This window comes from Colossoma macropomum, unplaced genomic scaffold, assembly GCF_904425465.1.
Source record: "Colossoma macropomum unplaced genomic scaffold, Colossoma_macropomum, whole genome shotgun sequence".
NCBI lineage: Eukaryota > Metazoa > Chordata > Actinopteri > Characiformes > Serrasalmidae > Colossoma > Colossoma macropomum.
The window spans coordinates 12,244,821-12,387,423 of NW_023494802.1; the positions used below are offsets into that span (position 1 = coordinate 12,244,821).

General features: G+C 39.6%; 3 protein-coding genes across 4 annotated transcripts; all 3 read left to right on the forward strand.

The window, feature by feature from the left end:
* The first annotated feature begins 306 nt into the window (after positions 1-306).
* ephb2a (eph receptor B2a) lies at positions 307-66,513 on the forward strand. The gene is made up of 16 exons (XM_036591800.1): positions 307-460; positions 15,665-15,729; positions 16,066-16,750; positions 44,175-44,330; positions 45,272-45,607; positions 55,360-55,484; positions 55,677-55,839; positions 58,049-58,157; positions 58,280-58,344; positions 59,649-59,771; positions 60,103-60,350; positions 61,023-61,238; positions 62,640-62,789; positions 63,045-63,238; positions 65,029-65,184; positions 66,391-66,513. Exons 1-16 carry the CDS (start codon positions 361-363, stop codon positions 66,497-66,499), a joined length of 3,000 nt encoding a protein of 999 aa, XP_036447693.1. The 5' UTR covers positions 307-360; the 3' UTR covers positions 66,500-66,513.
* Positions 66,514-75,632: 9,119 nt separating this feature from the next.
* lrrc38a (leucine rich repeat containing 38a) lies at positions 75,633-82,520 on the forward strand. The gene is made up of 2 exons (XM_036591885.1): positions 75,633-76,352; positions 82,050-82,520. The coding sequence occupies exons 1-2, from the start codon at positions 75,725-75,727 to the stop codon at positions 82,292-82,294; spliced, it is 873 nt and encodes a 290-aa protein (XP_036447778.1). The 5' UTR covers positions 75,633-75,724; the 3' UTR covers positions 82,295-82,520.
* Positions 82,521-91,923: 9,403 nt separating this feature from the next.
* Positions 91,924-138,339, forward strand: vps13d (vacuolar protein sorting 13 homolog D). Of its 2 annotated transcripts, none has more exons than XM_036591999.1 (69): positions 91,924-92,505; positions 93,100-93,308; positions 93,409-93,486; positions 94,776-94,966; positions 95,059-95,139; positions 95,248-95,364; positions 95,448-95,552; positions 95,708-95,878; positions 96,048-96,148; positions 96,255-96,423; positions 96,597-96,698; positions 97,259-97,460; positions 97,701-97,883; positions 97,994-98,124; positions 98,249-98,315; positions 98,553-98,732; positions 98,830-98,960; positions 99,049-99,181; positions 99,308-101,569; positions 101,996-102,147; positions 102,242-103,339; positions 103,453-103,543; positions 103,643-103,769; positions 103,862-104,042; positions 107,498-107,722; positions 108,877-109,042; positions 109,157-109,370; positions 109,639-109,810; positions 110,246-110,361; positions 110,469-110,681; positions 110,888-111,159; positions 111,249-111,382; positions 111,499-111,654; positions 111,778-111,976; positions 112,057-112,131; positions 112,248-112,445; positions 112,789-112,878; positions 113,086-113,226; positions 113,351-113,476; positions 114,513-114,618; positions 114,722-114,874; positions 116,083-116,218; positions 116,483-116,530; positions 116,622-116,772; positions 116,884-117,100; positions 118,778-119,025; positions 119,141-119,332; positions 119,440-119,566; positions 119,694-119,836; positions 119,931-120,061; positions 120,242-120,417; positions 120,563-120,686; positions 120,838-121,073; positions 121,651-121,753; positions 121,850-122,007; positions 122,519-122,627; positions 122,719-122,889; positions 123,031-123,135; positions 123,336-123,485; positions 123,590-123,739; positions 123,882-123,975; positions 124,333-124,481; positions 125,033-125,167; positions 125,375-125,542; positions 130,354-130,486; positions 130,870-131,065; positions 135,473-135,604; positions 136,955-137,195; positions 137,310-138,339. In XM_036591999.1, exons 2-69 carry the CDS (start codon positions 93,212-93,214, stop codon positions 137,439-137,441), a joined length of 13,161 nt encoding a protein of 4,386 aa, XP_036447892.1. In that variant the 5' UTR covers positions 91,924-92,505; positions 93,100-93,211; the 3' UTR covers positions 137,442-138,339. The 2 variants fall into 2 exon arrangements, with proteins under 2 accessions (XP_036447892.1, XP_036447893.1); XM_036592000.1 differs by having other exon boundaries at positions 107,498-107,680.
* Positions 138,340-142,603: the final 4,264 nt, after the last annotated feature.

Consider the following 142,603-nt stretch of genomic DNA (forward strand, 5'->3'; position numbering starts at 1 on the left):
AAATGAACATTTACATTGCTGACAGACTGCAACAGATTTTTAATGAATCTTTATTTTTTGCAAATTTGGGAAAAAATCGTAACAAATCTACAACAAAAAACGCGACTATTCATTATTATTATTATTATTATTATTATTATTATTATTATTATTATTATTATTAAATAAATGGTTCCGTCGATTCAGTGTGCTGTCCATCGCCGTGCAGACTGGGGTAGCACATCACCCGCCCCCCCTTGTCTGTGTTTTATTGGTTTCGCCCAAACTTGGCGTAGTTGTGTGCTCTTCCTACCCAATGGGGCTCAGTGGATTGGTCGCGGACACAGGGCTGTTACAGATGGGCCAGCGGATTCATTTACAATGAATATACCGGCTCTTTATAGTCAAACGGCCACTTTTACGGCAGTTATGCATATTTTTCGTTTATTATGGATAATGCCGTCTGTGTGGGCTGTAGAAGGTAAGGAACGCATGTGTCTCTGTCAGCACGCGTGGCTGGAAATGTGTGTCAGCGCGAACTTGTGTGAGATGGGAGTCCACCGTTGTCTTTCAGCAGTGGCTGTCTGAATTTTACAGACATGCTTTAAGGGGGAGCAGCAAGCTGGTGGGCTTTTCCACAACGCTGGACGCTTTGTAGCTTCATCGCGTTCATTGAGGATGGCGGTGCAGGTGCAATGCAAATGCCAGTTTCATGGAAATCTTTCTCCCTTTCTTTCTTTTTTTCTCTTTTTTGGGAGGGGGGGCACTGCCTTTATATTAGATCAACTGTTCGCCTGTTCCAGCACACACTCTGTGCTCTGAGTTCTTCTATAAATTCACGTGACATCAGTGTTCAAAGAGGGAAAAGTTACAGTATCGTTAAAGGACGCGGTTTACCTGCTTGTTTCTTTTCTCTGATGCTTTATTTGCGTCCAGTGATGGTTAGAAGGCAGTGGAGAGGCTAGAGGATCAAATTAAACGGAGAATGTACAGTATGTGTGAACAGCTGATTGATTCGCTGATTTGCTGATTACTGACACTCATTTTCCAGTTTGAAGCCGAGTTCTTGTTGTTCTCATCTGAAATTTAGTGCATTTTCACCGCGTCCGAACATCTGCCTCGGCGAGCCAGCACCTGAGACGTTGCAGTTTTTCCCACTAGTTTTCCGACAAGCCACGCCCTCTGCGCTGGGATAGGCTAGCAGTTCATGTTGGTGAAACGTAGGGACCGCTAGTGAGTGTGAACTAGTAGCCAATCTCAGCGTAGGAGCCGGAATCCTGCCCCCCAATCAAGTTGCAGGAGGCGAGGCTTGTCGGAAAACGGGTGGGAAAATAATTCCGTTGAAACGAGGCTCTATAATTAAGGCGCTAATGCATATCAATGTTCTCCTAGAATTAAGAAGAACCTACACTGACTGAAATTGGCCAGCTTCTTATTTTTGTTTATCACTGAATAGACTTAAAACAGGCTGTTCTCTTAGTGGCTGTTTTTTGCAGCTTGGTCAAACTCAGATAAGTTGAAAAGAAATGCTAAAACGTCAATGAGTGGCTTATTTTTGTAGCCAAGTGCCTCACCTAGTAATATGCAGTGTATTCTCACAGTATTCTCACAGAAATTCTCTCTCCCTCTGTTACAGCTGTACTAGTCTGTTGATTTCCTACCTGTTGCACACATATTTTTCAGTGCCAGCTTTTTCGTTATATCCAGGTAGCTGAAATTTCACTCAATTTGTTCCTGCTTTTAGTCCACTTCTACTTTAGAGAACCTTCCTTTTAGGTTTGCATGTTTAATTTCAAAACAAAAATCTTTCACCGCACCCTGTGACCCCATTTTCCTAGAAGGCACATTTGTGGACCGGATCTTGCCGTCCTGAATACCCTGGTTTAGCAGTAGACTCAGGACTCATCAGCAAGTTTGGTGTGTTTGGTCTGTGAAATGGATTTAATGGGTTAAAGTTCCTTATTCAGTGTTCATTTAGTTCAGAGCTTGTAATGTTTCTGCAGTTTTTGGTGCTGTTGTGTCTTACAGAGTGGAGTTGTGTACAGCAGAGTTGATTATGTTATTCAGTCATTTGTAAAGACTGGACAGATGAGTATAAATTATGACCAGCAGACTGATGTGTTTGTTTTAAGTTCACTTTTCTAAAAAAGACAGTAAATTTGGCGGTTGGCGGTGGTCTAAGTTCAGTTTGTGCATCCGCATGTATTTCAAGTAAGCGATGTAAGTATGAGGTCATTGCTCAGAATTGATGAACAAACAGTACAGTACGGTGCTGTTCTTGAAAATTTTCCTTCCATTAGTTTACTGCACTCTGTAAGATTCCACTCTGTTTTAAAGTGAAACTGTGTTAGGTTCAGCATTTACATGGCTTCTGTCCATCCATTAACGGGGTGGCGTATAGATTAGATGGGGCTAAATTAGATTTCTGTTTAATTTATCCCAACACAGCGAATGCTTGTGCATTCCTGTCGATTGGTACTTGTTTTCCTTTTTTTATTTTTGGGTAGTTGAGGGGAGGGCAGGGTAATTTTAATTTGTATGATCTTTTTATGATTGTCAGTGCAAACAAACATTTAGATAAAAATGAGAGGAAATATATGAAGAGCTTGGTAAGGCAAAATGATACCCAAAGAAAACAAAACTTTTTTTTTTTTGTTTTACATTGGTTTTATTATAATCAACATTTCATATAAAAATTCAAAAGACACATCTGGGTTCACTGGTCATTTTGAATAGTAAATTAAATGTCAGTTTGCATTGTAGACATCATGACCCCTGGTTCCTATGTAAAAGTCTGAGCTAGTAAGTTTCTCTGTAGTGCACCGTTTGGCATCAAACACCTCTGTAACTTTGTTTTCATCTCAAGAACTAAATTATTGACACATTTTGAAACATTTGAAATATTTAATGTGCCTTATGTATTTATCTTTGAATTACTTTCATGGCTTCTAGAGACTTGAGAGAATCTTACACAGTGAAAGTTTTACTGCCACTGAAGAGGAAGAAGCGAGTGCTGGTCCTCACAGCTGCCTAATCAGCGACTGGTGTAAAGAAAAGAAAAAAAAAGTTCAACCACATGTCTGTAATTTGTCACATTTGATTTATTAGATGCTCACAAATGTGAATATATATATATATATATATATATATGTAAATATATTAAATAAGTATAATATATTATATAATATATATAATATTAAATAAGTATAAATAACAATTGAAGAGTTTACTTCCAAAAAGCTATAAATGCATCTGTAAGAATTTTGGAGTTGTGTTTTTGAAAAAAATCAGCAGCTGATGTATAATGGTAAATGTATTTGTTTTCTAATAAACATAGTCTCACGTTATAGCATTGATTTTTCTTGTGTGGGGAAGCCCACTCTCAGTAACATATACTATGAAAAAGGAACATTCTTGAAAGTAGTGTTTTAGAGCTAAACCCTTCAGTTACACACAGTAGGGGGGAAATGGGCCACTATACTCTAGTATATCCTAGCCAAAACAAATATGTATCATATTCTGGATTTGCATTCCTAATATTCTCTAGAATGCTGTTCCAGAGTTTAGGAACAACTAACTAAGTTATAAGGAGTGTTTCAGCTCAGATTTCTTTTTGAATGTGAAAATACTTTTTGAAAAAGCAAAGATCATTTATATCAGTTTTAAAGGCACATTAAAAACAGTCTGTATAGTTCTAAGGGATAAAGAGAGGTTGGAACATGTTAAAATTTATTACAATTGTTGTTGGTAAATAAACACAGATGTCCTAAGTGGACTAGTCTGAACTAAATATAGTAAATTGTGGGATGTGGGACCTTTATGGAAAAGCCCTGAGGCCACTCTCCTATGGCTGTAGTAAATATTTGGGGCACAACGTAAAAACTTGTTTATATATTATTTAATGCTGGGAACCTGTGTGGTGTATGAATTATGAAACCTGTCTGCCCCTTTTTCCTCTCCTTTTAAGTCAAATGCAGGATATGGCAACCCATACAGATGTAAAGTTGACCATTCATTTTCATATTGAAAGATGGCGGTCTGGCGCGTTGCGGCGAGCACCTGGGCGACAGTTGTGAGGTCATGTGATGTCTGTAAGCGCAGGCTTCATGTGACGTGCGACAGGCAGGGCTCTCTGCCTGCTGCTCTCTCCCGTCCTTCTGTATTAGGAGCAAGACCTCCCCCTGGCTCCTCTGACATCTTTCCAAACCTTTATATAAGCAGGGCAAACCTGACCGATTTCAGCCATGTCAGAAGCCATTGGCTCAGCAAGGCCTGTCTGGTCTGCGTAGAAATGAACTGAATGGACCCTCGTCAGCGCCCTCGCCCTTGTCTGCCTTGACTTTTCAAAATAATCAAGCCAGAATTTAGCTTGTAATTACACAAGCTGTGCTGAGTGGGCTCTGGATTGTGGTTTTTACAGCATCCCTCTGTGGAAGCGTGATGCTAATGTCTGATTGGGATTTTGAGTTACATTAACCGGGGACTCTACAAATGGTTCCTGGTGAAATGACAGAAATTTGTCTGGAGGCTTAGGAAGGGTCAGAATGGTGAAATTATCAGGTATTCAACAGGGACTTGCCAACTGCTTGACAGCTTAATTATCCCTCTGTCGCCTCAGTTTTGTTTAATGTGTCAATTTGGATGAAATTGGGCGAACTGGACTGTCTTTTCAGAGTTGGTTACATTGTGTGACTAATTTGCTGGGAAGCTTGTTTTCCTAAATAAATGACTAATTTTGAAACACTATATATAATATACCATAGCTAAACAGAGCAAATGTGTATGACGCATCATGTCAGATCATGCATTGTCCTCGAAGTTGTGTTCCTGCATAACATTTAGTATTTTCTGTTTCTCAAACTCGTTTGGCCTTGAGTCACCCAAGAGTTAATCAGCAGTTTTCAACAGCAGTAGATAGTTCTGGCAGGGATGGAAATAAACTGAGTGACAGTACTTTCCCACAGTCCTTAAGTATTATTGTATTATACTTGTATTTTTAGTCGATTAAATTTCCAAGAGAAATAAAAACATACTTCTTGCTCCTTACATCTTCATTTAAATCATCAAAGAATTTGTTATTAATCTCAAAGGCCAAGAGATTTTTTTTTGTTTTTCTCTTGCCAGTTAGTTTATTTATTTATTTATTATTAAACATTTATTATATTTATCTAATTTTAAAATGGAACTGCCCACAGTTATGCTTATTTTGCATTATGAGAGGTCTAGTACCATCCACTAGTAGCCATACCACCAAACAAAAAGAGCTTAATTTATTTGTTAAAATATTTCATATTTACTTTTATATACTTGCAGGTGTTTCAGTGTTGACACTTTCAGACTATCAGGTGTAGTTTTGGTTCGACATGTCCACTTTTAATTGGGCAAGATTTTGACACAGTACCTATATTTTCACTTAAAGGGGAATTCCACTAATTTTTCACAATTTCTGCACTCAAAAATATGGTTCTTCAAGGGTTTTTCAGTAAAGAAAATGGTTCTATATAGAACCATAAACACTTAATGAACCCTTCAGATTGATGGAGAGTGTGTTTTATATAGTTCTACGTAGAACCTTTTTGAAAAGGGTTCTATATAGCACAAAAAAGCATTCTTCTGTTGTTACAGGCTTGACATCGTTGCTGTTTAGAACCCTTTTCAAAAAGGTTCTATATAAAACAATCTACAGCATGTTCTCCATCAATCTGAGGAACTCTTTAACAATGCAAAGAACCTTTTAATCACGCAAGGGGTTCATTGAGTGTTCATGGCTCTATATAGAACCATTTTCTTTACTAAAGAACCCTTGAAGAACCATCTTTTTAAAGAGTACACATAATTAAATCATTCTGGTGTAAACAAAGTCATTCACAGTGGTTTGATGTGAGATGGTCTGTTGTAGAGGAACTTACCAACTCTGATATCTTCACAGTGGTGGTGATAGGAACCGGGGGTCATGATGTCTGAAACACAAATATGACCATTTTATTACTGTCCAAACTGACCAGTGAACCTACATGTATCTACAAGTTTTCTGGGTACTAGTTTGCCTAACAACACCACACATTTGCACCATGCACACATTTCTCCACCATGAATGTTTTTAAAAAATTTTTAGGCAAAAACTTTTCATCGAAACTATCACAAAACAATGTTTAATGTTTCTTTGAGGGAGTTTGAAAAGCGCATTTCTCAACAAGCTAATCTGAATTACTTGCTTTATACTTTATACTTTATTTTAATGCAGAGATTTTGAAAAATTGTTTGATTCCAATTTCCCTTTAAGTATTATTACTCTGTATTTTTTCCACCTCTGAGTTCTGGGCAATATATCTTTGGTATTGCATTGGTAGATAATGAGGATAATATCTATGATAACATTCTGTTCCATAAAATAGCCGTGGCTCTTTTGTAAGGGCAGTCAAAATACACTGTGTTCAGGGTTCCTTGGAGCATTTTTATGAGAAAAAAGAAGTTATGTCATGTTTGTAGGACATTGCTTCAGCACAGAGAAGCATGTGTTCATTAAGGTTATCAATGCTGACTTAAATATAATGAAATACTATGAAGCCATGATTTATTTGTAAATTATATTAAAAGATGTTGAACTTTATCGCCCAGCACTAGCAGTAGATATGAAACTATGTAAATGCTGTTAATGACACTAAAGAATTCTCTCACTGCTGATGTATCCCAGCTCTCTAGCCCTCCATGTTAAATGGATGCAGTGAAGTGAGTCTCTGTAGCTGCAGTTTCCTTTGTTGAAGGGATCACATTTGGACGCAACATGTCAATGACCCAGATGCTTTTGTTCCAAGGAGAATTGGGGGGAAAGTGGGAGAGCTCCCTAAGCTAAATATTCAGCGCTCAGAGTGATTAAAAATCAGATGAAAAGTTAATTTGCTCTTATGGCCCGAAGCTACTAATCTACTCAGATATCCACTGAGGCGCAGATGTGATTTGCAAATGGATATGGATATTTTAGAGACCATCAGTCTTCAGTCGAAAAATATCACCCATTAGAAGTTCCCAGAGTAATTCTATGCCACGCTAATTCCTGAATTTGTTTTACATAATTGGGAATTCTATTCACTATTGAATAAACACTCAGGGAAAGGTTCATTTCAACTGCATGAAAAGAAGATTTAGATTTTTTTGTTGTTGTTTTTTATGTTAGCTTCTTTACAGACTCTTTTTCTTTATACTCTGTATGAAGTGACTTTTATAGTAATGATCTTCATTCTTTGTATTTGGTTTTCAGTTTCAGGGAGGTTTATCATTTCTGAGCAGTATTCCTTCTGGAGCTGATCAGTCTTCACTCTTGCTAGCCAATTTTAGCCTGGGTCATGGTAGTGAACCTATTGCATAACCATAATGTTCTCAGTGGCAGCTCAGATCAAATTTACTGCCAATCAATACACATCATTATGCAGTGGCACTCATTTCCCCAAGCTAAAAAAAATCGTTAAAGCTATTGGGATATTGAACACAAAGCCCAGGGATTAAACTGTTTTGATGGGATCTCTGCAAGGAAGACAAATGGCCGACTTTTGATTTTATAGATGTATTTTTTTCCTTCCATGTAACAGTTTTACAAAAAAAAGTGTCTCAAACATGACTTTGACATCAACCTGCAGCACAAATAAGAAAAATGTGGCCCTGGACCAACTTGCTTTGTCACATTACAACTTTTATTATGCATATTAATAATGGGCATAGCCTATTCCTTATTGGATTTTTCGGCATTGACCTAATTTTCAATTAGGTCTTTTAAAATTTCTACAGGTAGCACAGTACATTTTTCTTTTAATGGTTCTCCTGAACTGTTTGACCATTTCTGGGCTTAAAAATGCGCATGAATGAATATTTGTAAAAAATTCTTTGACTATATATTCCAGCATGCTTTTGGTTTACAGCTTGAACCATGAACTCCAGCTGCTGTTTCTCTTTTCTCAGGCTCTTGGTGCGTTTTGGAGTTTTCCTAATCCTTATCTCTGCCTTGCATGCTGATCACTGATTGGCTGAGGTGAAAGAGTGTGTAAGGGCTGCTGGATTGTCTAGTCCCGGGCGTTTGTTCCGGCCCGTGCCCCACATTGCCATGGAAATGCAGCTTGTGGCTTGGGGGCTATGCTGAATGGCTGATGGAGCTGTATACTATAAAAGTACAGCTCCCCTGACCCTCTGCCTTTTCAGCAGCATCCAGCTCTGTTACTATCTTAAGATATAGCTTCAGATGTGGCCTGTCAGATATGCAATTTGATGGACCAAAGTTGTTACAAAGAATGTTACAGGTCCCACTGAAGGTTCTGACTACTGAACTGTGTGTTAACACTTAGAAGTGACAGTGAAAACAAAGCATGTTTTCATAGTTTGATATGAATCATTTAGTATTCGTAGTTTACTGAGACAAGCAGAGGAATTATTTCAAAAGTGCGGATTTTGAACTTTCAGTCGATACCACATTCGTGTTCGTCAGCTGTAAAGGAGATGTTTGTTATGATGTGAGTTTGATTAAAAAGTTATTGTTGTGCAGACTAGGCCTGTGTTGGTAACAGAGTCCTCTTATTTGGGTAAATGTATTTGTGGGAGGATCCTTAAGCTTTTATTAGTTTTTTTTTATTATTTTACATGCATAGCAGTGATAATGATGATAACAATAACATCAATAACATCATCATCAACAACAACAACAACAACAATAATAATAATAATAATAATATTACTACTACTACTACTACTACTAATAATAATAATAATAATAATAATAATACCAACATATTTCAGTCCAGTAATTTTGATAAGGTTCCTAACCCTGAAGCAGACATGGAAAGTGATAGTGTATGAGTTATAGCACCATAACTCATAGTTGTAGTATAATGTTAGATTTATACTGTCCATGAAAGTGTAATTCATAATATGAATCAACAAAATTGCAAATGTTACACAAACTTTACTGTCTGAGAGTTTTTGGCCAGCTTAGCCTGAAGCCCTTTTCTCCTTATAAATGAGGCCGTTTGAAACAGCCCAACTAACCTTATTTATGAGGGCAGAAACTGTGTTGTCTGATGTCTGAAACCTGTCTCTGTGGTCTGAAGCCCTAAGACGTACACTGTACTTTATAGATGACTTTTTTAAGCATGTTATGTGCCTGTAGCTTCAATCGCTGATTTTAGAATCTAGGTTTTTAGAACAATCTTGTATATGTTAGGTTCAATAAATGTGATATTAATTTAGAATATGACATTCCCAGCACATTCAAAACTTAAATTATGCTTATGAGTTGGAACGTAGTATCTTCCTGTGATTTGCATGTAATAAATGCATAAATTAATGATGAATGTTTTGAACGAATGATATTGATTAACTGTTACCGCAGTAACTCGGTTAATCGTCACCAGACACAGGCCCAGTGCATACAGTTTTACCATGTGTTTATCATTTGTTGACATCAGAACAAAGGCAGAAAAGTTTGGAGTACAGACTTGAACTTGCCAGTATAGAATGAAAATCAATTTGATTTTGATTATGTGTCATTAATCATATATTTGTGTAATTACACTGGACTAGTTAAGCAAAACAGCAATAACTGGCTTCTAAACGCTGCTTAAACTACTTGAAATGAGTCATTTTAGAGCACGCTATGATCAAAGGCTCTGGTAGAAGTGTAAAAACAGGCCATAGCTAATTTAGTGGAATCTGTTTCACTGAATCGATTTGGGCTCATCAGTGTTTTCTGAAATGCTTCCATTTCGTAGCTGATTCTCACACTTACATATTTAGCCACACCGTGTGAGTCAAGCGGCCGAGTAAATGTTTCAACATCCCACCCACAGGCTGAGTGACAGAACTGGAGCACAGAGGATCAATGGGCTCTGTCCCCTTTCTAAATCAGAGATGCATTCTCCGTACAGTTCACATGAGTTTGCACGGTACTGTAGTAGGCTGCTGCAGTAGATGGAAAGACTCGATCAGCCTTTCGATAGTATCTCGCACATGTTCCATTAATTCAGCCTCGTGTTTTCCTTCAGAGGGAGCGCAGTACGATGAGAATTCACGACGGGCCGCGGCACCTGCAGGTGTTTGTTCCAGTCATGCACCACCACACCTAATCTCTTCTTCATTTTTGTTGAGGAGGAGAGATTATTTGGAAAATCGGGTGGTGCCACAGGGCTTAAACAAATGTCTCTACATGCTGTGGCCCCACATGAGTACCAGGGTATTAATGTATGCAGTTCCTGCCATATAGCCTGGCTATTGTACATGCGAAAAATGAACAATGCTTATGCAAATGATGGGCCCAAGATTGTCCTTTAGTATTTTTGGTAAGATGGAATTTACCCACTATGGTGGGCTGCAGAGTTTGTGAGGGATTTTCTAGCACATGTCATGTTTGATCAAAGCTCACTGTGAATTAATTAACTCCACATGAATTATTCAGCATGTTTCAAGTGCAGTGTATGAGCCTTTTCATCGGCCCTCTTGGGAAACAGACAAAGAGCCAACCTCATGATAGTAGTCCACAGGGGAAGATGAGAGTGTGTTGTCATCAATAAACTCAGCAGTGCTCATGTTAGATCATTTATGAATGATCTCAACAGGTTAAAACAAATAGTTATATATTCAAGAATGTGTTTGGTACATAGTTAAGATTCTAACAGGTGATGTTTATTGCTTTGTTTTGATTTTTAGAGAAGCTCACTTGAGAAGTATGAAAATGAGATGTTATATATTGTCAGTATATTTTAAAATATAAATAGATTATAATGTAGTTTCTTATTTTATGGGTACATTTCACAGAAGCTGACGTAACAAAGTATTTTTGTCCTCATCTGTTAAATGTTGAAAAAATACAAAAAATCAGTTTATTCATCTAAAAAAGTATTGTTGCTATTTTGACTGGGGCATGACCAATACGAAAACTGATACTGATACCGATTTTAGGGGGATAAAAGCCTGTTAACTGATATCACTTTATATAAGTGTGTATTTATGATTTGGATTTAAATTTTAGGTCCCATAAATCTGCCATTTGAATAACCTGTAGATTATAGACACATGTTCAAATTATTACAAAGGAATTTCATTGATATTTTAAAAAAAAGTCTCCGTAGTTAACTGGATAAGAAAGTTATTCAGAGTAGCTTGATATGAAATGTTCTGTAGAAAATCTTATCAAGTCAGACTTGTTCACAGTGGTGGAACCAGACGTCTAAAGATGCTTATAAAAGCCTCCTCAGAAAAGGTCATTCCATGAAATGATTATGAATAACCTGCCTGATGCCTGAGACATGCCTGTTTTACAATACACTGTAAAAAAGAAAAGTTGTTTTAACTTAAAGTTTGTGTTCAGGCTGCCTTAAAATCTTAAGTTAATTCAATTTTGAATAGCAAGTTAATAGAACAAGAATCTGTGTTTTATGCCTTATCAATTTATTATTTGAAGTTTTAAGTCAGCCTGGACACCAACTTTTGAAGTTAAAATAAATAGTCCCCAAAGAAAACATTATCAACATTACAAATAAAACCCAGAAGACTCGTGTAGGTTCACTGGTGGTTTTGGATAGTAAATAAAATGGCTATATTTGTGTGACATTGTGACTCCTGGTTTCTGTCACCATAACTATGAAGAAATTTGAGTCAGTAAGTTTCTCTACAATGAACCATTTCGCATCAAACCCCTCAATGACTTTGTTTATCAACGAATTAGCAATTAATTATGCAGAAATTATGAAAAATTGTCTGGTGAAACTGTTGATTCTCAGTAGTGCTAATGTTAAGGCTGGGTTTAACACCAGGGTTGGGGTTAGAATTAAGTTTTGGGTTAAGGTAATATCAGGGTTAGAGTGAGCGTTGAGGTTAGGCAAAATTAAGATGAATTTAATAGATATTTAGTTAACGGTAAAGGCAAAGTAAGTATCTACAAAGCAGGCTGTCCAGAACAAGTGTTACCTAATTTGAAACTCTAGTAGTTTTGGTGTTTTGGTTAAATTATGCTTTACTAACTAATATGATTGTCCGTTCTCAGTTGTCTCGTTTTCATCCTTAACAGAAACTGATCAAGTCTTAAAATATAATAAATATTATAGCACTGGGGTGAGTGTGTTATTTTAATGTTAAGGTTACACATTTTTACGGCTGATATTACTGTCATATAGATAAACTTGAGGTATACTTCTGTTGGACTACACAGTGACACAGCTGTCTGTGCTTTTGCCCGGTTTTAGAGAAATCACAGGTACGAAATTCAAAAAGTCGCTACTCACTAGTCGCTAACATTTTATTGCCGATACTTTTGCTGATAAAACCAGTAAAACCACAGGTCATCAGTGTCAGCCTATATTATCAGTCAACCAGTATATTGGTAGGGCTCAAATCTTGACTGACTGGTACACAATGAAGGGTAAATTCCATATTCATCCATACTATTGATGTGTTTTTCTTACTGCAGCAGTAATATTACCCAATGTTCCTTGTCTGCTAATGCAGCAGTGTGCTATTTTTGACGAGGTCAGCTGTCCTCAGCGCATGTCCTGACTGAAGGCCCTATGACTTCATTGGTTTGATTTGAAAGGAAACCCAGGCTGGTGTATACTACTTTAGAGTGGAGGAGTGCGTTAACAACTACTGCCATTTCTCATCTGTGGTTTTACACCCATTTGACGAAGTCCACTGCCCTGTGCTTAGGCCAGGGACACCCTGAGAAGTCTAGGTTCTGTATTTATGCTATAGCAGTGAGCTACCATCTTGCTTTCTTAGCAGCACCCTGCGTTTTCCTCGTAGTATCCAACTAATATGATCAGCACAGATGCTGTAATAAAATGAAATGAAATAAACAAACAAAAAAAAAATGTGGGACTGAAAGTTGTCTCTTGGCACGCTGACCTAAAATTTGGTGAAGACTAGCCACGTTTCCCCTGGGATTAATCCAGTGTGGCGTACAGAGCGTGGCTCAGCCTGTAAGGATTATATGTGCTGGACTTGCGCTCTCGTTGCCCTACTTTTCATTAAAATATCAGCGAGAGAGAGACAGCGAGAGAGAGCGCGAGAGAGAGAGAGAGATAGAGACAGAGGGAGGAGGTGTATTGCAGGAATGCTTGGACAGATGGAGTGGGGGTTTCATTTAACTGTACCACGTGGAGAGAAATGCTCTGACTTTCTCTTTGCAAGTCTGTTCTATTTCATGATGATATTTAAAGAATCTGATTTTAGGTCTCTGTTGACTAGATTGAGTTAATATTTTGGCCTGCAAGGGATTGTGGGATTGTCGCATGATCTGCTTGGCCACATGCACTGTCATATACTCATACTTCGACCCCCAACTAGCCAGCAGTGGCGGTGTGCCTTAACAGAATTGCTAGGATTGTCCCTGCAGAGGCTACTAAAATATAAATGAGCCACTTAAAGACAGGGGCTGTATTGAGCCTGTGTTTAACAGGGATCGCAGGATTTTTTGTCACAGGATCTTCTGGCTTCCATCTCAGGAAGTCTTCCTGCCCCTCGCCAAGTGCCGATTCAGAAATGCAGTCTGCAGTCTCGGTCCAGCACGCTGTGGACTTCTAGAACCGAAGATAAAGACTATAAATTCACACACAACGTGTAAATGGTTTCAGACCCAAGGGGAGTTTTTTCCTTTCTTTTATGGTTTTCTCTTTTAGGGATATCATGGAATGTTTTTAATAGACCGTGAGAATCCTTTCAGTTAATGCAAGTGTTTTTGATATTACAAATATTTTTACAGCACAAAATCTAACTATATTCCATGTACGGGGTGTATTGCCTCATAACCCTTTGATTATAAAAGCTGAATATTAATTCATTTCTGTGAAATAGAAAAACACATGTCTGTAAATTGAAGTTAATTTGAATTTAATTTAGTTCTATTTTATTTGTTTAATTGTCATGATTGTTGTATTTTATATTTAAACTCTGTAATTATTATTGTAATACAAAAATGTTAGAACACCTGAAGAAAAATTGTCCAATCAGGTTTTTTTTTTTCATGGTTTCTAGGGAGTACAGCCAAGCCAGCTCTCCCATTGGTTAGGACTTCAGGAGCTGAACTCAAGGCCTAACGTGTCAGATTAGCCACTAACATTATTAGCAATTGACAGAGAAATCAACCAATTATGCATGGAACCAATTTGTTGAGGAAAAATACCACTCTAGGCCTTCTGGAAGTCCTAGATATGTAACTGATTGTGAGAACACATGCTAGTCTGATATATGCATTTCAGTCAGATGTTAGAAGTGGAAAACAGTGGCAGCTCTAAGGCAGAACTCTTTACTGAAGGAGTCACTGCAAAAGTGAGGAGCTAGTAGTTAGCATTTTCATATAGGTGTTGTGTTTTTAGCATTTTTGACTGAGTTTTGGCGTTTATGGCCCTAATTGAAAGCTTAGCTCTAATAGTCACAGTTCTTCACTGCAGAAACATTTACAGAATGTAGAAATTCTAACTAAATCCACCTGGATTAGCATTACAAAGAAACATAACATTTATTTGTACTAACAAAATGCAGACATTTTAGTGCAGTAGGCATCATTATTTATACATTCTACTCTCCTAGAGTACAACAAATATGTCATTAAATATCGTTTTGAAATATCGGCCAAATCCAATCATCTGTCCTATGCCTATAATTTTTTAAAGCAGTTACTGCCAATACAGAGATGATTCCGAAATGCACCCCTAGTATAAATGCACTGGCATCCATATAAAGCACTCAGGCACTGTATTAAAGTTGGAGGCAGACTGCCTAATTCATTTTCTTAATAGCCTCACTTTGTTCACTCCAAATCCACAATTGCTTGTCTCAATAGAGTGTGCAAGTTAACGAATGGATGGTCAGTCTGTTCATCAAGAACTGTTGGCTCTAATCCTGCGTGTGCAGGATTTTTGGTGATTTGGCACACCTGCTGTATTTCCCTCCTGTGATTTAAGATCATTCTTATAAAACCTACTTTTGTCTGACAGCTCCAAAGCAGTATAATGTACAATATTCTTCATTTCCCTCCCTAGAAATCACCCTGTGAAGGCTCATGGTGGAGTCCCGTTTCTACCGACTCTGCAAATGTGCAGCCGTAGTTGGGCATAAACTGACTGAATAATTGAAAATGTGTCAGACTCCAGGGCCATTTCAGAGCAGTTTCATCCTGCTTGCAGTGAAAGAGGAAAAAAAGTACCCTACTATGGTGGGAGGCTGGAGAGTAGTGATGTGTCGGCCAGCTTTTTTATCAAGCCACACCTGCTCGACCTGTGCTAAGATGAATATCTTGTAAACTCAGATCCGCCAAGCATGGCACGACGTCCTCACTGCTAGACGTTACAAGTGTGAGATGTAGGGGAGCAGATGTCAGAAAACAATGTGATCCATCACCGATGGTGCTAGACACCTTTAATCCGATAATGACCCTGTCTCACATCCTTTTATTAAGAGTAAGAGATAAGAGAGAGGCAAGCTAGCCTCATAAAACGAGCCATTGTTATTCTACACAGCACAATGTGACTCATTGCTGATTTAGCATTCAGGAAAGCTATTTATTATGGATCGTAATTATTGTCAAGAGGCTCCAGCCAAATTAACAACCTCATGAATGCCTGAATGCTCTGAAAAAAAAATCTCATTACGGCAGCTGCATTGAAGTTGAATGTGCGTTAAACTCACGTGTCTCCACGTTGTGTTCTTTCAGATGTCTTGATGGACTCTACGACAGCGACAGCAGAGCTGGGCTGGACGATATACCCGTCATTAGGGGTGAGGACTAGTGAACTGACCTACTCTGCTTTTTACATTTGTCTTATGTAAACTGAATGCTGTGCTCATTTACCTTATATAAACCCAGTGCCTCACTGCACAAATGCACAATGACTCATGCTGCTCGATGCCTAAAATAGCATTTGAATCGGATCCAAATTAAGCATAATAAAATTGAATAAAGTCGCTGCTCTGTTTTCACAGTAATATGTATGTTCATATATTCCTATACATTTCTGTGAAACGAGGGCATTTCTATAGCACGTCTAATGACGTTTTTTCACCATTAGCAGGAGACATTACTAATTCACAGTCTCTGCTCTGCTCTCCTTCCAGTGGGAGGAGGTGAGTGGCTATGATGAGAATATGAACACCATCCGCACCTACCAGGTGTGCAACGTCTTTAACAGCAGCCAGAACAACTGGGTGCGCACCAAGTACATCCGGCGACGGGGGGCTCAGCGCATCCACGTGGAAATGAAGTTCTCGGTGCGAGACTGCAGCAGCATCCCCAACATCCCAGGCTCCTGCAAGGAGACATTCAACCTCTACTACTTTGAATCCGACTTGGACACGGCCACCAAAGTGTCCCCTGCCTGGATGGAGAACCCCTGGATTAAGGTGGACACCATTGCGGCCGATGAGAGCTTCTCGCAGGTGGACCTTGGGGGGCGTGTCATGAAGATCAACAGGGAGGTGCGCAGCTTCGGACCTGTGTCTCGTAACGGCTTCTACTTGGCCTTTCAGGATTACGGGGCCTGTATGTCGCTCATTGCCGTGCGCGTTTTCTACCGAAAGTGCCCCCGTGTCGTGCGCAACGGGGCCGTCTTCCCAGAAACTTTGTCAGGGGCCGAGAGCACTTCCTTAGTGGCGGCTAGGGGAACCTGTATACCCAATGGAGAGGAGGTGGACGTGCCCATTAAACTGTACTGCAATGGAGACGGGGAGTGGTTGGTTCCTATTGGGCGATGTATGTGCAAAGCAGGACATGAAGCAGTGGAGAATGGCACCATCTGCAGAGGTGAGTTGCTCTGATTGTTTACAGTTATTGACCAAGGCTGGATTTGGTTTAATTTAACCTTTAAATGCTTGGGTCGCCGGCAACCCTTGACTTCATTTGCCCCACTGCCACACCCATTTTTTAAAATAAGTAACAAACAAAATGACCAAATATAACAAATTTGGCTGCCATTATTACTTGAACAACTCAAATAGCTGAAATAAAAGACTTTGATATAGTACGTAAATATTGTTAAAGCTACACTATGTAAGATTTGGGGACCTCTCTGGTGGAAAGGTGTAATGGCACCATATTTTACCTTTTTTTTTTTCTCCTGACTCAGTAATGCTACATGTGTATATATATATATATATATATATATATATATATATATATATATATATATATATATGTAGGGGTGGCACGGTGGCGCAGTGGGTAGCGCTGTCGCCTCACAGCAAGAATGGCCTGGGTTTCCTCCGGGTACTCCGGTTTCCTCCCACAGTCCAAAGACATGCAGTCAGGCCAATTGGACATGCTGAATTGCCCCTAGGTGTGAGTGAGTGTGTGAATATGTATGTCTGTCTGTCTGTCTGCCCTGCGATGGACTGGCGACCTGTCCAGGGTGTATCCTGCCTTCTGCCCAATCACAGCTGGGATAGGCTCCAGCACCCCACCGCGACCCAGAAGGATAAGCGGTTTAGATGATGTATGTATGTATGTATGTATGTATGTATATATATACACACATATGTGTGTGTGGATCCTTTAAAGAACAGGATAAAAGAAACAAAGTATGCAGAGAAACATAAAAAGAAATATACATTTTTAATTACAATTATTATTTTGGACCTTGCAGTGTTGCACTGGAGAAGAGCTGGTTTTGTTGCACATCTGAAAAGTTCTTCTGTACAGCTGTAAATAAAGTATGTTCATGGTTTTGTTCCCTGCTCCTCATCTGTCTCTTTCAGCAACAGTCTCTGTAGCACGGTGACAGCAGGAATCACACCTGAAGACCTCTTGTTTTACATCCTGTTGGACTCTTTTGTTTGGCTGGTTGAGTTGCAGTTGAATGTCCTCTAAAGCCAGACAGACGCTGCATGACTTTAGAAATCTTTTTCTTTGGTGACTCACACTATACGTTTTAATAAATCATCATGACCAGACAAAGCCTACAATTTATACGCTCACACTGTAGAAAAACACTGTCTGACTGACATGCTATGTGAAACGCAGCCCCTACATACAGCTCTGATGTGTTTGTCATTTCACATAGTGTATGTCTGGTGGGAATATGCCAGGACAAAAAGTTTAAAGTGAGCAGTGACCAGTGACCAGTGCCCAACGCAATGCACATCAGTGCGAGCAGATGGATATTCACTGTCACTAGGCTTACATCACATGTTGGATACATATGATATACTGGTACCATCGCATTTTTATGAGTAGGAGTATGAGTAAAGGATAAATAAGCATGATATCGGGTCGATACCCGATACCAGTATTGGCATCGATAGAGAAAATCGTGCAAGGAACAGTTGAAGAAACATCGCTCATACTGATCTGACTTTTAGCAGAGGTGTTATGAGAGGACTTTGCGGGGGCAGTGCAACTCTTCCAAAATGCCTCTTGGTACTGCCTCTTCTTTGGGGCCGTCACATGTGTGCTACCTGCGATAGCTAACTGTACTACTTTGAAGTTAATGTGAGCACCGCAGCGCAGCAGCCAGCAATCTGTAGAAGCATCTAATTGTGCTAATATGAAAGCCTTTGCTAAAAATCCTTATGTCAAAAAAAGTAGTGCTCCAACCTCATCTAAACAGACCGATATTTTGAGGCAGCTGTATTTTTCCCCTGTGCTTTTCATTTGGTACACATTCATGTAAGGTTTTAGAAAGTAACTTGGAAGTAAAGTAATAAATAGTGAGATTACTTTTCCCATAATGTAGTAAGTAATCAAATTACAGTGTGAGAGTAGTAATTAGTCACTTGTAAATGATTAGTTTTTGTAAGCCAGCTATGCATACATTGCTGTTCATACACATTTGATATGTCATTCTCCTTCCTATTAGGGCTGTATAAATCATAATTAGTAAAAGAAGTAAATACTTAACCCTTAATCAAATAAGTACATTGTTATATAATTCTCGTTTCAAGTGTGTCTGCGCTTATAAGTAAGAAGGTTCGCTGCCCTCTCTGCAAACGCACACGGATGCGTGGTACAGTCATGCAGCCCCTGCAGTTATAAAACACTCACTCTCTGTGGAACGATGGGAGCCAGAAAGACATCAAGCCATTGTGTCTTTGCCTCTATCTGTCTCCATTTCTCCATCTCTTTGTCTCCACTTACAATCTGTGCAGAGCCTGTGTAATAACACACATGTACAGTACACACATACGCATCCACAGTTAACCTAGCATAGTAACATGATGTTGTGCTGTCTGGGTATTAATGCATGGCATGCGTCGTCTTCATTCTGTAAGAATAATGGAACAATAATGAATAGAAATCCTTCAGTCGGTGGTAATGCTAATCCTTCAGGCAGTGGTAATGCTATCCTATGGAAGGATTTAGGGAGAAGGTGTTTTTCCCCTTCTCTCAGCTCTCTGCAGATATGATTACATTCATAGAGAGCGGCGCTGCAATGAGGAAATGATTTTGGCAGAGTTCTCCTGGGCACTGTTGACAGAATATAAATTACTAATGTCCCTCCATCTGGAGCAGTTGATGGATGGAAATCGGCAATATCCTCGGCGAGCACGCGGCAGATTGTCTCTTTTATTTCCCCTGGTGTTAATCCCCCTCGCTGCCACTGCTTTAATGACACTACTAATTGACTAATTTGGAGTGTGGAGGGGGAGCAGCGTGGACGCTTCAACACAGCTCTCCCTGGTGATTCCATTCAAATATCAAGCACAACTAATATATCCCCCTGTGGTGGTTAACCAAGAAGTGCATGTAGACAAAGGGATTTAAAAGCTCCGTTTTCTGGCATCACTGGAAACATTCAGTAGTTATTCTCATTAGCAGGAGGTAATGATAGAATGGTTTAATTGTTTGTAAGCTTGTCGTATCGGCCTTTTGTAGTATTTTTAGAGCAGATCAGTGCAATAATCTTTTTCATTTGGTCTCTTGTGTCCTACAGTCCGTCCCCAGGCTCAGTATTTAGTTAGAAGACATGTTAATAACCCTGATTCTTGAATTATGGAAGGCAAAGTCTGGGAACAGCTGGATCTCATATTCTTGGAATGGCGAATGTACTGATGGGAAAATTCTAGGCCAGTGCTGATAATTGGCTGTATCTACATGTGCTATTAATACATAATATACTTAACCCAAAATATAGGTACTAAATGATTACTAATTATATAAGTGGTATTACTAAAGAATTAGGTTTAACAGCATTGTGAAATTAAAGGGCATGTATGCTACAGTTTTTTTTGTACATCATTTTATTAGTAAGGTCCACTTACGGCATTTAATGCAGATTTACATACCTAAAAATCTACTTTCTAGTCCTCTCCTTATCCCTTAGAATTAAACAGACTTTTATTATTGTGTCTTCAAAACTGATATACCCAAATGAACTCTGGTCTGAGTGGTTGCCCTGTATTTTGTCTCATTCTGAAGGCAGTCCAGGCTGAAACACTCACTCTCTCACTGTGAATGGACAGGGTTAAACTATTGTAGCATGAATAGGCAGATATATGTGTATGTGTGTTGGTTTTCATGACTTCACAAATAAAGTCAATTCAAATTGTGGTGCTTTTACAGCATAGTTTCCACACTGTAAAACATAATAATTTCACTGTTTTTTTGGTTTACTTTACTTACTTGTTAAAATGGCTAATACAAATCTAGTAACACCTACTATTTCTTGTCTAATCCTTAGTTGCTTAGATAAATCTAGTTAAGATCAGTTCATTTAGATAAGTCCTACAGACTGAAGAGTCTTTTGCCCAAAATGCCAAAGTTTAAGCTTGAACCTGATAACTAACTTTACTTAACTTTTTTGAGGTGAAAAGATTGTTTTTTTTTTTACATGAAGTCAGTTAAAATTTACAGTGCATAAATAGGCTGACTTTTAAGTGAAAGGTACATTTTTAACATCTTTAACAATGTTTACATAATACAAAGGAAATGTATTTTTTTCCATGATAAGGACCCTTTATAAATTAAGCATGCAGACCCATTGAGAATGTGTGCTAATTAAAACGTTATAGCATACAAAATATTGATCAAATCCTTATGTTACACCAGTACTTGTGATTTTATTCCAGTACCATCCAATTCCAATTAGGGATGCATCGATACCGATACTGGTATTGGGTATGGGTCCAGTACTGTGCTCATTTACTCGTACCCTTACTCATAAAAATTTAATGATAGCAACATTTCAATACCAGCTGTGACGTAAGCCAACAGTACGCTGCAGTGCTAATGAACAAACTCAGTGAAGGAGGCTCTGCTCACACAGACTCCATGACAGTCGTACACAAAGTTGCCGGTCACTTTAAGCATTCTGCCTTGGCAGATCGCCACCACGAATATGTAGCAGCGAGGTATAAACATTAACACAGTGTGTGTTTTTTCTTTTGTGAAATAGACTGTAGAGAGATTGTATTGCCCTACCATGTACATCACCTGCTGCTTTTAGCTTCTGCGCACAGTGTTAGCAGCGCTGCTCTCAGCATTTCTGCTCGGTACTCGGTGCATGGTATGTCATTCTGAATGAAACAACTTTGTTTGAAATTGTTCACAGACTGAGCTCTTTGTAGATGCTGCTTTTCACGTAACGCCTGTCGGACCGAGCGTTGTCTTACAGTATGAGTACACAAATTGTAGAATTTGTCTGTACATGATAGTCTATTCAAACATACAGTGTGAGTCACTAAATAACAAGATTTTTAACATCACAGAGTACATGCCTGGCTTTAGAGGGCATTCAGCTACAGCTCAACCAGCTAAACAAAAGACTCTGAGAAGACATAAAACTCCACACGCAAACTTGTAGCATTCATAGCAAAGCTATGAATCATACTTTACTTATAGCTGCACAGAAGTGGTTTCTGACAAAACCTGCTTCTCTCCACTGCAGCGCTACTTGATCCAAGGTGACTAATGTAACATAGCTACATAATGCACTTAATTTAAAATCAGCTAGATTTCAATGATTTAACTATTAAGGTACATTCCATTCATTTACAATAAGTGTTTAATTCTAAGTAGGTCACTCAGTATGATTTCGGACTCTGTATCGGCGAGTACTAAAAATATGTACTCATACTCGGACTGAAAAAATGATATCGAAGCATCCCAAATACAGTCTGGATGACATTATGCTACCTAGAAGGAGCTGGCTAGACTATCTAATGCCTGTCAAGAAGTCAAGGGTAAAAAGAGACTTCGCACCTCAAGCAGTTACACTGGAGGCCCTAATTCAGTTAATCCCTCTAACCTTTTCCTCTCTTCACAAACATGTAGAGATGTGTTACAGCACAGCCCACCTGGCCGTCACTCTATACGTGTTTACTGATCAAGGACATGTGTTCTGACCTGGCTTCCGAACCACTGAATGTTTTAATGTGGAGATTAAAAATTTAAGCATGCTCCTTCTTTTCTGCAGTTAAATAAATAAATAAATAAATAAATAAATCTTGCATGGACTTAAACACACTCTTAATGGGAACTCTACATGAGGGAAATCCTTTTTACTCCACGATCAAACTTAATCTGTGTCTGATAACTAGCCCTTAGAGTATAGCATTGCACATGAATGGATTAACTCTGCTTTAAGTAGATGGCATGCAGCCAAAGCAGTGTTTCCAGCCAAGCTTGCAGATGTATGCAAACACGATGAGAGTTCTATAATATATTGTTACAGCTTCAAATCAAGATCGTCGTCCCTGGGGGGTTATGATGCACATGCAATTCATCATGTTAGTTTTACAGTTGCGGACTGAGGCTACAGTTTCTGTCCCATAGGACCTGTTTACAAGCCTTCATCTGAGACGAGCAGAGATTAAAACCAGGCTGAAACCTCGTACTAGTAATGAATGTTATTAGTACAAAGAATTTAACCCCTTAAGCCATGCAGCTATACTGAGAGGAGCTTCTGTCTTTTCGAGGGCACTGCTGTCAGTCCAGCACAGCTGTAGAAGGACACATGGAAAACTAATACAGTGACCTTAATGGTGCTCAGCTACTGGTCAAGAGCAACTCAGTCCATGTATTTGCATTAGCTGACTAATTTGTTCACAGCAGTGTGAGGCATAGAGACCTCCCAGATTTTCCATGTTTCAAGTCGTTGCTGTGAAGATAGACATGAGTACTGTGGGTTTCCTGTTAACCCTGTCTTACCGTATCGTCAGAAGTACATTCATAAACTTTGGCAGTGTTCCCTTAAACCCATTTAAGAGCAAGTATTAGAGCTAGGCCTTCCGTTTGGGCTTTAAATGTCAAAACACGCCCACCTATGAGATTTTAGAGCGTTAGCGCTAATCTTACAGTAATTCACGTGAATATTTTGGCTGATTTTGAAGCTCGTAAAAGACATTCCATGTTTTATTCAAATTTGTAAAAGACATTAACTCATATTTGACCTTTTAGACCTTTAGAGCTGCTCATCGAGCCAATAGAGCTACTACCATTGTTTTCCACTTCTAACATCTGACTGAAACACATTTGACAGACTACCACTTGTACCTGCAGTCAGTGACGTATCTAGAACTTTGAGCAATCAAAACCTGATTGGTTGATTCGACTATCGCTTCCTAATTATGTTAGCGGTTACTCTCACACATTAGGCTTTCAATTTAGCTCCTGATATCCCAACCAATAGGAGAGCTAGCTTGACTGTATCTCCTTAGATACCACAAAGAAATAAAAGCTTGATTGGATCATTTTCTGTTAGGTGTTTAAAGAATGTAACCCTTTTGTTTCCAACCAAAACTTAACAATGAAATAGGAGTATTACTACAGGATTACTAATACTACTAATACTACTACTAATACTATTACTATAATTTACTACAGTCTTACCTGAGATGGACCTGAGACAGGTTCTTACATCACTATATAAAAGAAGCAATATACTGTCTTTATTGTTGGATACACTGCTGTAGTTTCTGAGTGAAACATTCTCCACATTAGGAACATTAGGAACAGTCTCTATATCAGAGACATTCTTTATATCAGACACTTGCCACTAACAGAATAAATATACTAATCGCATTGAAAAATAGCTTTGTTAAAGCAGAAGAATATATTAAAATATTTTTTTGAATTGAAAGCATGAAAAACATTCCAACTTCATGTGCATCCTCAGCTGATTATATACAAAATGTTTAGATTAGCTGAGTGGAAATCACTTAAAATTACACGTGAGTTGATTTAATATTGCTAATGCTGTTACACTGTATTCTTTAACAGTGGTGCTATTGTATATGTACAACCGCAGGCAAACGTTTGAATAACGCCTGGTCAAATTATATGTTCAGTTGCTTTTCTAAGTCAATAGAAGTTAAAACATCCTCTACAGAGAACTTAAATATGGCATGTTCCTGCACATTTTAGTGCACAGTTTCTGTTTATTTGCTGAATTAAACATATTGGGAAAAAAAATACATGAAATATGAAATGTGCTGTAACTTTTGTACAGGCCACATTATATCTTTTATTTTTTCCCAATATGTTAAATTCAGTGAATAAACAGCAATTGTGGATTAAAAATCGCAAAGGCACCCAGAGGCACCTAAACTATATAGGTGACTGTATAGTTGAGCTTTTAGAATACATGTAAATATATAACTAACAATAACTAAATAAAGTAAACATGTAAATAATTAAATAAGACAAATATGTAAACAATAATTTTATGCTAAAAAGTGTCAGTGAATCTGTTAAAATACTCTTTCATAATTCACTCAGTAACTCAACGAGATGATGTTGCTTAACTGTTTTTATGTTTGTGGATTGTTTTTATCTTTATTTCATTTCCAGTCAAAATGACCACCAAGTGCGAGTTATTGAAGAGATATTTTTGATTAGATTAGATATAAGAGAATCCAGTTGCATAAAGAAGGAGAAAGACAAAGAAGAAGAAATGAAAAAAAAAAAAACAAACAAACAGGAGTTTCCTAAACTGAAGTTCAAAAACCCATTAGCAGATACAGAGAAAGTGGGACACCTAGACCAACAAAACTGTCACCATTAGAGAAGCAGTCCTGAAAGCTAGCCTCCTGAAAAGAATGGAAGCTGTAGTAAAGGTAAAAGGTGTAGACAGTAAATACTAAAAAATTGATTTGGTACTGTGTTTTTTGTAGTTAATATGTGATATTGATGCTGGAAAATGAAAAACTTTTACTTACTGGCCGTTTTGACTGGAAGTAAATAAATGAAGGCAGATTTCTGACTTTTGCCCAGTACTGTACAATAACATAAAGGGTGATTCAAAAAGATTCATCCGATTTCAAAGCACCACATTTTTACAACTGTGAGGCACTTAGGAACCAATCACATACCAATTGAAAGAGGGGGTCATAGAGTTTCTGACTGTCACCGGATGATGGCTCCCTTCAGTCTGCGAGGAGATAGCGACCCCTCAGCAGAAAGCATTTTGCGTTCTCCACTTCATTCTCAGGAATCGCATTGAAAGAGCCATGAGTGCAGTGACACCCGACATGCTCAATCGAGTGTAGGATGAATTTGACTATGGCGTTGATGTTGTCCGTACAGCTGGAGGAGTTTCGTATTGAGCACTTGTAAAATTACATAGTAAACTTTATCCTCACTTAAACCATTTACAGTTTACTGCATTGTTCTGTAATGATTTCTAAGTGAAATAAATCATTTTGAAATCAGATGGATCTTTTTGAATCACCCTGCATTTTTAAATCAGTCTTAAACCCTCAGAAAAGGTTTTTGAGAAAGCCTTGGATTTTTCCTTTACAACACTCACATCACCACTTACATAAACACCACAAGATGCCAGAAAAACATGACGTATTGCATTTGTTTGATTCAGTTGTTTACTTCATTTTCACATGAATAAAATACATTACAAAAGTATGTAAACAAATAGACAAACTTGTGTTGATGTAATATGTTTTATTCATGTAGAAATGATGTACGCCTTCGAATCAATTCAATTCAACACATCTTTTTTTTCAGTCATTTTTGGTGCTTATACTAGGTGTCAGGAAGACGTGGCGCCTTTCCTCTGATGTTGGAGATCAGCTTGCATGTTGATGATGGCGTGATCGTGCTGAGATTGTGAAGTCTGGGAAGTCCCAGGATAAACACGTTAACTCAGAGAGGCAGAAAAGTAGAGCACTGGAGACAGTCCTCAGAACCGGCTGCAGCAGAGACACACTAACCTAATCTCATCAGCACAGCTGGGAGAGGCACTTTTACTCCACATCTTCATATGAATAGAAATAGATTAAGTTCTTTCACCTTGGGGGATGAAAGGAAAGACCAAAGCACTTTCAAATGAAATGGAAAATCAGCATGTAATGATGGAGATCTGATTATGGTAAAACAATACTGCACAAATTGCACAATTAAGTCAGGTAGAGTTGAGATAAGCCAAAATGCTTTCTACCAATTTAGTTACGCCTTAAACCAGCAGATCCAACAGGTCAGTTCTAAGGTTATCAGAGTGTATTTGTGAGATACAAAAACAGCAGCTTAAGCTCTTCAGGAACTGTTCAGGCCTCTGAAATAGGTTACATGGTTGTATGAGGACACAGCAAGTCTGAGATGTTTGTATCCCTTTTAATTTGTGGATGAAATTCTTTTTTGATGTCTTTTTGTGATAGGAGCAGAAATTCTAGCCTGTGATTCTAGCCTGTGATTGGCACAAAATGTATGATATATATATCTATAGATTAAAGGGAATAAAATAGGAATAATGACAAATTAATAATAAAGTAGTAATATAATAATAATAATAAATAATAATAATAATAAGGGATACAATAATAAATATTTGCAATAGGATGACCAAAGCTGCTCTTCTGTATTGGTATCAGCATGTTTATTGTGGTTGATCAGACTTTTCTTCTCATCATTACTATATTTGTACACCAAATCAAACATCACTTACTTTGCACATTTTGCTGCATATAATTGACAGAGGATTGTATGTATTTTGCAAGGGATGGTTAAGAAGTTAACTTTAGTCTGACAAGTAATGACGGTTTGGACACAGTTGACATTGAGTGTCCAGCCAAGCTACACATGGATCAGCTTTTTTTTATTGTCGTTTCTATGAGGAACTTTAGAAACTTGATGATTTTGCCTGTTTAATCCCTGCGATGCTTCTCATTTGTTTACATTATTCTGATCCTATAATTGTAGCATGGAAAATGCTTATTATTATTAAATCATATCTAATGTAGTTGTCAGTTATCAAAAGTGCTTATGATTTCTGTAAGACTATGAATTTATTCTTAAAGTGAAAGCTTTGTCGAATTCTTCTGCATCACCTGCATTTTCAATCATACTTTTTGCTAAAAACAAGTACCGACAAGCAACGCGATTGCCTGGATGTAACTCAACATGAAACTGGATTACACCATTTTGTTACACAGTGAGGAGGTGTTTACATATCGCTGTTGTCTGATCAAAACCTCATATCTCCAAAATTAGAACTTTACAGGAGAAGGTAAAAACTTACTTTACTTTTAATGTAAGTCAATGGAACCAGACTTTATTCCAAGTAATTTTGGGCTGTTTCTTTTAGTCGATTCATCATGGAATTTGCACACAATATATAGGACCATGGGTACTTTTAAATTATGTCAAAAACTGAAAAAAAACAACAAATATTGGGGTTTTGTTCGGACAGCAGTGATATAAAAGTGAACTAAGGCAGTATCAAGTACGGTTGCTCAGTGTCAAAATTACTCTATAGCTGAACATCAGCTTGGCCGATTGGGCAATTGATTTCCACAGCTGTTGTCCCGACCTGATATTTCACTTGCCTGGGCTTTCAGGCAATTGTGATGTTGAACCTTGTACATCCTCATGCATCTTGTATTTAAACTATTCAAGTAGGACTGGTAGCCTAACTAAAGCGTTTTAGTCAAATTTTAGAAATGGAACCTTTACTGAAAGAGTCAGTGTAAAACTACTACATGGTCAAATATATGTTCATTTCTGTTACAGCCTTTGAGTAAAACATGGAATGTCTTTTACAAGCTGCAAATGTTTGCATTTAATCTAGAACAGGCATAAAATGATTGTGCGAATCGTTGTTAGCTCAGCGCTAACATATCCCAAAAATCCTACAGGGGCGCTAGCAGAAAGTTTCACTACTGTAGAGATATTTTCTCTCATTTTTACACCAGTTTTGACATTTATGGCCTGAATTGTTGCTCTCGCTGTAAAAGTCACTGTTTGTCACTGGTAGCTGTTGTAGCCAAATTGTCACAAAAATTATTTTAATGTTGAAAATGCTAGCTGTTGTTAGACTGAAAAAAAAATACATATATGAATAAATACTTAAGCATGTATTCTGTACACTAAAACTGAAAAGGTGTCATTATCCTTCAGACATCTTTCCGAGTGGCATTTTATTGTCATATTCATGATCAAATAGCAGTATACTGTCCTGCATGCTGTGTTATTGAATCTCATGCCATCAGGACTTTCCACTTGTTTAGCTGTGCATTGAAGCAAAGCACTGCTTTTGAGCTGACCTTTGCTTTGTGTCTAAAGACATTAAGCGCATGATAAGGGCAAGGTCAGATTTTAGAATGCACAGTTTGTTTTTTATTTATTTTTTAGGAAGTATGAGGGCTACAGGTTTATACAGAGACAGGCCTAAGTGCCTGTAATGATTAGTTCTATACAGGGCTTACATGGGGATTTGAAAGGTGGAAAAGGCCTATATCTTTCATAGGTGGCGACAACATTAAGGACTATGTCATTAAATTAATGCATTATTGCGTGTTTATATATTTCATGTGTACCATTAGTGTCTTGGAATTGATTAAATCTACTTTTCTGATATATCCACCTATATCTGTATCTAGCTAGCTAGTTGCAAGGGCTTCTTTTGCAATAGCCTGTTGGCAAAACAATAAATAAATGTACACAATTCATATTACACACATTGGCTGTCAAATTGAAGAGAAATTCATTCACATGAAATATGATGACTTGATTACTTTTGCTGTCTCAGTGGTGACCTATGCAATAGAATGCTGTGGAATGACTTGATGTTACAACAACAGAAACAGAAATAGTCTAAGCTAAGCTACTTCAAGGCTGAGGCATAATGTTAAGCTGAAACACCATGAAACAGCAGGAAAGAGTGAAAACGTGCTTCCCTTATTGTGAAAACTAAACAAGAGGAGTGATTACAGAACATTAAAAAGAGAAGGGTAGTGAGAGTGAAGCTGTGTAGGCGTTTTCTGTCAGCGTGGTAAATCGAATAGGCGATAATTTATTATGATCAGTATTTTGTATTTTATAAATATTTTTTATAATCCTCATGTTAAGGATCATTCATCAGCAGTGGTTCTCAAACAAGTCCTCAGGGCTCCCCCAGACGGTACCCATTTTCCCTCTTTCCCCGTGTGTTGCAATTTGGGTTGGAGCAAAAATGTGGACCGCCTGGGGGGCCATGAGGACCAGTTTCAGAACAACTGCATCATACAGCAATGACAGGATTTCATTACAAACATGAGGAGGAACAGAAGGAAGTATAAATTCATTATTCAGACAAAAAACAAAGTATGATGATAAAGTTTATGCAATAAAATACATAGTATGAAAAATAACACACTAATCCTATAAATAAGAAAAAACTGTAGAAGAGAGTATTTTTCCCTTGTGACTAATTTAGGCAAATAACTCAAACTCTGTGGAGCATTGATGAGGAGTACAAATGAGACACATATACATACAAACTATTTATACCACTAATAATATAATTTGCACTTGCAAAAACTCCTAATGCAGCCTCCATACATTGTAACAGCATGTAAACCCAGGCATATTACAGATGATATACATTTTTATTAAACTCTAAAAGTCAGCTTCTCTTTCCATTCACATAGCATAAACCAAAGGTTTCAGAGCTCTGTTCTGGTAGGCTCCAGCCCAGTTTAACCCCTGTTTCCACACCAATACAGTATGTGCTCTAGTATACTGTACTGCATTTTAACAAACTGCGTTGGATGAGTTGGCTGTAAGCTGTCCGAGCAGGCTGGAAACTGCAGTGGGATAAAAAGATGAGGGCTGGACTGCAGGGTTAATCTATGCTGAGTAGTAGCTGTCCACGCTAGCACTTCCAGGCCTTCCTCTCTTTGATGGGAAGCAGGTGTCCTGTTGTCGTCTATGAGGAACTCATTGATCAAAGGCCCTTCAGGAGTCCAGCCTCGTCCATCAGTCTCCAGCAGGCAGACAATGTCAGACGAGCGGGCACTGTCAGTGCCTCTCCTCCTCAAGCCTCTCCTCTTTCTCTCCGTCACCATGAAAGGAAAAAGTGCCTCAGAACAAAAGAAGGACGAGCAGGAGGGGTTCTTTGTTGCGCCTTGTAGCCTATCTGTCCTGAATAGAGCTGAGACGTCTCTGTAAGTATAATATGTTCTTTTAGGGCTGTCACTATCGATTATGTTACTAATCGAGCAGAGTGCAGATTAATTTAACGGTTAATCGAGTAATCAGTTTTGGGGAAAAAAGGCCAAACAATACTAAGCTTTGCAACGTTACTGAACAAGTCATGCGTACCTTTCAACAATTACTGAATACTTTATTGGAAAGGATGAATAGCATGACTTCAAAAATTGTATACATATATATACATATATATATATATATATATATATATATATATATATATATATATATATGGACAGTGGAACCAGACTTTTTTCCAAGTCTTTTTGGGAAGTTTCTTTTTGTCCAATGTGTGAAATTTACACACATTGTAAAGGACAACCAGCATTTTTAAATAATGCCAAATACTGAAAAACAACAAAAATGGAGTTACAAGGCTTTGTTCTGACAGTAGCTATATACATATATATATATATATATATAGATAGATAGATAGATAGATAGATATAGATACATAGATAATGTAAATTATCATATATATATATATATATATATATATATATATATATATATACCTCCAAAATGGTAACTTTACAGGAAAAGGAAAAAACCTACTTTACCTTTAATGTAAGTCAATGCAACCAGATTTTTTTCCAAGTCATTTTGGACCGTTTCTTTTGGCCTACAGGCATTTTCAAATTATGTCAAAAACTGAAAAATGAAGATGAAAGATTTTCTTCCAGCAGCGGCAACATATATAAGTAAAATCAACAGAGTTTCCAAAAATGGAGCTAAAAAAATTATATAAAAAGATGCAAAAGAGATAATGGGACTTCTATCAACCATGCAAGACACTGGTAGACCACCAAAACTCTCACCATCTAGGTAAACAGGCCTTTCATCTTTGAGAGAGAGGAGAAAATCAAGCTTCACTGTTGCTTCAGATCTGAAAAAATCCACAGTTGACTCTTCCAGTGTGAGAAGACAGCTCAGAGCTATGGGTCTGAAAGGGTGTGCAGCTGTTAAATAGCCTTTACTTTGTCTGTTGTGATTTTGTAAATTCACATATGCCTCAAACATACCCAACTATGGCCGATTGACCTGTTTGGGGGTGTACATGGTGCTTAAAATGGCCCAGAACCCATCATCAGATGAGCTCCCACACAGACACACCTGCTCAAATTAATGACAAAGGCCACTGTGGGGGGTAGAGAGGAAATGGAGCATATGAGGCCTCTGCAGTGCTGCAGCTGTGAAAAAACACTGAATATCACTCTTATTCGAGAGGTATTCTCTAATCTAGATTCATCACCAAACTTTTCACACAATTGCCGAGCCTCAGATTAAAAGGCTGGTCTGAATGGAGCTGTTGCTGCAGAACATCTACCCCGTACACAATTTGACTGTGTCCTGCACGGATGGGTGGCCTGTTCTGTTCATGTGCAACCACTGTGAAAGATTCTCATGCACATTATTTTTCTCCCTCCCACACAAGTATACACTCACATGTACACAGTTTGGGTAGGGGGTCAAAAGAAAAGAAAACAAAAAAAGGAAGCAACCATGATCTAGAGATTTACTCTTGGCTTTAATCATATAAAGTATATTTAGAAATGCATCATTGTTAGTTGTAGGCATAAATCATCTATGGCCATCTGTAATGTGTAGTGGAGGATTTTTTTCAGTGTTAACTCTTGAATATGTGAATTCCAAACTTCAAATCCACATTTGTGTTTGCAAGTAGAAGAGAGAGAGAATTTTATTATGATGAAAAGTTGTTGTGCGCACAACAATATGTCTTGTTTTGAGGAAAGAAAAACATCTTTCCCATTGTTTCCAAGGGTTTGTCATTACTTGACATTGAAACAAACAGAAAAAAGGCAGGATTACCTGCTCAAACCAAATTGTAAACTGAATTTATATGTAACTCATTAGATAAGATAAGAAACTATGTAATTAATCAATATAACAAAAAGACAGTAACAGCTCAAGACTGTGTAAATATTGTGTCTCTGCAATGGCAGCTTATTTGAGAAACTAATCAGGAGTACCCGTTTAAAAGGGTTTGCGTGATGCCACGGAAGAACCACTTGTGTTTCCCTATGAATTGATGGTTCTTTGGAGAACCTCTTTGGTAAATGAGATGGATGAGTGTGACAAACCTCCACATAACATTAAAGTTCTTTGCAAACCCTTAAATTGGTGTACAACTTTTTTTTTTATTATCCGAGGGTTCTTAAAGCCTTTAAAAGGTTATTCACACTCACAAATCTCTTTTCAAACATGGTTCAAAAGAGATTTGTGATTGTGAAGAATCTCCACAGAATGTAAAGATACCCTACCAATTAAAGGGTTCCTCCTAGAACCTTTACCTTATGTATTACTTTATAGTCATACATCTCATTTTCATGGTTCTTTAGGGACATGAAGAGATTTCGGAGTGTGAAGAACCTTTTAAAGGTTTAAATAACTTGGTTAGGCTTGGGATAATCAAATAGTGGACAGTGCAGAAAAAATAAATGTTCCTAAATGGTTCTTGGCTTGGACATACGGTTCTAGGGGAAAAAAAACAGCATTTATTTGGTGTAAACTTTAAAAAAGTTTCTTTACACTTGAACAACACATTTAGAAATGATTCTTTAAAGAACCATCCACTGAAAGGGTCTTGGGAAAGTGTTTTTTCTGTAACATCATTCCAGAGAACCTCTATATGGTACAGTCTAGTATATTCGGTATTTATTTCCCTGTCTGGCTCACGTTTTCCTCCAGACTGTTTGTTATTTCATTTCTTGCCATTTCTTGATTTAAAGGGCAGCAAATGGCAAAGGACAACCTTATTCACTGGCTCTCATCCACTGAGGGGTTGAAAGAGCAGTCACTTTGACTTGATGTAGAACCATAGAAACCTTTTTGATCTAGCTTTATGTACCTGTCCATTTGATTTTTGGCACTTCTTAGCTTTGAACTTTCCCAGTGTTTCAGTGAAAGGTCTTGCCAGCTGACACTTTCAGAATGATGTATCACATCATGTACCGTACAGCGTAGGATTCATTTTCTAGTCCTTTTGCAGCACCTGTAGGTCTCTGTAGCGCATCTCTTGGTTGGCAGGGAGGAGTGCTGATTGGAGTAGCTCATCCACATCACTCCACGCCGTCCCTCTGCATATTGCTGATGGACCAGCCTCTTTGTCAGTGTCATATTATGTGCCGTCGCCATTCACTCGGTGCCAGCGCTCTCCCCAGCAGCGCGGCTGATGACTGACACTTTCGGATTCTGTTGTCAGGCGCACAAAAGCAGCACAGAGCATCATGGATGTGCGATGTTGACACCACACAGCCAGCGCTGGACCGGGTGTCACAGTGTCACATAAAAGAACTTGTCGGGTTAACGCGGGGGCCTTTGTCTCAGGTAGAGGTTAGCAGATGGAGCTGACACCATTAATATTTACAACTCCAAATGAATACATTTCAACTGTCAGTCACGGCACAATGGAGGCAGTCAGCAGAAAACTGCTCCCCGGAGAGCTGTGTCTGAGGCGCAGGGGACTAATGAAATATTAACATCAAACACTACGAATGAATAAATAACAGCAAATCACTCTCGGAGCGAAATATCTGCCCTGTCTGCAAGTAAACTGGTTTTGACGCCTTAGACAAGCAAGTTTTTTTTCGGTTCCCTTTTTGTAATGCTAGCCTGTATTCATAGTCAATAGTCTATGGAAATTGGGTTCTGTTGGGTGGATAGTGTACTAAACAAAGAATGTGAGATATGTAGCAAAATTCAGGAAGCAACAAATCTCCGAGCAGAAGATGGCGTGTCTTTCAGTGGCATAAAATAGAACTTCTCCATGTGGACAACTTTCTGGAATGTTCAGGCCAGATCAAAAAATAAAGCTCAGCAAGCAGTCCGTCCTCGCTGAGCCACTTTTGAAGCCTTTCATACCACGGCCACAATGGAAGGATTGTGGTCTGTGATTTTTTTCCCCCTTTTTTGGGGGTCTATGGGTATCAGGTGCTAGCAGGAACTGGCCTGTCATGCAAACTGCTTAAGCAGAGATGAAATGAGGTCTATTTGACAGAAGATGCTTGTTCTGATTAAAATCAAAAATCCACAACACTCACTTCCTCTCGTATTTGGCAGGGGGTTCGGTGCTGAAATCTACATTTTGCCTCCCTGCGGGACGGACTTTCATCAGACTCCTACGGCGTGTTTAGTGTTGTGGCAAGGCCACCTTCTCACTAGACACAATAGAAGCGGTCAGGTTTTGTCATTGTAATGAGTTTGGCTGTGTTTTGAGGAAATGTCTTCTTCCTTCAAGACCACACAGCCCAGAATGTTCTCCAGCTTTCTCTTCATAAGCCGTGTCATTATTGGGATTCCAGACATTAGCCACAAAGAGCCTGTGAAAGAGCCTGTGAGGGACTCTGCTCTCTGGAGTCTTCCTCTGCTTTATGCTTGTGCCCTATGCTCGGATCTCACAAGTATGTGTCTTGGAATGCTGCCCCCTCATATTAGACTGTCATCTGCTGCTTTGCTCTGGACTGGCTACTCCTGCTGACCGCCAGGATCTCCATGCATTTTGGGGGGGCACAGTTCCCATCCCAGTGCCTCCTAGCCCCCAGCCCATGAATCCTGCTGGATAATTCTTCGCCTCTGCGAAGAATTCAGAACTAATCTTGGAGTCCTCTCGCTTGATGATGAAAATCTGGTAGAATTCCCTCGGACGTTGTCTGGAGTTAATGAGTGTTTCTGATGATGAAAACAAGATGATGGCTACAAAGCCGGGGTGCAGTGTTACAGTACGGCTTCCAGTGGGAAAAGATAGCTAAATGTACAACAGATGTCACAAAAGAACCTACTTCTGTGTCTTTGTTGCCAGAGTTACAAAAACAGACACGATTCTAAGATCTGGCTGACGATACTATTGAATAATAATACAGGAGCAGCTTTCGCCTGTGATTTGACTTTACAGTGCTTTGCAAAATTCAGAGTCCACCCTTCATTTATTACATTTCCTGTCCAACCCAGAGTCCAGACATCATCATCATGTGTTTTGGATTGTGAGAGGCAGAAAATGATTTCTATAAAAAACTAAAAGGAAGTCTTCTGAAGAGAATGGAAGCTGTCATAAAGACAAAGTGTGGACACACTACTAAAAAAAGAAAAAATTGTATTTAGTTGTTCAGTGTGTTTTTTTGTAAAAAATGTTTTCTGGAAACATTGGAAATTACATAAATAAAGGGTGGTCTCTGACTTTTGCACAGTACTATATATCAGAAGACCACTGCCAAAAACACACAATGGTGAGACCCTACTGAAGGTGCAAATAAACAATCAACACACCGTTTCTTGTGTTTTCTTATGTGATACTGTAGAAATCAGCTATCAATACAATAACACTGTAACCTATGTTGTGGATAATATAGTACTGTAATATTGCCACTTTCTAAATGCTTGTTGGCATTTAAGCAAAATTTAGAATTCAGGCTGAGAATAAGGCCTCTCTGTGGTGTGTGTATGTGTATTTATGACAAGCATGTTCGTCTCAGTACTGAGTGTCGGTACAGAGCTGTGGCAGCCATTGGGAACTGGCTGGTCACATGGTGTCTGAAGCAGGCTGTCTGTGACAGCACTCTCACACTAGCTGGGTTTCAGGACCATGCAGCATTGTCTGTCTGCTTTATGCGTGCTGAGTGCCAGCCTGCCCTTACTGTCTGTCCGTCTGTGGGCTTAGTATTCTTATTTACTGATAGTGAAGGAAGGAGAGGCAGTAAATACCTTTGACAATTTATTTTTTGTCATATTGGCCACCGCTTCCTGTACACACACCGAACACTTTTACAGTAAAAGAGCTCAGAAATTAAGATGAATTATAATATTATTATCACAATAAATTCGGTCACAATAAGCTTTTACTATGACCACCAGCAGTACGTCTACAGCACTAATCAGCCACACATACGGCATCCAAAAAAAGAGGTTTTGAACAAACTCCGAAGTGGTGTAGCTCTCTGAGATCTCGCCCTATTGGGAGATTCAGAGTTAGAGTTACTATGATGCTGGAAATCCAGTGTAATTGGCCCTTCTTAATTGGATGTAATACTGCACAGTATGTGAAACATTGAATATAAAACTCATTGTCATAGTTTTAAACTATCCACCCATAGCTGTACTGGTATTCTGTGTCTTATTCTGTGGGAGTGACAATATAAATGGATTCAGGTTTGATACGGTTTGATTCTGAGGTCAGGATTCAGTTAGATTTTTAATATTTCATGTCTTCTTGCTCAGATAAATGAAAGTTCTCCAACAGAACTTTTTCAACACCCGCTGTGCAGCACTCAAACACAACAAACCCTCCAAAATCACCTCTAGAATTTAGATGTGACTTCAGAAAAAAATAATATTTGAGGGTAGGTTTGCACATAGCATAACCCCCTCCCCTCACCCCACCCCACCCCACCACACATGGGACGTGCCACAACACATCACACAGCATCTAAAAATCTGAACCCATTAATTTTAATGAAGTATGCGCTAGGCGACTGAGATCATGGTTCGGTTTCTCAGTGTGTCACAGCGCAGGACTTTGCCATTACTGTGTTAAATTAAAGCCATATCGAGACCACAGAAAGACATAGTAGATGACGGGGCTTCAAATTACAGAGAGAAAGGCATTCAGTCTTTTAGATAAACAGACAAATGGTAATGGTGTGTTATCTCAGCTAACATTACCAGCCGAATCTTTGATTCACCTCATATATTTCAGCCTGAAAACAGCAAGTTTGAGAAAAGCTAGTGAACAGATGCCAAGCGTGATATGTTTTATTCTGTACGAGTAGAGTGTAAAAATGAACTCACCCTTGATGTTTATCAGCGCGCTCACTGCAACACATTCTGTGTAGTACAGCAGCACGTCCAGTGTGCAGTGGTCTTTAATCTGATAAGATGCACCCAGGTGCTTAGTTTTGTCAGTAGTTTTTGTGAAAGATGGCAAATGGGTGACCCTTGAAAGAGACTGGGGGGGTGCTGACAACATTACACTCTTAGTCTGTTCCAACTTATCGAACCCCAGAAAACAAAATATTGTGAGAACTGTTGTAAAATCTCTTCAAGTATAGTCATATTATATTTTTCCTATATTGCCTATTCCTACCTGCACACATGCCAAGCACTTTTTTATTAGGCTTTGGTAAAAGCTGTCTGTAGAGCAGAAGTAATAGTTGGTATGAATGTGCAGTTCAGTGAGTAAGGCTTTCCTCATTCCCATCTTCATCATATGTCATGGTTAGTTTTATTGTATGCAAGACTTATAGTGTAGTTATATCAACTGAGTAGTGCTTTTCACTATAGCAGCATGTAAACTAATGTAAAGTGCCCTCTTATATTAAAGTTTATGGCCTGTCGTTATCTATGCTATGCAGTACTGTGGTTTCCACTAGGAGGCGGGTACATGGATTCAACTCGAGCACCAGCTGTTCTGAGTCTGTGCTGCTGCCCCTCTGTCCCACACTGACCCCGACCCCTATTCTACCGCTTTCAGCCATGTTCTGCGACACGCACAGCCTGACCAGAGACTCAGGCCCTTCTTTTTCACTGGCTCTTTGCTAGTTAGCCTACATCAGGAACTCACTTGCTTTATGTGGCAAAAAGGGACATAATGTTTGGGATATGGTCACACATAGTACAGTTTAAGTGACAAGAACCTTATAAGGTTTCATGGGTCTGGCTGTGAGCTACTGTAGCTTGATTATAAGTCTGTGCTGCTGGATGATATGAAATGATGTGCCCATGCAGACTCAGATTTTGTGTAAATCATTTGTGCAGCCATAAACTGTAAAAATAGCTTGTCATTTAGCAAGGAATCTAGCTGGTTATGCTGAACTAAAATAAATACTTTGATTGATGAACAAAAGCAGTATTTCAAATCAATGCAAACTGCCCTGTTCCACTCTTTGCAGTGTAGTTTGTTGCAGTGATGGTTCATCAGTGCTTGTGAAAGTCTCACTAATCGTGTGATGTCTGGAGCAGGATGAATAGTGAGTTGGACGTTCTAAGTATGTATTCTTGAGTCTATTTTATAATCAAAGAAATGAACACAATGACGGCAATATTAATATTGAATGTTATGAGCTACGAATGTCTCTGGGATGAGATTTGTATGAATTAAGCTCAAGTGTATAGAAACATATGTTAAAAAACATTGAACACTAAAATCTCCTGTTAGTGTTTTGTTTGTCTGTAGGTCCAATGTGATGAACAATACTTAACAGATTATTTTAAGATTTTTTTGCGTAAACAGGGCACAAAAGTTTTCTGTTTTGCTTACATAATGTTTTTCTTTTCCAATACTGATATTAATATGGGAACTTTTGAGGATCTGATACCTATGCTGCTCCAGTTTTTTCTTTAAAAACTAACTTTGAAAGGAGCTATTTTCAATTGAACACTTTCCTTAACCCTTTAATGTCCTCACCAAGAAAAAAGCAATGGAGTTCTTTTTTTTTTTGTATTTTTTATTTGTTTGGGGCAATAATAAAAACAATTGGTGTTTTTTTTTGTTTTGTTTTTTTGACCCCACAGTTTTTAAAATATTCACGTCTACCAAATGGTCGAGATGGTACTTTGTGGCATGTATAGTGACTCAAAATGTGCTCCACCAAATGGTTGAGCAGAACATTAAAGGGTTAAAAGCGGATATTTAAAGTCACCATGCTCAGACTGCTCAGTCTACTATCCTACAAAGTCCAAAAATGTGAAATGCAAAACTGCAGAATTAAAACAAAAATAAAAAAGAAATACAAATAAACTATAAAGAAATTGTAGATACACTTTTCTATTTTTAACGGTGGGCTACATGTGGCTACAGCATGACCTACTTTATGTCATGTTGTTCGGAGGGCTGGGCATTGTTCAAAAGTTTTTGATACTGATACCAATACAGATACCTAGACTTTGATACCAACCCCTGAACAATACCTTTTCAGTACTTTTTTTCAAATTACAACCAAGGTGTGGCTTAAAACTGGAAGTGAACTGAAATGTGGAAGTGAGTATATTTAAGGACTGCAACAAATCACAGACTAATCAAGAATCAGTAATCAGTCTAGATCTTGAAACAACCATGCTTATTGGCTTAAAGATGCTTATAAGAGTGCTTAGGCATTTAAAGTTGGTACTGATTGACATAGTATTTTTCAATATTGTGTTGTATTAAAGTGATTTGGTCGATACCATAAGTACTGAATTTAGATACCCAGTCTGATTTGTGCTAAAAGTAGTGCTACAAGCAATTCTACAAGCAATTTTGTCATATTTCAGGCTAGATTTCTTACAGAATCAGAATGAAGTGCCTTTTTCATATAAAATATGAAATATCATGTTGAATGGTTTATCTAGGGCTTGAGCTGTAATGCATGTCTTCTTAGTATGTATAGCCGTCCCTGTATAACCTGTCTATTCACCTAATGCTGATGGTAGACATCATATTCACCTTACGGAGAGGCTGAGAGATAGCACGGTGATAAGGGGGTGGAGGTCCATTCCTCATCCCCCATTAGGCTGCTAGCAGCATCAGAGTGCAGCAGGTTTGCAGAACACTTCTAATGGACATTAATATTTCTCCTGCTGCCTGCAACGCCGGAGAGAGTTACTCAGACATCTGTAGCTTCATGCTGAAGTAGGCCAAGGAAAGCAGTAGGGGGTAATGAGGAAACTCAGATATGGATTCCTCAAAGATGGCTGTGAGCTGTGATCTACGACACAACGCCTGCAATAGATTGCATCGTTTACATTATATAATTACAGATGTCTAAGAGAGAGGCCTGCAATGTCAGTCACTGCTGTGCTTCATAAGGGGAAAATAAAGAGCGCAAGGCTTTTTGTCTGTCCGACATGTCTCTCACTATTTAAACTCATTTTGAGCCAAGTAACTCTTTGGTTCTGTAGTAATGTAACTGTGTATCAGGTCATGTAATAAAGCTCTCCCCAGTGATGAAATCTTCATGAAATTGTCAGAAGTTAAAGGATTTCACAGAACAACGTTATGGAGAATAGTGAATTTATATTTATTTAACTTAAAAATTCCATTTAGTAGAACTTGTTCCATGTGGAAAAGGGTACATGATATCGCTTTGAACATCTTTCTCATTACACATTTGTGAATCAGTGAAGAGCCGTTTTAATATTTTACGACCTCAGGGACTCTTAGGATGCTAACTTAGAATGCTGTGTAAAATATAAGAGAAATCTGTTTTACCAAAGACTGGAGTGCCACCATATGCGCATATGATGCTCCGCCAAATATGCAAAAATTTTAGACACCTAAATTAGATTTGAAAAGCCGTTTTATCTGAGCAAGCTTTTGTTTGCTAATAGTAGGAATATATATATATATATATATATATATATATATATATATATATATCACTGTTGTCGATGTAACCCAATTTTTTCCAAGTAATTTTGGGCTGTTACTTTTGGTCCGTTCTTCATGAAATGTACAGACAATGTAAAGGCCAACAGGCATTTTCAAATTATGTCAAAAACTGAAAAAAATATAAAAATAGAGATATGAGGTTTTGTTCCAACAGCAGCGATATATATATATATATATATATATATGTATATATATATATATATATATATATATATATATATATATATACATATATATATATATATATAGCCACTGTGTCACAAAAACCTTGTATCTTCATTTTTGTTTTGTTTTTTTTTTGTACTTTTTTGCATATTTTAAACACTCTAGTTGCCTTTTGCATTGTGTTGCATTGTGAACCAAACAAAAGAAATACTCAAAAATTACTTTGAAAAAATAGTTACAATAACTTCCATTGCATATTAGGAACGTTTTTTCCGTTTCCTGTAAATCAGCAGATATGTACATGAAGAATACTGGATATCTGATTTTCTTCATGTACATATCTGCTGATGCCCACACAAAAACAATATAATAAATGTAAATATTGTAGCATTACAGAAAACTGTAACATTCATTTATGTTGATTTACAATTGCAGTGAAATGAATAATATGCTGACATTTTAGAATAGGGCAGCAACAACGCCAATCATTTTTTAAGCAAATATCTGCTGATACTGATATGATTCCAATATCATTGTGCATCCCTAATAGTGCCCGTAAAAGAGGTTCATTGTTGTATATTAGCATTGTCAATGAGTGCTTTCATTTCACACGCAGACTCAGAAATCATACACCAGCCAAAGGCTGCAAAAACTCTGCAACAGTATAAAAGGTCCCTCCCTCTCTTCTGGCAGAGTCTTATTGTCCATCTGCTCTTTAAACAGTCGTGTTCTGAAATCTAGTACATAGCTTATATATCACTGGGATATTGCTTTACTCGCTCCCTCTTTTGTTGCTCTCTGCGGTACCACCAACATTAAATTCCATCCCCGTCCATTTGTGTTCCTGCCACTCAGCCCTCCGCCCGCTGAAGCGTAACCAACACCTCGTTTTGGGCCTCCCTCTCTCTCTTTTAACTAACTGTGAAGTGAGAATATGTAAGCTTCATATTCCTCCTGGCAGAAAGCAAACGCCCTGTCATCAATCACAGGCTAAGAGAGCCAGCCAAGACTAATGTTGTACTGTCAGAACCACTGTGGGATATTAGCTTAATAGAATGAGCTCCATTGTACTCACTCGTGCTCAGTGGGTTTTCGGGGAAGGGGTCTGCTGTGCACCTGCGGAAACCGTGTCACGTGTTTGAGTTGCCTTTGTTTGTCGCTATTACTACTGTATTACATGCAAGAACTTAGCCTGATAGTGTTCTTTTGAAGGGCGCAGTCCTCAGGTGATTGGTTTGTAATGAAGAGATGAAGGATTATGTCCTGCAGTCATCAGCAGGGAGATGGAGGGAGAATTCTTAAGAACATTTTATTGATCGCTCACCATGTTACATGTCACACCCTCCTACAAACTGCTTTCATATAGCGATCTTGTATAAATGTCAGCACTTGTCAATCAATAAGATCGACTTTTCATTTAAAAAAAGGTTCCCTGAACGTTTTCAGCTTAGAATCATAAAGTTCTGTCTGTGTTCTTTTATAGCACAATTACTTCTCAGATCCAGGTCATTGTCTTGAGATACTTTTGACTGAATGTTAAAATCGTACGGTATTTGGTCTTTTTCTGGCATGGACCGCATAAGACCTTTTCATTCTGAGCACAATGATCATAAATAAGTAACATAAATGAAATGTAGGTAAATATGAAGGCAATATAATACAATGTAGTAGTTTTTCAGATACTTGCACAGCTTTCACGAGCCACATCAATATCATGAGCTTGTTGATTAACATTTGAGAATTATGATGAAATATCAAGACACAAGCACCATAACAGGTGAATTTCATAGTCTAAATCTATTGTACTACTTCTACATCAGAATTTAACACAATAGGAAAATTTATTGAACTATATACACTATATGTATATGATAAAAGCAGCATGATTATAAGATAAATATATTTTGCTATATCATTTATAATGGGGAAAAAACAAGAGGCTCAAACATGTTTATTTATAAGTACGTATTTCCTGTAGTACATAAACATCAGAAATATTGTCTCTCTCTCTCTTTCTGTCTCTCTCTCTGCTATTTGTACTTCTGCTTCTGCCTCTCACTGCAGTTATTCTCAGTATTCTTAGTAAATGTTTAAAATGTACATTTATGACTTGATCTTTATCTAGCCAGCGTGCTGCTTTGCAGATAAGGCAATTTAGCTAATTAAGCTGGATATTAGTTAGCAAACTGGCTAACTAACGCCAGCTAAATACAGAAGGCAAATTTGTTGACTTTAGTGTTTCATTTTCAAGCAGCTCATAACATTCAAAGATGTCCATGTTACCTGATCAAATATTGATCCTTGAACTCAGACTTTACTTAGATAGTTCTCTGTTTTGTAGTGATGATAATTTAGTTAGCAGGCTACCAACCTGACCAAGCTACCAAACTTAGCTAGCTAACATTAGCAAACGCTAGCTAAATAACTGCTTTAAAACTGAATAAACCTATATTTTGAATCAGTACTAGTAGTATCAATATTACAATCCTCTTGAATAACTTTTTGCTGCTAAGACTTCTTACTAAATCGTTTTAAAAGTCTACAAGTAATTTAACTAGGCTTCATAGCCGAGCTACTACCTGTAAAGAGCTTATTGCTGAGCTTGGGCACACTGAGCGGCTGCAGACAGAACTTATAACGCCAACTGAGAATGCCATTTTTAGGAAGGTAACTTACTTTTTTAAAATACAGACTCTAAGATGCTTGTTTTTAATTTCTCCACAGCAACTATAATCAGCACTAAATGATTAGCTATATGCACATAACTCAGTTTCAATAAAGTATGTCAGACAGAGCCTTATAATTGCAAGCTCACACACAGTGTCAAAGCACTACATTACTAGGAATTGTCAAATTCCCAGTGGAAAAATGTTCTGTATGATACAAGTTATTGTGCTTTTGGGTGTTGGCTGGAAAAATAATGCATCTGGAATTTCTCATGGCCTTTGTCAGCGTGCTCAGATATTTCTGAGTGGCGCTTTGCTCTTTGTGTGTCAAACAAAAGCAGAACAGTGAGAGGCCTGGCTGCCCAGCAGCACCAGAGGCCCATCAGAGTGAATTGTGATATGCCTTTCAATCTGTCCCTGCCTGTCTACGGGATTTCAGACAGAATAATAACAAAAACAACATCCTAACATTTGACACTTTTCTTCTTGGCTAAGGCACTCTATTCCGTCTAATAATAGTTTCGGAATAGACAATAGGGAATAACAGAAAGTCTGCGGAAGTTCTAGCACTTTACAATATTCTCTTTATCTGTCTTTCACCCAGCATGCTCCTCTGGATTCTTCAAACCGTCCCAGGGAGACCAGCAGTGCCTGCAGTGTCCCATGAACAGCCGCACCACCAACGAGGGAGCTACCAACTGCGTGTGCCGCAACGGCTACTACCGGACGGACTCGGACCCTGCACAGATGCCCTGCACAAGTACGCCCACATGCTAAATGCTTTTTTTTGTACTTTGTTTGCAATAAGTTGAACATGACTTTTATTTTGGGTTTAAAATCTAAAAGCAAAATGTGCTTCTTGAAGTGGAGAGCTTCAAAATGGAACAAAAAAACAACAGTGTGATCTACAGCCACATCTGTTCAATACGGAAATCTCTAAATCCTCAATTAATTCATATAGCATATGCATGAGCATGCAGAGCTGTGCTGTTTCATCTTCAGATGCGGTTGCCCTTTTTAGGAGCTGTAGTTAGTGGACCTGGAGTACTTTGAATGAGAATGTCACTCTTTGGTGACAAAGAAATAAAAGCTTCTGTGCGATTTGCATAATTCCCTGTCCTTTTTAGGAGAGCAGGCATTTGTGAATAAGAGTAGCTCTCTGATACCGGTCTTAATCTGAGTGCTTCAGATGAGGGAAGAGGGGGAATACTTTTCTCTGAGTGTTGCTTTGCATTATAATAAACACAATGCTCTTTTCATCACATCGCACATATAAGAGTTAACAGAAAAGCTAGATTACTTTGATTTCACTCTTACTAATGGAGCAATCATAATGGACTGAATGAATGAAAATGAGCTCATAAAGACAGGAGTTTTCCAGGCAGGCAGTGTTGATCATGTATCAACCTGCGTTGCATTGCTTGTTCCATTGATTCAAAATTCAGTGGTAATATTAATACATCTTGAACATTTGAGGGATATTTGAAATGATGTGTCCAATTCAGCGTGTTCTGTAAGGATCCTGAGCATCAAGTCATAATTTATAGCCTCTCTCCACTCTGGCGTGGCTCAGATGTGTGAGCATAACGGCAGTGACCCGTAGACCCGGCTCCCCCGGGTACAGCCGCCTTTCTCCCAGAATGCCCTCGAGAGGCTCTGGTCGGCCTTGCTGACAAGGCGTTTTAACTGTGTTTTCCACAGCCGTGCCATCCGCACCGCAGAGGGTGATCTCCAGCGTGAACGAGACGTCGCTGAGGCTGGAATGGAGCCCCCCACGCGAGAGCGGCGGCCGCGAGGACGTCGTCTACAACATCATCTGCAAGAGCTGTGGCTCAGGCCGCGGGGCCTGCACGCGCTGTGGGGACAACGTCCAGTTCGTCCCACGGCAGCTGGGCCTGACCGAATCCCGCGTCCACATCAGCGACCTGCTGGCCCACACGCAGTACACCTTCGAAATCCAGGCCGTCAACGGCGTCTCTGACCAGAGCCCTTACTCACCACAGTTCGCCTCGGTGAACATCACCACCAACCAGGCTGGTAAGCGACTATACTGACTGATTGGGAGTGGTTTAAAGTGATGGTTCCTTCTCCATACATTGTTGATCAAGACATGTTGGGTTTTTGTAGTTTAACACTTTTGTTTTGTACTGCCTTACTAATTAGCTGAGCTGCCTTACTAATTAGCAAGTGGTATAGCTGTTATCTAGGTGGCCCAATCCCATTTCTTATTTTTACCCCTCACTGAGTATAACTTTGCCCCTTCGACCTGAGATACAATGGGTAGTGGTCGAAATCTTCCCCTACAAAACGGGACAACCCTCATATAAAATAAAGAACAGTACTTAACAGGGTACTAGCGGTGCTCTGTAGGTGACCCTGCCAGTCTGCAGTGACAGCAGAGGAGGGTAAAGTTTATTGTCCACCCCTAATTCTTCAGTGATATGAAGCTGACTGCTAGCTTCTTGTTCGAGACATCAGCATACTACTAGCGATTTTTTTATGCTTGTTATAAAGAAACGGACCAAAATACATTGAAATGACATTAAACTGTAGTAATAGAGTAGTTTTGTACCTTTTAACAGAGACAATACTCACATTTGTGGGTTTCTTTGTTCGCTTGCACAGCCAGTTTTTCCTTTTTTCTCATAACACTCAGTTTTGGAGTGTGCCTCTGAAAAACCTCCGTTTAGAGGGCCATGTAGCCCTAACACTTCACCCTACCCCTCAATCACAACAAAAATTAGGACACCTTACCCCTAGGCCTGAACAGGTAAAACGGAGGGGTAAGGGCTAAGTGGTAGGGGCGAGAGGTGAAATGGGATTGGGCCTATGTCTGTTATGAGTACTCGATTAAAAGCAATCATTCAATTCCTATTACACTAAGAATGAGAATTATTCTCTTACAATAAGAAACTGGGGCTGATGGACACACATTTCTGCATTTTTTGTGATGTAATGGTTTATTTATATATGAAGTGTTTTCAAATCTTTTTTGATAAACTCTTTTGGAATCTTTAAAATACTCTGCGTAATATGTTATTGTTCAGCCCATTGTTATTCTTTGAGGATTAAGAAAAAAAACACATTGCTTGATAACTTATATAATTGATAGTGACAGCCCTACTATTATCTGTAAAAATAGATAAGTGCACTGCTTGCAGTCAAAATGAATTGCTCACACTGATGTTCAGCAACTATTTTTGATGTGTTTATCCTGCCTGTCCACTTAAAGGAGGAAAAACACAAGAAATGACAGATATTCCAATAAGACAATGCAAAATGCCATTGAGAGAACTTCAGACATGATTTAAAATTCATTGAGATCTTATAGAGACCCATGGGAAATGTGTGGAGAAAAATAATCTGATTGAATAGTCTGTAAACAGCAGTGAAGAATAAGTGGGAAGCAGTTCATTTAAATCATACTTAAAAAAAAATTAGGAAAGTATGACAAAGCAATGTGAGGTTGTATTCCAGACTAGATAAACTACAAAATCCTGATAAACGTAACATTGTCAAAAAGAAATGCTCACAGCTTATTTTTTGTAATCATCACTGACAAATCAAAAACATTAAGGCACAATAAGAAATACACATTCTGGCAAAAAGTGACAGAATCATTCCATTATCAACCAAAGTGTCAAATAATGAATAATAATGAAAAGAATAGCTGTCATTAGATCACATATTAAATAACATATAAAATATACATCAATATAAAATAATGTGCTTTAAGAAAATAATCAGCTATTGAAAATGTAGATTGTGCTTTAACAAATTCATTAAACTGACAATGCTTTCAAACAACACCTTAAATGTTTACAAAGCTGCCCTCCACATGGCAGACTGGGATTTGATTCTCTGCACAGTCCCTCCTCCTCCTCTCTCTCTTCACTTCTTGCTAAATTGCTATCGCTAAATAGCCAGTGTTAGCATTAACAGGTGGTTTTTTACCAGTCTAGAAGAAATGTTGCAAGTTCAGCATCAAACTTCGTTCCTTTACTCATGAAGAGCTGTCTCCAGCAGTGGGAAGCAATTCCAGTGTTAACTCTTGTTTTGCTTCTATTTATGTCATCTCTTTTCTTTGCTGCTGAACATGGTTTCTTGCCGGGAGCAGGCAAGATCAAATATTTGAGGTATTTTGATGATTTAGATTTGCATGATGCCAATTGGTAATGCATAAGCTTCCATTACTTGTTAGCCAGAAAATAACTTTATAACGTCCAAAAAGTATAGTAATGAAGCAAAATTGGGACATCAAACATTGAATAATGGAAAAAAGGGTATACATTAGATTTTTTGCTGAGTAGTCCCTTTAGTTCATCTTCAGAAATGAAAGTGGTTTGCACTTCATTAATGTATTAAGGTTACAGGCCTTTGTTGTAGAATCATTGAGACTTCCAATCGCCATGCTTTGGTTCAAAAGTGCATAAGCAAACTATCTTGCACTCTCATTTTTCAACACCTGATCATACATCCTATTTCCTTATGTTTGTGAGAGCAGAGTGGCAGTTCACACTGTTCTCATCATATTGCCGGGTGCGTGGATTGAAAAAAAGTCAGTAGAACGCAGCGGTTCAAAGGAGCATAATAGAGTTTAATAGAGCATTTTAATGAGAGCTCTGCCCCTGGTTGTAATGCTGTGAACTCGCTGGCCTTGGCACTGCAGGCTGTGGCTCCACCGGTGTGCCTGTCAGCCCACATTACTGCCTCAGCGCTGCTGTGAAACTGCACCTCACACCACCAGCCTCCTCTAAACTCAGAGAGAGTCTACTGCCAGGGCCTGCTAGTCAGCTAGAGCCACGGCCAGAGGCTGGTCCAGCCAGCAGGAGGCCTGCTCTAAACAACATGGGGGAGATATAAACTTCCACACTCAGGGACATATTAATGCAGTTGCTCTGAGAACCAGAGAACGTAATGATTCTTAGGGAATGCTGAATGCATGTGCATAAAGTTACAGATGGCTAAGTAAGAGAACATGAAAATGCAGCCCAATGAAATGTTTTGATGTAAAACAGCACAGAAAAATGTTTGCAAGCTTTGAGAAGTTGCTTCTTCACAGAGTTTCTCAACAACATTTCTGCAGATGTTGATAGAGTTTCAGCTGCAGCATATTAGCGCTTATGTTTACGTTTGTGGTTTAATTTCTTTCCAGGTTTTGTAACTCTTTTAGATGGTAGACATAAAATTTGATTTTTCATCTGAACTGAAGTCCCCTCGTTTTTTGCACTATGCATTTTTTCTCCAGTGATGTTGATGAAACGTTTCTGTTGAAATGTGCATGATTTACGAGACCGGAAGCAAACTAGATTCCTGTCTTCTGAAAGTGTTTTGTTGTGTTTTAATGATGTTGTTGTACTTTTTTGATATGAGGAAAACTCTGTACTACAGTCTTTATGGAGAGATATTAATTACTCCTCCCCTCGTTGCTCACTAGCAGCTAAATGCAGAGTCCCAACATTTTACAAACACACACAGAGCCAAAAGTGTCCTTGTTAATCTGATAACAGAGCTAAAAGAAAAAAAACATTTATTTCAATATATTTATTAAATATGTATGTTATATCAGATTCAATGGTTATTTCACTGAAAAAGTGTTGCTTTAAATTTACCTGATTCAAACATGTATTTTGGTTCCATGTGGAGCCAAAGTACACTTTTGAATCAAGTACATTCAAAGCAACACTTTTTTCAGTGTAGGGGCAGAAAGAGGCTGCAATCATAGTGTTGTTCTCCTCTCCCATCAAGTTCTCTCCAAATATCTAATTAATTTTGTGTGAGTGTATTGCTTAGATTTACTCTTAACAATAAAGGAACCAAGAGGAGTTGTTTGGAGTAAAGCCACAGAAGAACAATTTTTGGTTTCCTAAAGAACCTTTCAATAGATGGTTCTTTAAAGAGCCATTTCTGTAAATGAGATGTTAATGTGAAGACATCTTAAGTTTACAGTTTAAAGAACTTCCACATAATTTAAAGGTTCTATGAAAAACACTAAAATGAAAGGGTCATTCTACAGTAACGTCCACTTTTTATCTATCAAAATGCGTCAATAGTGTTACAGATCGTCATTGGTGTTACGCATAAGAAAGGTAACACCAGAGACATTTTGAATGCATTTTATAAAATGGCTGCTACAGAGCATCAAACCACATGTTGTTAATCATTGAAGGTATCCACTAAAATATGCAATGTAATCTATTTGTATTCTGTTTTTTCTCAATTACATATGAATAAAGTAGGTCACACCAGTGACTTCAACTAAAAGCTTCATATGAAATCATGAGCTAAATGAGAACATTTCTCATAACTGAAAAGACACAGTGGACTCAACATGTGCTTTTCATCATAGATCTTTAGAAAAAAGGTAAAAGGAAGTCAGCAGTGTGGTTTTTATTTCAAAATAAGAGATTTTTTACACCGTAACACCAGTGACACAACTCCTGGGGACCAGACCTTTCATTATATATTTTATAATATTTATGTAGCATTTGTTATCCTTATGTCATTTAAATCATATAGATTTAAATGACATCCCATATAGTTTATAGTTGAAAATTGCAGAAAAATGTTTTTTACCTCAAAATATGGCCTCACCCTTTACACATGGCTATGAGGACGAGCACCTCTGTGGTGCTTGGAATTCTGTATAACTGATTTAAAAACCAATATTGCTAAATTGATGCTCAAGAAGGTGTGATTGTTAAAATAACTTATTGATTTATTTTAAAATATACAAAATACATATATTTAAAATACACTGTAGCCCTAACATGCTTTTCAAGAGTAATGTATCTGTAAACGCTAGGGACACAAAAATGGATGTTTCCATAGAATGACATCATGTAAAGGTTCTTTAGACCTTTTAAAGTTTTTTCAAACTCACAAATCTCTTCTTCAAAAATGGTCCTTCAGGGAACATTGTGACATTGCTCAGAGAACCCATTATGGTACCTTTTTTTAAGAGTGTAGTTCTGGATCTTCATCTGATAACAATAAAACCAATGAAAAAAACAAACCAAGTTAGGCTACTATGGCTGCCAGCGACACTGTCATGTTCCACAGACAGGGCCCAGCATGCTCCTCAGGGTCGAACTGTGCTTTTAACACAGAACACTGCAGTACTGATAGCAGACATATACTTTCTAGCTAACTCTTATGCAAGAAAGAAATGCTTACTGCTCAGTGCAGTCATGCATGCCCTACTAGTGTTTATGTGTAAATTACTATTGATTACTAGTAGTGAAACACAGCTTATTCAGTTTAATACACCCACTAGAGCTAATTTACAGAGCTTCTAAAATTTACATGCACTGCCAACCACAAGGATTTAGCAAGGAGTGCCTACGAATGGATTATTAGCATTAGCGTTGGGAAATTGCTTCTGCTGTGTTTCTGCAAATGCCTACGGCAAAGTTCATACCTTCTGGATAACTTCCAGCATTTGAAGTTAGTATTTCCTCCCATATACGATTAAAACCTCTCATGTGCCTGTTTGAGAAACATTATATGACGTGTAGGTCTATACAATAAAGTCTTCTTTATTGGAAATGGTTTAAAGCTTGATTAACTAGGATATTACTTTGTCTTTCACCACAGTGGAAACTCTCTTGGTGAGCAGAAAGATTTGCAAATCTTTAACAGATGGAAACTCTCATAATTGGCTCCTCTGGTTCTGTTGCAGAATACCACAAGGACATATGAATTTGTGTTTTTTAATGTTAAAGCACTGCTCGGTTTCTCATAAACTGAAGACAGCGAGAGAAGCCGAGTGACAGAGTTCCGCTTACGGCACTCATGGAAAATGGATCACTTCAGCAGAGCTGAACGAGTTGGGGAAATATGAAAGCTCTTTAGATTTAAAGCTGCATACGTGTGGATCTTTCTGTCCCTGAAGTGCTGCCATTTCACTGCTTCAAAAACACGAGGAAGGCTGAGAACAATTAGGCTCAGATGCAGAATTTAATGCCACCCATATGATTGGCACTGTAATCATTACTTAGTTATACGTGAAAATGTGCTTCTTTCATGAAGGTCGTTATCAGTCCATGTGATGAACAGAATTTGAGAAGTGTCTTTCCAGTTCTCTTTTCTGCCATATCCTGTTTCACATTTCTATAAAAGTAACCAGAATAAACCCCACCTTGCCTCAACAGGACACTAGTGCTGTACCTGAATGTGTCTGGTCATGACTCATTAATAAGTGAATGGACCTAAAATCCATCTTTAAGCACTATGGCAGGTGTGGTCAGTTATTCCCCACATTTTTACTGACTGAGTCATTGGAAGTTACTTGACTCGTCATTTTATGGCCTAATCAAATCCACCAACATATGGAAAAGAAATACATGTAAAGTGTATTTTCAACTACAGAGGGCTCGTATTAAAAATTGTCCTCACTTTTTTGAAATAAAAGATTTTGATGTATGTAAACATTGTTAGTTTCAAAACATTCACTCCTCATGTCCATACGGTCCATATATGGAAAATACAAGTAAAATGTAGGGCATGGGGTCCTTTAAATGTATGAAAACAGTCAGAAAATGTTTTTGTTTCTGAATGCACTTCAGTGTTTGAAATACATTTTGGAAACATTACTGTTATTTATCGTTAACGCTTTAGAGTCTGTTTTTTTAATTCACAAAAACAGACAAAACGCATATACATTATCATTGAAAAGTTTGTAATCGCTTATTAATAATTGCTGTTATTTATATTTAACTTAACTAATAACTTGTGTAGGTTGAAATAGTATAATCTAGACACAAGAAGGTATTTTTACACGCACACACATTTTCTAAGCCGCTTATCTTTCTGGGTCGGGTGGGGGGGCTGGAGCCTGGCGGTCAATAGACAGAAGGCACAAGAAGGTATTTTTAGTTAAGGTTTAATTTAATATTTAACTTTTTTGAGAACATCAAGAAGTTATTAACTGATAAATAATATACTGTTTTTATTAATTTACAGTACTACTTGATACATTATCTGCCTTGAGATTTGATCACCATTTTTCAATTATGAGGCTTCATGGATGTTAATTTTATAATAACTTCATTCTCAGCGCAGAGGTTTCTCAGTCATTACCGAATCATCTGCAGCTCCGTTCATCATTGTGGACACATTTTGTCTACATTTTTACAGCTTCCTACGAACTACTTGAAATCTATGAAGTTGTAGAGTTTTAGCATCATAATAAAACCACATTGTACATGTTTCTTTTACAAACTGGTTCTATATTATTGAAAACAGTGGTTATAAACCTATGATGGTGCATTGAAAAAAACATATAAAATGTACAGATTTTACCAGCTTTAAACAGCACTGTGGGTTTACAGGAGTATTCTTGAAAGATGAATATGTACATATGATATAACTTGAGGTATTCCTAAATGTGTCTTGTATTACTTCTACATCAACTTACATGTCAAAATCATGCAAAGTCATTGAAGTGAATTCAGTGATGGAGACCTTCGTCTTCATCAGTACTAGCGTTTTCATGGAATTCGCGGTGAAAGAAAAAGGCTAACGGCACTTGGCCTGCTGCTTTTGCACGCTCTGGTGTGTTTAATATTCCTGGGCTCTACTCAGCAGCCTCTAGAGCAGAGGGAGGTTTACAGCCTAAGGCTTGGAACTCCCAACGCAATCAGCCAATGGCAGAGAATCACCCCCCTACTTGATGCCAACGATAAATACCATTTACAATTTATTACCATCACAATTATCATCTGTGTGCACTTAACATGGATACGGTTACATAAATATGAAAAAAGAGAGAAATCAATTCACATTTATTCACTGGACATCATATCAATAAATTTAACGGTTAGTTTGAAAACAACTGGGGTCAGAAAATGCAGGAAAATAATATGACCTAATATCCTTACGCTTGTCCAGCAAGCCAGCATTTGTCTGGAAAATAGCATCCCATGTCTGTCTGCAGAAAATGTATGCATTATGCAGGCAGGCATGCCAAAGCAAAGTCTCATGTACTCTGCTGCCCACTACTGCTCCAACTCGATCATGATGGTCACAGTGGCTGCCTTAAACACACAAAGATCAGATCATTCATTAAGTGGAAAAGTGAATAACCTGGCAGTGTATCTTCCAGCTTTAGCGCTCTGCCTTTTGGCTTCTCTGTTTCTTTATTTCATAAAGTGAAATGAAGTGTTACTGTTTGTAGATTTCCAGTGTCTGTATTTTCCACAGACAGAATTCTTACTCTTCAGTTTGGTCTAACGTAAAGACTCCCCTGTGCTTTATACAGAGCTGATGCCAGATAGCAGATTGTTCCAAGAAGGAGCCAACTATCCAAAGCAGAAATGTTGATTTCTGACTTTTTTGGAAGGTATACAGTACTGTGCAAAAGTCAGAAAACATTCTTCAATTTCCAGTGAAATTGGCTGTAAAGTAGAAGTTATTCCATCAGAAATATATGTATTTTTCAGAAAAGTACACAGAAGCCTTAAATACTAAATATAAAATATAATTTTTAACTTAGTGTGTCCATGCTTTATTACAGCTTCCTTTTTTGGGAGACTTGCTTTTGAGACTTGGTTCTCAAAGAAACCTGCAGGGATAATTTTCCACGCCCCCAGAAGTTGGTTGCATTTTCTGCATCTCACGATCCAACTAATTCTAAGCACATTCAATGATGTTGAAGTCTGGACTCTGGGGTGGACAGTCCATTGTTCTGAGAATGCCAGCAGCTTATTTTTTCAAACAGCTTCTCGGCAGCTACATATCCTTTCAGACTCGTAGCATTGAGCAATCTTTTCACAGTGGAAGGATGGATAGAAACACCTGTGGATCTTTTTTTTACATCTGAAGCAAGAGTGGAGCTTGACTTTCTCCTCTCTCTCAAAGATGAAAGCTTTAATTACTGTTAAGGTGACACTTATGGTGGTCTACCAAAACTTTCTTTGTTAGAAGTCCCATTTTATCTAAAATTTTAAAACATTTTTTGAACTGCAGCTTTTTTTTGAATTTCCCTTTCACTTTCCCCTTCCTTATACAAATGGCCTATTTTATATCTAATCTCCTAAGAAATGAATAAGTTGTGCTTCTTTACTGTTTTGACTGGAAATTTAATAAATGAAAAATGGTGTCTAATTTTGCACAGTACTGTATCTATTTTGTTTCTTTTTATACTTGTTTTATGGGGAAAGTGGAAAAGCTTTTCAGGCATTATAAATTATATGTACGCTGAAATACAAATGCACCCAAATGCAAATGTACAGAGTAAGAATGCACTTATGTCAAAATTCTGGGCTTATGTCTCAGTTTTCACATGTGTATCTGTCAATGTCGAAGACAATGCCGATTTATAAAATAAATTGGCACTAGATCCAGCTGGGTTAGCACTGCAGAGAAATGTCCTATTTTTCTGTTAAGGTTTATGAATGCAGTATGCATTAATATGCATAAAACACAGATGTTTTTGCCTCAACATTCTGATTTCCAGAATAAAATAAATGCTTCGTCAAATATCAATTTGAAACATCAGTCAAATCTAAATTGCCAATACTGATATAATTCCAAGTTCATTGTCCATCCCTAGTAAAAATGCATCCGCGTGCAAAGACACAAATGCATGAAGACACAACAAAAATGAAGAGAGCTGTAATTTGGCTGCTAAGTAGAGCTGAAGTAATGAAAACTATTGATATAAAAGTGATTCAAAATTTTGAGCACTACTAGAGATACCATCCATTTCTTAAATTTCCAGCTCTCTTTTATTTTCTGAATGCGTATTTCTCTCTCTCTCTCTTCCTTTTATGTCTGTATCTACACAGCGCCATCAGTGGTGTCCATCATGCATCAGGTCAGCAGGACAGTAGACAGCATCACTCTGTCCTGGTCACAGCCAGACCAGCCCAATGGGGTCATTTTGGACTATGAGCTGCAGTACTATGAGAAGGTAATCACACTGTCACACACTCGCATTTATTGAACCAAGATGTTGCTGTATTGTGCTTTAGAGGGCTGGAACAAACCCACTGCATCTTCTCTTCAAGACAAGCTTTGAAGACTAAAATATGGTGTCTTTGTTGCATCATGGCTGTGATTTAAAGTTCGTGAAAGAAGATCTTGATGTACTGATCTCTTCCAGAACATGGCTGAGTTGAACTCTTCTGTACTGAGGAGCCAGACTAACACAGCAGTGGTCCGAGGCCTGAAGCCAGGGACCATCTATGTGTTCCAGGTGCGGGCTCGGACGGTGGCGGGGTTCGGACGCTTCAGTGGGAAAATGTACTTCCAAACTATGACTGAAGGTATTGATCTGTGTGAAGCATAAGAAGAGATCTGTTAAACACTGAGTTGCCAGTTTATTAGGTACCTTGTACATCATTGTCCATTATATCAGGTGCACTTAGCACAAAGGTGCGCCTTGTAGGGTTACCATTACTGACGGCCACCCATTTGTGGTCAGTCCATCTGTGGTCCATCAATGGAAAGGAAATGCCATAGGATACTGACATTGTAGTGACATTTCAGTGGGTGTTGCATCAGGCATCGCTGAGTTGCTGGGCTTTTTGCACATCTCATTGCCACTGCTGGGCTGAGAATAGATCAGCAAGCAAAAATATCTAGCCAACAGCAGTCTTGTGGTCAGAAACTAACTATGGGTGTAGGATGACTAAGGATGACTAACACAAACTGTGTATGGCAGAAGAGCTACATTTGTATACAAAAGTTCTAGCGCCCCTCGTAAAACTATGTTTTGTTAATTTTATAAGTGAAAGTGAGTTGACACATCTTCTACAGAGACCACACTGCATGTTTTAATGCACAAGCATTGTTTATTTGCTGAATGTAACATATTGGAAAAAAATTGTGTGTGGCTTGTGTGAAAGTTACGGCACATTTTGTATTTATTGTTTTAGTTTTTTCCAGTAAATAAACAGAAATTGTGCATTAAAAGTTAGAGAAAAATGTCATACTTTTGCATACAACTGTAGAGTCTTTAGCTCTGGGACCATCAAATGGGCACCAAAGAGCCAAATTCAGCTCATGAGCAAAAATGCATGCTTTTCTGTTCTATTAAAATGATGTGGAAGGTACAGCACTGAACATGGTTCTAGCAAAACATGGGGATGTGCATTTAGACTAACTTTTCATACTGGAGAAACTGTAAGAGGCTTCTCGGTTATATCCTTGACAGAGCGTCTTTGGCAGGACACTCACATAAAGCAATTGTGTTTTATAGAAGAAAAGTATAATATAATATACTTAATCACAAACATGAGCTATGAAACCGTCACATTTTACGTCCATATTTTCTCTGAACGCAACAAATACCCAAATATTGATTTCAACGTTTGAATACTGGCATCTGGAACAGTTGACTGAAGACTCAAGTGGCCAGTAAGTGTACAGAGTCTTTAAAAAACCAAACACCACCACTGTGCCTGATCCACTTGTACCAGCGCAACACATACTACCACACACATACTACCATGTCAGTGTCACTGCTGTGCTGAGAATGGTCTACTACCCAAACAATATTTGGTCAGCAGTGGTCCTATGGTCAGTAATCAAATACAAACTTCTGCACAATTTGATGGACAATTACTTATTTATTTGCTAAACAACATATTTTTCCTAAATGTTAAGCTCAGCAAATAAAGAGAAATTGTGCACTAAATTTGAAGAAATATGACATGTTTAACTCTTTTACGATGTAGGCGATGTGTTAACTTATACTTCAAATCAAAAAAAGATGTAATTTGACTGGGCTAATTCAAACTTTTGCATGCAACTGTACCTACATTATGCATCTATATGGTAGCCATACCTGATTAAATGGCCAGTGAATATAAACTAGACTGTTTTTCTTTTTCCTCTAGTTTTATGCTTCTGCTTTTTTTGCCTCTGTCAACATAAAATCATCCCAGTCATATCATATGGCATCTTGACAGCACAAACCCATTAAAGCTTTGTCGGCGATTAGTTTGATCAGTTGCTGCTGTCTGGCAAGCTGCAGCCTTGCTATCCTAAATCTCTGCCAGTCACTGAAATGCCATTGACTGCATTCAGATGAAGCATGTCAATAGATCTGTGTGCCAAGAGCACAGCCAAAAACAGATGTCAGTGCTCCAATCCCAGCATGCTCCTGGTTTTCCAAAAGTGAGCAGAACCACACTGCACTGGCATGATGCTCTTTCAATGCTACTTTCACAGAATTCCAATGAACTCATAGAAACAAAAAGTGTGCTGTTTGGCACGCATATCACTCAAGAGAGTGGCAGTAAAAAGTAGATTTAGTGGAGTGTGTGGTAATAATGCTAAATGCCAACACTCATAAATTGCCTGAGGAAAAAAACCTTAGCATAGCATATCATAGTTTAACTTTAGATAGACGTTATGCATACTGGTGCTTTGTGTTTGCATGGTGTTGACTTTATGGAGTGTGAATTGTCCAGTTGGACATCTGTCTTATACTGTATATATGTCATTTCTATTGTGTGTGTGTTTGTGTAGAGGAGTATAACTCCAGCCTGCAGGAGAAACTGCCACTCATCATCGGCTCTGCTGCTGCGGGCTTTGTTTTTCTCGTTGCTGTCATTGTGCTCGTCATTGTCTGCAATCGGTGAGTTATTCTAAATCCTTCTCGATGGAATCTTAAGCCATGAAATATTCAGTTTGCCTCATTCGATCTTTCATGGCTCTTCAGCTTTGTTTGGCTGTTCATCTGTCTCTATATCTCCTCAGGAGAGGCAGTGACAGGACAGAGTCTGAATACACAGACAAGCTGCAGCACTACACCAGCGGCCACAGTGAGTAAACCTCTCAGTCTTAAAGTACATGCCCTATGCCTCCCTGATTCCCTTAGACAACATTTACAATCACTAAACTTTTCAAGCTAACTTTGGACATGAAATCTGAGCCTGTTATTTCTCTGAAGTAGCAGCACAAGCCAATCAATAACAGCAGCAACAGTTAGGAAATAGCACAAGAGTGTAAAAGCCTTTCTAATTTTCTAATGCCATCAGGTTTTAAGTCTGTCCATCTTCATACAACTAATCTTATTTAATTTGTAGTGCTCTGTACCCTATCACTTATACACTGTTAAGCCAGTTTGCCCAGGATGTAGCCTAATAAGGGTCTAGTAAAGGTCTGGAACAGGAAAGCTGCAACTCAGGATTCCAGTGTTTTCCTTTTGCCACTTTGATGTCAGAGTGTATGAGTATTATTCCAAACAAATGTACACATTTTGCTCCATTATAGATATTGCTGTCTATAGTATATTGGCTACTAATTGATTAGAGATATCTGGTCTCTTGTGTTTTGACTGGCTTGTGGTATTTCACCTTACATGTTCTGTTTGGCTAATTTTCCCTCGTGCATTCTGGTTGAGTATTGGTATCTGACCAACTGCAGTGTAACTGGCTAGGGGTAGTATTGTCCCTCCTACATTCTGCTTGGATGGTAGTATGTGGCCTCCTGCACTGTGATTGACTTGTAATATCTGGTCTTATGCATTCTGATCGGCTACAAGGATTTAGGCCTATATGCAGTTAAAGTGAATTTAGGTTTTATATTATTTGCAATAGATTGTTCTCATATATAAACAAAACAACAAAAATGGACAGATGAGCCAACAACTGATTGGTTGAAGGTTCAAATCCCAGGGCTGGCAATGCACCCCCAGCTGGCCAAGGCCTGTACTGCTGGTGACACTGTGCTGCTCCCAGATTGAATATAGTGAGGCAGCAAAATGACAAATTTGACTAATAATTTAAGTATAACAATACATAAGAATAAAGTACAACATATTTTTCAAAACATTTATGTGATTCCATTTGAGCAGTCATTGCAAACTTTTCACTGGCAGCCTCCATAGTACCTTCTACATACTTATATACTGAAGTTGATCTTTATTTGATCTTTACTGTGCACACTGACTGCCTTGACTGAATTAAGTATGTTAAGTAAGTAACAGCACATCAGTAGAATACAATAGTGAACGTATGTGTTTGTCTCAACTTGATAGTTTAGTTAGTGATGCATTTTGTCCAAGGAAATTCTTAAGTTCTGCTGTTCATAATTGATATTAGAGCTCCAATGTTTTCCTTCCAAGTGTCACCAGGAATGAAGATCTACATAGATCCTTTCACTTATGAGGACCCCAATGAAGCTGTACGGGAGTTCGCCAAAGAAATAGACATGTCCTGTGTGAAGATCGAACAAGTCATTGGTGCAGGTAAATATGAGCATAAACTTAAATTTTAATAAATATATATAAAGGTTATCTTCATTACCAGGTGCTATATATTGTCACTGTTGCAAGAAAACATTCTATCTCAGAACAGAAACAGAAACTTTATAAAAAAGGAAAAAGGTCATTAACTTTGCATGTGTAACTTAACTTGAGAAGTCTGCTATTTAAAATTTCTACTAGTCCATTTGTCCTGAACATATATACAATATAAAACATATTGAAAAATATCAGAGTTACACAGTTTACTTATGACAACACTGTTCTGTATGTAGGCTACTATCCTTCATATTACATGGATGTGGTTCTCTGATAGGTGAGTTTGGGGAGGTGTGCAGTGGCAACCTGCGCCTGCCTGGGAAAAGAGAGATCCTGGTAGCCATTAAGACACTGAAGTCAGGCTACACTGAGAAGCAGAGGAGGGACTTCCTGAGCGAGGCCAGCATCATGGGCCAGTTTGACCACCCCAACATCATCCACCTGGAGGGGGTGGTGACCAAGAGCAGCCCTGTCATGATCATCACTGAGTTCATGGAGAATGGCTCACTGGACTCCTTCCTGAGGGTGGGTCTTAGTCATTTTAGTCATAAGCATCATTTTCTTTCAGTTTTTGTTCATCTGTTCAGCCTGTTCAGGTTAGTAACATGTCATTTGAAACTAAATTGCTACATCTTTGCTATGTATTAAAACACACTGTTAAACCATTAACCAATAAAGAGTGTTCTGCATTATATTGACCTAAGCACTTTACTTTTGTTGGACCTTGATTAATTAAAATAGCCACAGAAACAAACACTTCAAACTAGGCTGATCACAGTGCTCACAACACACACACTTTCTATTTGGAAAATAGGATAAATCAGCAGAGAATTACATAGGATAGCTATTGTTAGCTATATCCTCTTGCAAGCTTACTTTCTATCTTACTCTGACATTGTGTAAAGCCACTCGTCCCTCTGTGGCCTCCAGCTGGCCTAGCATCCCTGTAGACTGAAGCCAGATGTGGTTGACTAGAGGCACAGCTGGATGGGACGACATTACAGGTCCAGATGTAGTGCTGTTGGGCTCCAATAACATAGCCTAAAGAGCCAACGATAGATCTCTGCAGGAGGGATAAACAACTTTTTCCAATAGTTGACTGCAAAAGCTACATCAGGCTTACTTGATCAAAAAGTCTGTCTATTGTAATAGAACGCCTGCAGCCCTGTCATGTTATTTTACTGTCTGTGTTTTCAGCAAAACGACGGGCAGTTTACTGTGATTCAGTTGGTGGGCATGCTGCGTGGCATCGCTGCCGGGATGAAGTATCTGTGTGATATGAACTACGTCCACCGGGACCTGGCTGCTCGCAACATCCTGGTCAACAGCAATCTGGTGTGCAAAGTGTCTGATTTTGGTCTCTCCCGCTTCCTGGAAGATGATACATCAGACCCCACCTACACCAGCGCCCTAGTAAGTGTGCTCCCCCAAATCTCCCTGCAAGGGGTCATGGCACAAGTCATAGTTCAGTGGTATGGATATGGTGTGGACGCAGTAAGGATTACAGCTTTAACTGAGACTGAAATTTTGTTCCAACTCAACACAGCCCCAGTTAAATCTGACAAACATGTGTGTGAACTTAATCCAAACCACCAACCAGAGTCCTCATTCCAATGGACGATGACATGGCCATAATGACAGCCGTCATCAGATCATCAGTAAACAAAAAGAAAAAAGAAACAGCTGAATTATTGAGTGTCCAAAGTTCAACTTTAAACAAATGTGTTCCTCAATAAAAGCTCTCTTGCCAAAAGCGTGCAATAGTCAGAGCCCATCTTTCATTTATTTAACTTCCATTAAAATGGCCACTAAATAAAACTTATCTTATTCTGAAAAGATTAAAGTTACCAAAACTGAAGTTTAAAGATGATGTCACTCCTAACAACTGTGCAAGACCTGGTAAACCACCAAAACTGTCACAGTCAGCTTTCATCTTTAAGAGAGAGGAGAAAATGAAGCTTCTCTCTTGCTTCACATCTGAACACAACCACAAATGTTTTAGTATGTCCTTCCAATGTGAGAAGACAGCTCAGCGCTGTGGATCTGAAATGATGTGTAGCTGTGAAGAAGCTGTTACTGAGAAAAGGAAATAAGGAAGGAGGAAAAATAGAGACAAATCAAACAAAGAAATGGGATTCCTTAAATCATGAGAAGCAGAAATTGCAACCAGCTTTTAGGAGGTGTGGAAAGATATCTCTGCAGATTTCTTTGAAAAACTTATAGCAATACTCCCACAAAGAACCGAAGCTGTAATAAGAAGTGGACAAACTGAAAATGTTGCTATTTAGTTGTTGAGGCTTTTGTATAATTTTCTGTTAAATATTTGCTCTTTACTTTTCCTGATGCTGAAAAATGAATAGCTTGCACTATGTTTTGTGACTGGATATTAACTAAATGAAGAGCAGGGTCTAACTTTACACAGTACTGTACACGATGTGTTGTTCTTCTGCTGGCCCTGCAGAGCTTGAACCCAAACATGAAATTTGAACCTGACACAAGCCTGATAAATATTTAAGAAATGATGTCCAAACTCAACAAACCTGACATGAAGAGTGAGGTTCCGTCGGGTTCAGTGAAATGTTTCAAATTAGGATACATCACAGTCATTGATTGCATTCTTTTTGTTAATTATATGAATGTAAATACATAGTGTGTAGCTGTAGAGACTAATTACTCATTGCAAGATTTTAAACGAAAGGGAAACTGATGTTGGGAACATAACCATTCCAGTCTTTTCCAGCTGAGCATGCTTTGTGTCGGCTCAGTATGTGAACTAAATTGCCCAGCAAGTGCTAAATGGCTGTCTTTTTTAAGGGAGGGAAGATTCCTATCCGATGGACCGCTCCAGAGGCCATCCAGTACAGGAAGTTCACCTCCTCCAGTGATGTGTGGAGCTACGGCATCGTCATGTGGGAGGTCATGTCTTATGGAGAGAGACCATACTGGGACATGAGCAATCAAGATGTAGGACATTTTCCTCCATTTTGCTGTTTATAGTATGCATATGTTGCTTGCATTTATAAGCTTAGTCTGGAAACTATATTGTCTTGCTAAAACAACATTGACCTCTAGTGGACAAAAAAACAATGTAACAGTGTAAATAATGCATCTGAGACAACTGTCCACCTTGTTAAATACTAATGGGGTCAAAGTACTAGTGTTTTTATTTATCGACACTCTTGTGTTGACACACTGTAATCTCTGTGCTAATCCTTTCAGGTAATCAATGCCATAGAGCAGGATTATAGGTTACCTCCCCCTATGGATTGTCCCAATGCATTACACCAGCTAATGCTGGACTGCTGGCAGAAGGACCGCAACAACCGGCCTAAATTTGGCCAGATTGTGAACACCCTGGATAAAATGATTCGCAACCCCAACAGCCTGAAGGCCACTACCCCACTCTCTTCAGGGTAAGCTTAAGTAGATTGGAGAAGTTGCTGTTTTTGGGGAAATAAAAGCTATCCAGTAAATAATGTTCATAGAATGCCTTTGGTAGAGGCATGCTAGAGTGGTCATCCCATTCATAAATGTGACATTACACTTGACATACACTTTATAAACAAAAGTATTGGGACACCTACACATTACATCTACAGGAGCTTTTATGAATCCTATTCTAAATCCATAGGCAGTAATATGGAGTTGGTCCCCCTTTGCAGCTATAACAGCTTCCACTCTTCTGGGAAGCTTTGTACAAGATTTTGGAGAGGGTCTGTGGGAAGAGCATTTGTGAGGTCAGACACTGATGTTGAACGAGAGTTCCTGGCTTGCAGTCTCTGTTCTAGTTCATCGCAAAGGTGTTTGGTGGGGTTGAGATCAGGGCTCTGTGCAGCCCAGTGAAAGTTCTTCCACAACAAACTCACCCAGTCATGCCTTTATGGACCTTGCTTTGTGCACTGGGGCTCAGTCATGCTGGAACAGAAAAGGCTCTTCCCCAAATTGTTTCCACAAAGTTGGAAGCACACAACTATTCAAAATGTCTCGGTCTGCTGAAGCATTAAGATTTCCCTTCACTGGAACTAAGGGTTCTAGGCCAACCCCTGAAAAACAACCCCATATCATTATCCCTCCTCCACCAAACTTTACAGCTGGCACAATGCAGTCAGGCAGGTAACGCCCTCCTGGCATTTGCCAAACCCAGACTCGTCCATCAGACTGCCATATAGAGAACCGTGATTCATCAGTCCACAGAATAATGTTTCTGTAGTTCCAGAGTCCAGTGGTGGTGTGCTTTACACCGCTCCACATGACGCTTGGCATTGTGCTTGGCGCTTAAAATTGATGGTTATTCAAGGAATTTTTTAGTAAAGAAAATGGTTCTATATAGAACCATGAACACCCAAAGAACACTTTGCATGATTAAAGGTTCTTTGCATTGTGAAAGAGTTCTTCAGACTGATGTGCTGCAGATACAGAAATGTGCTGTAGATGATTCTATGTAGAACCTTTTTGAAAAGTGTTGTATATAGCACCAAAAAGGGGCTTCTACTGTTACAATGTCAAGCTTGTAATAATAGAAGAACCCTTTTTGGTGCTATATAGCATGCAAAGAAGCCTTTAATCATGTACAGGGTTATTTAAGTGTTCATGGTTCTATATAGAACCATTTTCTTTACTAAAGAACCCTCGGAGAACCATCATTTTTAAGAGTGAGCTGCTCGCCCATAGAAACCCATGCCATGAAGCTCCCGGCACAATTCTTTTGCTGATGTGGATACCAGAGGAGGTTTGGAACTCTGCAGTTTTTAAGTCAGCAGAGCGTTGGCGACTTATGCACTGTGTGCCTCAGCACTTTGTGACCTGCTCTGTAACTTGACGTGGTCTGACACCTCGTGATTGAGTTGCTGTGGTTCCTAAACGCATCCACTTTTCAGTAAAACAGTTGATCATGGAATATCTACGAGGGAAGAAGTTTCACAAACTGACTTGTTGCAATGGTGGCAGCCTATTACAGAACCTCGTTCGAATTCAGTGAGCTGTTTAGAACGACCCATTCTTTCACAATTGTTTGTAAATCACCCTGCATGGCTAGGTGTTTGATTTTATACACCTGTGGCAATGGGGCTGAATGAAACATCTGAATTCAATGGTCAAGAGGTGTTGTCAAAAACGTTCGTCCATATAGTGCACATTTGATATTGGAGGTGACTGTTGCATTGTATGGCCTCACTGATTATATGTTTCTGTGGTGTTGTTGCAGCATGCACCTACCTCTGCTGGACCGCAGCACTCCAGACTTCTCCAGCTTTAACAGTGTGGATGAGTGGCTGGACGCTATCAAGATGGGCCAGTACAAGGAGAACTTCGCCAACGAGGGCTTTACCTCCTTCGATGCTGTTTCCCAAATGACAATGGAGTAAGTTTCTTTATTTTGAGATTATTTTGTTCTTTGCTTAAGTACGTCCACAATGCCTTATTATTAGATCAGATGGCAATAGATATACATATAAGTAAGTAGTCCTGTCACGATTATAAAAGTTTAGCTGACAATTCACTGTCACATAAATGATTTTGATTAACAATTGAATTGCCATTCTTTGGTCATTGTGTACAGCTATTAATGCATAATCTTAAATAGACTGATGAGCTTGCTTCCTAGCTGTTAGCACTTAATAGCTCCCAGCTGAAGACAGGAACAGCTGGAGCACAAATAAACAAACATTGCTCACCGCTGCCCTCTGAAGGTGTCATGTTGTTATAGGGTTTCAGTTTTTGCTGTCGTAAGACCATAACATGTCTCAGTAAAGACGTTTTCTGCTTTATTTGTTACAAAGTAAACATATGATTGTGAAAGGTAATTGAAAAATCATTTTGATCAGCTAAAGGTGAGACACTACAGTTGAATAGGTTAATAGATATAGATAGATTGCAAGTTGGTTACTTCTAATAAAAAAAGTATTGGAGGTATTGTAAAAATTACATTTAGATGTGCAAACACATTATCTACTTTAATATGCATATATTTGCATAATTTAGTCTTTGGATGAAATTACAATTTAAATATTTATTTCATTCTAATAACACACTCCAGAGAAAGGATGTCAAAGGATCATCAAAAGGATGATTATTGATATGTCATTGTTTCTTTGTTTAATCAAGAAAACAGTATACACTGTTATTGTGTGTAAAATGTTTTTCAGGTCATTTTGTTGTACGCAGTATATATTCAGCTATATGTGATGTATTATTCCTATACTTCAAATATGGATAGGAATGAACATGAAAAATTACATTATATTTAAAGCTGGGAGTTTTGCCTGTAGTGTCCTCTCAAAATCTCAAAAGCCAGCTTGAATTGATTTTTTTATAAAATAATTCACACTGTAGAAGAATATAGGCAATAAAAAACAATATTCCAAGCTTTATTTTTCCACTTGAAAATAGCTTGAGAATTTCATTTGAGCTAAAACAAAAATTTCAGTCTTCATTAAATGTTATTATAATAGATTAGAGCCAATTGTGATAGTCCAAAATTAACGCCATCAGTTTTTACACTTTGCATTAACATTTTTACATCCCTAGTTTGGCTCCATCTCAGTTGACTCTCTTTTCATTCCGTCAGTGACATTCTGAGAGTGGGAGTCACTCTAGCTGGCCACCAGAAGAAGATTTTCAACAGCGTGCAGATGATGCGAGCTCAGATGAACCAAATCCAGTCGGTGGAGGTTTGACCCTCAGAGGTGGAGGCTGGGGCTGGGGGGAGCGCACACTCCCGCCACAGCCCGCTCCTCCTCTCAGACTGACTCCCTCCTCCGCCAGCCCTGGCTTCTGAGCGCAGCCCGTCCTGTGGAGCCGTCCCCGCTAGGGAAGGACCCCACAAGGCAAGGCTCCCCACGAGGGACTCCCACACACCACTGCCCCCCCGCGAACCACCAGCACGCAGCAGGCGGGATGGAGTTGGCCACTGTTGGCCGATGACGTCTCGGTACTAGTCGTCAGAACCTCTTCACTGTTGTGTACTGTGTTACGTTGACGACAGTGGTGATGATTATAATAAAAGCAAAAGCAGATTCAAAGACAAATTGTTCTTACTATGATCATCACCATTCGTTTGGTCGGGTTTGATCCATGACTAGCGGAATCTGTATCGATAGATTGAAAGGTTACCCTTTACAAGGGCAATAAGTTAAAAACAAATTAGCTCTCTCCTCTGGAGGTGTGCTGAGACAATTGTTTGTGAGAAGAAAATATGTACAGCAGCGCAATAGCGACAGAGAGAGAGAGAGGAGGGAATGATGAGTCTGGTTTGGAGTCTGAAATGGACCGTGGACTAATGGCAAAAAATGAGCCTCTTATACTTCTGTCGCTGCCATATGGTAAGGAAGGATCCATGTGGCAGCCCATTCCCGAGAGGACTGTTGTAGAAACTCTGTGTGTGTGTGAAAATTAGTGACAAACACAGGCTCGGAATACTCTTTTTAATGAATATTGTGGTGAATATTTTTTATTTTCTTCATGCTTTTGGTATGTATTTATTTATTTTGTACTTTTTAACATACAGTCTCATGAACCCTGTAGTCATTTCCCAATAACGTACCACGTGCTCTTGCATCATGCACACATATCAAAGGCACTTAGCTTTTCAGACTTCATCACTGTTTGCCGCTTGCCGTTCGAGTTGTAGGACAAGCGGACCTGATTTGTTTTGATGTTAATCGATATTGCTTTCTTTCCTAATGTTAATATAGTATGTACACCTTAGTGACAAAGTAAATGTTGCCATGAATTTCTCATCAGATGTCATGTTTTGCAAAGTTTCAACTGTTCTTTCCCTTTTCTCCCCAAGACTCTCCTGTGTGTGTATATATTTTCTCTTCACATGAAGTAGTATTACTTTAATAAAAGACGCAGCCAGCCGTGTGCTGTTGGCACGTGGAGGCAGCTGATGAATTTGAAAGACGGACTGAAAGGAGGGGATAGCCTCAAGGGGGACGGACCTTAAGACACTTCACAGAACACTTTGTTCAGTTGACTTTTTTTAAATCTATGTTTTATAATGATGCAACATTGTGATTTTTAATACCGACATGTACATTACCTGGTATAGTGCAGCTGACTTCATCTGCGTTTTAGTCACGTGTTCAAAGTTTTATGGCAGTATCATGACGTGGTCAGAATTATTTCAAAACCATCCTCAAACAAGCTTGCAGAAGTTTTTTTTTTTTAAATAACTAGATAGGTTTGACTTCTGAGTAGTCTTGATTCCGACCATCCTCAGTTAAAATTTGATGTCTGGATATGGTAGAATTTCACTGTGGAACTGAATGGATCAGTGGTTCCATGCACATGTGACAGATTTTTCTTCTTACAGCAGTAAATGTCAGTGACTGGTTTTTTGAAACACAAGCTCCATTCTTGAAGATGGGCAGGGCCATTCACTGGTGCAGCTTGGTCACTTGGAAGTCCAAGCTTTTAAATAGTTTAAGAGGTACGTTTTTACAAAACTGTATAACATAGTTGCCACTGTTTGTCGTAAAATTCTCTACAATCTGTAAATCTTGGTTTTTGTTCTTTGTCATACATCCAATGTGAATTTAGAAAGAAGTCAAACTCGGACGTCAGATGTTTCAAATACTGCACATTACTAACCTAAACTTAGTTGTTGATTTTACACTGTGACAATCATGTGTCTCCCTTGAACTGAATGTGCTTCCTTTCACCTAGTAAACCAGTCTTCCACTTCTGACCGCCTTGCACGCTCACGTTCTCTGACGTCTTCTGCTTCTTTGTTTGACTGCAGAGTTCATCACCAAGATATGTGCATCTTGTTATATTTTTCAGTATCAATTTCTCATTTTTGCCATATTTTGCCATCTCTTCATGTTCCCCAGGTACACTGGCCTAATGGTCTCACTCACGTCCAAGTACCTATTGCATCTTGTAATAACGATAAATGAAAGGGAAATCAAAAGAATTGAAAAATTACATCTGATAAAGGTTGATTGTTTTAAAGCATGCTGTCCTGTGATGTCGCTTGTTTCGGTCTAGTCACATAACCTTTAAGGTTATAGGTATATTTATTGCACTTTTGAAAGCAGGATGAATTGTGTAAAAGAGTTAGGCCTACATTTTGCCAAATGGTATTGTTACCAGGATCATACTCTTCTCATGCCCTCAAAATCCAGCTGTTCTACAGAATGGAATGAAGTGCCATTTGTGGAAGTTTTTCTCCCGCTGGTCAGCAACTTTAGCCACTCACTCAATTCCTTTGCCATATTTTCTTAGAAGAAAGAGTTATTTTGTAAAGAGGGAGATCTAGCAGCACAGTGTCTGTGGCTTTTGTTCTGTATGGGTGTGCAAAGCTTTGAGGTTGAACCTATCTAACTTTCTATGATGATCTTTCTGTACAGTCTGTGTATGGTCTGGATTATATTAAAAGAACACTTAAGAAGCTCATTTGTTAACATAACACATTCATTTTCTTTGTGGTGCTCCCAAGAACTTTGCCATGCAGTGGACACAATTAGAAACTCAGACTCTGTTGAGTGTGAAATCACCACCAGTGAGGTGAAACTGAAGGTATTCATGTCCCTATTATCCCCATCCAAGCATGTCCTATTGCGCTCCTTTGCTTTTTTAGGTTCCATCCTTGTCTGTAGAAGTCATCATCCTTTTACTGTTCATTTAGCCCAAACACATACACAGTTCTGTGACTTAAGCTGGAGTCCCTGGAATTTGTATGTTTTCCCTTAACCCCGTGAATGAGGCTCCTGTTGAATTATGTGCAGTGTTATGGGTTCATTTTCTAAAAATGGAAGAAAAAAATTAAAGGCTGATGTTGATTTCCTTCAATAAAAAAACACTAAGGGTTGCTGTGAGTTTCTAGGGATTTCCATTTCTTTGCAAATGAGGGTCAATGAATGAATGCATGACAAAAAAATAAGTTACAGTCTTAAGTTTTGTGATTGAACAGAGTGTCATGCTCCTTTCGAACACCAGGGGGAGTGCTAGATTGCAGAATGATACATGATTATCATGTCAAGCTGGTTTATGGTTGGAATGTTTGCTGAGGCCAAGTGCAAGCAGGGAAAGAGAATCATAAAATTTTATGCTCATCCTGTCCAGGACCTTATATTTAATTATCTTTTCAGGGAATATTTAAAGGTGTTGGCTACTTTCAAATTGCCTGTGATCTGTAATCATTCCAGCCCGTTTGCTTTGGGTGTGCCAAAGTAAATGACACAAAATAGCTGGATTAACTCCTTCACCTCTCACAGAAGCGCATACTCTTCCTGAGTTTAAAGATGAACCAAAGCTAATTTTGTTAGATTCCCCCTCACTGTGAACGTTCAGCTGTCACATCACTTTAAAAGCGTGTGTTACAGTGTGGTATTAAGCGGAGGCCTCTAGCAAGGTCTCTGCTATTAGGATTAATTACAGTTTCTCTGATCTGTTCCCTGCAGATGCTGTTGCTTTGCTTCCTTTTTAAGGCACTAGCAATCAAGCAGCATTTCTCCCACCCTGTAATCTCCTTCAGCTCCTCTGGAGGATATTTACAGAGAGCAGGCCCGCACATCCGTCAGTGAGTGGACCCCCATAACAGCTGGGCCAAGAAGCCCCAACCACTGCTGCCTTTCCAGTCTGGAACTGCTGTAACTGCCCTCCCAGTGTCTGCATTTTGATAGATGGCATGAGATGCATCTTAGGCATGGCTGATACTGCATTGACACTTCTGATCCTGACATTTGCTTTTGATCTTGTATAAAAACATCATGTTTCCTTAACCAGTTATCCTAAAATATATTTTTTTAATGAAATTGATGTTGCAAAAAGGTAAAACAAAAATGATGCTAGCAAATAAATGTGGAGCACAGAAGCACACACACAGCTATTATCCAAATACATGGTAATCAACCAAAGATTGGGTTATTTTAATCTTTAACATCCATAATTTCTTACAATTGTTATTTCTTGAATCAGCATTTTACAGTAATGCACTGCTGTTATCTATGCTGGTGATGAAGATTTATCCCCACCACTTTTTGCCCATGATGCAAAAAAGATGTATAAGAACTATAACTAGTATAACTATAATATTTCCATTATAATTTATAATATTATTGTCATTTTGGTATAATATCTTTGTATTAATGTCTTATAGTAAACTGTAACATTGTGTACAATACACTCAAAGGTGGGCTATATGGTAAAATATATCACAATACTTCCGGAAGTTTTTAGCGACACACGATACGTCACAATATTTATTTTTCCTGACATCTTATAGTTAAAAATTCTATCAAAACCATGAATCCAATTCAACATATCACACACTGTGCTGCACCAAATCCAATTAAACAGGCCTATAATGCTTTAATTTAAGTCAAACATGCAGTTGGGATGTGATTTTTAAGTGCTGCTACCGTCATATGCTCAGAAAAGCATATTGTGACATATTGTGATGTAATTTATCACAATAATGACAAATATTTTCATATTGCCCAGCTGTAAGCATCCTACAGAAATTCACTATATATTTTATTATGAAATTCCCATATTGTTCTTTTTTATATGGAAGAAATGCCAAATGCAGCTCAGAGTGGACGATATCGGCCCTGTTCTGTGGAATTATGAATGCTCATGGACAGACTAGCCCCCTATGGAGCCCTGCTGGTGACCTTGCAGTATGAATGAAAGTAAGGTAAGGCTTTTTAGTAACTTATTAGTGACTTAGTAAGGTGTGGGAATGAGATAATTAAGTCATGGCCACAAGATCATGCCTTATTAAGCTGTGGTCAAGGCCATGCATTAGGATCTTGTTCCCACGCCTTACTAAGTCGAGACCTAACTATCTCGTTCCGACGCCTTAGTCGTGGCCATGCATTATTTTTATTTAAATATGACGTCACCGGCAGGGCTCTGTAGCCCCTCATGTTAAGTAGTAGTTTAAATTATTTTCCACAGAAAGTCTGTAAGCTTCCCGCTGAGTTCACGCAGCTTCACATTTACTCTCATTTCAGATTCAAAATTCAACGGAAACCTTACAAATCAGCGCGAGCCTAAGCCAACGGTGACGTTAACCGAGCGAGTTAGATGGACTTACGTGCTAGTTGTTGATGTATGAAGTGGTGCCGTAAAGCGTTAAGCAGTTCTCGCGAGAGGTCTCGTGCCCGCACCTCCAAATTTTTTAATTATTATTATTTTTTTTATTATACGTTTATTTTAAAAAACATGTACAGGGGTTAATGTACAAATTCGATTGCATCTTGTAAAAATTAAACAAATTAATATTACATCTATTCAAATGAAAAGACAATATGTACATCTACACATAAGCAACAATGAAAAAAAATGATAAATAAAATAAATTTAAAAATAAGTAACTAAATAAATAAGTAATAAAAGTTAAATGCACTTTTACACACACATATGGCTGGCATATAAGACATACATGGATATGAACTGTTACTTGATGTAATGCTTTAGCCTTTTTGTTTAGTTGTACTTCCCAAGTGACAGCGCTAGTGGCAAAACAGAGACGCCATTTTCTCTACCATCAGAATGATTTTGAAGCTACGGAGCCCCGCTGGTGACATCCTGTATAAATAAAAATAATGCGTGGCCACGACTTAGTAAGGTGTGGGAATGAGATGATTAAGTCGTTGCCACGACTTAGTAAAGCGTGGGATGTGTTAATAAGGCGTGGCCACGCATTATTTTTATTTATACAGGATGTCACCAGCGGGGCTCCGTATGAAACTGTTATTTTGAGGTAAATATGTTACATAATGTTGCTTTGAAGTAGAGAGGTGTAATAGCAAGTGTAATTCCAGTTAAAGTTTAGCTGCTAATCTGTCTAAACTAGCCAGTTAACTGCGTGGTAACGTAGGCGGCCAGAATGCTGAGCACCTGTTTGAGTGACGGAGCTTCTCAGCCTTTATCTCTGAATATAAAGTACACGATTTTAAAACATCTCCCTGTCAAGCTGCAGTCATGATTTTATTTGGCAGAGATCAGCAGTGGAAGCACTATTTTAAACAAGTAACCAAAATAAATGCAGGTTAAGTGAAAGCAAGAGGAAAACGAATGAAACCAGAGTAACGGTTGTCAAGCCCATCTGATAAACTCAGCTTTGTCTACGTTTACTGACAGGAGTAGATTGTTAACTGTACACGTTTCTGAGCAGATCGGAAGTGCGAATCATGCTAAAAGATGGCTGAAGGGTATTGCGGGCATTTGCAGCATGTATTTAAACATATTTCTCACACTTTTATTATACATTGTTTGCCTCAGTTTCATTAATGTAACGTTACATGACACTAATTGACAGTTTGCTGGAATTTGCTCAGAATGCACGCTAAATTTTTTTGCTGGCTGCATTTTTAAAATGTCAGCTGTAATTCAGTGCCAGCATTGTAGCTTGTCCATTATAGTGTTAAAGAAACCTTAAACAGCAATAGTGACAAATATCAGTTAATATCTGCAAAGGATTTATAAAGATCTATTAACAAGATCAACATGTGAAAGTAGATACATCTTAATTAGTGAAGCTTTGACTGTCATGATCATAAACTTCAGAAGAAGGTAGGGGAAGGTTGTTCTGTGCCATTGCTGTTAGTGTATGTTCAGTGTACGTTCTGGGTTGCAGCAGGGCAAGAGAACCTTAGTGTTGCCGGCTATGATCTGGTGAGAGGTCCCACAGTGCTGCTAGAGTAAAACTGTGTCACCATGTTCCAGTGCCTCTGTTGACAGGTGCTCTTTTTGAAGGTGTTGGCACCCTGTCACCTCATGCACACATGCACCATTGCACAGCTACACGTGGGAAGGCCATCTCAGATTTCCTTTCTCTGTCCTGGGCTTAGATATAAAATTCAGACCCGATCATCTCCTCTATTGAACTCTCCTGGACTGGTCTCCATTGGTGAAACAGCTTCATACACTGTAATGACCCACTTATCAGCTGCAATTCATGGCAGACATTGTAGCTTTGAATGCATTATAATTTTAAAAGAAACAGCAGTTGTGACAAATATCAAATTTGCACCTGTCACAGCTCAGCTAAAACAGTGCTGTTCAAAGCTATAATAATACAAAGTAGTATGCATTGTAGTATTAAAAAGTACATGTTTTTCTTGCATGTTGCTGCAGCAATGTGTTAAAAGTATCAAGGTCAAATGCATCGACTTCTACAGTAGTTCTTATAACTCATCTTCACGCACAGCTGCTCCACTGTCCTGTACGTTGACTGTATTCTTAGACTGTAAGAGAATGAGGTGGCATGGGTGGCACCGCTCCCGAGTTTCCCACTTTGGCACTTCCTCCAGAGCAGCTGTCTAATGCCTACTGTGTCCAACAGCATGCCGCACCTGACATTCATCATTTATTTAGATGCCAGACTTTAATTGCATATGGGAAGCCAGTGTGGCTTTCCCCACACGGCAGGCTGACCCACTGGGAGGATATCCTGTACATGTGATCTACTAACGAAAATGACATTTCTTCTGTTCCTGGTGCTCAAATTGTGTACAGTCAAATTAGCAGTCGAGTCACCACAATGACTGACAGGTGATGGCTACAGTAACACAAGAGTATTTTGTAATTGCACTGTTCAGTGATTTCTATGTTTTGCAGCATATGTGATGTAAATGAGAAGCTGTCTGTGCTCCCAGCATGTGTTGTTGGGCTGGAGATTTACAACAGCAAAAGGGTGCTCACGAATCTGGACCCACAGCGAGACGGAAATAAACAACAGCTGGAGAGCCAACGAGGAACGGTGTCATGGGAGCTGGTAGAGAGAGGTACCGTCAGAGCCTTTTGTTGTCTGAACTGCTCTTTCAGTCCGTGCTGTAGTTCAGCACACAGCTGAAGGCTTTCTGAAGTCTCCTGGTCTCGGTAGCTGTGCGCTCTGCAGGTAAACAGTAGTGACTGTTGCTCATTACAGTGTGGTCTAGGGGATGCGTGATTTACAGCCTATGTGCTGTATTAGATTTGCAGTTTGCTGGAGAACAATGAAGTCTATTCCATTGAGACTCATGGTCATTTTGACTACTCTCTCTTTTGCTCTTTCAGGACAGTAATATGTATGCAGATGGCTCTGGGCTCACGCTCATCACCATGGCAATGGAGCTGGAATATGTATTTGTATGCTGACTGAATTGCGCCGAGAAGACAACAGAAAGAGGAGCTAAGCGTTATCGTCCACAACCACTGCTGCCTCCTGGGCATCCGCTCATTCCAGGATTTTCCAAGCCAGTCGACTCCAGCCAGCCTTGGGTCAGATCTGTTATAGCCACCAAGCTGAGCGTTGTGCGTACTGAGGCAAAGGAGAGGATGGACCAAAATGGAGATGGTCCATGCAGCTGGCAATTGCACTGAAGATCCAGGCTTAGGCATCCGTTAGGCATAAGCAGCGACTGTGGGTTAAAACCCAGCCAACCAACACCTCCCCTTTTGTCACATCCTCTCCCTCGCTCCTGCCCCACCCTCCCTTCACGCCCCCGGCTCTCCCCAGTCTGTGGTTTTGCTCGTTTCTATTTACCTCTCCACTAATCCCCCGCGTGTCTCTCTCTCTCTCTCTCTCCCACACTCTCTCTCTCTCTCTCTCTCTCTCTCTCTCTCTCTCTCACCCCCTCTCTGCCTCTCCTCCTCTTTCTCGCTCAGAGCCAGCGGGCTGCCACTCGACCCACACTGCCTGCTACATGATCTCTTGGAAAACAGCGTTCTGTGTCTTTGTTGCTGTTGTTCGAAGCCGGAGCTTTTTTAGCTTGTGATCTAACAGAACAGAAAAGATGCCTTCGCAACGACTCTGACTCCTTCTCCTTCCTCATGCTCCCCCCTCCCTCCTCCTCGTCTCCTGCCCCCTGACCCTTCCCTGCCTCCACTGTCCTTTGCCCCTTTCCGAACCCCCCTTCCTTAATCCCCCCTGTTCTCCCTTTCACCTCTCACCCCCCTCAACAATGTTCTCATGTGTTCACTGGCTTCAGTCTTTCCTAGCCTTGCTGTCCTCTACCTTATTTGCTTGGGGCCAAAACTGCCCATCCATCTGCTTGTGTCCAGACCATCACACCGTGGACTGCACCGGTCAAGGGCTCACCCGTCTACCAGACTCCATCCCTCTGGACGTGCGGAGGCTCCTCCTGTCTAACAACTGGATACCTTGGATCCCCTCTGATTTCTTAGTTCTCTACAGTGACCTCGTCTACCTTGACCTGAGGAACAACTCCCTGACCAGGTTGGAGCCAGGGACCTTGGGTACGTCGTCCAGGCTTGTCTACCTGGACCTAGGAAGCAACAACCTGACTGAGATCCCTTCGGGGACTTTTGGAGAATCCCGCAGCTTGATCAAGCTGCGCCTGGGAAACAACCCCCATTTGAGGATGGTGGGCGAGGGCGCCTTCTCAGGCCTCACCTCCTTACGGGAGCTGGAGCTGGAACGGAATGCCCTTTCCAGCCTGGACGTCAAGGTGCTGAGCCAGCTGCCTTCCCTGCGAGTAATACGCCTGGAGGGGAACCCCTGGGTGTGCAACTGTCATTTTGCCAAACTGTTTCTCTGGCTGATGGAAAATCGTCACAAGCTCCCAACTGGTAAGCTGCTTAAAACCCTTTTTTATTGGGTATTTGTATGCATGCTTTGATCTGCAAACCAAACTGTCATGCTCTTTGAGACACACACAGCACCCAAATATTATTAGACCGAATATGCAGGTTGATCTCGCCTCACAGAGCATTGCAGATGTTCTTTACCAAATGTGAGTCGACATCTGATGTCCATATAACACAAATTCATATTGAATCCTCCATGTTGTCATGATGCATGATGTCAGGTTCCAGTTGCTTGTCAGATATAATATTTAATACGTGCCATATTTGTTGTGGGGGTTGTTTTTATGGATGGTGGAGATGGTCACTTGCCATCACTGATGGTCAACTGAAAGTGAAGTACTTCATACATTATCAGACTAGGGTACTGTTACATTAGATTAATGTTGTCAGTATCTCCAGTGTAAGCCTCTAAAAGATAACACTTGTGACAAAGCACAACACCACTTTATCTAGAAGACGCTTTAATAATGTATGGGAATTTTTGAGATCAACACAAAGAGATCAGCATAACAAAATGCAATTTTTTTGCTTTTTTGCATAATTTATAGAACATATGCCATATTGGAAAAGTTCAGTACCTCTTCCATCGACTTGAATGCTTTGTATTTTCTTGTTGGGTATTTTGTAATTACAGGATGTAAGATTGGCTGAAACTGAAGCTGATGTTTGTAGACAAGCCAACCTTAGTTCATTAGGTCACTGATCATTAGTTCCACAAGCTAAGGTCACGCAGTATCAGATTGAGGTTCAAGGTCTTCTTGTTTCTCAGAGGGCTGACCTGACAACATAGACTTTGTGTTTAGTGGATGAAGAATGAGGTTCAATTCACTTCTCTCACTTCACTCTCTCTCTGTCCTGAGAAATTTAATAGACTCTATGTTTACATTTGTATGATCAATTTATTGTCAAATAGAAATTCTTCATTTGTTTATGTGTGTAATCAAAAATGAAGACTATTTCATCTCAAGCTAAAATGAAATGTAGAGTTGAAAGAAAAAACAGTGAAGATTACCTCATGATACCTTTATGACAGTACAATTTTTATGGAAAAAAGTGTTAAGACGTTATAGTCATCATAGCTTTACAAAACTTGATTGGATTAAATGGTTGCTTAACTTGTACGACCCTATTGAACCTCACCACAACCCTTTATGTGAAAGTGGAAGTTTTGAATATTTGAATAATAAAACCCTGTGTAAGAGTAAAACCAACAGCATCTATATCCATTAAGCTAAGACTACTAGACTACAGTGTACGTCTAGTAGCATTTATACATGTTAAGACACAACATTTAGAACACGTAAGCAAAAATACTATGAAGTATTACGTCACACGTTCGTAATGGATGGCAAATAACACTTCTACAAACATGATCTTTAACATTTAACACGCCTGCATGCTTACTACTGAATAAATGCAAAAAACCACGATAAGCAAACACCATTTGGCACCAGGTGAGTGTCCTTACTTAATTTAACTGTCTAATTTGCAGTAATCAGTTAATGGACTAATTAGGTACAGGACCAATTTAAATGAGTCATGAATGCATTTATGCCAACCTCTGTATACTAATTTATTAATTCATTCTATTTTAAAGATACATTATTTAACCAAAAGCAAGTTTGACATCAACAGATCAGGCAGTTATATGGCTGACAAACACAAGTCAAAGGACATTGTAATCCACTGGGAGCTTCAGGAGGTGAACCTGGACAGATGTAACTGGTTAAACTTTCATATGATTAATAGATATTTATCTGAGGGGATGGGGAAGAGAGAAAAAATTGTTCAAATTAATTGACTTACTTCATGATGCACTGATGGCATGGTCTTGACCCGCCCTTTTATTCGTACAAATGATCCAAAGGTCACCAACTGAAATTCAGCAACGTACTTGTCATCCATGAGCATGGGTCAAAGGTGAACACATGGCATCCATAATTCAATGCAACATCGAATCTGATACTGATGACAACGCGCTTCTAACGCACTTTAGATGCTGGCCACGAAGTAACATGAACTCCGCTCTCCTAAAGCCAAGAACTGACGAGACTGACTCATGTGCTATATGTGTGAGCAAGATATGTAATGTGCTGTGCATGTATGTGACGTGTGATACGTGACTCAAACATGCTTTGGGTCTTCAAAGACTCACAAGTTAGAAATGACTGGAGTAGTTGTTATGTATCTCTTAATATTTCAATTGTCTAACATTAAACGTACATTCATTGCACTCCTAGTCATTAGATGTATTGGCAAATTAGCTGCATTGAATATCCACACATAGAGACCACCCTTCAGAAACACATGTGGATTTTTTTAGATCTGAAGAAAGAGTGGAGCGTGGTCTTCTCATATCTCGCAGAGATTATAGCTTTAGGTACTGTTTATATGATGGTGACCATTTTGGCGGTCTATCAGCTCTTGCATGACTGTTAGGGGTCCCATTTTCTCTGTATTTGTGTTTCATTGTTTTTACTCCAGTTTTGGAAACTCTGTTTTTTTTACACTTATTTTCCTTTGACTTTCCCCTTCCCTATGCAAGTAGATGATTTGGTCACACTTTATTTGGCTGGTCCCCTATAGATGATCTACCGATACCTATATCATTAACAAACTTTCTGGTTATACTCAATTGATTATCAAGAACATTAAAGGTGGGGTTAGGTTTAGGAACAGGTTTAATAGTACCTTTCACACGCAGCTTCATGTTTAGTTGCATTTGATAGATATTTGTTAAATGTTTGTTAAAGTAAACTGAGCATCTACAAAACATCTACAGTGGACCATGCAAAAAACGTGTTACCGGTTACTTCATATCTAATCTTTTCTGAGAAATGAATAACCTGTTCATAATGGCCATTTTGACTGAAAATGAAATAAATGAAGGGTGGTCAATTCAAATGACTTTAAAAGATTTAATGTTGAACTATGAACAAAGACAAATAATAATTCTAATAACAATAATAATAATTTCAGCTGCAGCCAAACTGTTCTTGTACATTAAAAAAGGCTACAATCTCAGATGGATTGCTCATGCAGCGGATACTAAATACAGCATGCATGGTGGCAGTAGTCTTCTGCCTCAGACCATAGCTCTTGCAAGCTTTCTCTAAATGGGTGAAAGCCTGTGTTGTTGTGTATGTGTTTGTGTGTGTGTCTGTGTGTGTGAGATTTGTGGTGTGTGCTTGGGGGGGAGCTCCAGCGTAAGACACTTATGGTCTGGCATGCTAAAAGACTGGATGAGCTTGTGGAGCTTGGAGGACAGCCACGTGATAAGCACAACAAAGGAGGCTGAGGTCACTGAATCTCTTGCATGTGGAAAACCCCTTCTGGTTGGACTGACTCACCACACTCACTGCCACACACGCTTGACGTTGATGGCAACTGACTTTTGCCAATGACAGCACGGCAAACATAGCGGCGTCTCTTTTTATTACATGGGAGAAGTCTATCAAATATAGCGCTATCTCTGCTGTTGTCTCCTTTTATTATAAGAGAAAGGTTTAGAAAACCATAATGAAATGATAACTAGTCTCATCATTATATTCATATTAACTGCTAGTTTGTTGTATCTGTATGAATTGTTGTGTATGAAAGAGACTCTTGTATGTTAACACCCTGCATATTACTCGTATAAATGTTTTCATGACCATGTTCCAACCTCTATTATCCATTAAGAAGTAAACAAGATGATTTGTTATTGTGCCTTTAAAACTGATATATGCAAATGATTTCTGTTCTGATTAGCTGCTCTGTATTTTGCCTAATTTAAAAACAGTATGGGCTGAAACACTCCTTATAACTTCAAGGTGAATGGGTGGGTCTAAACTGCTATAGGCTGAAAAGGCAGATATGTGTGAATGTGCTGGTTTTTTATGACATCATGGAAACACTGAATTTAAAATTGGCTGTTTTTGCAGCTTAATTTCCATATATGGACTGTATGGATGGAGCGTAAATGGTATATTTTGAGACACGTGACAACATCAAGCAATTTTATTTGAAACAATGAGGAAAGTCAGGCTCTTTAACTAGTGCAAGATAATAATTATCCTTCTTAATTCTCACCTCTTAAAGAAAAAGGTTTGTCTCACCAAAATTTTCAGCAGAACAAACATAGCTCAGGAGCTGTGACCCTGTATATTTATGGAACCAGCAGCACTCTTCAAATCCTCGTTCTGATGTATTTTTGCATAGACTCCTGGGGGATTTCAGTATAAATGTGATTAATCAGAGAGGTTCTGTGGTGTCTGCCGTGCCATTCTGTTCGGTTGTGTTTGTCTGTCAGCGTGACTGTATTACGTAGGAGATGTTCCACTTTAAATCTGTCATCTGTTGTCCGATGACCACGCCGTTGAAAGCAGATTAAAGTCTCCTTCTGTGAAAATAGAGAGCAAACTAGAAAAATTTAACAAATGAATGATGGCCTCGAAGAGAGAAAACACAGAACTGGAGAGAATCCCACCCGCATATCATAGTTATGTAATGGGCATTATGAGAGGGACCGCTTCTTGATGACATTGTTTGAAATGAAGCTATTCATGTGCATCAACAATTTGCTGACTTCATGCTATTTCCTTCACTGCATGTAATCCCGTTTTCAGAAATGCAGTCCTGCATTTGTCCTTATCTGCACAGAGGTAAAGGACCAAGAATTTGGTGTTTTCAGGCGGCTTTATTTCTCCCCATTGGTGGTAGATTGCTCTGACGTAGCTGTCTGTGAAGCAGGGCTGTTTTTCACCTGATCTCACGATAGATGTGTCAGAGCACATGAGTCCTCAGTGCTCTGTCGTCGGTGCTAACCAAGCCGAAGCAACACGCATTTGGCCTCATTCCAGGTGCAGCCTGTCTGTCAGAACCTCGCTTGATTGTACTGACATTGAAGGCGACAAAATATTTCTGCCTATGGCAGAGGACACTCGAGATTCAGTTTAGTCTGTGTGTTATAATCACATTGTTGTTACTGTGCATCAGCGTACGTGTTATCATTTGAAAAGAACTGTTTAGGAAAATGGCTGAAACAGACAGAAGCCTAAAAAAAGAACAATGCTTCAAGGCCATTGGTACCTCATGTTTTCCATGTTCCACACACATTTTTTTGGGAGCAAACAGAAATTTTGCACGTAAATAAATAAATGAATGAAACGATGACTTGTTTATTGCACCAGCAAAAAAAAAATGTGACAGTTCTGGCATTTTCTTACCTTCTGGCACTCGTGTATTTCTTTAGATGTTAAAATGTAATGTTGTGGTTATAGTTTGTTTTTGTTGCATTGCGATAATATCATTACAATAAATAAACAGCAAACAAACAAGGACATTAGCAAACAATTATGTAGAAAACTGATTGTAATCAGGTCAAATCACAATCAGATAGTAGAAAGCACCACTAATCATTTCCCTTTAATGCAGTGCCAAATTGTGTGCAGCGGTTTAATGGACGTGTATACATGACAGCACATGATGCTATAGGTAACCTAATTTCTATTAGAACTGCTATGATATTCATACACATTTACAAATTACACACAAAACTAACTGTGTTATTGTAAATAGTCTCCTACTGATTTTTTCCTCACTGCATTTGAGAGTTCATGTTGTGGTTTGGGTCATTTGAGCACCTCTAGTCTGGAGCTGTGCAGCTTTGTCTGAGTGTTGCTGTGTTTTCCTCTGCAGGGCTGGAGGGTATGGAGTGCTCTCTCCCAGTGGACGGGCAGCAGGTCTCTCTGAGCATGCTTTCTGAGGACAGCTTCCGAGAATGTCGGGGGATGCTCACTCTTAAGGACTATCTGATAGTCATTTTCTCCGGGATCTGTATATCAGTGGCTGCCATCATTGCCAGCTTTTTCTTGGCCTCAACTATCCACTGTTTCCAGAGGCTCAAAGCCAACAGGACAGACGAGGAGGAGGGGGAAGACTGAGTGTGAGCTGCTAGACTGCAACTCAGGATCTGCTACACCAACAGGTTCATGGATGTCTGCACGGAGGACTGAGAGATGGGGCACTATGTTTCCATGTCACAAAAGACCCCATATTACCTGTCGGTGATAAAGGTGAGGCTGAAAAGGTCATTACAGGTTGCGTCGACTCCCAGACTTTATGAATGATGCTTGAATGATGCAAGATGTTAGAGGACTTTTATACTTGAAGTTACTGAACCAAGCCTTAAGACATAAACTGTTCCAGTAACAACACTGCATAAAATTACTGTGTTGTAGACCCCTTTATTCAGGCTGTTAGTTAAAGGGGAATTCCACTGATTTTTCAAAATTTTGGGGAAATTAAATAGTTAAGATGTAAACAAGGTCATTCAGAGTGGTTTGATGTAGAAATGTGCCATTCTAGATACAAAGTCATAATTGTTCACAGTAGTTTTGATAGGAACCAAACGTCTAGACTGTCTAATGCTTCTGACAGGTAAGATATCTCATACAAAATTGTTATAAATACATTACTCTGTGCCTGAGATATTGTTTTAGGGTAGTTTTAAGAATTATTCAAAATGGCTTTTTTCTTAAATCCATTCAATGGTGGCGAGCTACACCATTGTTGAAAGGCAACAATTGTCCCTTTTTCCATTTTGTCTTTTTAGATAAAAATATAATGGCTATATTTGTAGACATCATGACCCCTGGTTCCTATCACCACCACTGTGAGAAATCTGAGTCGGTAAGATCCTCTAAAGTGCACCATTTTTTCGTCAGACTACTGTGGATGACACTGTTTACATCTCAACAATTGAATTATGTATGATTGAAAAATTTTGAAAAGCCTGAATTCTCCTTTAAAGGTACTGAGCATAATATTTTAGCACTTCAATTGCAGCATATCGTAAAGGACTTTTTATGTAAATGTGCAAGGCAATGAATATTTTCTATGTTATTTTTGTTAATGAGGAATTGAATCTCACTGTTTGCTAGTGAGGTTTACCTACTTGCACTTTAAGAGAGAGTTGATATATTGCACATAATCCCAGTGAGCCATAAAGTAGACTTTATCATATATCATAAATCATATATCGTAATGACTCATGTCACCAAAGAATTCTTGACAAATTTGTATTTTGTTACACATGGTGGAAGAGATTGTTATGCACACGAAGCTTGACAAAGCTTTGAAAGTCCATCCAGTGATTTTTGTTTATTGGCAGAAATGGACGTAATACTGACAACTACCTAGATGTCCTGCATCCAGTATAAACCATTATGTCTTGATGTTGCAAGCCTGATTGGTTAATGGGAGCCTGTGGTTTAGGAATTGCACAGACAAAATTTTAAGGATTAAACTATAAAATTAAATGTATAATCAATTGTAACAACTGTGAATAGAAAGGGAACGTTTCATTCTTTACTTTTTCAATTCTATTTTGTTCATTTCTGTTTCTACTTTGAATAAATATGAAATAAATGGTGACGCCAAAGTGTTAAACAGTTTTAAGTGTTTTGGCTCATTTTACAGTTGAAAGCCTGTGCAAATACATGGTCTTCGTACAGCACAAATCAGCTATTTGTGCTTTCTTTTGTGTTTGCATCAAGTAAACCCATTCAGATGCTTTGCTTTCCAACTGTTTTTCCCCACTGTGAGCCAAAATTGTGAAAATTAAAAACAATAGTTTTCTATGGCATTGGCTGTTGGTTCTTGCTTCTGTATCTTTAGTTGTGATTTGAGGATGCACTTCTTCTAAGAAGAGACATATAGGAATTATTTATTAATTTAAAATCTCAAAAGTCAGAAAATGTATTTATTTAAACGACCACTTAGTACAAGTTGTTCATATTTCTGCATCAGGAAAAAATCAGAAAACATATATTTACCAGAAAATGACACAGGAGCCTCAACAATTAAGTATTTATATATATATATATATATATATATATATATATATATATATATATACTATAATATATATATATATATATATATATATATATATATATATATAATATATATATATTTATATATATATATATATATATATAGCATCTGAAGCGTGGACACACTAAATACTGAATATTCAGTATTTAGTGTGTCCACGCCTTGTCTTTGTATTACAGTTCCTGTTCTTTTTGGGAGACTCAGTTTTTTGCTTCTTGTAAACTGAACCTCTAAAGTTCAGTTTTCTTACAATCCACGTAATCCCAGTTGCAAATTTAGACATTTAGGCATTCAACCTCATTCCACATCCCAGATGTCCAGTTTTGTGTTCTAGTGCAAATTTTCCTTTTCTCAGTAACAGCTTTTTGACAGCTAAACATCCTTTCAGACACATAGCGCTGAGTTGTCTTCTCACAGTAGAAGGATGCACAAAACCAGATCTGAAGCAATAGAGGAGCTTGATTTTCTCCTCTCTCACAAAGATGAAGGCTTTGAGTACTGTTTATCTGATGGGGACAGGTTGGGTGGTCTGCCAGGTCTCGCACGATTTGCTCTGTCTTTTAAAAAAAATTTAAACTCCAATTTTGAAACCAACCTGTTTTGCCTTCACTTACTTTCCATTTACTTTCCCTTTCCTTATGCAAGCAGATTATTTTATATCCAATTACAGAAATTTGCAAGGCAGCTAAGGTGTGTTGGGGTAGTTGCTTGTGTGAATGTTAGTGTCTCTTTGAAGGGGAACGCAATGCCAAGGACACTTTTTGGAACACCTTTGGTTCAGAAAACACAGCTGTAACAGAGTTAAAGTGGCAGTAGGGTGGACAAATTAAATGCTGATAGATTTGACATATGATCTGACCTTACAGGCTTATATTATATAGTATTAAAGGCTTTTTGTAAACAAATAGCTTGTACTTAATGGCTGTTTTCACTGGAAATTGAATAAAGGAAAGGGTGGTCTCTGATTTTGCATAGTAATGTACAATACCAGTAACTTCTTTGTGAATAAAAGTATACAAAACATTGTGCAGTATAAATAAGACAGTCCTGCTTATCTAACTCTATGTGCACAGGTACTACTGTGTATTAAAATAAAGCAGTACAGGTGAAGTTAGCCCAGTATGCTATCAGGATGCAAAAATAAAGAACAGAAGAAGAGCATCCTCTTTCCTGCAATATGCAGAGCCATGCTTTTAGCTGTTACAGTTCAATGCATGCCAAACATCTGATGCTCAAATTGTGATGTGTGCCACAGCTGAATGATTATCTGAGATTATGCACCCAAAAGCGTTGATTACCATTGCTTAGCAATTATGATGCTTTCACAAATATGAAGTGATTCACTAGGTCAGTTAGTCTGACATACAACAAATATTTTCTGAGAGAAGATGGAAGAAATTGAACGTGTACATCTGCAGTCTGTGGGAGGAATAATCTAACAGCACATGTAGTGTAGCAGCAACAATCTGGCTGTGCATCTTTGATCAAACTCAGTAATGAGAGAGCGAGAGAGACGGAGAAGGAAAAACAGCCTGATCTTCTGTTCTTTACAGCCATTTCTTCCACATCTGTTGTTTTATCTTTGATGCTCCCACATCGCTCAGCAGCACATTATCGTGATTTCCTGTGAAGACTGCCATTTGATACACATCACTTGTTTTGTTTTGTTTCCTCATATCATTCTCACATTTTATCATTTCATTAGGTTCCAAAAAGAGCATGTTGTGGTGTGCATTTAAACGGACATGTCATCTCAAACGCCAGAACAGTTACAGATTGTAAAACGTAAATGATAATCTGCTAAAACTAGATCAAAATCATAGGAGTCTGGAGCAATAATCCTAAATACACACAAGAAACATCAGAGCGTTATTCCGGGTGGTGAGATTAGGCACATGGATGGAGGGAGCTGCTGTGGATGGGGGATGTCCCTGACTGAACAGCAGTGACTCTTGCGCTGTAAAGCAACCTGACAGCACACAGTTATAGCTCTGGGGCATGAGTGAAAGCAAACAAGCTACAAACTCAGCTCCGGTCTGAGCAGCCCTCCTCCACAAACACCCCACAGCTGCGAGACAAGAGCGCTGTGATAATTATTTACGTTCCCCTTGTTTTCTCAGGAAGGTAGTAGGATGAGACAGGGAAATATACACCGACATGAGGATCCTCGTTGGCGGAATTCTTGTCGTCGCCATGGTTACGTGGCCATGGGCCAACTGGGTTGAGAAAAGATGCAGTGACTGAGGCACTGGCGAGTAGATCTGCACTGTCATGAGTCTCACCCTGCCTTCACACTAGCCCAGATTGGAGCTGCAGGACAGAAACTGGCGACAGTGCATTAAATACACATCATAGAAAAACAAATTTAATGTATGCTTGTATTGTAATGTATTTACAACACATGTAAGGCTGAAGCCTTGGTGGATTTTTTTTTATATAAGCTGCTATATTTACTCAATTGCTCTGATTTTTTTTTTGAAAAGTGAAAAAAAAGTGAAAAATGAAAAGATGCACACTGAAAATGAATGCAAACAGATGAAAATACACAACTAAAAGTGTGTATTAATATTTTGTAGGTCCTCCTCAGCCTTGATGACACTATTTTAACATTCTTTTATATATTTTTTAAATTATATGAAGGGAAAAATATACTTTCTAGACTTTCTTCACTGCTGTCCACGGAGCATCAATCACGGTTGGATTTTTCTTCTGTACACATTTCCCACAAATTCAGATATTAGCCTGGTGTTTGTGTGAGCCATAATCACCTCCTCCTCAAACCACTCCCTCACTTGATGGGTGGGCATCTTGCAGCGTCTTGCTGGAATATCCTTTTTTCAGTATTGTTTTTGTGGCTTTCATCTTTTAAGTGAACAAATGGGTTCAATCCAATCAAATATGTCAAAACCAGTTGTTAAACATCATTGTTTTACACTACACAGACAAAAATACATGGACATTTTAATTCTTATTCGCAGGTTTGGTTAATTCATCCACACTGATTCCTAATATGTCCATATAATCAAGCATACAGCTTTGAAATCTCAACAGACAACATTGGTGTATCATGTGTATCATTTGTTTGTCATACTAAAGAAGAAACAATCATTGAATTTCTGCCCTGGTGCTGTAACTGGGAAGTAGAATTGATCACAAGCGCTCACAGCACAGAGCTGTGGGTACAGAAGCATGTAGCACATAAAAATAGTCAGTCCTTGGTTGCAACACCCACTACTGAGTTCCAAACTGTCTCTGGAAGCAAAGTCAGCACAAGAACTGTTGATCAGGAGCTCCATGGATTACATTTCCAAGCAGCTGCACACAAGCCAAGGTGCACCAATGCACAATGCCAAATGTGTTGACTGGAGTGCTGTAAAGCACACCGCCATGGGACTCTGGAATGGTGCAAAAGAGTGATGAATCTCTCTAGAGTGATGAATCACGCTTCACCATCTGGCAGTGTGAAGGATGCATCTGGGTTTGTCAGACGCCAGGAAAAGCATAGTGCCAGCTGAAGTTTGGTAGAGGAGGAATAATAGACTGGGTTTTTCGTGATTTGGGCTTGGCTCCTATAGTGCTAGTAAAGGGAAATCTTAATTCTACGGCATACAGTGACATTATAGAGAATTGGGTGCTGTTAACATGCTTTGAACAGTCTGGATGGGATGTATTAGTTGAGTACGAGTCTGACCTCACTAATGGTCTTGTGTCTGAATGGAAGTGAATTCCCACAGCCATTTTCCAAAATCTAATGGAAAGCTTTCCCAAATAAATTGAGTTTGTTGTAGAATGATAAGGGGGTCAACTCCATATTAATGGCCATAGTTTTGAAATGAGGTGTTCATCATGCCCATTTGGATGTAAAGTTCAGGTGTCCATATTTTGGACATGTTGTGTATGTGCAACTCAGCAGTTCTGCCAGTGTATATTTATTGTCTTTGTCATGTCATTATAATATACGCTGCCTCTGAGCTATATTGGTTAAATATTAATACAGCGCATCTGTTGCCTGGGCCTGGGGTCATTTGATTATTTAAGCAACAAAAAGCACAAAAAGCTGTCATATTGTCTTACTGTATTTGCCTTTGCTATTACCTTTGCTGACTCAAGTAATAAAATGGTACATTCTTGTGCAAAAAAGGAATTTAAAAGAAAAGGCTGAAAAATTCCTAAATTTTTGCTTCAGTGAAGGGTAAAAGTAAAGACAGGACCATGGTCACAAACACAGATGACCAATGGCACCTGTCAGGACTGGCCTAATTGGACAGCAGTGAAGATTACAGTAAACCCTGGACTTAGGACACTGATCCCTCAGCTCTCCAGTCATTATCTACACCCTGAGAATGCAACCCAGATCCTTGAGAACAACAGCAGCGTGACCTTGCTTCCTGTGGTCCTCTACTGTTACTGACACTGATGCTGCTTGACTTACACAGGTCGTAAAGCTCCACCCCTCTGGTGCTGATTACACAAGGGAACAACCACAGATATCCATTCATGTTTCACACCCAAAATGTTCCATTTGCACTGGAATTACAAAATCATTTCAACCTTTGACAACTAAATAGGTACATTATTGAAACATGGAACAATTTCAGCCATAGATACATCCTTTATGGAATCACAAAATCTTATCTTTGCCTTCCATTAAAGAAAAATCTGTCTAAAATATATGGATTTTCTTGCAAATGCGTGTTTATGTACCACACTCACAAGGATGTAAATTCAAAATAGCTATTTATTTTAGGGATGTATCAATATGGGAATTGTGGGCCGATGCCAATATCATATTTATTACATAAATATCTGTCGATGCTGACACATAAATTGGGAATACATCTGCATGTATTAGCACTGAAGCAAAATATATATAAATGTATGAACAAAATGCAGATATTTAAGCACAGTAGCTCAGTATCAGTGAAATATTGGCCTCATCTAAACAGGCCTGACACCAATAACTTTTATAAGCAATTAACTGCGGATAAGATTCTGATGTCATTGTGCATTCCTAATTTATTTGTATTGTAAAAGCCACCTGCAAACTATATAGTGCAAGGGCTCGATGTAAACCCTCCAAACACATGATTACAAACACAAACATGGTCAACGTCATTTGAAGTGCCTTAGCTGTGCTGAAAAATAGAGTAATGAGTGGAAATAGATACACAATATCTAATCTTACTCATGAGCCTAAAACACACACACACACACACACACACACACACACACACACACACACACACACACACACACAGACAGTAAGCACTGCCCCCTCTTCTGTCCAGATGTGGAGGTTTGTAGGACTGTGAGCTGAACAGATGGCCCTTTACGCCACTGAAGGCATGCTGTGGATTATGTGGTGGCACATGACCGGCCAGAGGGGTGTGGAGCTCCACATCTGCTGGGATTATTGTTATTTCATGTTCTCTTCAGAAAAATGTTAAATTTACTTTAAAGATACATTGCAAATAAAGGCAGACATGCCTGGTTGCCCTATAAATGCAATGGGGAAGGCGAGATGACATCACTGCCCTGTGAAGGTCTGGTGTGGTCAGCGGGATTATATCATGGGATCTGTATGGATTACACTGCAGAGTGCATTTTATCACATCTGATGAAGTCATGGGATCAGAGCAGTTCAGTATTAGGAGTTGTAGATTTAGAGCACATGCAAGCTTTGAACTTGAGTCTTTAGTGCAAGTTACACTGATGGTACAGTGCAAATGAGAAGCTGACATACAGCAGCTGGTGTAAAGAGGATTTATTAATACTCAAAGAGGTTTAAATACACACCACAATATGCCCTGATTTCATAATCTAGCACAGAAAGAAGACACCATCATGCACTCAAGTTCTGTTCTACAGTCAGCATCCATGCATTTGGATGACTGCACTAAAACACCACCAAACATTTACCTGCTTAATCTTTTCACTAATCTGTGCCTTCAACGTTTTGTCAGTTACAACAGAAGATAACTCAAAAAGAAAGACTGAAATGAGCATCACTGGTACACCGCTGACCACGTTTTAAAGCTGCCATGGCCTCCCATTCACACTTTTGGTGCAACAACGCCCCACTACGTCCAACACTGGAACTACACCTCTCGAGTATGTCTATATGACTGGTAAGTTAACACGACTTGGTGCCATTTGGCCATTTCAAATCAGCATTTCACACCGTTGTGGTGAGAAAATCAATGAACAGAGGTAAGTTTTATATATTCAGATATCTACTTAAACAAAGTTTTGTTGGATTTGTGCAGGCTTACTGCAAACTTAGGGTAACCATTTTGGTTTTCAAAAAAGAGGGCACTGAAGGTAGGAGGAAGGCAGAGTGCGGACTGTAGAAAGCCAAATCCTGGCCAGAGGTGCCCAATATATATATATATATATATATATATATATATATATATATATATATATATATATGATAACCACTGAATTTGCTCATACAAGGCACATATTTGTTATGGCTCTCGATGAAAAAGTTAAAATCAATTCACAGGCCACATTTGGCCCTGGGGCTGGACTTTGGACAGCCCTGATGTATGGTCATTCTGTGCTGCAAAGGATCATTCACAGCTCTGTTGTTGGAAGATTTTCTTATACAGCTCCTAAACTCTGGAACAGCATTCTAGAGATAATTAGGAATGCAAGCGTGATAGACGTTCCAGATTAAAATATGTTTGTTTAGTCTAGAGTGTTGTGTCTCAATTTCACTAGTTGTTTATAATTGCACTGTAACTTCATTTAAAGTGTAGATCACTTTGAGATTTGTAACTAAAATGAAAAATGTTACGTATATAAAGAAATTATTATTATTATTATTATTATTATTATTGTTGATGTTATTATTATTATTATTATTATTATTATTATTATAGGCCTTTTTATTCTTTCTCTGAAGTATCTTCAAATGATGATATTTTCTTATTAGTGTAAATTAATTAAAGTAATCTACTGTGTACTTAGTTCTATTGTGGTCATAATTCATAATTCTTTCTTTCTTTATTTGTTTGTTTCATTTCTTTTTTATGTTAATTTCATGCCATAGAGTGCAAAACTGTTGCCCTTATTCTCACCACAGAGCTTCGGCAGTTTATTTTAAACCAGAAGAACCCCACCTCCCCTTTAATGTTTCAGTAAAGTGAGACAGTGGTTTCATGCTTCTCTTTGTTTATTACAATCGCAGCTCTCGTTAACCTCCCAACGCTAGATGTCCACTGCTCCAAAGGCGCACGCGCGGCAAAATCGCTTTGTTTTGGCACGTGACCGGAAAAGCCCGGTTGGAACTTTACTCGTAAATTCGGTTCAGTTTATCGAACCGATTCATTTGAAATATCCGCTTTAGCGAGTCGAACTCCGATTCATTGATTCACAAGTCAAGTCCAGCTTCATTCATATAAAAACGCTGAGCACCGTGTCTGTGATCTTCGCTGCTGCTACATATTAATACAGTCAGACTCGAGATTCACAAAGAAAAAACGTAAAACAGACAAAGGGAGACAGCTAACCTGCAGTCTAAATAGTGAAAATGTGAGAGTTTGGACAGTCTTGTATGGCGAAAATGATCATTTGCGTAGGCGCTACAAAACAAGTTTGATTCAGTTAGAATCAGTTCATCTGGGAATCAGTTCAAATGAAAGATTCGAGCCTTGGCTGTTGGCTTGATACAGGAAACTCAGTGCTTGTGTCAGACTGACATGTAGCTCAGCGACAAATACAAAGAGTAGCCGAGACGCTAAATAATGTTGTCAGACAGCTCGGCTGAACTGCGTTTCGCAAGACCAAGTGGGCAGTGCGGTACAACTTTGAGAGAAAAAGCCAGCTGAGTCGCTTAAGCCAGTTTTACGTCATGTTTGAAAAGTTGCTGGTTGGTCGCCGAGCTATGCTAAACCAGTTAGCAGGCTAAGTGTAGTAGCAGACTGCAACCTTTGCCCTCGCAGCTTTCTCTCACTGCCGCTGTGAAGTTATTTTGCCTGTCATTTGTTTGTCAGCCAGCCTTTGTTTCTGTGAGAGCTGTCAGCTTCATGGTCTAATATGAGGAGGCGACGAGTGCCAGGCTAACGAGCGCTAAGGCATTTCTGTTTTGACAAGGACGGACTTTCTGTTTCGGGGCGCTGGGTAATTACCGCTGCGCTCTGTTTTCGTTTATAGCTAAATGACTTGACACCACGTTACATTTGTGTGGATTAAAACGCTTCCAAACTGCTTGCTTTGAAAGGCCACCGTTCACTCCCGGCCTGATACAATGGTAAGCCGACCATCAAACTGGAGCAGCGCACAGCTTCAGGCGATTCTCAGGATAAAAGTTGACCCCAAACATAATTTTGACAGTCATGTAGGTTAGTTAGCTACCTGCTCGATACTGAACACTGACCGAATTGTCCGCCCACCTGCTCAGCAGAGGCTGAAGATAAAGGGAGTCGACGTTAGCATGTTTTGTGTCAGCTTTGTAGGCAGCTAGGTTAGCTGTCAGTTTGGCTGCTGTTTTTCGTCTAGTTATGTGTCTATTTTTGTCTGTGATCTCTGCCCTAGATGTAGAGACTAGACATTTGCATTTTCAGATGCAATTTCTTATTAGACATGTAGTCCATAATCAACTTTTTGTTGCTGCCTGGCGTCCAGTGTCTTGCTTTGCTTACTGTTTTAGGATCTTCTGAGTCATTTTTAGTCCAAGTCAATAATAATCCCCTCAGTGAGTGTGATAGTTAATAATTAATTATGTATATAATACATAGTGTGTATATTGTAAGGCAAAGTGGAAAATTATTTGTATTAATGTTATGTTGACTTTCCGAACCGATGCTGCACTCCAGTACACAAGCTCTTTTCTCTTGTTTTGTAGACTTCAGATGACCGCAGTAAGCATTGAGCGTGCAGCCCCCATCCGTCGCCATCGAAGATCCTCTTCTGTTTATTCCCAGCTCATCCCAGTCCCTCCGCCCTGACCTCTCATAATGTTGGAGGGACTTGTTGCTTGGGTACTTAACACATACCTGGGCAAATATGTCAGCAATCTTAACACTGATCAGCTCTCTGTTGCTCTTCTCAAAGGTATGGTTTCTTTTCTGCTGTTGATTTGTAGCGTTATGTTTGAGTATCTTTTAATGTTTCTGAACATAGAATGATTTGGTTTTTTTTATTTATGTTCCAGGAGCGGTAGAACTTGAGAATCTTCCTTTAAGGAAAGATGCACTCAGAGAGTTTGATCTACCCTTTGAGGTCAAAGCAGGTAAAGGCTACCTTAACACACCCTGTATATATTTCAGAAGTATACAGCTGAGTCAAAAGATATCTTAATATCTGCTGTTGAGGTCTGTGACTTCCTGTCATTGATTGAGCTTGTACTGGCAAAGAAGTGTCAATGAAAGATGATCAGGAATTTCTGGTTTGGTGACTTGAAAGCGTGTATCTTTAGTGGTGTTCTTATTTGTTCTTACTTTGGCTCGATTAGTTAAAGTAAATTAAAGAACAAAAAAACTCTAAACTGTTAGTGTTCTGAAGAACACCGAGTCTGTGAATAGGACTGGCCCAAATAATTTGAATTCTTGAATACTCGTTTGTTACATTGGTATCTGATTCCTTGTTTATTTGTAAGTTTTGTCTTTTTCTGAAATAGAACAGTGTTTGTTAATATATGGAAACAGTTGAAAATATATAAATTATAGCTGGTTCAATTATATGCATCGTAAATTCAAGCTAGACATCCAAGTTTCATCACAACGTTCTATGCTTCCTATGTGGCCATTGAAGCTAAAAGAGCAAAGATGCCTCAGAAATCATGTGTAGGAGCACTTTAAATTATGCAAAAAGGGGTTAGCATGTCATGAAGACACATGTTTAATGAATCAAATCAAATATGTAAGTATAGAGATCCTTATCTAAGGTGTCATACTGACACAACAGCTGATTTGCGTACGACTGAGTCTTGATCTTTCCATTTTGCTCTTGGCTGTGACTGACCTCAGCTTGGCCTATATGTCGCGCTTCTGCTTTCAGTGACAAAGTAGTGAACTAGTCTAATGAAATAAGCAAACGAGAAATAAAACAAACCTAAAACAAAACTAAATTCATGATGGTGATAAATGAAATGAACGTTCTAATTATTTACGCTCGTACACTCATAGCGACTTGATGTGTGACTCTTAAGCATTAGAGAAGTGACTCAAAAAACCGGATTTTGAACAAGAGGGCCACAATTGGGGATTTTATCACAGCAACATACAGCACAAGAGCAGCTGGACTTCAACCTGACTGTTAAATCCTTGTTGCCTCGTACTGGATAATATGTGATCTGCAGTAACAAACACTTGTAAATTATAGTTAATTAGGAAACTTAATTTTTTAAGGTTGATTTTGAGAAGAGGTTTATGAGTACTCATTTAGAAATTCCAATAAGTATTCAAAGCCTGGAAAATGCAATTTTGGCCAGCCCTAGTGTATAACAGTGACTTCTTCATAATTCCTCAGAAGAATTCCTCGTAATTGTGATGATTGTTTTGGATTTCTAAATTTGTGCAGGCTTCATTGGGAAGATCGTGCTTCAGATCCCCTTCTATCGGCCTCATAGTGACCCATGGCTCATCTCCATGTCTCAGCTGAATCTGATTATTGGCCCTGCCCATCCCCAGGAATATGATGATGCGTGGGAAAGGGAAGCTGAGCGGGAGCAGAAGAAACGGCTGCTTAAAGCCTTAGAGGACAAATGGAAGGTAGTGAAGCATAGCTTTTGAAAATGCTTGTAAAACAACTGGTTCTTCTTCTTCCTTCTTCAAAGGAAAAAAAATATGTTTTTGTCATTCAGAGTGAATGCGAGCAGAAAGGAGAGTCATACTGGTACTCTGTCACTGCCTCTGTGGTCACCAGAATAGTTGAGAATATTGAGGTAACGTTATTCACTGTGATGTTTGTAGATTTATTTGAATAGTCTGTTAGTTTCAACCTTTTGTCATTTGAATGCAATGTATTTTTTTTTCTTTTTTCATGTATGCAGTTGAAGATTCAAGGTTTACACTTAAGATTTGAGGATAACTTCTCTAACCCAGAAAAACCATTTGCCTTTGGAGTTTGTATTAAGAATGTATCAGCAAATAATCCCTCTAAAGAGCCGGTAAGATGAACAGTAGAAGTTATTGAATTTGCCGTTAATAATATCACAGCTCTGACTTCTATAATGGAATTCTCTGCTCACAGGCTCCGAAGCTAATGCGGCAGAAGCAGCTGGAGATAGAGGAGTTCAGTGTGTACTGGGACACGCAATGCACCATGCTTGGAGATCTTCCTCCTGCAGAAATACAGGTGCCGGGTCTTAAAAATATTTTTTTTATCTCAGTGTTCCATAGATAACTTTCTGTATCATACTGTCTTACAAAATAGTCTAAGAATTCTCACTGATGTAAAAGATGATTTTACTCTCCTGATATCCACTCCTTTGTTGCACTTCTTATAAATAGGAGACAATGACTGCATGCATGCAGAGCCGAGAGCATCAGTACATATTTGAGCCCGTTTGTGCTTCTGTGCTGCTGAGGAGGAATGCCTCGAAAGAGCCATTGCGATCTCGCAACACTCCGCGCATTGAGGGTCAGGTGCAGCTTGAGCCTCTGTCACTGCATCTCTCACAGGTACTGCTTAATTCAGCAGAGGCTTAACCCAAAGAGGCACCACTGTGATATGCAGTGACAACTTCTATTGTATGACTTTTTTTATGCATTTTTTTTTTATTAATTTAGGTTTGATTTAATGTCATGGTTAAAGTTTGAACATTTATGTTTGATTTAATCAAAATAACAGGTCCAGTATCAGCAGATAATGGCCTTTCTCAAAGAGCTTGATAGGAGGGAGAGAGAGATGCTTTTTCGCAAGTGGAGACCCAAAGTCCCCGTCTCAGGAAAGTAAGACATACTATGATCTATTTTGAAAAGCAAGCGTTTTTTTCCATCTTGGTGAATAAAATACAATTTATTGCCCTGATTCTGAATGGCTGTATGCTTTCCATAGTTGCCGCCAGTGGTGGATGTTTGCCATCAATGTTAACCTAGACGAAATCAAGGAGAAGCGAAGGCGGGGGAACTGGGACTTTGCCCTTCAGCGAGCGCGCGATGCTCAGCTCTACACTAACCTTTATAGCCAGAGGCTTAAGGGAGTTACTCTGAGTCCACAGGAGGAGGTAACACTCCCTCAATAGACTTATAGACTTAGAGGCTGGGAAGTTTGATCTGGACAAAGCCATAAATCACCAACTCTCCAACAGCCTGTGTGCAATATCTGCTATATATATATACATATACATATACATTTTGCAGAACTCTGATCTGCAGTCTGTGTTTCTCCCTTAAACAGAGTGAGTTTGAGAGGATTGAAGATGAACAGACCCTGGAGGAATTGCAGAGTCTCAGGAAAATCGTTCATGATGCCTTTCGCAAACAGGAGGAAATTGCAGAGGCAAGCTTAGATGATTTATCTTGAAGTTTACTGAGCACCTAGAAGCAAAGCCCTTGTCAGGCAAAACAGTTTTTTTGATATTTAACTACAGTGCATATAGCACGGTCATTGTTTCTGCTCAGAATAAAATTTAGTAGTATGATAGGGCAAACCCTAGGGTGGTGTTTTTCAGTTCTGATCCTGGAAGGCCAGAATCACAGTAACTTCCCTGGTCAAAAACACCTGGTTCAGCTCTTCTGTTAATTGCCAGATTTTGTAGATGTGTTTATTCCATGAAACCCCTAAACTGTGCTGGATATGAGCCTTTAGAACTGGAACTGTAAATGCATGCTGTAAGGCCAAAGCTTTATTGCAGTAGTTTAAATATGAAAGGGGAATTGCACTTGTTTTTTTCCACCAGACCACTCTGAATGACTTTGTTTACATCTTAATGATTTGAATATTCTGAAAGTTTAGAAATTGATAGAATTACCTCTTTAAAAAGTATAATTCTGTTGTTGTTCTTGAAAATGCATTGCAGTAACTGGTATCTCATACTTTGCATTCAATTTCATTTACAGAGTGTAAGAGAGCCCATGTCAGAGCCAACAGCCACCTCTCCATCCAGTTCCATTCCTAAAAGTGGCAGTTCGGGTATGATCCAGTACCTGCAGTCCTGGTTCCCTGGATGGGGTGGTTGGTATGGAGGTGCTGAGAGGGGTCCAGATGGGCAGCCAGTAACAGATGACCTTATGCCAGAAACTACTCAATGGGATATTCTGGGTATCTTGTGATGCTTTTTTTATTTACATTGGAACTTATGTCATACTTCACAATAAAAAAATCTTATATACATATATACTTCTAAAAACACAGTTTTCTCAGTATGTTTCTTTTAAAGTACTAAAATGGTGCTTTATTTCTTTCATGATTAGTTATTTTTTCATTAATATGGCCAACCTTCAAAGGAAAATGGATAATTTACATAATTTATTTAATGTGAACTATTCTTACCATTCACAGCTGAAACAGATGACCTATTTGACCCTTTGGAAGACTCTCAGACTCTCAACACTTTTACCAGGAGGGATCACCTCTTTGCACGGCTGGATTTCTTTCTTGAGAAGGCAGCTGTCACTCTTTTCCAGCAAGACAAGTTGAATCCATTGTCCAGTGAGAGTGGGGTGATTCAGTTGGAGTTTTCAGGTACAATAAATTCTGTACAGTGTGCCATTTTTTTTTCTCCCCACAAGGAAACTGAACCATACAATCTGTAATGTATTTTTGAATACTAAATTCTTTGTGTTTATCTGCAGGGGTGAAGATTGGTGTTGAGTCTCTGCCCCGATCTGAGTCTTCTCTTCTCTCTGTAAGGCTTGGAGGGTTGTTTCTCAGAGACCTCACCACCCAGGGCTCCATCTTCCCTGTGCTTGTCTCACCAAAACCAGTATGTTTCTCTAGCTCAGTGTGTGAAAGTTTACTGCCATTTACTTCTATACAGCCACAGTTTTGCATTGTTTTCATTCTAGTAGGTTAAGATTTAATTTCCTTATATCCCCTCTTCTTTTTAGGAAAAGGTTGCTGTTGCCAACACTCAACCCTTTGGTCAGAGTAATAGTACAGACAAAGGCAACACAGGTGACTGGAAAACAATCTGTACAATTATTTTTGAGAGATGAATAATTAGTGCTCTTCTAATAATGGTTTTACCTTGTGCATGTTATATTTTGGCACCAGTTGGACATGTTATAACCTTATGTTAACTAACCTAATGAATTTCTCTCATACATGTTGCTGTTTTGCAGTAATGTTTAGTGAGCTTTGCTCATTTTATGTGGCTAAAGTAAGCTTACAAGAATCTTCTATATTTTTCAGCGTCTTATATGGAGTCTTCTGCATCCCCTGTCTTTGAAATGATCTATGAGCGTAACCCAATAAGAAGCAAATTTGAGAGGAGACTGGAGGTTAATACCAGCCCTCTCAATATCATCTACAACCCTCAGGCTATCAAGAAAGTGGCTGACTTTTTCTACAAGGGGCGAGTTCATACCTCAGGTCAGCAGTAATTAACACTCAGTTGTTTGAACTTTCACTGTTATTGCTAATTAGTATTAATTTTAGAAAATGTTTTGATGTGACTGTTTTTCCCCAGGGTTCGGATATCAGTCAGAGTTAGAGTTGCGAGTGGCTGAGGCAGCAAGGAGGCAATACAACAAGCTCAAAATGCAGACAAAAGCTGAAATCCGGCAGACTATAGACCAGCTGCTAGTTGGAGAGTTCATTGTAAGAAACTATGTTGTTCCATGACTGGTATAACTAGCAATTGATGTGTGTATTTTTAGTACAACCTTTGTTTTTCTTTTCACTACAGGAGAATAGTAAGCGTTGGACAATGAGATTGGATATTTGCGCCCCCCAAGTTATTTTCCCAGATGATTTTCAGTCTGACGACCCCATGCTAGTGGTAGTTGATCTTGGTCGTATTCTTCTTACCAACTCCCAAGGTAATGAATATAAAATGAATTAACAGCATTTTGTTTGTTTGGCTGTCTGTACAGGCAACTTTGATGATATCTTAATACGTATAATAACTACAAATGTTTTTTTTTTTTTTCTTCCTGTGCTTACAGAGGACCCTAAAACTAAGTCGAAGGCCTCGCAATCAGAAGGAGATGAGTTAAGTGATGAGGAATACCAGACTCCTCTAGCAACACCTCCTGGATCTCCTCCTCCTGAACAGGAGACAGAGTTTAAAGGGCAGGAGAAGACCCCTGACCTCTGTAGCCTTAAATCAGCAGAGGGAGCCCAGTCCTTCAGCAGAATCCTGTATGAGAAGTACTCTTTATCTTTTAATGACCTGCAGATCATGGTTGGTCGCTACAAAGACAACTGGAAACATCTGCAGGGGAGTGAAGTGGGGCCCACCCATGTAGTGGAGAAATTCAATGTGCTCCTGCAGCTGGAGCAGAGGCTGCGTTACACCTCAGACCCACAGCTCCCTGGGGCAGTTCTCTCAGGGACCTTACCAGACCTAAAAGTGCACATTAACCTAGAGAAGATGACTGCGCTGAGAAGCTGCCTTGCTAGGCTAGGTAGTCACGGTGCAGACGAGAGCAAGGGTGACAAGGGAGAGAGCATCAAATCTCCTGATCCTTTAACACTCCGTCATGAAAAGATTTTTCAAAGGGAGGACAGCCAGTGGAAGCTCCATGGCTCTGACAAAAATCTCACAAAGAGTGTGATGACCCTTGAGCAGCACACACGGGAGGTGCTGGTTGAATCCAGGCTTCTCCTTGCAGAATTCAACATCAACTACATGCAGCTTGGCGTTGAAAGTGGAGGGCGGTATATATCTGTCCTAAAGGTATTTGGTACAAATGCTCATTTTGTGAAGCGACCTTATGATGCTGAGGTCTCACTCACAGTCCATGGTCTTCTCTTGGTGGATACTCTGCAGACGTATGGCTCTGATTTTGACCTCCTTGTGGCATCTCATAAGCACCTCAGCTTTGATGTGCCCACTGGCAGTCTAAGAGAGAGCCAGCCTACATCACCAGTCTCACAAGATGGGAAGTCTCCAGAGCCTTCAGAACTGGGTCTGCCTTTTGACAAAATATCTCCTCTCAGCTCATTTCTTAGAGATCAGGAGGCTCTCATTAAACTGGAATATCAATTTGTCAGCTCAGATTGTCCATCCATGAACTTGGATAGCTCGCTTCAGGTCACTTCTATGCAGGTCAACAATTTGGATATTATTCTCAACCCTGAAACCATTGTAGAGCTGCTCAAATTTCTCCAGCAGTCCTTTCCTAAGGAAGAAAGCACATGGACTCCCTCAACACCACAACCACCTCTGCTGCCCAATGGACAGGACCAAGAGGAGACCTTTCAGTCTACTTATGATCAGAATAAAGAACTGACTGTAGAGATCCACAGATTAAATTTGCTGCTCTTGCGAACAGTTTCAACTGGAACTGTCTTGGGTGGGGAAAAGAGGGGCATGAAAATTGCCACAGCCAGTATAAATGGGACAAAGGTCAACGTATCAATGGGTAGTCGTCTAGATGTCAATGGCTCCCTAGGATGCATTCAGCTTGTGGATTTGACTCAAGAAGGCGGAAGGGGTCAATTTGTGGTCAGTATAGGAAATTTAGAGGATAACCCCTCAGCCGAAGTTTCTGGATTAACAATTCCTACTTCTGGATTAACTTCTTCCGAGGCTTTAAATTTCCACCTTTTGGAAAAGTCTCAAGGAGAGTGTTCTTTAGAGCTTCATATGGCATCATTGCACTACAACCACTCGGCCAAGTTCTTGAAAGAGCTCAGTCTTTCTGCCAATGAGGTAGAAGACAACTTTCGGTCCATGCTGAAATCTGCTGCTACAAAAGTATCCTCTGTGCTGGCTACCAAAACAGCAGAATACAGTGGAATGGTTTCTCTCTTTGAGACTCCATCTAGGCGATCCAGATCACAGAGTCAAAGCAACTGGACACTGGACCCCTTTGAAGATGAACTGGATCTTACAGATCCTAAGGAAGAGCCAGGATTGGATTCCTTTCTGGTCAAACTTACTCTTAATGTCAGTATAGAGTCGCCTGTTGTATCTATTCCTCGGAAACCTGGTCACCCAGAGCTTCTTGTTGGTCACCTAGGAAGCATTACCATTCAGAACTTTGTAGCAGGACAGGACAGGACAGAGAGAGAGAAATTACAGGTTGAAGTCAAAGATATAAGACTCTATTCTGTCAATACAAGTCACCTTGTCCTAAAGAGAGGCCATCGCCTTGACAGCAGCCCCAGCTCCAGCCAGTCACCCTCTCACAACAACATTAACTTTGAAGAGCCACAGTTTACTCGGCATGACTTCTTTGAGTATTTAAGCCGTGGAAAAGGTGAGTGTTTCTTTGTGAGAGTGGTAGCACTGGCAGCATTCTCAAGTCAGATTTTTTTTATACCTTTTTTTTTTTTACCTTAGATAGGAAATCCATGTTCACCAAGATACCTTATTGTATTATGCTGTAATGTGACAATGCTGATTGTCAAAAATATTGACATATGTGTCTCAAATGTGGCAAACTATAAAGGAAGTAAAAAGCTACAAAGCTTACTGTAGAGGCTTTAGAATAATAGCTTCAGGTTACAGACTTTCAAGTTGTTTTCAATGGGCCTGTCAGTCATTATCCAAGATGGTAGATGAAACATTACACATTTTCAGTTATGGGCAGAAATGACAATGTTATGTTCTCACATTTAATTAAGACTTGCTAAACAGCACCTCGTCATATTTACATTCTCTTTTAATGTTCTCTCTTCTTCAGCCTTTCACATTCTAAAAGACACCACCATCCAGTGTACTCTTGAGAAAGTTCCCATAGATGAAGAGACACAGTTCACCTTCCTGTCATGTGATGAACCATACCACGGTACAGGATTACTGAGAGTTGAGGGCAAATTTGTAAATGCTGTTCAGGTAAAGGAGTCTTGCAAAGTTTGAGAAGTCATGCGAGTTAATTCAGCTATTCTAGTATTACATTTTTATGCTTACCTTTATCTTTTTTCTCCAGGTTTTTCTCTGTAAACCTGTGTATGAACAGGTTCTTCAGACTCTGGATAACCTATCAGTCATTGAGGACCAGAGAGCAACTCCCAGTCAGCCACCAACCCCCCCACCCCCAACACCCTCCTCCACCAAACCACATCGCTTCCCTGATCCACAGGGTGGGTTGTTTGCCCGTGACCCACCTCTTATCGGTTTGTCTTACTCTTCTATATCATCCTCCCTCTCAGCCCCACTCCCCCTCCAGGACACCAGCCCTCCTCTGCAGCCTCCCTCTTTCACCCAGGTCAGAGCCATTTTCAAAGTATCTGAGCTCCAGGTGCAGCTGAGTGCAGACCTTAGCCAAGGATCTCAGGGTCTGGTCAGTCTGCGCTTCCAGGACCTGGAAGGAGACTTCACTAAGGACCATCCTCACTCCCTGTCAGTCCAGCTGGCCCTTCGCTCCTTGCTAATGGAAGACCTTCTGGAGCAAAATCCTGAGTCCAAGCACAAGCACCTTATGGTTTCCAGGGGTGCCCCCAAAGCATCTACCTTCAGCCCTAAAGAATATCTCTCCCAGTCATGCCCATCAGCGTCCAATGCCTTGTACCCAGAGATGCCACGCTCACTGCCCGCTCAAATAGAGGAGGCCCAGAATGTCTTCCAGTTTTATCAGAGACACCCCAGTACTCCTTCAGCATCGAGCCGGAAAACTAAGAAAGACCCAGAATGCCCCAGCACCCCTCCCCCATCACCTTCTCGGAATACACCATCCCCTCATCCTCTGCCAGACTTCGATGACTCTTTGGTTCACATAAATGTGCTTTTAGTGGACAGACGACACCCTGAGTTTAAGACCCGCTATGGCAGTATTGGTCGTAGTGTAGATGTAGACTTCAACTGCCTGGATGTTCTCATCACATTGCAAACCTGGGTTGTCATTTTGGACTTCTTTGGCATTGGTTCTACTGCCAATAACCATGCTTTGAAAGTGCCTAGTTGTTCTCCTCAGCAAGTACCTGGACACCCACTGTACAACACAGCATCTGCTGATTTAGCAGACTTGTGCCCTGAAATAAATGAGGAGGAACTGGAGGAGAAGGTCAACACCAAAGTCGACCTGAAGGTAGAAAAATATGCATTGATTTCGTAGGGATAGATTTGTACCAATATAGATATTTTTTATACATATAATTTTACATATAATTAATTTTTTTCTTCTTTGTTCTCCTTAAACAGGTCCATTCTCTGTCTCTAGTGTTGAACAAGAAGACTAATGAGCTTGCTAAAGCTAGTGTCTCAAAATTGTTTACGCACTTAGAAATGATTGGTGAGTTAGTTAAAGCATCTTTTTTCAGTGCAGGAGCTGTAACTTGGTAGTTTTTTACACAGATGTATATAAACCCTTGTTAATGTACATTTATTTTAGATGGAGATCTTGCCTTGCAAGGAAGCCTGGGCAGTCTGTCACTGAGTGACCTGACCGCTCATGGTGACCTGTACAGGGAGCGCTTTACAACACGTGGTGGAGAGGCACTTGTCTTCAATATATACAAGTAATTAGCTTTTACTGACTCCATCAAAATGTATTCTGCACTTCGCAGCAGTGTTTCAGGTTAGAAATTGCAAATTCCTTTATTTTTTGCAGGTATGGACAACCTGACCCTTTCCTAGAACGGGAGTGTGACATGAAGGTGTCTCTGCAAATGGCGTCAGTGCAGTATGTGCACACACAGCGTTTCCAGACTGAAGTGGTGGCTTTCATTCAGCATTTCACCCAGTTGCAGGATGTTTTAGGCAGGCAGAGAGCAGCAGTGGAAGGCCAGGCTGTAAGTAGACCATTTTTGTTCCTTGTTTGTTTAATGTTAAACTTTGGACATGATATGTTTGAATTACATCTTTCCAGTGTGTATCTTTGTAACATGACCGGTTGTAATCAGCAGCCAATTTGTAATGGTGATTTCACATGTCTCTACTCCAGTAAGATATAGTTAATGTGTTGGTCACCTCAGACTCACCTTATGCAATGTTATGTGCTAGTTATTTTCTTGCTGCCAGTTGTGTAGTCCTTTAAAGTCAATGTGAATAGGAAATTAGAGTTCTTCTAGCAATCGCAAATGATGACATTTGACATTTTGATGACATCTGAACTTCGTATTGACCTTAATTATCATCATAATAGCACTAGCACCATTGCTGGCAGCTTAGCAGTTCATCCAATTCTTGAAATGCTGCTGGTGTTGTTTTCTTGCAGGGTAGTGCAATGGAACAACATTGTTACACATGTTGGGAGAAATTGATCTTTTGTGAATACATAAAAGCTCACAGCTGATGAAAGTTGTACTCAGTTATTCATAGTTCGTTATTCCTGAGCTATCCTTGCTAAGTGGCATGTGCAATATCAAACTGCATTTCCCACCAGCCTAAGTAGTGGTTCACACTTTCTTTTTCTGAAGTTTTGTTTGCTCTCCCTTTCTTGGGGGTTCAGCCTGCACTTTTCCAAGGCTGTGTTGGGCTTTGATTTTCCCTGTTGCTAAGCAACAGCTAGCGACTGCTCATTGGCTAGGTAAAATTAGCTTGCTTGCTAATTATAGACTTAGAAACTTTAGATGAAACTAAAGAAGCTGGTCTTTGTGAATCCGTGAAAAACTGCTAAACTTTGTTTAGACTGGTCAGCACAGAAAATGACGTAGGGTACTTGACTGCTTCAAGCTGAACTTTTTTCAACTCTGACTGCCTGAAACACAAAACACAGCCGCACAGGGTGCATAAAAGCTGAGGCACCCAGCAAAACAACACAAAAAACGCCTCCTCCACTGAAAACAACAGAAACAGGCATCTTGGTCACAAAAAAAAAAACACGTCTGGTGTGAACCCCCTCAAGCCATCTGCAGAGAATTGTTGTGCAAGCTGTTCTGGAGTGTCATAGTAGTTTTCGTCCATCAGGTAATTCAAACAGTACACCCTTGAAAACGAGGGTTCTTCAAGGGTTCATTTGTGAAGGGAAAGGTTCTGTTTAGACCCGTTAGTTCTATATAGAACCATTTCATGCTTGAATGTTTTCTTTCAGTGGGGGGAGGCTTTAGTCTTACAGTGGTACAATAAATACTTTACACTCCTTAAAACACATATTTATCAATTCAGATCTCTGGGTAAGTAATAAATAATATATTTTTCTGCTTTATGGCAGAGACACTGGGTGGGGAGGTGCGGGGCAGCACCAGAAAGGGTTCTGCTATTGTTACGATGCCAAACTTGAAACAATAGAAGATCCTTTTAATGCTATATTCAAAAAGCACCATATTCAACGTGTTCTCCCTCAATCTGAAGAACCATTTTACCATGCAAAGAACTTCTCGTCTATCGTCAGTGGCTGACAGACAGCATGATATTGAGCCAGCATTGTGATGCACTGCCCTGCCCAGTGTCTCTGCCATAACATAGAAAACTACATTTCTAACATGTTCCTCACCTGGAAACCTGAACTTTGAGAATATGTATTTTGAGGATTGTTGAGTATTTATTGCACCTTTTGTAATGTGCGTTACTATTGGCATGAATTTCCTCGCTCTGAGAGTATATCTAGTATTAAATGCAGTGTACAAATAATTTACAGACAATACACAATATACACTCTATACACAGTATACAAGCTATATGCAGATTGTATATAGACAAGTAATAAACAGACAATGTACATATCATTTACATACAGTACACAATATATAAGCAACTTACAGATTATGGAGGGGCAAGCAGTAGATTATATAGCTGCACTTAACAGCTCTACAATTACAAACTATAGCCCATCTGTTTCTCTGAATACTTTTTAGCCCCCCTTTTTGCTGTTCCTCAATGATTCTAATTATCAGTGGTCAGGACTCACGCAGGACCACCACAGAGCTGATGTTATTTGGGTGGTAGATCATTTCAGCACTGCAGTGTAGTGCTGCTGGAGTAAACACCTCAGTGTCACTGCTGGACTGAATAGTCCACCGACCAAAAATATCCAGCCAATTGTGCCCTGTGACCACTGATGAAGGCCTAGCGGATGACTGACATCTTTCAACTCCGACTAAACTCTGCAGCAACAGATGATTTATTGTCTTTGATTTTACATTTACACGATAAACCAACAAGGTAGGCATGACTGAGCCGACAGAAAGTGAACATGTTTAAAAACTCCAGCAGCACTGCTGTGTCTGATGCACTCATACCAGTGTAACGCACATTGACACGCCACCACACAAATAAAGTAAATAAATAAGTAAAAGAGGACTAACAAATTATATAATAAAAAACAAATGAACTGTGGTCTGTAATTGTAGAACTACATAGTGCACCTATGTGGTAAGTGGAGCTGATAACATGTACAATGAGTGTAGATACAACTTAGGTGTACTTAATGAAGTGGCTGGTGAGCTTATACTTTTTTTTTTTACTCTTTTTGAAGTATTTTATGTAGTTTTTGCCTTCATTTTAAAAAAATGTTGATTTGTGCTACAACACTTGCAACCTTTATAGCACCAGCGCTATATACTCAAAAAAAATTCATACTGCCCCATCTTATTATATACTTTTATATAATCAACGCTTCCATTGTAATGATGGGCTGTATGGCTCAGGTAACTAGGTGTTTGAAAGCTGCCAGTTGGAGAGGCACCCTTCACCTTCCCTCCTGAGAGGAGGTTACCCAGGAAGTTGTCAGCTCCCATTTCTGTCATTCCAGAGACACTGAGCTCTGTCTGCCCACGCTCTAATCTCCTTTCACATGCCTCAGGCCAGGGATCAGGAGCTTCTCATTAGGATACGGCTCATATTTAACTTTAGTGCTTAATTGGATAACGTTATTAGAATCAGAAGTAATCCATCTGTTACTGATACTCCAGTTAAACCTTGATTTATGTTTGTCACTGTTTGAAGCAGCATTTCTATGATTAGAAGAGAAATTCTTCATATATTATTTATTGTTTTCCATTTAGTTTCTATATGTGATGTGTGTAATATTCAGTATGTCTCTCACCAACTGTCAGTCATTTTCCTAATTAGTGTAAGCTTTTTGAAAAGGCAGAATTTGGATATACTCATGTCCATCCTTTCCACTGTGAACAGACAGCTCGACACTGTGGGTCTAAAAGGATGTGTAGCTGTCAAGGAGTTGTTACTGAGAAAAGGAAACAGAATGAAATGAAGAAAAATTGTAAATCAAACAAAGAAGCTCCTGATGTTCTCAAAACAATGGACTGACCATTTTTGCTAATTTTATATCTTCTGTGTCCTGTAGGTACATGAGCGTCCACAGCGAGCTTCACGAATGCTTTTGGACATTGAGGCAGGGGCTCCTGTTCTCCTGATTCCAGAGAGCTCCCGTTCAAAGCGCCTCATAGTGGCCAACCTCGGCCAGCTCAAAGTGAGCAACAGATTCCTGCCGGCAGGCAGCCGTGGCACCTTCTCTCTCAGAGACAAGGTAGAGAAACTTACCATGGCACATACCTTTTTCCCTTCTCTGGTGAGTCCTGTTACCCCACATGAACATTTTCATATGCACGCCCTCAGACGCTCTACACCCATAAGATGCATCTCAGGAGCATTTTCCCTCTGCTTGGTTGAGTAGGAGAGTGTTCCTTATGGGGAGGTATTTCAAGGTACCTACTTTTTAAGGGAAGTTGTTTTTATAGCCCCACACTCCTACAAAACAAAGCTTTGATGAAAGCTCTCTATAGATGCAGTTCCAACTCTTTTCACTGTGCATGGTTATTAGAGGATCTCTTTAATGGACAATTTAAGAGCCAGGCATGTGTCTTTGTAACATGAATTCATTTTTTAAATAACATTTACTATATTTTAACTTTTTTTTTTCTGAAGAATTTGATTTTGCATGCTAATTCGTACAAGGATCCCTCCCACTATAAGGTATCATTCATTAGAGGTTTTTGGTTTTGAGGTGTTTCTCTTTCACTGCAAATTCGTATCGTAATTGTCACTCCTTTAGTGACATGCAGCTGCATAGAGGTGGGCAATATGATGAAGTTTATTGTTGTGATATCTTGCATCACAGTATGCTTTTCTGAGCATATTGTGGATATCGACATTACTTACAGATCACTGAGCAACTGTCTGTTTTATTACAAAGAGATCATAATTCGCCCTGTTTAACTGGATTAGTACAGTACAGTGAGAATGTGAAATGTTGAAACAAAATAATTTTTGATAGCATTTTTAATCGCAGTACTGCTGGTTTTTTATCTGTTCCAGCTTATCAAACCTAAAAAAGCTAAATATTATATTGCTTACTGTGTTTCATGAAAATGTAATAATGTTATAGTTTTTGCCATATCACCCACCCCTACAACAAATATATTTTCTAATAACTTGCCACTCTGAGCATACTGTGTGAAATCTGAAAGCATTTTTCTGCTACACATACAGCATGAAATCATTCATGCTCTGTAATAGTGCACAATCCTATCACAGTGCTGTTTACTCAGCTGTTATTTTCTCCAACCGTTTACAAACATTCTCTTTATATCTAATATTTATATTTCTCATTTTTTGCTTTTTCTCATCTGTATTTTAGCATTCTATTCAATACCTGAACCCTGGTAGATTGTATTTTTGTGACTTGAGTGATAATTTGTGCTGATGCTCTTTTCTTTCCTAAAGGATCAGGTGAAAAATGTTCAGCCTGAAAAATGCTCTTCAAAAGTAAGTGAGGAAGTGTCAGCAGACAAACTCAAAGCCTCTAGCACCACAACCTCTGGCTTCACCCTCAGCAGGCCACAGCCTGCCATGGGACACATCCCTGAAGCAAATATGCCACCAAGCCCAGGTTAATAACTATAGGATTGCTGTGTGGCATAAATCCAACATAAACAACAAAGTTATTTTTTATTTTTGAGAATTGTGTTCTGTGTGCTAGATAACCTGTGGCTTTGTGTTGTAGAGGATCATGTGTGTCTGTTAGACTGCATTGCCCTGGATCTGGAAGAGATGGACTTATTTGCTGCAGAACGGCTGCCCTGTGAACCATGGGACAGTGGAGGGAAGCACCTGGACACTGACTTGGTGTTTACCTCCTACTCAGTGCGCAGAACGGGAGGCAGTCTGCTGAAGGATCGCTGCCGCCTCAAACTTAAAGTGGAACGTAATCTAGACAAGTAAGTACAAACAGTGCTACACGCTAACCAGCTTGTTTTTTTTCTTCCTCTGTGTTTTTGTGAGTTTTTGAGCACAAAATAGCAGAGCAAGACTCTTAAATCAGAATTTATATCTGACCATGCATGTGCTCAGTTGGTGTGCTTTGGTGTTCATTAATGTGTTTTTGTCTATATTCAGAGACAGCGTTTCTAGGTGGATGTAACTAAACTATTAAGCACAACCTTGATGTTTTGTATGACTCGCGCATTATCTACCTCTTTGTTTTAGGGAGTTGAGTCATGCAGTCCCAGACATGTCCATCCATGGCAGCCTGTCATCTGTACACTGTTCCCTGGACCTGGAGCGGTACCAGCTAATTCGTGGACTGCTGGAGCACAACCTTGGAGAGCCTGTGGAGGAGTTCCTTAGACCGTACAACCTACAGGATCCCAGCAGCTATGTAATCTACCCCCTGAATTTACATTACATCTATATAAATTATCTAAGGTTTGGTATCATTTGGGTTATCAGGGTCTCTAACTGTATATAAGATTAGTAAAACAGTGTTTATGTGTATGTTTTGGTCATCGTAGCATATAGTAAAGTTGCCAACAGTGAAAGAAAGCTGGGTCCTGTTATTGTGTGGATGAAATCATGCCAGCTGGTCTCCAACTTTTTCAATTCACTTGCAACCATAGCACTGTTTTTAGATGAAATACAGTATTGTTTTGAAACTGCATCCACAGATGGTTTATTTGTAGCTCCATCTGCTTTGCAGAATATGGGAAAAGTGATGTGTAAACCTTGGTGAACTGCTGATGCTGAATTAGTCACTCTCAGGAGACTCATTTGAATGCTTTGTTAATGTGTTCGTCTCTGCATTTGTCATTGACAGACGGTGCTGAGTGGTGACGTTTATACAGGCCTCTCTCTCTTAGTTGACATGATGAATGTCAGTCTGGAGTTACTTGATGGACCTGCATCATCTGGGCCTAAGCGGTCTTTGGCCAGGTGTTTTGTTCACCTCCTGTTTATTGATATGTTTATTTTATATTATATTAATTACTTTTATAGCTTACTACAAAGAAGAAGTGACCTGTATTTTTTCCCCTTTATAGCTTTGACTTTAAGAAATCCAAGCTGCTATTTGAGAGTTTTTCAAACGGCTCCAAGTCTGTGAATTTGGTGTCTCACTCGCTCCTGGCCTACGACACACGCTACAGGGAATCCAGCAGTGCCTCAGAGGGCAAGCACAATGTATTTGACTGCATTCTACAGCCCTCTAAAACTGGCAACAACCGGGCATCCCTGCAGTTGGAGCTACATTACAGGTGCCTTTCCTCACATGATGATAAAGATTTTGTGCATACTGTAATTGTGATAATCATATCAGAGTCTTAGATTATCTTTCAGATTATCTTGGATCTTTTTCTCCAGTATTCTATATCTTTTCAGATTTGTCCAGTGTGTTCATCTTGATTCACACATGAGCTAAACTAGGTCCTGTGTGACAACTTTTAATCTGTCTGTGTCCTAGATCTACTAGGGACTCCTCGTGTTTCACTGTGGTTCTGAATAACCTGCGAGTGTTCCTGATCTTTGACTGGCTCCAGCTGGTCAGGGACTTCCTGCACATGCCAGTGGAAAAAGGGGCAGTGCCCACCCGCCAGCGCTGGCCAAGCGGCAGCAGTGACCCGGGTACCACTGGCGCGGTCATGCCCAAAACCGTCAAAAGTGGAGTTGTTACAAAACGCTCTACTGTTCCTGTCACCCAGGACAAATATTTGGAGGTCAAGCTTAATGTGACAGGTAAAGATTCCTTTGGTAATGCTTTTGTGGTCATGCAGTGTTATTTTTCATGGGAATTGAGTGGGCTACTTGTTTGCTGTTCTGTCCAGGGACAGAGTTTGTAGTTGTGGAAGACTCTTCAAGTTTGGACACCAATGCCATCATTTTGAAAGGCACCACTGTTCTCACCTACAAGCCTCGCCTTCTGGACCGACCCTTCTCCGGCAGCTTGGCTGGCATTGAGGTGAACCCTTTAGCCTAGGACTGTAATGTTTACTACAGTAGCAGTGAAAGACATTGTATTTTGTATTGTGAACGTTTTCTTTAATAGCTGCTTCGTCTTCATTCCCATCTGTTCAGGTGTTCTCGTGCCGACTGGGCAGTGAGCAGGAGACAGCCCTGTCTATCATTGATCCTGTCAATGTGCAAGTGGAGCTCTGCGGCAGCCCTACCTACCAAAGCAGCTCAGGGCTGCTGGATGCCTTTAACATTGAAGACTTTCCTCCCTTGCTGGAGGTTAGAGTATACTCAAGTACCTCACAAGTTATTTCTACGTTCCTACAATGTGTAGAGGTGTTCTGTCCCAATTTTTGCCCTCTTACTACTTAAATTCTTGGTCTCTGTTTGTTGTCTCCACAGATCCAGTTTCCTGCTCTGGCTATCCGACTTTCCTACAATGATGTGCAGCTATTCCTAGCAATTGCTAAGTCTATACCCACTGGCTCCCCTAGTGTTGCTGACCCTGATTCTGCTTCCCAGACAGCTCCATCCACTGCCAGCCCAGACACTACCTCCAAACCTAAAGACAGCTTCAGGCATCGAACAGAGGCCCTGCTAGGTAGGACCCACAGAAGACAACCGTAGTGTGGCTGGGAGTGTGAAACATCAGACAGTAATTCTATCTGAATGTACTTTCAGAAAATCAGCTGACACGCTTACAGGACCTGGGATTCAGGAAGGAAGACTGCAGGAGGGCTCTCATTCACTGCAAAGGTGAAATGTCATGTTGTAAAGAGTCCAAGTCATGCTTTTTAAATTGCCTGACTGACTGAGGAAATGTGATAGATGTGCTGGGGAGTACAGTGAAATGTTTGTGCGTGGTCCTGCAGGCCAATTGGATCAGGCTGCAACATGGCTGCTGGAGAACGCAGAGAGCATGTCTGGAAGGAGCAGGGCCAACTCTGATTCAAGCTCTCACTCTGCTCCCCCACTCTCTGGGGTGGAGATTAAGGCTGAGAGTGTGTGCATCTGCTTTATTGATGACTGCTTGGACTGTGACATCCCCCTGGCTGAGCTCACCTTCTCACGTGAGATTACTCTTACTGTGCTGTTGGAGAAATATAGTCTGATATTTTGTATGCTTGTCATATCAAGCCATTAAGAAGCTTAAAGACCCAAACTGAAGACAGGATGTTCTGAACGCTAAGCAAATGGTCGCCAGGAGTCGGATTCGACTTGATGACACTAAATAATAGTAAAAAAAAATAATAATATTATGCAGTGGCGGTGCAACGCATATGCAGCCACATCTGTTTTAACATTTATTGTTATTTTATGCTTTGTCAGCTTGAGCAATGATCATAAAAGCATTTAGAGAGAACGTTTAGGGCACTTTTTGAAAGGTGTTTTTACCCCTATGCATCATCAAAGGCTTGTCAGTACTGCAGAGGATTGGATCTACCCAAGAAGGGAATGCGAGCTTCACTCTGTCTGGAGATTACTACAACAGAGAGCTCTCAGGTGAGCTGGAGTCAATTCAAAGGCTTTATGCTAAGCTATGGAGTTGATGAAAGCTTTCATGAGTCATCTCCAAAGCACTTTTTTTCTTGTTTGGAACAGTTTAGGGGCAGAATATGTAGTTTAGAGACAAAACTGAACATCTAGAGAGTAAACATTCAAGACATTGAGGTGGTGTTGACTGGTTTCTGCCTCTGTGTATGTTTGCAGGCTGGGAGCCGTTTATCGAGCCCTGGCCATGTGTCCTGAACTGGCAGCAGCAGGCGGCAGGCCGGCTCCATCCTCCTCGCCTGAAGATGGGAGTGCGAGCCAAGCAAAGGCTGGATGTGAACATCACCTCTGTCTTACTGGGTAGGCAGTCTGGGTCAAACCCCCTCACTCACCTGCCCTCTTTTCTTTAACTGTTTGCCTCCATATTTATGAGTGGTGTGATGTTTTTCTCACCCTGCTGTCGGCCTGTCGTTCTGACACACAGAGCAGTACAGCACCACCAAGACTTCGTGGTTAGCAGATTACTGTAAGGAAGACGAGCAGTCGCCACAGTCCTCCGCCTCCCTGTCTTGGATGGGCTCCTCTGTAGACCCCCCCTCCTTTGGTCAGAGTGAGTAGCAGGCATGCGGTCAATCTTGACTTCCCGCCACGACTGGAAAAAGATTCTGTGTACTTTATCACATGGGGGAAAAACATTGCTCTCCACATTCTACCTCATGGAAATATTATGGAGAGAATAAAATGTTTAGGGACACTGAGATTATATGCCTTTTTAAGTGCTTTAGTTAAAAACTAATTTCTTTTATCAAGTTGGGTGCACGTCAGTAACATGCAGAACATATGCCTTTCAGTCACTTAACAGCATCACATGGCATGACGTTATTCAAGAAATCTTGTCTAATACAGTAGTTAAAGTTCTGGAATATATCCTGCGAATCACAACCTTTGCTTTTCTAAGTCCACTCCTATCCTACATCTTCCGTGCATGTCTTTCTATCTCTCTTTCTCCTCTGTCCTAACCTTCTTTCTCTGCTGTCAGGTGTGCCTCTTGCCCACCTTAGAACTAGGAGCACTGCCAGCTTGACTTGCCTTGAGCAGCAGATTCATGCCCGAGGTACTGTTCATAGACTGAGCAGTGGAATTTTAAACAAGCCAGTGTCTGATGTTGTAGATTTTAGCATAGCTTCGCTTCTACTTTCAGCCCCCAGTTATTCCTTTTGATCTTTCTCTTTGTTTTAACCTTCTGGAGTTATTATCCCAATTGCATGTTTGTTTTCGGCCACCATCGTTTACCTGCACAGTTACTCCATGGCTTCCATCTGGAGTATTGAAGATCATAAAGTCATACAGATATGGCTTTGAAATTGTAGTTTGTGAAACTGTGTTGCTTTGTCTGTGTGTATTGAAATGGCATGAAAACATGCAAACTGCAGATGCATATGTTACATTCAAGTTATGAATGAACATGATCCAGTCTTGATTTGTAAAAGAGACCCAAACCATCCATGTGTGCATTCACTTTCAGTGTTTGTGGAAAGTTTCTGTTTTGCGTGCAGTTTAAAAACCTCAAATGTTAATACTGGTTCTCCTCTCTTATTGACTAAAAGTAAGGTTTACCAATGGTGCTTTTCCTTGTGCGATTTCAGCGGACGTGAAGCTGTCTAAAAGGAGGCAGCCTTTTGTTCCCTATGCCTTACGTAACCATACTGGATGTACTATGTGGTTTGCCACCCTCACCACCACACCAACCAGGTCAGAAAGTCTAGTGTCAAATGGTAGAAATTTTAGTTAAAATGAAAACTTACTAAGATGTTTGCATCTGTGGAAATTCACCTGGATCCTCTTATGTCCACAGGGTGGCACTGTCTCACAGTGGTAGTGCTGACTCTATATCAGACGTGCGTGGGCCCGGGACGGATGACACACATAACATCAGTCAGTGGAGAGAGGTGCTGCCAGGGGAAGAGATTCCGTTTGAGTTTGAGGCCCGTGAGAAACTTAGACACAGGTGTGTGAACTCTTCTGTATTGAAATTCGGTTGGAAAAAATACAGACCACAAAAAAAAGCGGTATGAGCGTAACCTATTTAAAGGAATGGTTTGACAATAAAAAGCATTTTTATGCAGTTTTCCACATGCCTCACATGCAGTCAATTAGTTAAACATCAGTAAAGTCAGAATTATGCTTCTTTAGTTTAGAACTGGAGTGGGGAGGCTAACAGTGCAAACAAACAGTAGAACTCAGTAGTTACCCAAATAGCCCAAATAATTTCTATAAAAATACATCACCCAAACTTATTTCAGCCAGCTCAAACTATATACAGATCTTCATTTAGGTCACGCAGACTTGTCAATGTGGTTCAGGACTACACTGTGACTTACTGTGGCCTGTAAAAATATGTAAAACTGCGGGCAGCAACTTTAGACAACAATGAAGAGTAGTGCTAATCTGCAATTAGTATTTGTGACTTTAACCTCATAAATACAGAGGAATCTGATCCAAGATCAATCCTCCTTCATGAAAACAAGCTCTGGTGTTGTATGAAACTCAAAAGTTATTTGCTCAAAACAGTGAGGTTTTGTTAATTTTTATAGCTTACAGTAAGTCATGCTTTTTAAACCACATATATGTGACGTTAATGAAGACCTGGATGTGGTTTGAGTGGGTTAAGAGGAGTTTTAAAGATGTGTTTTTGTGGAAACAATTTTTGGGTGACTATTGACTACTAGTGTTTGTTAGAAGCATTAGCCCCACAGTTCCAGTTCTAAACTAAAAAAAGCAGAATTTGGACTCCAATCACGTATTAGATAATCAACTACATTTATGTAATTTTTTCCATTTATAGCAAGTCCAGTAAAGTACTATACACACTTTCAAATATTTACTTATGCAAGACTACAAATGTATTAAATGATTGTATAGATTTAGGGAAATCAATGTAGACGCTGTTTGTCACTTTTAGTATATCAAGGAGTGTAAAATTACAGGAAAAGTTGGAGCACAAATGGCTTAATATACTCTATATTTGGGGAAAACTAGCTAAGGTTCTGGAGTGTAATAGTGCAGAATTGAGTTCTTTGAATGGAGCCTGATGTCTCTGTTTGTCCTTGAATCCTTGAGTTTAAGTCCGTTTTTATGTTCTGTTAAACATGGGGAAGTTGCTTTTGTAATAGCCCATCTGTTCTCGATTGGTCTTGATTATTGTCCTGTCCTCAGACACACCCATGAGCTGAAGCTGCACCAGCTGCTGGTGCGTGTTGCAGGCTGGGAGCAGGTAAAGCCTGTATCAGTGGATAAAGTCGGAGTGTTCTTCCGTTACGCTGCCCCTGATCGCAATAACCCCTCTAACACGGTGAGTTTTTGGCCCTATTAAAATACAAGCAATCATATCACAGTATTAATCTCTTGGATCAGACTAATCTGATTAATGTTGGAATGATTCATTGAAGTACTCTGTACTTGATGATTCTCCTCTTATTACTGAGGTCCTTGAACTCTATCAAGGGTTTCATTTTTAATCTTTTCTTTGATGTTTTTATTGTGATCTAATCCAATTCGCTGATAATAGTTAATTGAGCTGGAATTCTAACATTTTAAGCATCTTCTTTGATTTTAGGTTGGCAGCCCAATCAGCAGAACCAACATCATACATCCCCATGTATATGTGCGTATATGCATTGATTTTCTCTGTTAATTGATCATTAAGTTTGTTAGAAGTTGAGGTCTTGATTTTCAGAATTTAAACTTGTTTGCAGTTCTCAGCCTTGCCCCCTGTCAGAGTGGTCTTCTCCATCACTATGGAGGGAAGTGCACGCAAGGTCATCACAGTGCAGTCCGCTCTCATGGTGAAAAATCGTTTAGAGGTCCCCATGGAGGTACGACTGGACAGCCCTTCAGCTCCAGACAGTGAGTGTCTTAGTACAGTTTTCCTGCTTCTGGCTTGTGTAACTTTGATCACTCATACGCTTACAGCAAGTAGCCCTTTTTAATGACTTATTGACTTGTTGTCTCCAACAGAACCAGTTGTGCTTCCACCTATTCTGCCTGGAGAAGCCCTGGCTATCCCTCTCCACTTGACCTCGTGGAGGCTTCAGGCTCGACCCAAAGGTCTGGGGCTGTTTTTCTGCAAGATGCCAATACACTGGACAAGCGTGGAGCGCCCTGGAGAGATCAGCAGCAGCAAGAGGGAGTGCCAGTCAGCTGACTTTGATGACCAGCTCAAACGCAGCTTCAGGTAGACGCAGGGAGAGGTTTGGAGAGGTTTCATCAATATGCTTTTTACATGCAAAGCACCTCATGGACCTGTTTTGTAACTCACTGACTCATTCATTCATTCGTTAATTCAATTTTAACAGGATTGGGAGAATTCACAGTGGGCTGCTGGGCGAGTGAGAGAGAGAAATGTAGTGTCGTGTCTAATGTGGGCCTATATAAAAAAAAAAAAATGAACGGAGACCACCCAGGACAAACGGCATGTGATGGGTGAATACCAGAGTGCACATATCTAAACACGTTAGTGACTAAACGCGCCGTCCCAGAACGAAGTATAATGATAACAACCAGGAAAGTTTGAAGGCTAGACAAAGAAAGAGAGATGGAAAAAAGTGTGTGGGGGTGGTGTTTGATAAAAAGTAGAAAGTTACTTAAATAAGATGCAAAGAAATGAAGAAATAACAGCACACAAGTTATTTGGATTCCAAAGCGAGGTTTCGTGGGGCCAAAGTGCGGAAGGGGTAAGCTAGTCAGTTCATTCAGCCTCCTTGTGCTCTAAGGCTAAATATGGCCAGCTTAATGTTTATGTACAACTACCCACTGGCTAATTAACTACGTAGCTAACTAGCAGTCACTCCAATATTCAGCCAAGCTGCAGCGTCTTTGATGTGTTCACGCTCATGTATTTTAAAGAGATAAACCGTGTTTACCTTTGTTTGGAAATATGCGTCCTCTCACTGTAACTTTGATAGCAGATAGCAGGCTTAGTCCTGGGTGGGAATTGGGAAGGTCACTGTGACTGTAAGGGGCTGAAAAAAAGTCCTGGGCTGAATTTAGTTACCAGTCCAGCGCTGCTTTATAGGTGAAATTCAGGTGATTTACAGAATTTTGCTTAAACTCACTGTTAAAAAATCTGATTTCTTCCGGAGCTTCTCCGCATCCTCATACTTCATATTTGGTAGCTTAGTTGCCGATGGTGAAGGATTTGCCTGTTTGTGTGACATTTGACGCTTTGAAAGGGACAAGCTACTTCTAAATGCGTTCATATAACTTCACTGCAGTATAGGTGTTTCCCAAGGTATCTTAGGAAATGATGGAAGGGGAGGAGGTGACAACAAAATACATCGGCATATTATAATATGTGATCTGCTTTGTATTGCATGTAAGAACAGCTATTCATTAAGTACACCTCCTTGTATCCACACTCTTTGTCCACTTTATCAACTCCACTTACATAGATAGATGCACTCTGTACTTCTACAGTTAGACTGTGGTTCTTCTGTTTCTCTGCATACTTTGTTAGCCCCCTGTTACTCTGTTGTTCAGTGGTCAGGACCACCACAGAATCACCATAGAGGAGGTATTATTCGGAGGGTGGATCATTCTCAGCACTGTCGTAGTAGTGGCACATTAGTGTGTGATGCAGCGATACATGTGGATCAGACATAGCAGCGTTGCTGGATAAGTTGAGATAAATATTCTTTTTAATGTTTCATTACAAGAATGAATTTAGCTTAGGAAGAGTTTCTTCTCACATTATTTCACCACAACCTGTGTAACTGACCTGGGTTATGGTAATGTCCACTGGCAAAAAAAACAGACAAACAAAACAAAAAATACTAATACAGTACTTGCTGGTGCTTCGCATCAGGTTTTGTCCTTGTTTCTGAGATATAAATGTTTTTTATCCCTTGGTTAGATTTTGTGTTGTTATCAAGAAAGAGAACTACCCTGACCAGCAGCCTGCCAAAACTGTCTCTGGTGGTGCCAAGCAAATCTACCGGCAACCAGGACACACCATCTACCTACTGCCCACCTTGGTGCTGGCTAACCTGCTGCCCTGTGACCTCAACTATTACATCAAAGGGACTTCAATCAAGGGAACCATGAAACCAGGCAAAGAGGCTGTGCTCCATGGTGCTGACACCTCACAGAATATAGAGTTAGGTAAGCTGGAGACTAGCTTTTAAAAAATAAATACATATTGAAACATTTATTTCAGAATAGCGTTGGAGTGTAGATAAACATGGCATATTGGGCTCAGATACATGATCTTTCTCAGGTATTCTTCTGGAGAACTTCCCAGTGTGTAAAGAGCTGTTGATTCCTCCTGGCACTCAAAACTACGTGGTGCGCATGCGTCTGTATGACATAAACAAACGACTCCTGTGTCTCACGATCCGCATCATTCTCCGAGCACAGGGGGCGCTCAAGATCCTCATCTCCGCTCCCTATTGGCTTCTAAACAAGACTGGTATACCGCTCACTCCTTAATCTAGCTACAAAGGTGTATTGACGCAAAGAGCGAAATGGTGTAATCCGCATGCAATTGTTTTTTTTCTTTTGCGTTATGCCCTGCAGGACTGCCTCTGATCTTCCGCCAGGACAATGGAAAAACAGATGCTGCTGGGCAGTTTGAGGAGCATGAATTAGCCAGGAGTCTGAGCCCACTCCTCTTCTGCTACACAGACAAAGAGCAGCCTACCATGTAAGTAAAAGAAATGCAGTCAGCACGCTTGTCTCTCTGTTGGTTAGTCTTTCTTTTATTTATCAGTTGATTCTGCTGTTACAGATTTGCTCACTTTCTAGTATTCACTTTTCTCTGTGTGGGTCAGGTGCACTATGCGTGTTGGTAAAGGGATCCACCCAGATGGTGTTCCCGGCTGGTGTCAGGGTTTCTCTTTGGATGGAGGGAGTGGAGTGCGAGCAGTCAAAGTAATCCAGCCTGGGAACAGACCAGGACTCATCTATAATATTGGTGAGTAGAAAATCAAATATTTCTTCTATTGTTTTCTTAATCTTACCGTTTGAGTGTTGTAAGTTTTAACAGACTTTATTTTAATTTCTTTAAGGAATCAATGTCAGAAAGGGCAAGGGACGTTACCAGGACACCCACATTGTGACTTTTGCACCTCGCTATCTGCTTGACAATCAGTCTTCGCACAAACTGGCCTTCTCACAAAGAGAGTTTGCTAAAGGAAAGGTAAGAACTGAATGAATATATGCATTTAAAACATCCTCTTGTCGGCAGTAGTTTCACATTTTTCTTAGCTCCTCAAATAAGACAAATCTTTTTTTTTTTTTTTCTTTTTGGGTGAATACATTTTGTAACTTAGGAATGTAGTAAATATTTTAATATTGTAAAACCATATGTTCACTGTAGGGCACAGCAAATCCGGATGGCTATATCTCCACCCTGCCAGGCTCCAGTGTGGTGTTCCACTGGCCGAGGAACGACTATGATCAACTGCTTTGTGTCCGACTCATGGACGTACCTAACTGCACCTGGTCTGGAGGATTTGAAGTCAACAAACCAAAGTCTTTCCATGTCAATATGAGGTGCTCTACAACAATAATGTATTGGCTGCAATGACCTAAATTTCAGTCCTTAATCTAAATAAGTATCTTAATTGCTGTAGGAAAGTAGTAGAAATTATGGGAGAAATGGTAGACTAAGCTTTTCTTTCTGTGGACTCTTCCTTAGGGACACTTTGGGAAACTGCTTCTTTCTCCGAGCTGAGATCACCCTGAAAGGGGCGACCTATCAAATCTCATTTAGCGACACTGACCAGTTACCCCCACCCTTCCGCATAGAGAACATCTCCGAGGTGAGACCAAGGCTTTACATGTACTCTCATACATTATGACTTTAATTGTTGTTTCTGTGTTTAATTTTGCTTCTTTTTCCTGTTGTGTCCAGCTTAATGTAATGAATGTGTGCCTTGTCTCTGGTAACATGAGATTTTGACTTTATCTCAGGTGCCTATTCAGTTCTGGCAGCATGGAGTTCCAGACATAAGATTGCATACGGAGGTGAAGGCTGGGGCAGTGTTGGACTATGCATGTGATGAGCCCACTCTTCCACCTTACCTCACTCTGACTGTGAAAGGGGCTGGCTCTTCTGAGGTCTCTGCTGACATGAACTTCTTTAGAGAGTACAACAAGCTCTACTATGAGAACTTCATCTACATCGCTGCCACTTTCACCTTCTCTCAGTGAGTTCTTTGTCAGAAACATCAAACTTTCAACGTTCATACGCTGTGTAATTGTGTCTTGTGAATTGTGGAATGAGAGGTGGCTGATATGTCAAAAATATAAGATCACGATACTTACATACCTTGCATACCTATTGCAGAGACATTTTATGAAACACGATATACATCTTCTGCATGCATTTTTTTTATTATTTGATAAGAACGAGTGAAAAAGAACCAGTTGTGCCACAATTAAAAAATACAAAAAGTAAAAAAAAAAAATATCAATACAGTAATTTTTGGTCAAGGTTTCACATACCGTGCTTGACTACATCCCATTAAACAGGACTAATTATGCTCTGTTTGTAATGAAACAGTTTAGCAGTGTTTTTTAGGTACTGAAGATATTCATAATCTGCTCAGAAAAGCATACTGTGACGCAATGTGATGTAATTTATCATGATAAAGATAAAGATTGTTATATTGCCCACCCATAAATCGAATAATCTTTGCATGTGGCAGCTAGTGACACTAGTCTTTGTGATGTTTTGTATATGCTTTTATGTTATCCATAATTGAGGACTTGCTGTGACTTCAGGGATGCAGGTAAAAGACCAGGTGTAATGAAGCGTGTGGCCAGCAGTGCTGAACTGGTGCTGGATGTTGAACCAAAGACACAGAGAGTGATACTGAAGAAAAAGGTGTTGTGTTATCGCTTTAAAAACCTTTCCTTCTCTCTGAGTTTCTTTAGCAGACTTATGTTTTAACAGTCTTGATTTTGTCCTTTTATTCTGTAGGAGCCAGGTAAGCGCTCTCAGCTGTGGAGAATGACCGGGAAAGGAATGCTTTGTCATGAGGGTTCCTCTCCTCCTCAGAGTAAACCGGCCCAGCCCCGACCTCCAGACTCTTCACTGGTGCTGGACATTGCTGGGCTGGCAGCAGTCACAGATAACAGGTCAGCACTGCTTTAAAGTGCGAGTGTTACAGGAAACATGTATGCATGTTGAATGCATTTGTTGAAAGACAACCAAAAATTAAGTTGGGCTAGATGATAAATGAAAGAATGATTTGAAGTTGCAGACCTACTTTAAATGAATCATATGAATAGTCCAAAATATTGAACTCAAGCATGTCCTGTTTTGAGGGTGTTGTTTTTAGATACTCCTATCATGTTTCATCTTTTAGATCCCACACAGGCCTTGCAAATTTGAGGAGTTGTGCAACAAGCAGAAAAAATGCCTTTGATCTTTGGTGTTTTGACAGCCATACATCAATTAATAGCTGAATTCAGGCATTTATTCAAGAATTTATATGTATTAATCATGTGGCTATTAAGAAATCAGACTTTCATGCCTCAATCATCATGTTATAATCCTCTTTACTCTTTATTCAACCCTCTCTCTCTCTCGCTCTCTCTCTCTCACTCTCTCTCTCTCTCTCTCTCTCTCTCTGTCTCCCGTATGCAGTTATGAGCCACTGATGTTGAGGCGGCCAGACTCTCGCCGCAGTACTACCCAGACATGGCACTTTAGCTCTGGCATGCTGACCTGCGGTTTACCCAGACTGGTGGTGCAGGTCTGTCTCACTTGCTTGGGTTGACTGTGTCTCGTCTGCGTTCTCATTTTCATGTCATTATCGTAAATGGTTGTTATAACTCTTGCTGCAGGTGAAGGGGGGAGTTTCAGGGTTGTTTGATGGTGCAGAGGTAGTACTGGGGCCTACCCAGGGACTGCTTGATATGCCCCCAGAACAGCAGTTCATTTACCAGAAGATGAGGCCAGGCTCTGGGGTGCTGTCTGTACAGGTTCTGCCTGATGGACCCACTCGTGTACTGCAGGTAAAATTAGTCAGTAGCTCAGAATAATGGTGACTATATCTATCTGGATTTGCAAACCAGATAAAACCTTTGGACACAGTTGGATGTCATGTTATTAGATTGGATTTTGCAATTGGCTGGATGCTTTTGTTTTCTTTCCAGATTAGTGACTTTAATCAGCGGCGAATGAACAGAACATCTCCCAGCACAGAGGAGGATCCAAGCAAGGAGAACGTTCAGAAGAGAGCTACTGAAGAGGAGCTTGAGGTTAATTGTGTGCATATAAATTAATCATTCTAATTTACCAGTTCAGTTGTTTACAGGTTAGATGATTTTTGAAATGCATGAATGAAAATGCAGATCAATTGATTTAACAAACCATGATGGTAAAATAATTGCGCAGGTTAAAAACACACTCACGCTACACATTTCACATCAGGAAGCCTCAATCTGTTTGCTGTGTGTAGGTGTTGGTGAACCTGGAGGAGGGTGTGGGCCTTTCTCTGGTGAACAAAGCGCCCGAGGAGCTGGTGTTCACCACACTGTCTGGCATCAGTGTGCACTTTACCCGCACTGCCGCCAGCCAGGTGCTAGAGCTCAGCGTGCAGAACATTCAGGTGACTGCTGCAAAAAATAGGCAATGTTGTCTTTTCCAATTTGCTCTGTCCCTGCAGGCAAAAAGTTATAAGCTGTGCATTTCTCCATTCTCACTCTCCCTCAGGTGGATAATCAACTCCTGGGCACCACTCAACCTGTTATGCTGTGTGTGACTCCAGGCTCCCTTGAGAGCAGTGTGGTGGACTCTGGACCTGCTTTGCAAGTTAATGCCGTTAAAGTGCCCAGCTCTCTCATGCTTACAGAGCTCTTTAAAGTAAGACATGACATCTGTGCTTGGTACTTTTGCTCAGATTCTGCCTCTATTTTGATAGAGATTTTCATAATACAAAACATTGGTTTGTTTAAATATTTCAAATGGGTTGTTAGGTATAATTCATTTCTTTTACATTTACTAGCACCTTATGGTCACTGCTCGGCGCTTTACTGTCATCATTGAAGAGAAACTCTTGCTCAAGCTGCTGGCATTCTTTGGCTATGGACAAACAGAAGGTTGTATATAAAGTAGTATACCATACAGTTGTATGCGAAGTTTGAACACCCCCAGTCAAATTACCTGTTTTTTTTTTCATTTTTCTAGGTAAAAATAAGTATATAACACATTCTCCACTGGGAACAAACTTAAATGTGGCATTTTTCTACAAAGTTCTGTTTTTTGCTTTAACATACTGGGAAAAAATAAAATGGAAATATGAAGTGTGCCATAACTTTTGCACATGCTAATGTGTTAAATTCAGCAAATAAACAGTAATTGTCCATTAAAATGTGCAGAAGTTTGTTCGCTGTAGCAGGTGTGAATTTACCTCGTATCATTAAAGTAGTGTATGACTGTGGAATGATGTGTTTCAGAGGTGGAAAAGTTGGATGAGAACCTGTATGAGAAGGCCACTGAGGACACAGGGCCTCCAAAACGCTACTATTTTGAGAACCTGAAGATCAGCCTCCCCCAAGTCAAACTAAGTGTCTTCACCTCACACAAATTGCCTCCAGACCTCACGGTAATGCAAGCACATCAGCAATAGTTATACAGTCCATACTGCTAATTTTCAAGATATTTAGCTGGTGATGTGTATGTTCACACCTGTATCTAACATAAGAGGATACAGTAGCCCCTCTGTTCACCATTATGTTTTGCTCTCAGTTTGCATTTTAGTACTTGCACTGTACTTGAATGCTGCTGTTACAGGTATACTGTAGCATATTGTCCAGATGTCATAGCATAGTTATGCATAAGTGGTTTATGCTAAACAGTCAGTAGCACTTTATTTGATTTAATGTTAAATAGGCAGCTGATATTTCACTTAAAACTGTAATATGTCAGTTTGGCCTGTCAGAGAACAAATAATGCTACTTATATTGCAACTTTAGCACATTTCCAGTACTTTAAATCAGCCAAATTGTTTTGTGTGTTCACTTAGTTCACACTGTGTAAGCTTTGGCCATCAGCCAGTTTGGCTGTAGAGCAATCAGAATCCGCCATAAAAATGTTTTGCATTTTGTGTTATGATGGAAATACAGTTTAATTCCTTGTTCTCTGTGTTCTGCACAGGCTCTAAAGGGAACTTTGGGAATACCACTCATTAAGTTTGAGGATGCAGTCATCAACATGTATCCCTTCACCAGAGTTCACCCTTATGAGACCCAGGAGATTATCTTCAATGATATACTGAAGCACTTCAGAGAGGTAAGAGTGCTCTAGTACATTCAGAGTGTTTCTGTTTTTCCCCACACTCTTATTCTTGATGGTTTGGTACAGGTTCACTGTGCTTGACTGGAAACTATTTTGAAATTGAGGCTATTTCACAAAAATGTTTAATGTTTAGCTGCTGTAATGAGCATCTTCTAACCCCACTAGTGGTTTTTTTCTTGTTTTTTTTTTTCCTTTCTCCAGGAGCTGCTCAGTCAGGCTGCTCAGATCTTAGGATCAGTAGACTTCCTGGGCAATCCCATTGGCCTGCTGAATGATGTTACAGAGGGCGTATCAGAACTCATCAAGTACGGCAATGTGGGAGGTCTGATCCGCAACGTAACACATGGGGTCTCGAACTCGGCAGCTAAGGTAGTACAATCAATTTCCAACTCTTAATTCCTGAGTGTCTCAATGTTCTAATACCCTTATTGCTTCAGGCCTGAATGCTGGTATAGCTTCAGTCATTGCCATCAAAGTTGTAGTACATGTATGTTGCCTGTTTTGCAAGTGCAACAGAGAAATTGCTAAATTATTATACAAAGTCATATAACTCATACTGGCTTGTTAGACATGGTGCCATGGAACACAAACAGAAAAACCAAAATATTTTAAATGTTTTGGCAATGTTTAAAAATGACACTGTTATGCCACTTTGCCTTAAAATAGCAAAGATTATTTGTATTATGAACTTTTTGTAGCTATTGGATTAGCTTAACAGGACTTCTTTACAATACATGCATAAGAGCTTTATACCAGAACAGTTATTTGACAGTCTTCTCAGTACTTGAGCTCCTGTTCAGAGCTAGACAGGGACCTCAGGTTATTTTGTTCTCTGAGTGGCTTTTTTAACACACATTTCTAAGAACGCTGAAATACTTTGCATGAACAGAACAACCCATGCAGTCATTTGATTATTTCCAGGAAAAAGATGGAACAGCACAGAAAGGTCAGACGCACGCTTTGTTCTCCCAGCTGAGCATTCTGACCTGATTCTTTTTTTTAATATGCATTAGAGATGGTAATAACCTTGATTTTCATACAGTTCTACCACTTGATTACTTAGTTTGAGGGCAACATAAAACTGGAACAGCACAAAAATAAAAAAAAAAATTATTATTTTTTTTTTAATATAAGCATAATGACATCCAAACTAGCAATCTGAGCTGAGGATTTAAAAGAGTAAATACATTTCACTGAAGAAAAGTCCTTGTAGTGGAGCATAGTGTCAGTTTAATAATGGTGTGTTGGAGTCGGCCTTGAGAAAGGGTGCATCGTGGCGAGAAGTGGAGATGGTTGTGGTTCTCAGTTTCTGACATAGCAAGTTCATTCAGCATGCTTAAAATAGCCCGTCATGAAAGCATTTCTGCATCCACACACATAGCTTTTTGCCTTTTATATTGACAGTCATCGTTCAGCTTTTTATGAGGCTATTGAAACTTCTGAGCTCACTTGGACTTTAGCAGCTGGACTCTTATTAGCTCAGCTCCGACAGGCCTCATTTGCTCATTGCCCTGACAGGTTTCATTCGCACCCAGCACTGGCAAGTGTGGCAGCAGATGACCCGTTCAGTAGCTGTGTGGGCTGTGTGTGGTCAGACCTGAGTGCTGCCCCAGCCTTCACTTCTAGCCCCTCAGCCAGCTCCCAGCATGCCTGGCTGATGGGGCCACAGAGCCCCTGCCTTTCAGTGGCAGCCAGCTCCCTGTCAGCCAGCCCCTTTGTGTGTTTTTCCCCTCTGTCCTCTCCTCCTCATTTAGTGCTCTGGCCATGAGAGCACGCTGAGACAGCAGGCTCCATCACCAAACCTGCCCCAACCCTATTCCAGATTCCTGCTGTAGCTCCTGTGTGCTGATTGCTGCCTTTGACTGCTGAGCATAACCACCAAAGCAAAGTAATGATGCTTGGTTCATTTGGCTAATTCAGCTTGTTCATTAATCTGAACATTTATTGGGATAGAGTGAAATGAGCCATAAGTTTTCTATTCTTTTTATGTGTGATTGATATGGTTTGGAGAAATGTGGAAAGGAAAAGCAAGCATCTGGACTCAGAGTTCTGACACTGGGTACAAGTGGAGACTGTTTCCTTTCACTCTTAAATCTCACTGTTGCCACTGGCAGAATTTCATACAAACAGAATATTATTCCCCATGCGCACATTTCCCAGAATATCCAGCAGGTCAGATGAAAAACCTGTGCCAAGGCCATTCACCAACATCATAAAAATTCCGTAACGTTTAAATAGGACGAACATTCTACAGAGGCCTTCAAGCGCTTTTGATTTGGTTATACTGAGTTTAAATACGTTACCTGGAAATAGCACAGGGGGTTGTTTTATTGTTGTGTTTTGCAAATTAAGCCAGTGGCCACCCAGAAATTACTGATGTATGGAGTGTGCAAAATGACAAATGTATTGTTGTTGTGACATTACGTTTTTTTGTTTTTTTTACTTAAAACCATAGAGAGTTTATGATTCAATATTCTCTTAACATTTTTAACAAAATTCAAATGCAGAAAAATGATGGCTGTGTCCATGTTGTGATGAACATGCTGTTGTAGGTACTGGTTGTTTGCCAACTTTGGTGCTCCAACAGTTACATTCAGTGTCATAGTAAACCACATTAACCTGATGAGCCCAGTAGAAAGAAAGCCACTCATTTAAATCTGCTGCCAGAGGAATAATGCCATGTGCATGTCCCTGCTGACATCATTTAAATTATTTTATCAATGACTTTACCAGAGCTTTCTGTTTGCTACCATGTTTAATGTCACTTTGTAGAATATGCACAGAATTTATTGTTGGATGCACTGTTTTTTTCCATGAGTAAGTGCCTAAGCTCTTTCAGAACAGAATTGCTGAGTGATTTGTTTACTGAGAGCAATAGTGTGATGGTGCAAATTACATTCATGTACTTTCTTGTTCGAAATGGTAGATAAAATGCTCTAAATTTTCAGCTTTGTTGGATCATGTTCTTTACATACCAAATTAATGCAACAGCATTCAGAAATCTGTAAAAGTTGTTCTTTTAGGGTTAACAGAATGCCCAATAGCCACAATGCACTGACGCCTCCCCACAGAGCATATTTTTACATTTCTGTATTGTGATCGCAACAAATTTTTTTTTACACAGTCTTGGAAGCCTAATATATAATTCACTGATTTTTTGCAAATAAGAATTGATTTATGCTTCTGTAATTAATAGTGGACTTCCAATATTTTGGTTTAGTTTTAGGTTCCAGATGTAAATTATATCTGCCAAATGCATAGTATTACTGTAAACGCACACCAGCGTTATCCAGTAATGCTTCTGCCTTGAAGCCTTTGAGCACTGCTTTCTTGTGTTGCTGCATCCTTACAGCTGCTGTATTGTGAACAGTTAATCTGTGACATATCACATTCCACCACTTGCTTTAAGGCATGCTTAATCATAGCTGAAGTGGAGCTTTGTTGTCTCCGGAATAGTTTCTGCATCTTTTCCTCATATAGAGTCCCTCTTTTTTGATTGCTGCACCCTGAACTGCTTCATGACAGTCACGCTATGGTTGTATTCTCCCAACCCCACCACACACAAACATACACAAATGCACTGAGGGGCCCTGCTCTCAGACTGGAGGAACTGATGGTTTGACCAGGGTGATGGGGGGGCCATAAACTTGAAAGCATTCTCTTTTTCCTCTACCATCCCCCAGACTCAGATCTGGTAAGTGTATTGGTTTAGTTTCACAGCTTAAAAAAAAAAGGCCAGAGAGGAGGAGGAGGTGGAGAGAATTGGAGCTGGCCTTCAGATGAACTCACCAGGGACTTTGCTTGGAGAGGTCATCCCAAGTTCATGCCTGGCTCCTGCCGGAGCTCTGCAGAATGCGCCTGTGTTTACCCAGTGCTCAGGCTCCAGTAGGGCGCTCACTCGGCCTGTAATACAAACCCACTTCCAGGAGGCACCTGCTGGGGATTGGAGGGGGCCCTCTGGGCAAAGTTAGATCAACTGTGCCGAAAGGGTGGAAAGCCACCCCGCTAGACAAATTACTGCCTGATATATTTGACAGCTGGATGAGGCGCTGTGAAAAATCAGCGTCTCCATAGCTCAAACTGCAGAGCGGATACAGCGATGGGAAACACACCACTGGTGCCGAGCATGAAGTCTTGTAAATAATGTTTTCATAGTCACGGGTTACTGAATGTCATTACTGTGCGTGGATAGATGGACATGTAATTTATCTCAAGGATGCCTAACAAAGGACGAATGTTTCACGGCTTCCTTAGAATTGCCGATACAAATCTGATTTCCTTCTTAAGAATTCTCTTCAGAATTGAACTTCTGTGTATATTATTGGACGTAAAAAGCTCTTTGAATGTGTGACTGACTGAATGAAACAGCTTTTTGGGTCATGTGTATGGAAGGACCTTTGACTAAGACAAATGAGTTATCAATCACTTCACACTGAGAGGCACAATAAGTCATTGATGTTGTCCAAAGCAGACAGTCCACTCCTTAGGGACTCTGCAGGAGGCTTTTAACAGGCTGAAAGGGGCAATGTTGGCATCACAACTACTTGTTATTTTAACAGACAAATTCTTGGATGGAATGAAGATTTATTAAGACATGGACTGTTAATCATGCCACCTTATAAGTGACGTGAATGTGTCATGACAAACTTTCATAATAGAAACATCTTTTGCACATTAGAAAGTTTGTTTTTAGAAGACATGAAATTTTGTTTATAGCTTGTTCTTGGACAATTGATGAATTTTTCCCTTGGAGGACATTTTTGATGTGGTTGTAATCACAAGCTTCATTTCATGTAGCCCCAGCTACTCGTACACTCGTGGCATCTTTAATATGTAAGTGAAAAGCAGTGACATCCACAAAGCAAATATTAAAACATTAGACTCTGTTTAGCCAGTATGACAAATTGCTGTTTGATTATATGTCAGCTGTGGCTTATGATTTGTTATAAACTGATTTCACCATCTAGCACACTAGAGGGGTTTGAAACTAAATTCAGAGGGAATTTGCTACAGCAATAATTTACATTATGAGCTAATGCATTATGCCTTATCTGTTCTGCAACAAAGGCTGCTCTGGGCCTCTCTATTGTGAAAGCTATTTGAGTTTCATGCTTGCTCTCTGTCTATGCCGCTTTACCTTTCCCTTTATGCTCCTACCATTTTCTTGTTTGTTTCTGCAGTTTGCTGGTACACTGTCAGATGGACTTGGCAAGACAATGGACAATCGGCATCAGAGCGAGCGAGAGTACATTCGTTACCATGGAGCTACCAGTGGGGAACACCTGGTAGCGGGAATTCATGGTCTTGCTCATGGTACACCTTTATAGTTTTACATTTGCATTTACTGAATGAGATTATTCATTGTGCAATTTATGGTTTAGCCTGTTTTGCACAAATAAGACAGTTTTAGAGGCTAGATTTTCCCTAAAGTCCACTTCGTCATCATTTATTTTTAACTGACTATGTTCTGATTGGCTGTCCTGTATTGTGCCTTGTTCAAAAAACATTCTGCGTTAAAACACTGTTTATAACTTTGGAGTGAATGGCCGGGGCTAACCAGTGGAATGTTTACACACAAAAAACAGTTTTAGTTCGAAAAGAAAATTCAGTTTTACATGATACGTGCCCTGTAATACTGTACGTATCTTGTGAGTCATATCTCCCCATCTCACTAAGTGTTATTTTATATCGTACAGGTATTATCGGTGGTCTGACCAGCGTCATCACATCTACTGTTGAGGGTGTGAAGACAGAGGGGGGCGTAAGCGGCTTTTTCTCAGGTCTTGGGAAAGGGCTTGTCGGCACAGTGACCAAGCCCGTGGCAGGAGCGCTGGATTTTGCCTCAGAAACAGCCCAGACTGTAAGAGACATGGCCAGTCTGAGCAACCACAGGTACATTTGTCTTCAACAACTTCAGCTAAGTCCAAATTCAGTCACTGTGTAAGTCATTACCCGCACACACCTACACTCGCTGTACCCACCCTTTGTGGTTTCATGATGTTTACAGGGTTGTGGGGTTGTGGACTGTGCTTTAGGCCTGGTGAACTCTCCATAAGCACTTAAACACCAGATGTACCTATAAATCCCACCTGGCTTTTAATTAGTTTAGCTTGTGGCTGTTGGGTTTTTCACTTTAATGAATGCCTCCTAATGATCCACGCCACTACTCAAAAGTGCTTAATCGCTCCTGCTCGCTGGTTTAAGAGCTTTCCCTCTGGGTGTGACCCCCACCTCTGGCTCCGACACTGCCCTACCTGAGCTTTTATGAGGGGGGCCCATGAGGAGCTCATATTACACAGGGTGTCTGGTATGTAAAGCCATTTGTTCTGCATTTGCCTATGTATATGCGAGGCGGCCAGGCGTCGACGGGAGTCGGACTCACTGCACCGAGTGTTTGTAGCTTCTCTGCTCCAACTGAAGGAGGAATGAGAGAGTTTCCTGCCCTCCAACCTTGTGCAGCGGGTGGGGGAGGAGAGAGGAGGGGTGTGTGTGTGTGTATGTGTGTATGTGTGTGTGTGTGTGTGTGTGTTTGTGTGTGTGAAGGACCTGCTGGTGAACTGTGCAGTGGGGAGCTAGGGGAGGGTTTTGGGGGAGGCATTCGGAGCGTGCCTGCCACAGTGCGGCGAGGAGTTCAGCCAAAGTTCACACCGAAAACGCGCAGGATTCATGGGTCACAGCGGACACTGTCTGACCCTGCTATTACACTCTCTCAAAAACACACTCGCAGGTACAGCAAGGTCCTGTTCTGTTACTGTTTATGTGTGCACTCAACACACTCATCCCCATAGTGGATCAGTTCCATATTTCAATGTCCAAACAAACTGGTGCATTAGTCCCCATTAAACTTCCTTTCACTCTCTTATAAATCCCAGCCTCTAGACTTTCTCCCGTGTTGTGGTTTTCATGCAGCCGTGGCCACGAATGAGACGAGAAGCGCACGGGGAAATGTTTATTTCTGCCGCGTTCTCACAAGTGCAACAGCCCCATTACATCTCCTACATGTACCGTTAGATCACAAACAGGAAATAAACAAGTAAATGAGAAACAGACTGAAGCGGGCCAGGAGTAGTGCAACTGTCCACACACTCCCTTTGCTCTCTTGCCCTGCTTGTGAACTCTCCCTCCTTCATCTCTCAGCACACCCACCCCCCCACACACCCACACACACACCCACGCACACATCCACACATCCACACACACCCACATACACACATATGCACCCCTCCTCACTGCACTATGCAAACCAGGCAGCCTTCCAGAGCCAGCTCAATTACAATCCCAAAACAAAGCATAGAAGTGCCGGGGGGCAGCGGCAGGGGCTCAGGCTTTGGCTAAATAAGCACCCTGCTCCAAGCTCATAGCTGTCAGTTATGTTTGAAAGGCATGTCGTTTCTATTACCCCTGCACAGCATATGAAATTCTCTTTATGTGGTTTGCCTTTTGACTGGCTTTACTCAGCTTTGGGAGAGGCATGAAGGGATATGTTGTTATATGTAAGTAAGACTTCTGATTAGGTCAAGAGATCACTAAGTAGTTATGAATGTTTCCTCTTTTGATTTATGCAGATTCATAATCCAGTGTATCCTTAAATACTCTACAAACTTAAGTTAGACCTGAAGGGGCATTTGCTTGAGTTGATGTTAGAGATTTTACCAGACAAATGGTGTCGCATATGAATGATGAGTACTCAGGCCATACCAGTCTAATTAAAAATGTGCCACCCTTCACATACAGTACATCTTAGGCACCTAAGCAAATCATTTAAAGCCATCTGGCAGTGAACATGTTTTTGCTTGTAAAAACACCGTTGATCATCAGCATAACACCACTTAGTGCAGTAAAAGTGAAAAAAAAAGAAAAAAGAGAAATGATTAAAAAGAAAAGCTACAATGACTACAGCCTAATTTTTAGGTATCCAGCGATATGGGAATTTATTTATTTATTTCAAAAAAAATGTTGGCCCATACTAATCCAGTATTTTTCATGTGCATGTCTGTCGAAGCCAGTATCTCATTTAATAAATGTACAAACTGGGACTAAACCTATCTGGATAGGCACTACAGAGCTATGTAATATTTATTTCTGTAGGGTTACAACTGCAGTAAAAAGAGTGAAATGCAGATAGTTTAGCACCGTAACCCAGCATCACTTTTGCTTTTCCAGAGTGCAATAAATGAATCTTCAAATGTTGGTTTGAAAGACTGGCCAAATCTAAACATCTGTCTTGTATGGTATTTTTCATGCAATTGTTTGGCCATACCGATATGATTCTGATGTCATTATGCACCCCTACAGATGACTTTGTTTATAAACACAACTCGTTAACAAAAAACAAAGTACTCTGCACTTTAGTCATTAGATGGCCTATTCTTACAGTTTAAAAGGGCTAGTTCTCTTGATTTTTCACTCATTATGTTAAGCTATGTGTTTCTGACACTGCTTTCAGACTCCATGCAGAGACTCTGGGTAGCTAAAAGATATTTGTTGCTAAAATGTTGAACTGTCCCACTAACGTCTTTAACAGAGAGCTGGAAACATGTGTATAGTGCGCTGAATTAAACACCTCTACTGTACAGCAGCCATCCCCCCTCCATCCCCACCCTCAGCCTTGCTGCTCATGCTTTTTCTCGGAAGGGAGCAAGAAGTAAGAGCTGTTTGTTTGCACCCATTGACAGATGACTGGCTGGACTCCAAGCCCTGAGCCTGACCTAGAGTTGAACCCTATTGTTCCAACTCCACAATCGAGTGCAGGGTATTGTCACAAGTGCCTTCAGAGCAGTGGGTGAGGCTAGAAGAGGAGAGGTTAGGAATCTCACTGGATACCTAGGGCCAGATCTCATGACTTACGATTATGATTATGATCCATGTCTCAGAAAGAGAGCCAAGTTCATGTGGAAGTGTTGGCTTATCATGAAGAGGAAGCAGTACGGAGATTAAACTTTACTGTAATGGTTAGATGCTGTTGGTCTGCTGTGGTTTATAGAAGCAAAGCAGTTTCTGCAGTTTTGACAGTGTTTTAGTTCCATACCTTTTTGAACTAAAAAGGTAGTCCATTGTCTCTCCCTTTTTTGGAGCCAAGTTGTGGACATCTGGTTTTTGATGCATTGAAATCACAGAGGCCGTTGCAGCTCTTTTGCGCTATAATGAATAGGTTAAGGAAAGATCCAGCCAAAAAAAAAAATCCTCAAGCTCAGTTCTGCAGAAAGCCATCCTCAGTTGTGCTGTTCCCTCATGTCTCTCATCCCCAGCTCAGTTCTAGATTAGCAGCAGCAGCTGCAGACGCACAAGCCACAGTTTAAACAGAACAGAGAAAAAGTACACTGCCGTCTTTGTGAATCAACTGGAAACCATCAACTCTAATCAAATGACTGCAGGCCCAGATTCAAGCCAGATGTAGGAATTTCAGCTTAGCCTGCAGTGGCAGCCAGGGAGAGGGGTCAATCGAAGGAGAATGAGACAAAAGTTTTGCCTTGGCATTGAAGCCGCTTGGCCTGCCCTTTCAGTTTGATAGGCTTTGTCCACGAAGCATAAGATGGTCAAAGGTAGAAAAGGCTCAGACACAGGACAGTGGCACTGTAAGATTAGGTAGAGGCAAGATGATGGCAAAGCTACTCATTAGGTCAAGTGTAGTGTTGTGGACACAAAATGCCCATACATACACTGCTGCTTTTCATTAATGACATTTGGAGCAGCTCATAGACCAGGCAAGCTTTGTATCAGTAAGTACAGGAACTCAAACTTGTGCTGCTTTCCAGCATCAATCCTTTTTGAAGGCCTGTGCTGCTGCTTTTGTGTCACAAACTGCTCTGCAAGTGGCAGAAGCTACAGAATGGGGCTTTAAACCAACAAAAAATGTTTGAATGTGAAAACCTTGAACCACAAAGGGGTGTCATAAACAGATATAGAGATCAAACAGATGTAAAGTTGTGTTCTCTGTGTGTACATGTGTTGTTTGAACAATAATGTTAGTTCTGGAGGCTTGCCGGCACTCCGGAATAGGCATCTAAAAGGCCAGAAAAACAGTTTCACTAGGTGAAGTAAATTGTTGCCTACATTTTCGCACATTCACCAAAATGCTGTGGATAATGATGGTAGTGTAGGTAGGTGTTCAACCTGCAGAAAACCCATAATTATCCAAAACCTTATTATATTCAAATTATTCTGGGACAATAACGGAGTGTGCCAGAGCTTTCTCCTTTGTTTCTTAGGTTTGTAGGTTTATAGGTTTTTGTTTTGTGATTTTTTTTTTTTGTTTGGATGTTCACATTTATAAGGGATTTTTCTCTATGTCAATGGCAGACTGAGTGTGCAGCGGGTGAGGAAGCCACGCTGCTGTAAGGGTCCTCAGGGATTGCTACCCCGCTTCTCCTCCACACAGGCTGATGGACAGGAGCAACTCTTTCGCCTCACAGACAACATCCACTCTGAATAGTGAGTATTCTGCTCAAATCCCTCGCAAACTTGCAGTGTTGAGTTTTGCAGAAAACTGTTAGTGCCATGCCTAGAATTATCATAGATTTAAGTTCAAGCACCGTTCATTATCAGATCTAACTTGAAGACCTATACTGCCAAAAATGCTTTTCCAAATATGAAAGAAATCACAGTTAAATACAAACATCAGAAATAAATGATGACTTAGACGCTTGCTGGAGAATCTTACATGACAAGGACTGAGCAAAATTAAAAGGTAATAAATCAAAGACGTCATTTTTGCAGCTTGCAAACTGAACAACTGCTTAAATAATGAGATCTCACTGTCAATGTCACATCTTTATCTTTTAATTAATTTAAAGAAAAGGCTGTTCCTAAAAAAAGTGGCATTTTAGAACCTGCCTAGTGGGAGTGTTAGGCAGCTTTAAGTTAGTAGTCTAAAGCCTTTCGACTGTGCTTGAAGCTGGCCAGGAAAGGCGTTTGTCACCTCTGAGGCTAATCCATCCAGATCAGCAGCTCCCCCTGTGGCCCAAATGACCTCTCCCCTCAGAGGTGCCACACAGCCCATTACTCTCCCCAGCAGCAGCACCACACCATCCGCTCAGCACGCTCACTCACGCGATCACGCTAAACCTATCATCATCACTCTACTCCATACACATCGCCCAACATATCTAAGCAATAGAACATGAGAGGGAGTGTGTTATTGTAAATAATCTCACACTGTGATTTGGTCACAGATATGAGACAAAGGTTTTTAAATAACTGGCTGCAACAATGTAGACTTTGCTCAGTGTGTCTGGTCAAAAGTATCCAGACAGCCTTCTTAGCAGAGAGTTCAGGGACTTTAAAGTGCACTGTTTGCATAGGCATTACATTTCACACACATAATCTCCATAGAAACACATTGCTATTAGAATTGGACCTACTAGAGCAGCCACATGAGCCTAAGGTGCTTAAACCAATCCTGGGCGTCAGCTAGAAAAGTATAATGCCCCACAGCATCGGGCTGTGAAGCTGTAGAACCTCGTTGTTTGGCATGATGGAGCGCCATTCAATATTTTATATGTTGAAGAGTTTGTGATTCAGAAACTGATCATCCAACAGCAGTACTTGACCTCACTAATGCCAAATGTGGCCAAATCCAATCAAATCGTCACAGCAATGTTCCAACATATAGCGAGTGAGCAGGAGTCTACAGACATTTGCACGTACAGTGTATGTGATTAATGAGTATTTTACAATAGCTTCGAGTGTGTCTGATTTCAGAACTAGAACTTTTTGTTTAATAAATTGTGTTCATACTTGTGACTGTGACTCATTCCTTTGGTCTTTTCTCTCTCTCTGTAGCTTTATCGCTGTGGAGCCCATAGACACCTACTGTGTGCTCATCTCTTCTAAAGTCGTATACTTCCTTAAGCCAGGGGAATACGTGGATCGGGAAGCAATTTTCCTGGAAGTCAAATACGATGACCTCTATCATTGTCTGGTCTCCAAGGATCATGGGAAGGTGTATGTTCAGCTCACCAAGAAAGCCGAAAGCACTAGTAGTGGAGTGGCCATTCCAGGCCAGTCTCATCAAAAGCCTATGGTAAGACCACCTACGTTTTTAATGATAATTCAAGAGTGAATCTGTAATTTAAGAAAATGTTTCCAATCATTCTAAGTTAGAACTGCTGAAATTCTGACCCTTCCATTCCACCAGGTTCACGTGAACAGTGAAAGCCTTGCTGTCAAGATCTCCCAAGAAATCAACTATGCCAAGAGCCTTTACTATGAGCAGCAGCTCATGTTACCCCCCAGTGAGAATGAGGACAGCTTATTATTGGACTCCTAACTAAATTAAATCAGCTTAGTTTTCCATTTGTTTGAATTGAAGGCATTTTTTTCTCGTAGAATTTTTGTGGTTTAAAAAAAACTGATAGAAAAAAGAATGGGCATCCATTTAGGCGGTCATCTGCACATACTCATGATGAAGGGATTGTTTCATAATGCAAATTAGTCTACTGTAATATTCTTAATTAAGCACAGATTAAACTATAACAAATATGCAAGTATTTTATTAAGTTCTCTGTTGAACTTAGAAGATATATATATTTTGTTTTACAGCTGTTTATAGAGTTTGAGTAGTATTTGTTGCTAAAAATATGCATATAACTAATGTTGTATATGTTTGTGTATAGAGCAAATATGTACATATATAGATACATACCAGTATGCCACTGTCTGCCATGTATTGTACATATCGTTAACAAGAAATTATGGAGAATTATATGGACACTGGGGTTGCTGTACAAAACTGCCTTTGAAAAAGTTTTTTTTATTTCTCTATATATTTGAGAGAACTGTGTGGGTTATACTTAAATTGCACTGATATAGATGTAACACATTGCTGCTGCTCTCACCGCTCACTAGTGAGCAAATACCAAGATAGATCACCACTCTGCGTGCAGTCCTGCCCTGACATTCAAACCTCTAAAGTTTATTTAATTCTCTTTTTATTTATTTGTATATCTTTTCTATAAACCTTTTAAGAACTTTTTTGTGACAGAACGTCAGTTAAATCTTGTGAATCACTATTAATAACATATGCTTACTGTTTGTAATACAAACAGTACTCTAAAATGCTGTAATATTAACACTACAATCATCATTAATAATTTGCTATTTGACCTGGATGTGAAGTGTATAGACAGTCATTTTGTTTCAAATAAACTACTTTTACTCTGCAGTGATTAAGTCCAAGATTTTGTGCCTTTTGTTCTTGCTGAGATTTTTTGGATTCTACAAAGACCACTAGCGCTGATTTTCATTTATTCTTTGCCTGCAACTTTAATTAAATTTATCTTAAATCTGCAAATCTGCCAAATAACAACATTAATCTTGCTCCAAGCTAAAGACCTGAGCTCCAGTCCTTTTCTCATTATTATGTATTATCAGCATAATATATCATGTTAGCTGTACCATAACACTGCTATTAAATGCATTTATGGTCCGCAGATCTAAGCTTGTAGTTCTGCTTTACGTTTCCAACTCGATATACTTCATTAAACTGCCATCAAAATGTTAACAAATGTCCCAAGATATGAAAACCAAAATGAATTTTCATTAGATTGCGTTTTTGGGAGATCATGATGGTTTAATAAGGATTTTTTTTTTTAACTTCACATTGAGTTCTATAAAAATAAAAAATGTCATTTAAAAGAAATGTCCCCAAATCATCGTTTTAGTGAGAGTAGCGAGATAATGCATGAGATTTTAATTCTCCTTTTCAGTGCTGTTACAGTGAACATGCAGTAGTGTGAAATGGTTTTCTCTGTATATCAGACACATTAATATAAATAGTACATCATAGGATGTGTAAATGTTTTTTGTTTGTATAAACTGTAAAGCCTAATAATAAAACTTGTGGTTTTTCAGTCAAAATGATGTTTGTGTCTCATAAATTTGGGTCCATACGTTTTCTGAGGAATGCTCAGAACAATTAGGAAATATATTTAATGGTCTCCATAGCTTATTAGTTGAATACCGTACAAACTAATGCGGGGAGGGTGGAGGGCATTAGGACATTAGTTTGTGTGTCTATGTATGTATATATATGTGTGCATATATGTTATGCATATAAATTATGTAAACCTTATATTTAATTGAATGATTAGTATTGAACTGTGCGCTGATAACAATTCAGATGGTGTTTAGCCCGGAGGATGCAGTGTCCATAATTTCCAAAGAGAATTTCCAATTTTGAAAGGACACTTTTTCACTTCCCTTCAGTCCATCTTAAATGAGCTCGGGCCCAAAGAATATGGCAGTGTTTCTGGATGCTGCTTATATATGGTTTGTTGTTTGTATGGTAAAGTTTTAACTTGCATTTTTGGACGCAATGACAAACTGTTTTCACAGACTGGTATTCAGAAGTGTTCCTGAGCCCACGCAGTGATTTCCACTACAGAATCATGTCTGTTTTTAATGCAATGTCCCCTGATCACAGCCAGCCAATATTGGTTTTTGGACTTGTCCCTTGCACACAGAGATTTCTCCAGATTCTCTGAATCTTTTAATGATATTTGCTATTTTGAGGAACATTTTCTTGAATTGTTGCACTATTTGCCCGTTTAGTCTTTCACAGAGTGGTGAACGACTCCCCATCTTTACTTCTGAAAGACTTCACTGGGATGCTCTTTTTATACCCAATTATGTGTCTTATTGCCAGTCAACCACCAGATGTTTTTTTTAGCATTACACAACTTTACCAGCCTTTTGTTGCCCCTTTCCCAACTTTTTTGAAACGTGTTGCTGGCATCAAATTCAAAATGGGCAAATATGTTATTTTCAAATATAAATCAAATATGGAGTTTAAATGATTTGCACATCATTTATGGCAGCCACTTTCAGTTGCTGATTGTTATGAAGATAGTCTGACTTCATTTTTGGCTTCAACAGGTAAAATGAATGCTCAATTGGGGTCAAGTCAGAAAACTGGCTTGGCCGGTCATAATTTGTCACCATTGCATTCTGATTAACTCCTTCATTCTTTAAAGAATCATATACAACATGTTTCCATCACAGACAAGAACCATTTGACCATGTAAAGAACCTTTTAAGCATCTACCATTCGCCTTTACTAAATAACCCTTGAAGAACCAAAGTGTAGTTTTTAATGTTTTGTCTGTTTTGTACCATTTACATCAAAACAAGATCCTTAATATAAACACCAGTGGCTGCACCCAACCCTTCAAATTCGCAGCTCTTTTATGTGTTTACAATTAAGGAACATAGAATATAATTAGAATCAGGCATCATTCATTTGACCCAGTTCTTTTGGTGGTTCATAGATAACATCGCCTGGAAATTAAAGCTTAAATTCTGTGCTCATCTTTTCATCCGGAATACACATTTTATATATTCATCACAAATATAACCCATTTTATCTGATTGTCCCAATATTTTTGCTTATCACTGTAAATAATACACAGTGCATTTAAATGGCATGTGCTTGGTTGATTTTATGCAAGCAAAGTTATCAGTTGATAGCTTAAGATATGTTTTCTGTCGGTTTGATGACTGACACAATAAACATTAAAAAATACATACTGGGGGGCCGCTTGTGGTTCGGGGACCCTAAGTGACGCTTGTACTGCTCATAGCAAGAAACGGCCCTGCTTATGCTATGACCTATTTTTCCTTGATGTGTTTCATCATTGAGCTCTTATTACTTTTGCAGGGTTGTATAAACCCTGCTTAGTTCTCACTGGACACAGTGAGGTCCAGAATCCCTCGAGTTAAGCCTGGCTGTATTGTGAGCTCCCAGCCTTCATTCCTCTTCTTGAGTGACAGCGTAATGGAGGCTCCAGGGTCTCCCCCTTACTGAGGAGCAGCTCAGGGTCCGTTTGTCTCTCTTTTCCCCCCACTTACTCATTATTTATTGATGGATGTAGACAATGCCAGGCCACTCTAGGAGCCTAATCTGCTAATACCAACTATTTTTGGCATAAGGATTTTAGTAAGTATGCATGATAATCTATTCAACAGTTCCAAACGTGTATTTCATGAAGCATTAAATGAAGCCAGATGAAGAACACAATCCTCATACCATAGGTCAAAGATTGTTCAGCCAAGTGTCACCATTATACTCAATTTCATGCATGTTTCTTCCACCACAAAGACTTCTCCTGAGACCTTTTCCATAACAAATGCCTCAGTGGAATGAATGTGCTTAGTGGAAGGAATGTCTTCAAGAAATTGAAATATTTGCTTTAGTTCAGTGCACAAGAAAGTACTAGAAACTTCAGCACAGTCAGAATCTCCTAAATAGAAAATAAGTTACAGCAATGAAAGTGTTTGGGATTTTCTGTGTGGCTTAAATTAATTGAAAAAGAGTGTTTACGAGTTAATATGATGCAGTATTTTCAAATGAGGGCACAAACTCTTCTGATGCACTAAGCACTAAATCAAAATCAAATCTGGTTTACATATGATTTCACAAGCCATCTTAAAATAAATGTGCCAAATGAAGAACTACTTTTGGTTCCCTAAAGAACCTTTCAATGGATAGTTCTTGAACCCCTAAAATGGAAAGAGCCCACCAGCAGGCCCAAATTTTTATTACACACTTCTATAGCCTATGAATAGCTCAGCCAGTTTGCACTGAAGTCCCTATAGTCCCTAGTGTCCCTATATGTAATAAGCTGTATGTCCAATTATCCATTCAGGAACTTTTATTTTTAAAGTCGAATTCCACTGAATTTTCAAAAGTTGTTAAGATGTAAACAAAGACATTCAGAATGGTTTAATGAGAAATGTTTCATTGTAGAGAAACTTACTGACTCAGATTTCTTTACAGTGGTGGTGATAGGAACCAGAGGTGTCTGCAGTTTCATTTACTACCTAAATGATCAGTAAACTTATGAGTATCGTCTGACTTTTTATATCATCACTGTCCAAAGAAAAACAAGTATCTCCAAAATAGTAGCTTTACAGGAGAAGGCAAAAACACTCTTACCTTCCAATGTAAGTCAATGTAAACAGGTTTTATTCCAAGCGATTTTAGAGCATTTCTATTGATCCATTCATAATGAAATTTTCACACAATGTAAAGGACATAGTGTTTTGAAATGATGTGGAAAAATAAAAATAGACTAAAATGTAGATGGATTGGTTTATTTGGACAGATATGTAATGTTAATAATAGTAAAACAATTGCAAATCTGAAAATATACATTTTGGGGTATTTGGGGGAGTGGATTATTTTGCCAGTTTCTACATTAATGGAAAAAAATGTATTTTATGCCAAAACTTTATCTCAAAACTATTATAAAACAATGTCTAAGGCACTGGGCAATGATTATTATCCATTCTGTGTAATACATTCTAGTGAGGTAACTTTTAGAGGTATTAAACACTTCAGACATCCTCTCACACCACTGTGAACAATTCTGACTCCTAAGTTTCTCTAGAATGGAACGTTTCATATCACATCACACTTTGCTTATGATTCCT

Coding starts and splice junctions, on each gene's coding strand:
- ephb2a (XM_036591800.1), top strand. CDS start 361: ATGAATATACCGGCTCTTTATAGTCAAACGGCCACTTTTACGGCAGTT. Junction 461..15,664: donor GTCTGTGTGGGCTGTAGAAG/GTAAGGAACGCA, acceptor GTGTTCTTTCAG/ATGTCTTGATGGACTCTACG. Junction 55,840..58,048: donor CTTCCAAACTATGACTGAAG/GTATTGATCTGT, acceptor GTGTTTGTGTAG/AGGAGTATAACTCCAGCCTG.
- lrrc38a (XM_036591885.1), top strand. CDS start 75,725: ATGTTCTCATGTGTTCACTGGCTTCAGTCTTTCCTAGCCTTGCTGTCC. Junction 76,353..82,049: donor TCGTCACAAGCTCCCAACTG/GTAAGCTGCTTA, acceptor TTTCCTCTGCAG/GGCTGGAGGGTATGGAGTGC.
- vps13d (XM_036591999.1), top strand. CDS start 93,212: ATGTTGGAGGGACTTGTTGCTTGGGTACTTAACACATACCTGGGCAAA. Junction 103,770..103,861: donor CTTGTCTTCAATATATACAA/GTAATTAGCTTT, acceptor TATTTTTTGCAG/GTATGGACAACCTGACCCTT. Junction 110,362..110,468: donor CCTAAGCGGTCTTTGGCCAG/GTGTTTTGTTCA, acceptor TCCCCTTTATAG/CTTTGACTTTAAGAAATCCA.